Source organism: Phalacrocorax aristotelis, chromosome W, assembly GCF_949628215.1.
Source record: "Phalacrocorax aristotelis chromosome W, bGulAri2.1, whole genome shotgun sequence".
NCBI classification, from domain to species: domain Eukaryota; kingdom Metazoa; phylum Chordata; class Aves; order Suliformes; family Phalacrocoracidae; genus Phalacrocorax; species Phalacrocorax aristotelis.
The window spans coordinates 14,052,836-14,188,236 of NC_134310.1; the positions used below are offsets into that span (position 1 = coordinate 14,052,836).

Here is a 135,401-nt window from a genome sequence, read left to right on the forward strand (position 1 = left end):
CGCTCCGTACAAACTTCCGCCATATGGGTCGTGTGCACTCGGCCTCATCTGGATCTTTGGATGACCGTTAATCATCCAGGTCATCATAAATCACCTCAAGCACAGCTAATTCCCTTAGATACTGGATGCCTTTCTCAATAGTTGTCCATTTTCCTCGGCGATATATAATATCTTCTTTAAAGGGATACCTTTCCTTCACTCCGGATAAGAGTCGCCTCCAGAGGCTGAGGGCTTGTGTTGTTTTTCCGATTGTTTTTCAACACCCCTGTCCCCAGAAAGTTCCAGCAGTGTTTGGTGAAGCTACAAAGGCAGAAATTGGAACAGACTTTACCCCTGACTCTTTTCAGTTTCCTCCTTTACCTAACTTCCCAACATAATTGTGCGTCTCCTGTAACAAAACACAGCTCCCACTTGATTCACTGTGTTCAGTAGGTATCTTGCAAACTCTGCAGCAGCAACCCATTTTATCCTTGTCCCATCCCATGGCTATGTGCTAATAACCTATGCCACTTGCCTGTATTTGTGGCATTGAATAACTCTCTAAGCATTTTGGGGGGATATTTTTGGAAGATCATTTTGACCAGTGATGATTACTTAATAATAAAGTGGGTCAAGAGATCTACACTACACAGAATACTGATACTATGTTGTATGCTCACAACCAGGGAAATTCATTCTTGTACACTTAAATGGTGTCTAGCTTTGTGCTGGCCAGCTGTACAGAGGTTAATTTTATCTATTGAATATATTAAAAAAATTGAGTCACTACTAACCTTTATTCAAAATCTAATCTTATTTATGTAATACCCTTTAGAAAGGCTGAATGAAATTTGCTTTTCCTACAAAAAAAGATGAAATTTGAAGACTAAATAACTTCCACATTTTGTTTTATCATAAATGAAAATGAAATTATGTTCAAACCGCACAGATGGTTTTGATGGGTAAACAAAATAGTATAAAAGCTCATTGAGCATTTACTTATTAAAGTAATGGTCTCAGTCCTCAGCTGAAGCAAATATACATTTGTCACAGCTGTGGCTATGGGTTTTTCAAGCTGTCTAAACCAACTGGTAATGGACGAGATGATGGGTACTGCCACTGAGGTTTAGTGGACTTCAGAGGTGACTGCACCTCCTTCTGCAAGATACACTCTGACCTCAGCAGCATAGGTGGAAGTGGCATAATACTGCTAATTTTAACTATATCAGCTGATAAACATGTTGGCATTATAGTCCAAGTGAACTAGTGGTACAACGCAGAACAGCTCCACTGCAACAAAAATCCAGCCCTGTTGTTTCACTTACTAAAGCCAAGGAAACATCATGAATTTAAAGGGGAGGGATATGATGAGAATACAGAATTAATGAGATTTACTCTTTGCACAGCTTAGAAGTTGTGTGTTTCTTAAGGGTAGTCTTTAATTGGGAGACCTATTAACTTACAATTGCCCATATCAGAGGGACTTGTGGCATACAACAGTGCCTTTGAATCTGTCTACTCTTTTCTTGTGGTGAAGCATATGTGTGGCATTAACTTCTTAGCTGGTCTTTAACAGAGATTGTTATGAGTTGTAGGAAGTGCTTTGCAGCCTGGTGTGCTCCCTTGCCTGCGAAATAGGTGCACTGTGAAGATTTCAGATCAAACATCTATTATATAGTTGTTTAAGTGTGTAGAAACCTGAGCTCATCAGTCTGATTAGCTGCTTCTAGTCCTTTGTTCTTAAATGAAATGGAAATGAGCAGTAATCACTACACGTGCTCTTATCCAGAAGAAATAAACAAGACTTAGCTGGACCTTTTAGACAGAAGTACATCGGCAGGGACAATTGCACTCGCGCCAGTAAATCTGTGCAAAACACATAACAAACTGCCTTGGAAGTATTCCTTATGTGGGGCCAGATGAAAGCCGAGATGACTAGATGACAACGGTCAGAGGGAAGGAAGTCATATTTATGGCAGCTGCAGCTTTATATTTGAGATGCTTGGAGGGAGAAATACAGAGGAATACAGAAAGATACATATAAGGGTCCCAAGTACAGAATTAATTGCTCCATATGTCAGCATAGCTAGAGCATCAACAAATTATGTTTAGGCACCTGCCTCTATGCAATGGTGTACACATAATGACTTAGGACTAATAGACCTTATGAAAAATGTTCAACCAGATGCAACGCAAGCAGAGTGCTGCCAAAATTTATGGAAGAATCTACAGTTTCTGTACCACTCAAAATGTACAATAGGGTTCACAATCTTCATAATGGAGTGTATTCACCTCTGGTGTAACTTCACTAATTCACATGGAAACATATCTTCAACTGACTAGGCTAGAAATTATTTCAAAAGAGTTCTGGAAAAAAATCCCAACAAACCTTTAATTAAAAAAGGAGTGCCTGTCTTGGAAAGCATTATGCATACTTTCCTGAATATCCAGATATCCAGACCCTTAGAAATAAAACCACTATTTTTTAAGTGTTACTTTATAATTTTTAGGTACTAATATAAACTTTTATTAATAATAAAGTAGATTGTGCTTTTAGACACAATTTACAGTAGACTTCAGCATCCACCAGTAACACTTTTTTCATGTTATCATCACGCATGTGTAGGGAAATAGACAGGGATCGGCGACCGGAAGATCACGGGCTGTGACGGAAAGATAGACTCCTCCCCATAGGAGTGGCAGGAACAGGAAGCGCAAGAGCTATATAAGCGTGTGACGCAGTTAAATAAACGGACATTTTGCATCCATCATATTGATGTCTGTGCGTCACTGTCCCCAGGGTGGGTAGAGCCCTGTGTCCCGGAGATATGCGGCCTAAGATAAGTTCTCCCACAGAAGCGTACAGCAACAAGTGGTGACCCCGATGTGATCGGCGGGGCGACATGGCAAGTTCGCCGGGGGGAAAAGATAGCTTGAGGCACGCAGGGGTGGGACGGGGAGCCGCAGGATGGCAGGTGCGCCATGGAATCAGTCGTAAAGGTACCGAAGGGATTGGGGAGGAATATGGTACTTCGATTTCAAAGGCGCCTACCTCAAAGGCCATCCAATGGATGATTACGCAGGGGCTCATACGGAGTCCCGCAGACATGTTTAATAAAGATAATTGGGTGAGAATTAAAGAGGAGTTAGCCGAAAGGTCTATGATGGGAAAACCCCAGTACATACAGCTCTGGGGAAAAATACACCGATTGCTATTGAAAGCTCGGGATGATCAGGAGACGTGGCGGCAGGCGCGGCTGTGCTTGCACGGTGCTACAGGCGACAGTAGCCCGGAAAGAGACCCAGGATGGGCAGTGGGGACACAGAGAGGGGCAAGCATCGCGGGGGATGGGGAAGAAGCGGAGAGTTCGGACGGAGTAGCCCGGCCAACTACTCAGTCTGAGGCTACCAAAGAGGTGGATCGGGAAGTGGCGGTGTTCCCTGTTGAGCCATCAGGACCTTTGGAACGCCCCCCTGCATACCCCTGGGACGATTTGGCACAGGCGCGGGTACTTGCGCGCGGGGAGGGGGACGTAGCGGCGGGCGCAGCGGGAGTGACGGAGCGGAAGGAGGAGGATGATCAGCGCCGGCAGCGGCGCCGCCCTCTGCCCGATCCTCGAGACTGGCTCCCGGGGCAACCCCTGAGATGGGAGTCAGGCGAGGAGGAGGATTGGGGTGCCTGGAGGGGAGGACAGGGTGGGTATAGATCAACCTCGAGTAGCAGCGAATCAGAAGTTGGGGGAGAAACCGATGTCCACATGTGGGAAGATGGGGCAGATTGCCTGCAGCGCTCAAAAAAGAGGCATAAGGCAGCAGGGACTCGGAGGACCAATCAGAAGGAGGGAGGAGAGGGACCGCCAAAAGGGGAGGTCCGGAGCGCTGCAGCTCGGGAGGGGTCCGCGGAGGACGTGCTGTGGCAGCTGCAGCAGGTTATGCGCGCACTAGGGGAAGTAACTCGGTGGCAGACAGGACTCTTAACGAAGGGTGCGCCCCAGCGACAGTCAGTCGAGTTACCTAACTGGCGGCTGATAGCCAGCGATTGTAGCCTCGATGGAGTAAGGATAGAGATGCCCGAGATATTCCCTGTCCGGATAGCTCCTGGAGGAGGGGCAGGGAGCTGCAAGCGGTAACGGAGAGTTCCCGCAGAGCGTACAGCGAAGTGGGCAGGTATAAAAAAAAAAGCGGAACCTTGGCAAAAGATACAGCAAGGACTAGCAGAGCCATTTACAACGTTTTGTGACAGGTTGCAGAAGGCTATTATAGAATCAGAATTGCCACCAGCAGCCAAGGAGGCAGTCCTTATGGATTGCCTCCAAAATCAAGCAAATCCACAGACACAAGATGTCCTCCGCACCCTGGCGGTGGGGGCATCATTGGGTCAAACCATCAGGCATGTCTTGCACCAGGAGGCGTTGAATCAGCACGGCAGTGTGGGAGCGCACATCTGCCAGAACCCTGACTGTGGAAGCGAAGAAAGAGTGATGGTGCAAGCGGCCGGGGTGGGGCCGAGATGTCACTTGTGTGGACGGCAAGGGCACTTTAAAGCTGGGTGCCCGCTAGCGGAAAGGGGAGGACGTAATGGAGGAGGAGTGCGCCCAGTAGGGAGGTGCTGGGTGTGTGGGAAGCCAGGACACCTGGCAAGAGACCGTCCAACCACAAGGTCGGGAAACGGCCAAAGGAGGGCGAAGCGAGGGGGATTCGCGCCTCCTGTGAGTCAAATGGCCCCCATCATGGTGCCAGTGCCAGGAGCTTGGCCCACCGTAGCGGGCCAAGGGGGAGTGAACCTTCAGGCAGGGGAGCAGAACCAGCAAGATTTGCAGGTTACAGCCCCCGCGTGGCCTTGGTCATAGGCTGTGACGAGAGACCCATGGTGGCGGTGATGATTACCCCACAGGAGCCGAGTTGCCCGGCACGGATATACCTGGGAATGTTGGTGGATACCGGGGCGGATGTCACAGTGATGCCACTCGAACGGTGGCCACCAACTTGGCCCCTCGCCATGGGAAAACCTATCATAGGGGTGGGAGGAGAACAACAGACGAGGACTACTACTTGCCCTGTGAAACTCGAAGTCATGGACGAGGAGGCAGGGAAGCTCCTCACGGCCGTAGTGACCATACTAGTAGCAGATAGGGTAGCAAGCCCCTTGTTGGGGCGGGACGCCCTTGCCCAGATGGGGATCGGGTTGAAAAATTTAGCATAAGGGCCACTGCCTCAGAGGGGCTTCGTCAGCACAAGTTAGTGTGGAAAACCGAACAGCCCGTCTGGGTGGAGCAGTGGCCCCTGACAACAGAGAAAATAGAGGCTGTAAGAGCTATAGTAAAACGAGAGCACGAAGCAGGGCACCTAGAGCCCTCAATGAGCCCGTGGAACACCCCTATATTTGCTGTAAAAAAGAAAGATAAAAACCAATGGAGGATGATGCATGACCTTAGAGCAGTAAATCAGCAAATGGAGGACATGGGGCCTCTCCAACCCGGCCTACCAGATCTGAGTGCTGTCCCGAAACGATGGCGAGTCATTGTTTTAGATATCAAAGACTGCTTCTTCAGTATTCCGCTACATCCAGATGATAGAAAGAGATTTGCCTTTACTCTGCCCGCGGTGAACCGCGCAGAACCAGGTAGTAGATGGCAGTGGACAGTACTTCCGCAGGGGATGAAAATTCTCCAGCGATCTGCCAGAGGTATGTGGCTTCTGCATTGCAGCAAGTAAGGCGACAGTATCAGGAGAGAATCTACATGATCCACTACATGGATGACGTCCTCATAGCTGCGCCCACTGAGGCGTTATGTGAACAAGTCTTTTCAGACACCCAAAGGGGCCTTGAGGGACAGGGCCTCAAGGTAGCTGAGGCAAAGGTACAGCGAGGACCAGTGTGTGGATTTCTGGGTGCTAGAATTGAAGGGGATTGCATACAAGCTCAGCCTATTAAACTTACACCTAAGGTTAAAAATTTACACGATGTACAGAAGCTGGTAGGAGCACTGCAGTGGTTGCGGACGTTTGTGCGCGTCAGCAGTGAGGAGATGCAACCTTTCTATGCGTTGCTGAAAGGGACCGACCCATGGGAGGCCAGGAGTTTAGACCCTGAGGCAGTCCAGCAGTTGCAGATGATAGAACGTCGAATGCAAAAGGAAGGAGTATGGCGGTGGGACCCTCAGGAGGAATTAATCGCAGGTTGGATTCTGACCGCCGGTGGAGGATTAGGATTGCTATATCAAATACGGGCGGGGGAAGAAAAACCACTGCGATGGGTATATCAGAAGGTTCCCAAGGATGCATTCTCCACAAAAGTCAAGGTAGCCGGGGGAATGATTTGGCGTCTGCGACGGGAAAGCAAGGGAATCTTTGGGAAGGAGCCACATAAGCTGACAGTGCCGTGGAATGGGGAGAAATGGCGGAAGGTGGTAGAGAGTGAAGAGGATATGCAATTGGCGGTATACTCGTACCCAGGGAAAATCGTCACAGGCACAGTACAGAGGTGGGCCGAGACAGCCAAAGTGGTGGATTTAAGTGTGGATAGTAGAGTTTTGGATACCCCTCACCCAGGACCAACATATTTCACAGACGCTTCCTCGAAGACGAACAGAGCGGCGGTAGTGTGGAAAGAATAGTTGGATGCGCCAGACATATGAGGAGCAGGGTAAAAGTGTGCAGTGGCTAGAAGTGAAAGCGCTAGAGATGGCCCTGCGAAAGGATATAGATCGGCTTATAAATGTGTGCACGGACTCTTTATACGTGTATAAATTAGTCATGTCCATGAAACGAGAGGGTGTACCACACATGGAAATTGCCTTGATGCTAGAGGTTGCTTTATCGCAGCGAGGAGCAACTGTGACAGTAATTCACATTCGCAGTCATCAGACAGGGCCTGGACCACTGATTGAGGGGAATCGCATGGCTGATGAGGCAGCCACGGGAGTCTGGACATTGGCGGAGGCAAAGAAACTGCATGAACAACTGCACCTGGGTGCTAAAGCCTTGGCAAAGGAGTGTGGCATCTCAATAAGAGCAGCAAGAGAAGTAGCAGCCACCTGTCCTTACTGTCAGCACTCGCCATTGTGGGAGGCAGGAGTCAACCCTCGAGGACTGGAAGCAAATGCTATCTGGCAGACTGACTTTACTGAATGTCCACAGTTGGCCCCCGGACGGCACCTGGCAATTACAATTGATACATATAGTGGAGTCATCATGGCTACTCAACATAGGAAGCAGACCGCAACGCAGTTGACTGCGCATTGGACCACGTTAATGGCGTGGCTTGGAAATCCCACCGAGATAAAAACAGACAATGGACCATGCTTTCGGGCTCGAAGTACCGAAGAATGGTGTAAAGCTTGGAATATTGTATTAAAACACGGCATTGCTTACAATAGCACGGGGCAGGCAATAGTAGAACGCGCTCATCGCACCTTGAAAGCAAAGATAATGCAGCTTGGGGAGGGGTATAAGGGAGCTATACCCGTAGCAGCTCAGCAAACTATTTTAATGTGTGCAATATATTCGCTTAATCATTTTATACGTGGGCAGGAGCAAGTTACAGCAGTGGAGAAGCACTTTGGCAAAGCTCAAGCAGGTGAGCGCTATCCGCAGGTACGAGTAAGGTTCCCAGGCAGTGAGCAATGGGAGAGAGGATGGAAACTGAGATGCCTGCGGAGGGGCTACGCGGCGGTTGAGAATGAAGGGCGCATAGAATGGGTGCCTGCAAAGTGTGTGAAAGCAGAACTGTGCAAGGATGTACAATGAATAATCCCCCTCTGAGTTGTCTCTTTGCAGGGTCTGCTGACATGGATCCTCATGCTAGCCGTACCATTGGGAAAAGAAATGAGCTCCTTGACAAGATCGCAAGCAATATTGCAATGAGAGCGACACTGGAAAAGGGCAGCAAAAGAGAGATATGAACTGGGATTGGATAGTAATAATTGGGGGGATCTTGTTGTGTGTAGTAACCATGGTTACTTGTGGGCTGCCATTGTTATGCTGTGTTATAAGACAAATCAGAGAGCGCCTGCAAGAGTTACATGAATATAGACCTGACTGCAATATGTATCCGCTTACGCAAGTAGCTTTGTAGAACTTTTAGTAGCATGGGGAGGGGGAGATGTAGGGGAATAGACAGGGATCGGCGACCGGAAGATCACGGGCTGTGACGGAAAGATAGACTCCTCCCCATAGGAGTGGCAGGAACAGGAAGCGCAAGAGCTATATAAGCATGTGACACAGCTAAATAAACGGACATTTTGTATCCATCATATTGATGTCTGTGCATCACTGTCCCCAGGGTGGGTAGAGCCCTGTGTCCCGGAGATATGTGGCCCAAGATAAGTTCTCCCACAGAAGCGTACAGCAACAACTGATGATCTGGATGAGGGGATTGAGTGCACCCTCAGTAAGTTTGCAGGTGACACCAAGCTGGGTGGAAGCGTCGATCTGCTGGAGGGCAGGAAGGCCCTACAGAGGGACCTGGACAGGCTGGATCGTTGGGCCAGAGCCAACGGTATGAGATTCAACAAGGCTAAGTGCCAGGTCTTGCACTTGGGACACAACAACCCCATGCAACGCTACAGGCTTGGGGAGGAGTGTCTGGAGAGCTGCCTGGAGGAAAAGGACCTGGGGGTGCTGGTTGACAGCCAGCTGAACATGAGCCGGCAGTGTGCTCAGGCAGCCAAGAAGGCCAATGGCATCCTGGCTTGTATCAGGAATAGTGTCGCGAGCAGGACCAGGGAGGTGATAGTGCCCCTGTACTTGGCACTGGTGAGGCCACAACTCGAGTACTGTGTTCAGTTTTGGGCCCCTCACTACAAGAAGGACATTGGGGTGCTGGAGCATGTCCAAAGAGGGGCAACAAAGTTGGTGAGGGGTCTAGAGAACAAGTCTGTTGCAAGCTGTTGGAGCTGGGGTTGTCTAGTCTGGAGAAGAGGAGGCTGAGGGGACACCTTATTGCTCGCTACAGCTACCTGAAAGGAGGTTGTAGCGAGGCGGGGATCAGTCTCTTCTCCCTAGTAACAAGCGATAGGACGAGAGGAAATGGCCTCAAGCTGCGCCAGGGGAAGTTTAGGTTGGATATTAGGAAAAACTTCTTCACCGAAAGGGTTGTCAGACATTGGAACAGGCTGCCCAGGGAGGTGGTGGAGTCTCCATCCCTGGAGGTGTTTAAAAGAAGGGTAGATGTGGTGCTTGAGGATATGGTTTAGTGGTGGACTTGGCAGTGATAGGTTAGCGGTTAGACTCAATGATCTTAAGGGTCTTTTCCAACTTTAACGATTCTATGATTAGAAGTGATGCTAGAGGTCATGGCTCTCATTGTTCCATAAGTATGGGCAATATACAGTATTTGTAGGTGCTGATCAGTAAGAACCGTTTTTTGGAATATTTTAAAATGTTGACAGAATACTGTAAAGTACTGGTAAAAAGAGGTCAAACCAGTGCTGGCTGATAAGAAACCCACTTTCTAAGCCTTATGAGCAAAGCAGTATTAACTGGGAAAGTGTTCTGATTAGCTCCTTAATTACAAGAGCAAACTCATTTCAAAACAGCCAAATGAGAATCACAGAATGGTGGGGATTGGAAGGGACCTCTGGAGATCATCTTGTCCAAATCCCCTGCTTCAAGAGGTACACCTAGAGCAGGGGGCACAGGAATGCATCCAGGTGGGTTTTGAATGTCTCCAGGGAAGGAGACTCCACAACCTCCCTGGGCAGCTTGGTCCACCACTCTGTCATCCTCACAGTAAAGTTTTTTCTCATATTGAGGTGGAACTTCCTGTGTTCCAACTTGTGCCCATTAACCCTTGTCCTGTCATTGGGCACTATTGAAAAGAGTCCAGTCCCATCATCCTAACACCCACCCCTCAGATATTTATAGGTATTTATGAAATCCCCCCTCAGCCTTCTCTTCTCCAGGCTGAACAAACCCAAGTCTCTCAGCCTTTCCTCATAAGGGAGATGCTCCAGTCCCCTGATCATCTTCGTAGCTCTCTGCTGGACTTGCTCAGGCAGTTCCCTGTCCTTCTTGAACTAGGGGCCCAAAACTGCACACAGTACTCCAAATGCGGTCTCACTAGGGCAGAGTAGAGGGGGAGGATAACCTCCCTCAACCTGCTGGCCACACTCCTTTTAATGCATCCCAGGATACCGTTGGTTGTCTTGGCCACAAGGGCACATTGCTGGCTCATGGTCAGCTTGTCCATCAGCACTCCCAGGTCCTTCTCAACAGAGCCGCTTTCCAGTAGTTCAGCTCCCTGCCTGCACTGGTGCATGGGGTTGTTCCTCCCCAGGTGCAGGACCTTGCACTTGCTCTTGGTGAATTTTATCAGGTTCCCCTCGGCCCAGCTCTCCAGCCTGTCCAGGTCTCGCTGGATGGCAGCACAGCCTTCTGGAGTATCAGCCACTCCTCCCAGCTTGGTGTCATCAGCGAACTTGCTGAGGTTACACTCTATCCCATCATCCAGGTCATTGATGAGTATGTTGAACAGGACTGGACCCAGCACAGACCCCTGGGGAACACCACTAGTGACAGGCCTCCATCCAGACTCTGTTCCATTGATCACGACCCTCTGAGTTCTGTTGTTGAGCCAGTTCTCTATCCACCTCACTGTCCACTCATCCCACCCACACTTCCTTAGCTTGACTGTGAGGATGCTATGGGAGAGAGTGTTGAATGCCTTACTGAAGTCAAGATAGACAACATCCACTGCTCTCCCTTTGTCGACCCAGCCAGTCACACCATCATAGAAGTCTATCAGGTTGGTCAAGCATGATCTTCCCTTGGTGAAACCATGCTGACTCTTTCTGATAACCTTCTTGTCCTCTGCATGCCTGGAGATGACCTCCAGGATGAACTGCTCCATCACCTTTCCAGGGATGGAGGTGAGGCTGACTGGCCTATAGTTCCCCAGGTCCTCCTTTGTGGAGTAAGTGAATGGGGCCTCCCATGATCTCATCGCCCTTATTGGATGCAAGCCGTGGGATAGAAAAACAACCCACAAAAAACCACAGAACTGAGGCCTTGATATGCGGGACAGAAGGTCAGGGGCACAGCTGGAGCACCGAAGCAGGAGAGCGCGCTTATCTATGTCTATACCATATGTGGAGCTAGTGTGATAGAACACATACTGAGGCGGCGAGAAGGGAAAAATACTAGCTCAGGAGGCAGAATATATTACGGTTGCTCTTTTGTGAATAAATGACTTAGGCTTTGCTTGTGCATGAATATGGAGTCCGTGTCGTGAATCGGCATACTCCTCCTTGCCCTTTTTGAAGACTGGAGTGACATTTGCTTTCCTCCAGTCCTCGGGCACCTCTCCTGTCCTCCACAATCTTTCAAAGATGATGGAGAGTGGCTCAGGAAGAACATCTGCCAGCTCCCTCAGCACTTGTGGGTGCATCCCATCAGGGCCCATGGATTTGCAAGGATCCGGTGAGCATAGGTGATCTCTGACCCAATCCTTCTCAACTGATGCTAAGTCTTCCTTTCTCCAGATTTGTCCTCTCTTCCCTGGGGGATGAGATGCCTGAGGGCCAGCCTTTGCAGTAAAGACTGAAGCAAAGAAGGCATTCAGTAACCTCGCCTTCCCTGCATCCTGCGTCGCCAGGGTCCCTTCCTTGTTCAGCAGCAGGCCCACAGTTTTCCCACTCTTCCATTTACTGCTGATGTATTTGAAGAAACCCTTCTTGTTATCTTTGACATGCATTGCCAGATTTAATTCCAAGTGGGCCTTAGCCTTCCTCGTCACATCTCTGCACACCCTGACAATATTCCTATATTCCTCTTAAGTGGCCAGTCCCTTTTTCCACATACTTTGAACCTCTCTCTTCCATTTGAGTTTCTCTAGAAGCTCTTTGCTCATCCATGCGAGTCTCCTGGCTCCTCTGCCTGACTTCCTCCTGGGCATGGACCAATCTTGAGCTTGGAGGAAGTGGTCCTTGAATACTGTCCAGCTTTCTTGGACCACCCTGCCTTCCAGAACCCTAGCCCATGGGATTCCTTCTAGCAGGTGTTTGAAGAGGCCAAAGTTGTTTCTCCTGAAGTCCAGGGTTGTAACCCAACTTGTAGCCCTGCTTCTACCTTGCAGTATCCTAAACTCGACCATCTCATGGTCACTGCAGCCAAGGCTACCCCCAACTCTCACATCCTCAACCAGCCCTTCCTTGTTTGTTAGGATAAGTTCGAGCAGCACATCTCGCCTCGTTGGCTCCTCCACCACCTGCATCAAAAAGTTGTCCTCGATGCTCTGCAGGAACCTTCTGCATCGTGCATGTCTCACTGCCTTGCTTTTCCAGCAAATATCAGGGTGGTTGAAGTCCCCCATGAAGACCGGGGCCTGCGATTGCAAAGCTACTTCCAGCTGTCTGTAGAAGGCTTCATCAACTTCCTCTTCTTGATCAGCTGGCCTCTAGCAAACACCCACAACAGTGTCACCCATATTTGGCTGTCCCTTAATTTTTACCCACAAGCTCTCAACTTGTTCGCCTTCCACTCCTAGGCAGAGCTCGATGCATTCCAGTTGCTCCCTCACATAAAGAGCAACTCCCCCACCTTGCCTTGCTGGTCTGTCTTTCCTGAAAAGCCTGTAGCCATCCATGACCACATTCTAGTCATGCGAGCTATCCCACCATGTCTCTGTTAATGCAATGAGATCATGGCCCTGCGACTGCACACAGACCTCTAGTTCCTCCTGTTTATTCCCCATGCTGCGTGCATTGATGTACAGGCATTTCAGAAAGGTGCTTGAGCACACAGGTTTCCCTGGAGGGGTGTACAAGGACCCACTACAGCCATGCAAACCCTTCAAGTGGTTGCCATCACATGAGGCCACCACAGCACCTTTATCACTGCTCAGGTTGTCCTGTCTTATTCTCCCATTGTGTGTGATGGCTTTAGCATTGCCAGTTTGTCCCCCTTCCCCCCGAGTTCCTCAGTTTAAAGCCCTCCTCACCAAGTTTGCCAGCCTTCTGCCAAAGATTCCCTTGCCCCTTCCTGACAGGTGGAGTCCATCCCTCCCTAGCAGCCTATGGTTGTTGAAGAATGTCCCATTGTCATGGACATTGTTAATAACGCTGTCCTAATTTGAATGGGGAGCTATCAATAAATAAAAGGACAAAGTTAAGCAAAGACTTGAAAATGTCATAAAATACCGGGAAGAGATAAGGAATTACTGAGACTTTCTTCAGTGTATCAGGTGATGCCTTGTGTAAGTGAAACCATATTGTTGTCTGTAACTTATTTTTGAAGCAGGAATTGTTATATGGAGTATTTACTTCATGATCTGAGTAATAAACCCTTTTCCCTACTTGCCAGGGAGGAAGAAAGGCACTCAATATAATAAAAATAAAACACCAATTCATGTAGAAATGGACATGTGAGAGGAAAAGGAAAATTAATTGGTTAAAGGATCTCTTTTCTGAGGAACATGCCTAACTTTGTGAATAGTAACCATCTATTTCAGTTCTTATATAGCTCATTTCACAACATCTGGCATGCTTTAGAGGTCAGATCTGTGTAAACAAAAATCCCTTTTCCTTCAGTGACAGGCTGGAATAGTTAAACTTGACTTTTTAACAATTTCCTTTAATACTGCATTAAAATTGCACAACATTAAGCTATACATATTCAGCAACATTTCCTCCAGACCTCCAGAAAAAAGAAATGAAGCTACATCTTCTGAAATTGAATGGTCAAAGGAAAAAAATATTAAGATAGCAAATATTCATAAGTGAAAATTAAAACAATCCAAGCATAAGTGACTAAATGACACACTTTATGCTTAACTGAGGCATCCTTTATTTGTATGAATACTCCACTAAGACAGGAGAACTACTGAAATAGTACTCGTGCAAATAAAGGATGACAAGTCTGAACCTTTAGCCATCTAGCAGAAAAAGAGAAGTCACAATGCATATCGCTTTTCCATATTTTGAGAAAGGCAGATTAGGCAATAAAATACATTTAAATCTAAATAAACATCTTTTATTATTTATCCATTCTTTGAAAGTGGAGAAGGTTTTTCAACACCAAAGCTTAATCAGTTAAACGAAGAAGCATGTCATATCAGTAGTCATTATATTCTAAATATTACTAAGTATTACTAAAAGATTATTAAGAGAATAAATGCACTAAGCAATTTAAAAGGTTAATGTTATGCATGAAGAATAAACTGAATTAACACTATTTTACAAAATCTAATATTAAAAGAAAATGTGTAAATGCAAAACGCAGTCGAAACAACTTGTTTAAACATTGGTAGTCTTCTGTGTTTTATACAACACGAGTTATTACACCAGTGTGATGTACCTTGAAAACCAAAGAAGCAAACCAGATGAACACATTAATGTAAAAGACAATTATCTGGGTTGAAGTAAATTCCAGGAACAAAATACATATACAATTTTATTATGTATTGAAATAAAAAAATATATAAACCACAAATAATTTCAATTTTGCCATTTCACCTGCTCTAAACAGGGAAGATTCTGAACAAAGAATCTCAAAATTACTAGGAAAACAAACTTATTATTCCTTTATGAAATTTGAAGAGTCTATTTTTGGATTGTATCCTCATCTATGTTAGTGCAGAATAACTACTGACAATAACAAAATTTGTGAGGCTGCCCCCATATATTGTTCACTTGATATAATGGACATAAAAGTAGAAAAGAAAGGCGTTTCAATTTTGTATTACCATCTAAATATCATGGAAATGTGGGTACATGTTGTATTTAGTTTCTATTACTGATTGTCAGTGAAAGCCTTTGGAATAATTAAATTCTGTTATTGATATTTTGGGTGATATTAAAAATATTAAGATAAAAAGAAATGAACAAGTGTGCATTAGAGGAATTGCCTTTCCCCTAAATTTCTTTGGTCCATGTTTTTAATGCTTTGGGTGGATTAGGTATTGTTTTGATACAACTTTAATAATCAAGATCTATATTACTGCAGTCTATTATTTATATTAATATTTAACTCCTCTCTCTGGTCCAGAACAAAAGCTTGTTTTAAAAACAATCAGATTTAAATAATAGCAACAGAGTTTTTTAAATATCTGTTCTAATTTTATATCTTGCAGTTAACACTTATTACATTTTAAAGCTCTCTTTCATACCCTTTCTTGTTAATCAGTGTTTTTTTTATAATGATAGCAGAACTGAACATTGTAGTCCTGTAACTACTGCAACTTATTTTAATTACTTCCTTGGAATGTGCCCTAGGGCTCCACAGAACTTTTCAATTTCATACCAGTTACGTAACAAATTATTTGCCTTCTCTATTCTGTTTTCTTTTGGTCATGGGACTAGAATGCTTTCTATTCAGTTACCATTTTAATATCCGAAAGAGGTGTCCAGTAATTTATAAGAAATTTCTGAAAACTTAGCACTGCACAGAATTACCAACACTATTAGAAGTTGGGGTTGTTGACCAAAAATCTTCACAAGCCCTATTTTGATGACAGTTTGACTCTCCCTGTGCAATATGGCCTAAATTATTCTGTTGGTACTTTTCCTATATCCCAGTATCCCTCACTGTGCTGGTTTTGGCTAAGAAGGGGTTAATTCTCTTCACTGTGGTGCCTGTGGGGGTTGGGGACCTTTCCAGCTTCCCATGCTCTGCTGAGTCGGCGGGAGGCTGGGAGGGGCAGGGCCATGGCTGGGGCAGCTGACCCTGACTGGCCAATGGGATGTTCATTCCATACCATGTGACACCATGACCAGTATATGAAGGGGGGAAGTTACGGCTCGGGGAGGTGCAGCATCAGGTTGGTGGGCAGTGAGTGGCTGCATTGTGTGCAGTTTGTTTCGGTGGTGCATCCCCCTTCTCTGTCCCCCCCTGCCCCCGGGTTTTGCGCCTTTCATTGTTTTCCTTCCCATTGCATTTTCTGTTTTTGTTTTTTTTTTTAATTTTAATTATTAAACTGTTCTTATCCCAACCCACGAGTGTTACCCTTCTGATTCTCTCCCCATCCCACCGGTGTGGGAGTGAGCGAGTGACTGTGTGTGGCTGAGTTGCCGGCTGAACCGCAACACTCACCTTTCCTCAAATTAAAGCTCCAGTTTAATTAATCCTCTCCAGTTCTATATAGAAAGCCTTGGGAACTTCCCAGTTGGATCTGATAAGAACAAAACCAGGAGGTTTTCAGGCCCTCTGCCTCTCGGTTACTAGTACTTCTCTTGAAAAATCTTGGAAAGTACAAAATGCAAATAAAGATGTATGTATCCAGATGTATTTATGAGGCATAAAATGTTACTAATTCCATGCTGTCCACATAAGCTTCTTTAAGAAAATTGGAAAAACTACGACAAACTCTAGTCCTAAACCTATCCTTAATAATACATGCACAGAGAACATGATTGCTAAATCTATCAAATAAAGATAGAAAAATGGAGACTAAGGCTGAATTGATATGAATTCAGGTTCAAATGCACTGATTTTTAACAAGAGTAATCAGATGCTGTGTCAAATTAATGAACTGTTTGTCAATACAATAAAGATACAACGTTCTCCTTGTCCTGGTAACTCATTATATTTGGCAATTATCACATAAGTATATTGCAAATATTTGCTTCACAAAAACTAATCACACATCATAGAAAAGCCTGTATATTCATAAGCTAGTTTATATACTCATAAGCTGTAGCTTATGTAGCGCTCTATGTACTACTGTATTATGGCAATTGACTCAGCCTTCCTTTAGGCTGCTCTTGCTCTATGTAGTAAAGAACTGGGATGCCAGCTGAGCTCAGAACATTGTTAGTAAAAACATGTCGAGCGGGTCAGGCAGGATGTGAAGCCAAAAATTAAGAAATCTAGTAAAACTGTTTTGTGGTAGATGATCTGTGCTCACAGAAGACGACTGCAACCTGAAATACATATCGCTGTAGCACTGCAGACCCACTGCTTCTGGCTTCTCACTGCCTGGGTATATCTGTGTATCTCTGCATGAAACAGCCATTTTTGGCTGATGAGAAAGGCAGTTCATTTGATGTCACATTCAGCTCCTGCAGGCTTGACTGGTTTTCCTTAGAATCATAGAATCGTTAAGGTTGGAAAAGACCCTTAAGATCATTGAGTCTAACCGCTAACCTATCACTGCCAAGTCCACCACTAAACCATATCCTCAAGCACCACATCTACCCTTCTTTTAAACACCTCCAGGGATGGAGACTCCACCACCTCCCTGGGCAGCCTGTTCCAATGTCTGACAACCCTTTCGGTGAAGAAGTTTTTCCTAATATCCAACCTAAACTTCCCCTGGCGCAGCTTGAGGCCATTTCCTCTCGTCCTATCGCTTGTTACTAGGGAGAAGAGACTGATCCCCGCCTTGCTACAACCTCCTTTCAGGTAGCTGTAGCGAGCAATAAGGTGTCCCCTCAGCCTCCTCTTCTCCAGACTAGACAACCCCAGCTCCCTCAGCCATTCCTCATAAGACTTGTTCTCTAGACCCCTCACCAACTTTGTTGCCCCTCTTTGGACATGCTCCAGCACCCCAATGTCCTTCTTGTAGTGAGGGGCCCAAAACTGAACACAGTACTCGAGTTGTGGCCTCACCAGTGCCAAGTACAGGGGCACTATCACCTCCCTGCTCCTGCTCGCGACACTATTCCTGATACAAGCCAGGATGCCATTGGCCTTCTTGGCTGCCTGAGCACACTGCCGGCTCATGTTCAGCTGGCTGTCAACCAGCACCCCCAGGTCCTTTTCCTCCAGGCAGCTCTCCAGCTGCTCCTCCCCAAGCCTGTAGCGTTGCATGGGGTTGTTGTGTCCCAAGTGCAGGACCCGGCACTTAGCCTTCTTGAATCTCATACCGTTGGCTCTGGCCCAATGATCCAGCCTGTCCAGGTCCCTCTGTAGGGCCTTCCTGCCCTCCAGCAGATCGACGCTTCCACCCAGCTTGGTGTCACCTGCAAACTTACTGAGGGTGCACTCAATCTCCTCATCCAGATCATCAGTGAAGATATTGAACAGGACCAGCCCCAACACTGAGCCCTGGGGAACACCACTCATGACTGGCCGCCAACTGGATTTGACTCCATTCACCACCACTCTCTGGGCTTGGCTGTCCAGCCAGGTTTTAACCCAGCGCAGAGTGCACTTGTCCGAGCCTTGAGCAGCCAGCTTCTCCAGGAGAATGCTGTGGGAGACAGTGTCAAAGGCTTTACTGAAGTCCAAGCAGACAACATCCACAGCCTTCCCCTCATCCACTAAGCAGGTCACCTTATCATGGAAGGAGACTAGGTTAGTGAGGCAGGACCTCCCTTTCATAAACCCATGCTGGCTGAGCTCGATCTCCTGGTTGTCCTGCATATGCTGCATAATGGCATTCAAGATGATCTACTCCATGACCTTTTCCGGCACCGAGGTCAGACTGACAGGCTGTTGTTGTGATTTTTTTTTAATTATTAAACTGTTCTTATCTCAACCCATGAGCTTTACCCTTCTGATTCTCTCCCCCATCCCACTGGTGGGGGAGTGGGTTAGCGACTGTGTGGGGCTGAATCACTGGCTAAACCACAACAGTATGGAATGAATATCCCATTGGCCAGCTTGGGTCAGCTGTCTTGGCTGTGGCCCCTCCCGTCCCAGCCTCTTGCCCACGTGGCAGAAAATGGGAAGCTGGAAAGGTCCCTAAGTAATATAGGCACTGCTTAGCAACACTTAGACGGTACCTTAACAGCAACTAAAGCATCAATGTGCCATCAATGTACACTTTACCAGCTACAGTGAAGAGAATGAACTCTAACCCAGCCAAAACCAGCACATTCTCCACTCCTTATTCCATATGCCATGCCAGGTCTCATACTATCCAATACAACCTCACCAACCACCACCCCTCCCCTTCCCATCCTTTGACATAACACACAGACATCATTCCCTAGGTCTATGGACCTTCCCTGTAAAATGTCCATAAAAATGTCTATGGAGTCCGGGCTCCATCTGTCTTATCAGCCTTTCAAGGCAGGAGAGATGGAGTGTGGTGTGTTGGATGGCTGCATACCAAAGTCAGTCTTTGTTCCATCACTGTTGGTGCCTCGTCATCTCTCCAGGACATTACTGCCAATGAGTTTGCATATGAGGATGGTGCACTCCGTAAAAACTTCCGCCACATGTGTTGTGTGCATCTAGAGGAGGAAATAGTCAGGCAGAGGAGCCAGGAGACCTGCATGGATGACCAACGAGCTTCTACAGAAACTCAAACGGAAGAAGGAGTTTCACAGTATGTGGAAAAAGGGACTGGCCGCTTGGGAGGAATATAGGAATGTTGTTAGGGTGTGCAGAGATGCAACAAGGAAGGCCAAGGCCCACTTGGAATTAAATCTGGCAGTGCATGTCAAAGATAAAAAGAAGGCTTCTTTAAATACAGCAGCAGTAAAAGGAAGACTGAGGATACAGTGGGCCCACTGCTGAACAAGGAAGGGGCCCTGGTAACGCAAGATGCAGAGAAGACAGAATTACTGAATGCCTTCTTTGCTGTGTCCAGTCCTGTTTTATTCATCAATGACCTGGATGATGGGATAGAGTGTAACCTCAGCAAGTTCGCTGATGACACCAAGCTGGGAGGAGTGGCTGATACTCCAGAAGGCTGTGCTGCCATCCAGCGAGACCTGGACAGGCTGGAGAGCTGGGCCGAGGGGAACCTGATAAAATTCACCAAGAGCAAGTGCAAGGTCCTGCACCTGGGGAGGAACAACCCCATGCACCAGTGCAGGCAGGGAGCTGAACTACTGGAAAGCGGCTCTGTTGAGAAGGACCTGGGAGTGCTGATGGACAAGCTGACCATGAGCCAGCAATGTGCCCTTGTGGCCAAGACAACCAACGGTATCCTGGGATGCATTAAAAGGAGTGTGGCCAGCAGGTTGAGGGAGGTTATCCTCCCCCTCTACTCTGCCCTAGTGAGACCGCATTTGGAGTACTGTGTGCAGTTTTGGGCCCCTAGTTCAAGAAGGACAGGGAACTGCCTGAGCAAGTCCAGCAGAGAGCTACGAAGATGATCAGGGGACTGGAGCATCTCCCTTATGAGGAAAGGCTGAGAGACTTGGGTTTGTTCAGCCTGGAGAAGAGAAGGCTGAGGGGGGATTTCATAAATACCTATAAATATCTGAGGGGTGGGTGTTAGGATGATGGGACTGGACTCTTTTCAGTAGTGCCCAATGACAGGATAAGGGGCAATGGGCACAAGTTGGAACACAGGAAGTTCCACCTCAATATGAGAAAAACCTTCTTTGCTATGTGGGTGACAGAGCAGTGGAACAAGCTGCCCAGGGAGGTTGCGGAGTCTCCTTCCCTGGAGACATTTGAAACCTGCCTGGATGTGTTCCTGTGCCCCTTGCTCTAGGTGTACCTCTTGAAGCAGGGGGTTGGACAAGATGATCTCCAGAGGTCCCTTCTAACCCCTACCATTTTGTGATTCTGTGAAATGCAGATACCATAGGCTATAGAAGCAAAATTTTCTGATTAGAATGGTGTCAGAAGTTTTTCATGACATTGGAAAATTTTTGAATACTTTATCAAGGTTTGAAAGGAAGTACATTATGTGTAGGGCCTCCACTTTTCTTAGTTGCTAGCTGCTTGTCTGATGTTCACGTAATGTCTCCAAAGATACTATTTCATTTACAATGAACTTTTGTAAGAAAGCTTTTCTTCTTTGAGTTCAGTTATGGAACAAAGAGGTATATAAAAGGCAAAATAGGATTTTGCCTCTTCAACATCATTATCTTATTTCATATTTCTTTCATAGGAAAATGAGTTACTGAAGTAGCCTGGAATCTATAAATATAAATCTGGATCACAGTTTACTGCTACAGAGAAAAAAGAATTTCTGTGTAAGTCTCATTGGCTGTTTTGACTGAAGTGATGAGAAGGAGTGATGAGAAGGAGTGAACTCCTTCATGGAGTGCCGGATCTAATAACTGTGCAGCACCAAAGTCTTATAGTTGAAGCACTAGACAACCAGCAAGCTGGGACTAGGTGTCCTAAGAGGAGAACAGATGGGTCATCCTAGATGTAACATCTCAAGTACATTTTAAAGATAGTCATAATAGCCCTATAAACATTTAACATTTTTAAAGACCTACCACAGTGGTTTGGCAGGGGTGAACACAAATTTTCTTTCACAACTTCAAAGGCAGAATGGCAAACAAGACCTGAGGGGATAAACAAGACTGAAAACAAAGGATGTTTCTCTTTTCCTCTCAAATAAAACAGGAAGCCTCACTAAAGTTTTAGCTTTTGTGATCAGAATGGGACATGTAGCCTGACTTGCTTCATATGTGGCATTCTTCAACTACAGATGTGGTAGAATGGTGTGTTCCCCATTTCTTAGAAGAGGAAACTGAGAAACAGAAGGGTAGCATGACTTTCATTCCCATTCTAATGGACTACAAGTCTGGTAGAAGTTGAACCATGCCATTAGATAATAAATGTGCTTATTTATTTAATTATTCTTATTATTTCTTTCATATTGCATTGAAATACCTAGTTATGGTGTATGGGCTGTTGGTGCTCCATAGAGGACTTCTGGGTGGTTCGTATAAACTTGTCTTATTGCTTGCATTTTCTCATTTTTCAGCTGCTGAGCTGTGTTATAAGACAGTGAGATATCCACACATTTACATAGCTGCAACTGGAATAATGAACTGAAATATATCGCATAAGAACAGTTGCACCTGCAAAGGTCCATCTAGCCCCAAATACTAATACCATATTCTTATGGAAGAGTATCAGAACAAGGAGAGTACATAATGAAACTTCTCTGTAAGAAACCTGTGGTTCAGGAACTTCCTGAGCCAAAGATGTTCTCTTTGTATTTAATAACCCTTTCTTCCATTAATTTGTCTTGTTGTTCTTTGAACTCATAAAAATTTTGGCATCAGCAATATCCCATGGCAACTATTAAAATCCACATTTCAGTTGTGTTGTATGAAAAAAAATCCTTTTGTTTTGGACCTACAATCTACTAGTTTAATTTGATGCCTCCTATTCCTCCTAGCAGATGAGAAAAATGAGTCATGTTCTCTGGGTAATTTATGATTTTATAGATCTCTAACATAAAACAGATAGATCTCTATCAAATGTCTCTTTTCCAGGCTGCAGATTTCAAGTCTATTTAGTTTTTTTTTTTCACATGTAAGTCATTCTTTATCTTGATCTCTGTATCATTTCAAGTTTTGTTAAGCACATCATGAGATGTGCTTAACAAAAGCACATCTTTTTAGTCAGACCAGGACTGACTACAAAGCTTCTGTATTTAAATGTATCCTACATTATATAAAAGGGTTGAGAATTCGCATGCAGAATAGCTTTAACAGGTAGAGTTTATAAATATGCACTATATTTCCTTTATTTTAGTCTTTAAAATTATAAATGTGAGAAATCTACTTTACTTCACATAACTTCTAAGGATATTCCTTCTTAACCATGTGAAAAAATGTAATATATTACAGTGATCCAGTAGCACTGAAAAAAACATATAAGGCACCTAATCAGAAACCAAATAAATATCAGACACACACTCTGATATTTTCACAAAAAAAGTTCATGTAAATTTATTTTTTAAATTTTTAAATTTATAAATTAATAATTTTATTTTTAATATAATTGCATTCTAATTATAAATTTTATGACATTTTTAATAGAATAGAATAGAACATAGAATAATTTTCAGTTAGAAGGGACCTACAACCCCTTCAGGGTGACCAAAAGTTAAAGGATGTTATTAATCACAGAATCACAGGTTGGAAGGGACCTCAGAGATCATCTAGTCCAACCTTTCTAGGAAGAGCACAGTCTAGACAAGATGGCCCAGCACCCTGTCCAGCTTACTTTTAAAGGTGTCCAATGTGGCTGAGTCAACCACTTCCCTGGGGAGATTATTCCAATGGTTGACTGTTCTCACTGTGAAAAATTTTCCTCTGGTGTCCAATCGGAATCTCCCCAAGAGCAACTTGTGTCCATTCCCCCTTGTCCTCTCCATGTGACTCCTTGCCCTTATTAAGGGCATTGTCCGAATGCCTCTTAAACACTGACAGGCATGGAGCATCAACCACCTCTCTAGGAAGCCTGTTCCAGTGTTTGACCACTCTCTCACAGTAAAGAAATGCTTCCTAATGTCCAGTCTAAACCTCCCCTGGCGCAGCTTTGAACCATTCCCATGCGTCCTGTCACTGGATACCAGGGAGAAGAACTCAGCATCTCCCTCTCCACTTCCCCTCCTCAGGAAGCTGTAGAGGGAAATGAGGACTCCCCTCAGCCTCCTTTTCTCCAAACTAGACAACCCCAGAGTCCTTAGCTGTTGCTCCTCATAGGACTTGCCTTCCAGCCCTTTCACCAGCTTTGTTGCCCCCTCGAATACCTTCACATCCTTCTTAAATTGTGGGGCCCAGAACTGCACACAGTACTTGAGGCGAGGCTGCACCAATGCTAAATACAGCAGGATAACCACCTCTTGACTGGCTGGTTATGCTGTGTTTGATGCACCCCAGGATGCTGTTTGCCCTCTAGGCTGCCAGGGCACACTGCTGACTCATATTGAGCCTGCTGTCAACCAGCACCCCCAGATCCCTTATTTAATGAAAGAATTTATTTAATGAAATAAATTTAATTAAAATACATGCAATTATACATTTAATTATAAATTTATAATTATAAAATCTATAAAAATAAATTTATTTTAAAAGGAGAATTTTCACAGAAATTCTTCTTCATTTGGATTGCCTAAAAATTTTTTGAAGAAACAGGATGTATAACTTCTCTGAGAGATAACAGTTTATTATAGGAAAAAATCATTCAGATATAATTAAATAAGCGAGCTAGCTTTAGAATCACAGTGTGTATGTTGCTGAGAAACCCTTATCTCGTTCCAAGACAAACCAGAGAGATTGTTCAACAAGAACATAAGTTTCCACAGCCTTTGGACTTTCAGATTAGGAATGGTCAGTATTTAGACATGACTGCAAGGGGAGACTGTGACAAAAAAAGGCTGGGGTTTTTTCCTTGTCTGAAACTACCTTCTGTCTATCCAGTGTTATTTCCAAGATAAATCTTTAAAATTCCTCATTCTTGATCTGCCAGGAAAATAATTTATTGGCCTTACCACCCCTTTCATATACAAGTGCACTCGAGCGTAGCAATTGCTTACAGCCCTGATACCCAGCCAGTTCATTATGTTCTTTCCAGAAACCATTTATAAATTATCATGCATTAAAAAAAATCCAGCAGGGTAAGTAATGTGTTTCACCCTTAGGAAAATATGAGGAATAATCATTTCTTGGTATCACACCTTTCTTTTCTCACTTTGTTACTCCTCCAGTAAAAGACTCTCCTATGTCTCTCCCCAAATCGTTCCCCAAATATTCTGTTAAAGAATTTTATCTTCTGTAATCACTACCACTTGAAAGAGCCATGGTGCTTTTCTGAGCCTTCATTTCTCATTTTTGCTCATTCTCATTTCTAAAAAGGACTTTATCCTTTTCTATGTTATTTAATTCCAGGCTCCATTTTATATTTTATTTTTACATTATGGGTCTGATTCTATTACAGCCTGATTAGTTTGTGTACTCAAATTGCACAAAAATACTAGAAAAGAAGTTGAATCTCCTTGGACGGGGACTTTTTTGTAGCATGCTATCCCCATGGGACCAGATACATCCTGAATGCCACAGAAGTAAGAAGGTGGTCTGTTTGAAGGAAATAGTGCTCCAGATATGCAGACAGTGGAAAGCATTTGGATGCTATATTCATTCAATTTAAGACCAGTTCCCATACTGCTGTAATCTATAGCAGAACTGATGCATAACTGACCCCAAGCCAAGGGAACCACAATGTGCTTACATCTAGCCTTCTCCCTGCTTATGGACCAGTTGCTCAAAATGGCCTCATTTCTCTTTTTATTGTTGCACATACTGTAAGTAAGTGTTGTTTACTTAGCAGTAAACTGAATTAAAAACTCAGGAACTGAATAGAAGTTCTTTAGGACAGATGTATATTTCTAGACGCTGACTAGAACATACTGCAAGAAGTTCTAATCATCCTGCCATTCCTTCTATGAATATTAAACCCTTTATTTCTGGCAAACAACTCGCAGTACTAGTAGAAAGCAAATGCAAACACAAATGTGGATTAGCTGTACTAGTACAGTTTGAAGGTAAAACATGGAGGATCACAGAACCATTAAGGTTGGAAAAGACCTGTAGGAACAAGTCCAACCATCAACCCAACACCACCATGCCTCCTAAAACATATCCAAAAGTGCCATGTCTACACGTTTTTTGAACACCTCCAGGGATGGTGACTCCACCACCTCCCTGGGCAGCATGTTCCAATGACTGACCACTCTTTCAGTAAACAAATTTTTCCTAATATCCAATCTAAACCTCCCCTGACGCAGCTTGAGGCCATTTCCTCTCACCCTATTGCTAGTAACTTGAGAGAAGAGAGCAACACTCACCTCGCTACAACCTCCTTCCAGGTAGCTGTAGAGAGCGATAATGTCTCCCCTCAGCCTCCTCTTCTCCACACTAAACAACCCCAGTTCCTTCACCAGCTTCGTTGCCTGTCTCTGGACACACTCCAGCACCCCAATGTCCTTCTTGTACTGAGGGGCCCAAAACTGAACACAATATTCAAGGTGCGGCCTCACCAGTGCCTAGTACGGGGCACTTCCCTAGTCCTGCTAGCCACACTATTCCTGATACAAGCCAGGATGCTGTTGTCCTTCTTGGCCACCTGAGCACACTGCTGACTCATATTCAGCCGGCTGTCAACCAGCACCCCCAGGTCCTTTTCCACCAGGCAGCTTTCCAGGTACACAAGAAACACGAAGGTTGAAGTCCTCAGTAAGTGCAGCTTGATTTTCTTTTCAAACTCAGAAACCAGTAAGACTTATTTCCAACTGTCAAGGCATGTATTTCAAGGGCAGCCTAACTCAGTGGAGTTTCTAGATAATGGCTAGGAGACAGTAAATAAAGAAGGAGAGACACTATAATAAACACATGAATGATGTACATGTACTTCCTTGTCCTGGTTTCAGCTGGGATAGAGTTAATTTTCCTCCTAGTAGCTGGTATAGTGCTGTGTTTTGGATTTAGTATGAGAATAATGTTGACAACACACTGATATTTTTAGTTGTTGCTAAGTAGTGCTTATACTAGTCAAGGACTTTTCAGCTTCCCACGCTCTGCCGGGTGCACAAGAAGCTGGGAGGGAGTGTAGCCAGGACAGCTGATCCAAACTGGCCAAAGGGATATTCCATACCATATGATGTCATGCCCGGTATATAAGCTGGGGGGAATTGGTCAGGGGCAGTGATTGCTGCTCGGGAACAGGCTGGGCATTGTTTGGCGGGTGGTGAGCAATTGTATTGTGCATCACTTTCTTTGTATATTATTGGTATTATTGCTACTACTAATACTACTATTTTACTCTATTTTATGTCAATTATTAAACTGTTCTTATCTCAACCCATGAGTTTTCTCACTTTTACTCTTCTGATCCTCTCCCCCATCCCACCACGGGGGAGTGAGGGAGAGGCTGTGTGGTGCTTAGTTGCTGACTGGAGTTAAACCATGACACTCCTTAAAGCCTTTATTCCAAACTAGCTTAAAAAAAAGTCTTTAAATAAACTTGCTAGCTTACAAACTTTAACTAGCAAACTCTGAAATACTAATAAAGGCAGGAAAACCTGTTTTAATCTGTCAGTTAAGGCAAACCCCTAAGTAGTCTGGAGCTGACCTCGACCCAGTAACCTTATCCAGACAGATATGTTACAGTACAAATTGTTTATATAGGTACAAGGTTTGAAAAAGTTATATAAGCTGCATTACTTAAAACAGGTACATAAAATATTTTCTTCTAACTTAGCTAGACCCTGTGTTTGTCTAGATTAAGAAAAGCAGAAGATAAGTTGGCAAACCCATGCCTATAGTTGGTATGCCAATAGATCTAGAAATAGAAAATAGACTAGAACTGATGTGGACAAGGTAGATCAAGAGAGAATCTGTAACTTGCAACTGCATTAGAAAGTTGTGGTTGCCTGGGATATTTGAGTGAACCCACCACACCCTGAATTTCTTCTCCTAGTTAAGATAAATCCTCTGAGATACAAGAAATTTTGTAGTTCTACAGGAGTATGCATTTTTTTGAATTAGGATACAGTTCAGTAACATTTGAACATTGTTTTGAACATTTTGAAATCATTACTTGAGTTCTGTGAGCATTATGTATGACTGGGAATTTACTGGAAGTTAGTTAAAGTTTCCTGCTTTGATATGGTATTTGATGGTATGACATTTAAATATCTGGGAAGATTAAATAATAATTAAGTATTAACAAATACTCTTTTCAATTATAGGTAAAGTTTTGAAGACTAATTCACCTTGGATCTTACATTTTAATTACCATTAATCACGCTAGGTATGATATAAGAACAAGAGTATAAGAATACTTTTTCTATTGATTTTTATTTATATTTGGAGATTTTAATATTTCTGTAATATTTTTGAATGCAATCTTGAACTTTTTAATTCCAAGATATTCTCTATCTAAAAGTAAATTATAATTTTATATATACATGAAAGTTATCATTCTAATTCTAGTAATACTTATTTTCATAGAAACATAGAATGGTTTGAGTTGGAAGGGACCTTCAGAGGTCATCTAATCCAACCCTCCTGCAGTGAGCAGAGACATCTTCAACTAGATCAGGCTGCTCAGAGCACCATCCAGCCTGACCTTGAATGTTTCTAGGGATGGGGCCTCCACAAACTCTCTGGGCAACCTGTTCCACTGTTTCACCACCCTCACTGTAAAAAATTTTTTCCTTATATCCAGTCTAAATCTACACTCCCTTAGTTTAAAACCCTTACCCCTTGTCCTGTCACAACAGGCCTTGCTAAAAAGATTGTCCCCATCCTTCTTATGCTCCCCTTTTAAGTACTGAAAGGCTGCAATAAGGTCTCCCCGCAGCCTTCTTCTCCAAGCTGAACAACCCCAACTCTCTCAGCCTGTCCTCATAGGAGAGGTTTTCCAGCCCTCAGATCATTTTTGCGGCCCTTCTCTGGACCCACTCCAACAGCTCCATGTCTTGCCTGTGGGACGGATCTGGTCGGCATATTGGGCCCTCTGTTCCTCTCAGAATAGAATCGCCTACAACAGTTACCCTCCTTTTCTTCTTAACAGAGGCAGTCCTAATGCGTGGGGATGACGGAATCACCCTAGGCAACCCCCTGGATGGGCCTTCACCTACATCCTCATTTGCCTGCCCCTCCAGTTCCAGAGCCCCATATCTGTTGTGTAAGGGCAGCTGGGAAGGTGAGGGAGGCTAGGAGAGGATTTGCCTGCTGCCCCGAGCAGGCACCTATTTCCATTCCCCCCCTCCATCTCTTATGTTTCCTCCTTCTGCTTGGTGGCAAGGGGGTAGGGGATCCTCTGCTTCTTGTGGCATCTCCATCTGCTGCCTTGGCCCCAGGGATGGTTGGGTGGGGCTCCACCAATCTATCTCCCTCTCACACTCCCTGATACTCCTTAACCTTTCAACTTCCTCCTTCAGCTCTGCCACCAGGCTGAGCAGATCATTCACCTGGTCACACTGGAAACAACTGTTGTCTCTGGTGCCCTCCAGCAGGAGTGAAATGCTCAGGCACTCCCTGCAGCCAGAGACTTGGACAGCTGCATGTTTGTGTGGGGTCTCCATTTGGGTCTCCACATTCCTTCTGGCGAGAGCTTTCAGGTGAGTGGAAATGGTAGCTAAGGGCTCTCCTGAGGGGGTGATGACCACTAGTAGAGGTACCGTTTTGAGCCAGGAAGGGGAAAGTGCCCTACCCATGTGAACTGCCATGCCACACCCTATTGCTTGAGCTCCCTGGGGGCTGCTCTTGTATGTGTGGGGATCAAAGTGCCATCACCCTTGTCCCCCCCCACCCTGAGTCAGAGCTGCTGCTTGTCAGGAGCTCACTCCTTGCCTCTTAGGGCAGAGGGGAGGGTGCTGGGCTACCCTTTCTCTCCTTGTGCTTTTGCCTTCACAGCTTTTCTGCTTTAGGAAGGGTCCCCCGGCGAATCCTCTGCACCGGAGCCCTTCAACTCAGTGCCTTCCATTATACAGAGCCATGGGCAAATACTGGAAACAAACATAATTTAATTTGCTGTCACCGTATGTGAGCTATATGAATGATGTGACTAATACTGTACCATAATTCTGTTAACCATACAAAAGCTGCCTTTGTGTTTTTTGAAGTGTGAATTATTTCACACTTCAGAGCAACAAAAAAGTAGAAAGTGTTTTGTTCCTCAGAAGCTATGATTTTATGTTTTGTTCCATTTGCGACACATCCACCTGAGCCACTTCAATCTTGACAGCCTGATCTACCTGCTGGTTGTTTCGATGTTCTTCAGTGCCCCAAATCTTGGGGATGTGAGCATCCACGTGACATAGTTTTACAGCCAGGTTCTCTACCTGGGCAGCAATAGGGCGAGAGGAAATGGCCTCAAGCTGCACTAGGGGAAGTTTAGGTTGGACATTAGGAAAAACTTCTTCACCGAAATGATGGTCAGGCATTGGAACAGGCTGCCCAGGGAGGTGGTCGAGTCTCCATCCCTGGAGGTATTTAAAAGAAGGGTAGATGCCGTGCTTAAGGATATGGTTTAGTGGTGGACTTGGCAGTGAGAGGTTAGCGATTGGACTCGATGATCTTAAGGGTCTTTTCCAATCTTAATGATTTTATGATTCTATGATTTTGCCACAATGTGGCAGCCCAGATGGGTTTGCCTCTGCGCTGCGAGTTACTCTGATTCCACTGCTGTAACCACCCCCACAAGGCATTTGCCACCATCCAGGAGTCAGTATAGAGATAGAGCACTGGCCACTTTTCCCATTCAGCAATGTCTAAGGCCAGCTGGATGGCCTTTACCTCTGCAAACTGGCTCAATTCACCTTCTCCTTCAGCAGTTTCTGCTACTTGTCGTGTAGGACTCCATACAGCAGCCTTCCATCTCCGGTGCTTTCCCACAAGGCAACAGGACCCATCAGCAAACAGGGCATACTGCTTCTCATTTTCTGGCAGATGCTTATACAGTGGGGCTTCTTCAGCACATGTCACTTGCTCCTCTGGTGATAATCCAAAATCTTTGCCATCTGGCCAGTCCATAATCTCTTCCAAGATTCCTGGGTGACTGGGCTTTCCTACCGGAGACTGCTGGATGATCAGTGCATCCCATTTACACCATGTAGTATCAATTGCATGATGCGTAGAGGGGACGTTTCCTTTGAACATCCATCCCAACACTGGCAGTCAGGGTGCCAGGAGCAGCTGTGCCTCAGTACCAACCACTTATGAAGCAGCTCGAACCCCTTCATATGCTGCCAATAGCTCTTCTTCAGTTGGAGTATAGTTGGCTTCAGACCCTCTGTATACACGACTCCAAAACCCAACGGGTCGAACTCAAGTGTCACTTGGTGCTTTCTGCCAGAGACTTCAGGTAGGGCCATTCTCCCCAGTCCCCAGCCACGGTGTAGAGCAAATTTTTTACATCTTGTCCTGCGTGAACTGGGGCTACTGCATTAAATATCTGCTGTTCAAAGTCCTGTTACTACTCAGGGCCCCCATTTGAAATCATTCTTCTTCAGCATCACTTGATAGACAGGGCTTATGATCAGACTGTAATTTGGAATATATATATTCTCTGAAAACCCACAACGCCTAAAAATATTTCTGTTTCTTTTCTGCTAAGTGGTGGAAACATGGATGTTATTTTGTTGATCACATCCATTGGGATCTTTCTACATCCATCTTCCCATTTGATTCCTAAGAACTGGATCTCTTGTGCGAGTCCCTTCACCTTACTTTGTTTTATGGCAAAACCAGCTTTCAGAAGGATTTGGACTATTTTCTTTCCTTTCTCAATAACGTCTTCTGCTCTGTTGCCCCACTCAGTGATATCATCAATATATTGAAGGTGTTCTGGAGCTCCACCCTGTTTTAGTGCATTATGGAACGTTCCATGGCAAATGGTAGGACTGTGCTTCCACCCCTGGGGCAGTCGATTCCAGGTGTACTGGACGCCCCTCCATGTGAAAGCAAACTGTGGCCTTCACTCTGCTGCCAGAGGGATTGAGAAGAATGCATTAGCAATATCAATTGTGGCATACCACTTGGCTGCCTTTGACTCCAGTTCGTATTGAAGTTCTAGCATGTCTGGCACAGCAGCACTCAATGGTGGAGTGACTTCGTTCAGGCCACGATAGTGTACTGCTAGTCTCCACTCTCCATTAGACTTCCACACTGGCCATATGGGACTGTTAAAGGGTGAGTGGGTCTTACTGATGACTCCTTGGCTCCTCAGTTGGTGAATGAGTTTATGGATGGGGATCAGAGAGTCTCTGTTGGTGAAATATTGCCGCCGGTGCACTATTGTGGTGGTGATCGGCCCCTGTTGTTCTTCGACCTTCAGCAACCCCACATCATAAGGGTCTATTGAGAGACTGGGCAAGATAGACAGCTGTTTAATTTCCTCCATCTCCAAGGCAGCTACACGAAAAGCCCACTTGTACCCTTTTGGGTCCTTGAAATACCCTCTCCTGAGGGAGTCTATGCCAAGGATGCACGGAGGCTCGGGGCCAGTCACAATGGGGTGCTTTTGCCACTCATTCCTGGTTAGGCTCACTTTGGCCTCCAATACAGTTAGCTCTTGGGATCCCCCTGTCAATCCAGCAATACTGATGGGTTCTGCCCCTATACAGTTTGATGGTGTGCTGGTTTTGGCTGAGAAGGGGTTAATTTTCCTCACCGTGGGGGTCGGCTACCTTTCCAGCTTCCCCCACTCTGCCGTGTGGCGGGGGTGGGGGGGGGGTGGGGGGGTGGGGGGGCTGGGAGGGGCAGGGCCATGGCGGGGGCGGCTGACCCCGACTGGCCAATGGCAGGTTCATTCCATACCATGTGACTCCATGACAAGTATATTAATGGAGGGCAGTTTGCGGCTCGGGAGCGGCGCCGCATTGGGTCGGCGGGCGGCTACATCGTGTGCGGCTTGTTTCGGCGCTTCGTTCCCCCTCTCCCCTCCCATCCCCCGGGGCTTTGCGCCTCTCGTTGTTCTCCTTTACATTGCATTTCTGCTGTTGTTTCTTTTAAATATTAAACTGTTCTTATGCCAACGCATGAGCATTACCCTTCTGATTCTCTCCCCCATCTACCAGTGGGGGAGTGAGCGAGCGACTGTGTGGGGCAGAGCTGCCGGCTAAACCACAACAGTCTTTTTGGCGCCCAACGTGGGGCTCAAGGGTTGGAGATAATAACAGCTGCTGGTCACAGCACCATGTTGTCCTTTTTGCAGTTGGTGGTAAAGATTGGTGTTGGTTTGTTGAGTCTGCTGTGTTCTGCTGTGATTAGTAATGTTTTGCCTAAAATATTTGTTATGCAAGCACTGGTTTTCAGCTCTATCTGGTATTTGGTTTTTTTTCTGAAACCGTTACTGTACTTTGGATACCACCTTGTTGAGGCAATTAGCAATTATACCTCCTCCTCGGAGAGATTTTATATGGAGGAAATACAGAATAGTACCTTTGCAACTTTGTTCTATGATGTCTCTGCCTTTGTTACAACAACCTTTTTGTATCTTGAACATCCTTGGGTAGTTAAGGTGCACTTATTGTTAGTTTTTGGGCATGTTGTTTTGGTTTTGACTAAGCAACTTAAGAATATCACCCAGAAATCTGCCCTGAGGCTTGATAGTTACGAGTGGCAGGGCATTTGGGATAGCATGGGCAAATACCTAGGGCAGTGGTCACCCCCAGTGTTTTGGAGTTTCACCCCCGAACAAGTGCAGAATCCTGAAAAACTAGTAGACTATTTGGAGAAAGTATGTTGTTACCCTGGGAACTCCAGAGAGACACAGATAACTGCAACATGCTGGGGGCTGGCCCATGCATACTGAGCCCTGCTCAACAGTACTTAGTGCCCCCAGGGGGAAGAGAATGTCTCTGGATTGAAATGCAAAGTGACAGGCACTGTAGACAATGCAGCCCTGAGGACAGGCACTGCAGCCACTCAAACCCCCACAACAAGTACCCAAACTAGCTCAGAAAATAAACCCGTATCAGTATCAATTGCCCCCATACACAAGACGAAATATTGGAAGCGGACATCAACTCGTTTAGAAAGGGATGATGAAGAACCAGGGCCATCGCGGGGAGAGGAGGGAGAAGTAATAAATGAAATAGAGACCACCGGATCCCTGTCCTTAAGCGAGTTGCGAGATATGCGAAGAGATTATAGCCGTCATTCAGGTGAACACATTGTCACCTGGCTCCTCAGATGCTGGGATAATGGGGCCAGTAGCCTGGAACTAGAGGGAAAAGAAGCCAAACAATTGGGATCCCTTTCTGGGGAAGGGGGCCTTGACAAAGCAATTCGGAAAAAAACCACAAGCCCTCAGCCTCTGGAGGCGACTCCTGTCTGGAGTGAAGGAAAGGTATCCCTTCAAAGAAGATGTTACATATCGCCCAGGAAAATGGACAACTATGGAGAAAGGCATCCAGTATCTAAGGGAATTAGTTGTGCTTGAGGTGATTTATGGTGACCTGGACGATCAACGGTCATCCAAAGATCCAGATGAAGCCGAGTGCACACAACCCATGTGGCGGAAGTTTGTACGGAGCGCACCATCTTCGCATGCAAACTCATTGGCAGTACTGGCCTGGAAAGATGACAAGACACCAACGGTGGCTGAGTTGATTGATAGACTCCGGGATTACGACACAAATATCTCTTCCTCGCTCGTCTCTGCTGTGGAGAAACTATCCCAAGAGGTCCAGCAACTCAAAGAAGATCTGTCCTACTCCCCACCTCGACAGAGTAGTGTCTCAGCTGTTAGGAATAAGCGTCCTTTGGCTCAAAGAAGGGGATACACACCACGGGCCACCCTATGGTTCTACCTGCGTGACCACGGAGAGGACATGAGGAGGTGGGATGGCAAGCCTACCTCAACCCTACAGGCACGAGTGCATGAACTGCAAGGAAGAACAGTCACTCAGGGAGGCTCTTCCAGGAAAGCTGCTGCTCCAGTTTCCAGTGAGCAAGTCCCCAGACAGAGGAGTAGAAGCGCAGATTTTATTTCTAAGTGTAATAGAGGGACTCCTGATTCACATTTACAGGAAGTGAGTTGTGACTGCCATGATCAGGACTAGAGGGGCCCTGCCTCCAGTCGGGTGGAGGAAAGGGATAACCGGGCTTACTGGACTGTGTGGATCCGATGGCCTGGCACGTCCGACCCACAGGAGTATAAAGCTTTAGTGGACACCGGCGCACAGTGCACCTTAATGCCATCAAACTATATAGGGGCAGAACCCATCAGCATTGCTGGAGTCACAAGGGGATCCCAAGAGCTAACTGTATTGGAGGCCGAAGTGAGCCTAACTGGGAATGAGTGGCAGAAGCACCCCATTGTGACTGGCCCAGAGCCTCCGTGCATACTTGGCATAGACTCCCTCAGGAGAGGGTATTTCAAGGACCCAAAAGGGTACAAGTGGGCTTTTCGCGTAGCTGCCTTGGAGATGGAGGAAATTAAACAGCTGTCTACCTTGCCTGGCCTCTCAATGAACCCTTATGATGTGGGGTTGCTGAAGGTCAAAGAATAACAGGGGCCGATCACCACCACAATAGTGCACCGGCGGCAATATTTCACCAACAGAGACTCTCTGATCCCCATCCATAAACTCATTCACCAACTGAGGAACCAAGGAGTCATCAGTAAGACCCACTCACCCTTTAACAGTCCCATATGGCCAGTGCGGAAGTCTAATGGAGAGTGGAGTCTAACTGTAGACTATCGTGGCCTGAATGAAGTCACTCCACTGTTGAGTGTTGCTGTGCCAGACATGCTAGAACTTCAATACGAACTGGAGTCAAAGGCAGCCAAGTGGTATGCCACAATTGATATTGCTAATGCATTCTTCTCCATCCCTCTGGCAGCAGAGTGCAGGCCACAGTTTGCTTTCACATGGAGGGGCGTCCAGTACACCTGGAATCGACTGCCCCAGGGGTGGAAGCACAGTCCTACCATTTGCCATGGAGTGATTCAGACTGTATTGGAATAGGGAGAAGCTCCAGAACACCTTCAATACATTGATGACATCATTGTGTGGGGCAACACAGTGGAAGAAGTTTTTGAGAAAGGAGAGAAAATAGAACAAAGCCTTCTGAAAGAGGGTTTTGCCATAAAACAAAGTAAGGTCAAGGGACCCGCACGAGAAATCCAGTTCTTAGGAATCAAATGGCAAGATGGTCGTCGTCAGATTCCAATGGATGTGATCAACAAAATAGCAGCCATGTCTCCACCAACTAGCAAAAAGGAAACATAAGCTTCCTTGGGCGTTGTGGGTTTTCGGAGAATGCATATTCCAAATTACAGTCTGATCGTAAGCCCTCTCTATCAAGTGACCCGGAAAAAGAATGATTTCAAATGGGGCCCTGATCAACAACAAGCCTTTGAACAGATTAAACGAGAAATAGCTCATGCAGTACCTCTTGGGCCAGTCCGGGCAGGACAAGATATAAAAAAATGTGCTCTACACTGCAGCCGGGGAGAATGGCCCTACCTGGAACCTCTGGCAGAAAGCGCCAGGGGAGACCCGAGGTCGACCCCTAGGGTTTTGGAGTCGGGGATACAGAGGGTCCGAAGCTGGCTATACTCCAACTGAAGAAGAGCTATTGGCAGCATATGAAGGGGTTCGAGCTGCTTCAGAAGTGGTTGGTACTGAGGCACACTTGCTCCTGGCACCCCGACTGCCAGTGCTGGGATGGATGTTCAAAGGAAATGTCCCCTCTACACACCATGCATCTGATGCTACTACACTGAATAAATGGGTTGCACTGATCACCCAGCAGGCTCGAGTAGGAAACCCCAGTCGCCCAGGAATCTTGGAAGTGATTATGGACTGGCCAGAAGGCAAAGACTTTGGAATATCACCAGAGGAGGAGGTGACACGTGCTGAAGAAGCCCCACTGTATAACACACTGCCAGAAACGGAGAAGCAGTATGCCCTGTTCACTGATGGGTCCTGTTGCCTTGTGGGAAAGCACCGGAGATGGAAGGCTGCTGTATGGAGTCCTACAAGACAACTAGCAGAAACTGCTGAAGGAGAAGGGGAATCGAGCCAGTTTGCAGAGATAAAGGCCATCCAGCTGGCCTTAGACATTGCTGAACGGGAAAAGTGGCCAGGGCTCTATCTCTATACTGAGTCCTGGTTGTTGGCAAATGCCCTGTGGGGCTGGCTGCAGCAGTGGAAGCAAAGCAACTGGCAGCACGTAGGCAAATCCATCTGGGCCGCCACATTGTGGCAAGATATTGTTGCCCGGGTAGAGAAACTGGTTGTAAAGGTACGTCATGTGGATGCTCACATCCCCAAGAGTCGGGCCACTGAAGAACATCGAAACAACCAGCAGGTGGATCAGGCTGCCAAGACTGAAGTGGCTGAGGTGGATCTGGACTGGCAACATAAGGGTGAACTATTTCTAGCTCGGTGGGCCCATGACACCTCAGGCCATCAAGGGAGAGATGCAACATACAGGTGGGCTCGTGATCGAGGGGTGGACTTGACCATGGATGTTATTGCGCAGGTTATCCACGAATGTGAAACATGTGCTGCAATCAAGCAAGCGAAGCGGGTAAAGTCTCTGTGGTATAGGGGACGATGGCTGAAATATAAATATGGGGAGGCCTGGCAAATTGACTGTATCACGCTCCCACAAAACCATCAAGGCAAGCGCCATGTGCTTACAATGGTAGAAACAACGACTGGCTGGCTGGAAACATATCCTGTCCCCCACGCCACTGCCCAGAAGACTATCCTGGGTCTTGAAAAACAAGTCCTGTGGTGACATGGCACCCCGGAGAGAATTGAGTCAGACAATGGGACTCGTTTCCTGAAATAACCTCATAGACACCTGGGCCAAAGAGTACGGCATTGAGTGGATGTATCACATCCCCTATCACGCACCAGCCTCTGGGAAAATTGAACGGTACAAAGGACTGTTAAAAACTACACTGAGAGCAATGGGGATGGAACATTCAAGCACTGGGATACACATTTAGCAAAAGCCACCTGGTTAGTCAACACGAGGGGATCTGCCAATGGAGCTGGCCCTGCCCAGTCAGAAATCCTACATACTGTGGAAGGGGATAGAGTCCCTGTAGTGCACGCAAAAAGTGTGCTGGGCAAAACAGTGTGTGTTCTTCCTGGCTCGGGCAAAGGGAAACCTATTCGTGGGATTGCTTTTGCTCGAGGACCTGGGTGCACTTGGTGGGTGATGCGGGAGGATGGAGAAATCCGATGTGTGCCTCAAGGGGATTTGATTCTTGCATGAAAACAGCCCATGAACTGAATGGCACAATGCAAACTGCTCTATAATATTGTGTGTCACCTCTGTGTTGTATCAATGATATCAGAGTACGATCCTCCCAAACTTATGGAAGATAAACTGTGAAACAAGCCGTGCAGCAGTGATGGAATGATGACTGACTCGGTATGCAGCAACCCAATGCCACACACACTACCTCTCCCACCCTGAAAGCCATATACAGCAGATGGAGCCCAGAGTCATGGACTGAGTGAACTCAGTGGACATTTTCATGGACATTTTACAGGGAAGGTCCATGAACTAAGGGAATGATGTCTGTGTATTATGTTAAAGGATGGGAAGGGGAGGGGTGGTGACTGGTACGGTTGTATTGGATGTTATGGGACCTGGGCATGGTGTAAATGGTATGGAATAAGGGGTGGAGAATGTGCTGGTTTTGGCTGAGAAGGGGTTAATTCTCCTCACTGTGGGTGTCGGCTACCTTTCCAGCTTCCCACTTGCTCTGCTGCGTTACTGAGGGGGGGGTGGTGGTGTGGCTGGGAGGGGCAGGGCCATGGTGGGGGCAGCTGACCCCGACTGGCCAATGGCATGTTCATTCCATACCATGTGACACCATGACCAGTATATTGAGGAGGGCAGTTTGCAGCTCAGGAGCGGCATGGCGTTGGGTCAGCGGGCAGCTACATCATGTGCGGTTTGTTTCGGTGGTTGGTTCCCCCTCTCCCCTCCCTTCCCCCCTCCCCCGGGGCTTTGCGCCTCTCATTGTTCTCCTTCCCATTGCATTTCTGTTGTTGTTTCTTTTGATTTTAGTTATTAAACTGTTCTTATCCCAACCCACGAGCGTTACCCTTCTGATTCTCTCCCCCATCTACCGGTGGGGGAGTGAGCGAGTGACTGTGTGGGGCTGAGCTGCCGGCTAGACCATGACAGATGGTATGAGGGTGCGCTGTGTGCCGGTGTCCACTAAAGCTTTATACTCCTGTGTGTTGGATGTGCCAGGCCATCGGATCCACACAGTCTGGTGAACCTGGTTGTCCCTTTCCTCCACCTGGCTTGAGGAAGAGCCTTTCTAGTCCTTATCACAGTGTTCGCAACTGTCACGGTTTTAGCTGGGATAGATTTAATTTTCTTCACTGCAGCTGGCATAGTGCTGTGCTTTGGACTTGGTATGAAAACAGTGCTGATAACACACAGATATTTTAGTCGTTGCTGGGTAGTGCTTGTAGTAGTCAAGGACTCTTCCAGCTTCCCATGCTCTGCCAGGTGCACAAGAACCAGGAGGGGAGGGGGCACAGCTAAGAGAGTGGATTCAATCTGGCCAAAGGGATATTCCGTATCATGTAACGTCATGCCCAGTATGTTAACTGGGAGGAGCTGCCCGGGGGGAGGCAGGCAGCAATCACGGCTCGGGGACCAGTAGCGTCGGTCAGCGGGTGGTGAGCGGTTGTATCGTTTGTGCTTCTGGCTGTTCTCCCTTTTTCCCTACTCCTTTTCATTATATTATCATTATTGTTATTAGTATCATTATTATTTTATTCTAATTATTAAACTGTTCTTATCTCAACCTTTGGCCCTCCAGATTCTCTACCCCATCCCACAGGGTTGGGGGGAGTGAGCGAGTGTCTGCGTGGTGTTTAGTTGCTGACTGGAGCTGAACCACAACAGCAACTCACTTCCTGTAAATGTGAATCAAGAGTCTCTGTATTAAGCTCAGAAATAAAATCAGTGCTTCTACTTCTCTGTCTGGGGAACTACTTCCTGGAAAGTGGAGCACGAATTTTCCTTGCAGCTCATTTACTCATGCCTCTAGGGTTGAGGTAGGCTTGCCATCCCACCTCCTCATGTCCTCTCCATGGTCACGCAGGTAAAACCATAGGCTGCACCATTGTGTGTATTCTTTTTGAGCAGAGGGATGCTTACTCCTAACGGCTCAGATAATGTTCCATACAGGTGGGGAGTAGGACATATCTTCTTTGAGCTGCTGAATCTTCTGGGGCAGTTTTTCCACAGCTGAGACGAAGGAGGAAGAAATATTTGCTTCATAATCCTAGAGTTTATCAGTCACATTCGCCACTGTTGGTGCCTCATCCCCTTTCCAGGACATTACTGCCAATGAGTTTGCATACGAGGATGGTGTGCTCTTGTACAAACTTCCGCCACATGGGTCATGTGCGTTGGGCTTCATCTGGATCTTTAAGTGACTGTTGATCGTCTAGGTCACTATAAATCACCTCAAGTATGGCTAATTCCCTCAGGTACTGGATACCTTCCTGCATGGTGGTCCATTTTCCTGAGCAATACATAACATTTTCCTTGAAGGGATACCTTCCTTTCACACCGGACAGGAGTCGCCTCCAGAGGCTGAGGGCTTGTGCCCCTTTTCCAACTGCCTTGTCAATGCCCCCTTCCCTAGAAAGGGATCTCAGTTGTTTGGCTTCCTTCCCCTCTAATTCCAGGCTACTGGCTCAATTATCCCAGTATCGGAACAGCCAGGTGATAACATGCTCACCTGAATGGCGGGCGAAATCTTTTCGCATGTCCGCCAACTCACTCAAGGATAGGGATCAGTTAGTTTCCGTTTCTTGTACAAGTTCTTCCTCTTCCTCCTCCTCTCATCGTGATGGCCCTGCTTTCTCATCAACTCTTTCTAAATGAGTTGACTTTCTCTTCCAGGATTTCTTCTTGTGTGTAGGGGTGACTGATACTGGCACAGGTTCATCCTCTGATTCAGCTGCAGTGCATGTCGTGGGGGTTTGAGTGACCGCAGTGCTTGCTGCAGGGTTTGGAATGGCTGCAATGGCTGTCGCTAGAGTTGGAGTGGCCGTGGTATGTGTCTCCAGAGTTGGAGAGGCCACGGTATGTGTCACCGGAGCTGGAATAGACTTGATGCCTGTTGTTTTCCTTTTCTTTGTCTTGTTACGTTCAGAGACTTTCTCTTCCCCTTGGGGGTACTGAAGAGTGGTAAACAGGGCTCAGCAGGCATGGGCCAGGCCTCAGCATGTTGCAGTTATCTGTGTCTCTCTGGAGTTGCCAGGGTGACAACATACTTCCTCCAAATACTCTACTAATTTTTCAGGATTCTGCACTTGTTCAGGGGTGAAGTCCCACGTCACGGGGGGTGCCCACCGTCTTAGGCATTTGCCCATACTATCCCACATACCCTGCCATGCATAGCTATCCAGCCTTGGGGCAGATCTCTGGATGATATTCTTAAATTGCTTATTAACCTTAGACAGAGCTGAAATGGTCTGCCACAGCAATACCAACAGATGTATCTTAACTACCCAAAGATGTTAAAGATACTGAAAACTTGTTGTAATGAAGGAGGAGACATTATATAAGATGGTAGCTAAGGTGCCATTGTGTATTTCCTCCATAAAAGAACTCTCAGAGGAGGAGGTATAATGGCTAATTGTATCCATGAGGTGGTACCCGACATACAGTAACAGCTTCAATATAAACTTCAAATACCAAATAAAAGTCAAGGCCAATGTTTTAAAAAACAACTCTCCCAGGGAAAACATTACTAATCACTGCAGAGCAGACCACAAAAACCAACACGAGTCTTTAACAAACACAGCAAGTACAAGACCAGAGCAGATAAACTAATATTGAAAACAGAGTCTATGCTGTGACCAGCAACTGTTATTATCTCAAACCCTTCCTGCCCCACGTTGGGCGCCAAAAAGTACTGTCTTGGTTTAGCCCCAGTCAGCAACTAAACACCATGCACCTGCTTGCTCACTCCGCCCACCCCAGTGGGATGGGGGAGAGAATTGGAAGAGCAAAAGCAAGAAAACTTGTGGGTTGAGATAAGAACAGTATAACTACTAAAAAAAATATAGTACTGATAATAATAATGATGATTATGATAAAATAAAAAATACCACCCACAAACGATACAACCGCTCACCACCCGCTGACTGACGCTGCCTGCCCCCTGTCCAGCTCCTCCCAATTAATATACTGGGCATGACGTCATGTGATATGGGATAGCCCTTTGGCCAGTTTGGATCAGATCTCTTAGCTGTGCCCCCTCACCTCCTGGCTTCTTGTGCACCCAGCAGAGCATGAGAGGCTGGAAAAGTCCTTGACTAGTAAAAGTGCTACCTAGTAACAACTAAAACATCAGTGTGTTATCAACATTATTTTCATACTATGTCCAAAACACAGCACTATACCAGCTATGGTGAAGAAAATAAATTATATCCCAGCTAAAACCATGACAATCATTTAAAGAAATCCAGAATACATTGGTTTTAAGTGTTGCGTCAATATAGATTGTTACTGTTTGATATCAAGAATACAGGATTTCAGATTTCAATAATAGCTCTGAACCAAAGGTTCTTCAGTACTTCAAACAGCTGTTCCCATTTATTGTCATAATTTGGACCAGGTTCTTCAAACTGAAGTCTCAGCATTTTTGAGGACGTATTTGAAAGGGCTTTTGAACAGCTCAAAATGGTTTAACATTTCTAAGAAGCCCTTTCAGTGCATCCACCCAATTAAGTAGGATTTTGTGACCATGGTTCAAAGCCATACCCTACCTGGAGACCTTGTTGAACCCTTGTACAAGACATCTGAGAAGCCATTAACTTGGCACACTATTTATCATGCCAACAGGAGAAGGAATAAGAGATTAAATTTGGTTTTTACCAAATAAGCCTCAAATATGAAGGTTTTCTCATTATCTTCACATGTGCATTTCACTTTCCAGACAAGACAGGTTGTCCTGACCCATTCTGAGGGGCAGGGATGGAGTAAAGGAGAGACCACGCACCTCCTCCCTTTGGGTACCATCCACATGGTACAGAGTAGCCCAGAGACAAGGCTACCAAATGGGAACTGCCCTGGCCGAGCCAGTGGCTCGGATATGGCCAGTCAAGTACCGCTCTCTGAGGGGAGACACCCTTCTTTCCGCGCCCCCTCCCCGCCCGCCATTAGCAGCATACCCCCCCCCCCGGTTGCCGCGCTAGATATGCCATAGGCGGGAAGCCCTGGCCCTTCCCCCAGCTCCGGGCTAGTGCTCATAAGCGAGAGCAGCGAGAAAGAATCCTTCATTACCCCCCAATCAGCTCAGCTAGCACAGCAAGAGCGACAAGTGTTCCTCTCACAGTCCACTCTCTCGCGAATAGGCTTTTCTAAGCCGTACTTCCTCCCTACCCACTCCAGAAATGTGTGCTCCTTCTCTCTTTCAGGGTTGTTCCGCCCGGTAGCTTCAGTTCCGGGGCAGCCATTTTGGGAGGTTGGTGCGCCGTGGCTGGTGATAGCGACGGGGAGCAATTTGCGAGCCGGCGAATGTGTGGGGTGTTGTAGGGGAAGAGTTGTTGTCTACTAATCATAGTGTTTGCCTGCCCCATGTCGGACTTCGACAGCAACCCTTTTGCCCATCCGGACCTCAACAACCCCTTCAAGGTGAGGCTGTGGTTGGTGTGGTGCTGCGAGCCTTTCTCAGTACTGCGGCGGGGGCAGAGCGAGCTGCGCAGAGCTGTGGGTGTCCGGGGAAGGGGCACTGGCCCCGCTGCCTGTGTGTGGGTGTTTCTAGCCGTGGGAAGTGGAGGAGGACCAGCACTGTGGGGTAGCACTGGTCTTGGGGGGGCTGGGGGGCGCTGATCGGCAGCGCCGGAGGCGCTTGCCTTCCGCGGGGCTTGGGGCATGATGGCTTGGGGGGGGGCTTGTAGGGTAAGCAGCGCTTTTAGAAGCCTTAGGAACGGGCGCAGCTGTTTCACAAGTTCAGGTTTCTGTGTTTTGTCTTGCCTTCTGTTGCTAAAATAACACAAATTGCGGTTTAGGTGCATTATTTTGAAGGAAAAAAAAGTCTTGATTTTGGTGGTAACTTAGTGTGCGTGTGTGTAATGCTACAACACTTTTTCTTCCATTTGACTGACCCAGATAGCTAAGTTTAGTGAATTTACCCCCTTTTTCCTTTCTTGCCCCCTCCCAGCCCCCATCAAGTTTACTTGCTTCTTTACATTATTTCTGAAGCATGCAGGGTGCTGATGGCTAGGCATAGGTTCTACTCTGCATCTCAAAATGCTGTGTTGTAATGTATTCTAAAGCTTTTAGCTTTTGCACTACTGACCTGTCATATAGCTGAGACTTGTTTTTTTTACCTGATGTTCTAGCTTCAGCTGTCAAGATGAGCTGACCTCCTTGGATGCTTCTCCTCCTTATCTGTTCTTTCTTTGCTATTTGAATCCAGCTCAACTAATTTCTTGAGCTACTTTAATAATCTTACCGAATTTTTTTTGTGCCTCACTTATTTCATGCTGACACTAAAACACGCGCATACTATATGGTAGTGAGTTTAGGATGTCAGCTGGAATAACTAAGCCTTTTAAAAATTGAGCTGTCACACTTCAAACATACTTTTGCGCAGGTAGCTGTTGGAAGCATAGTGTTACTGACACTTATTCACTGAAGTCTGTCTGAATCAGTTTAGTTTTTATGGTCATAAAATTTAGTAAAGTGTATTCTTTAGGCTAGTCACTGTGCTTTTTCTTTGTTTTACACAGTGCAATGACCTTCTAGATGAATGGCAGCCCTGGCATTGAGGTTGCCACCAACAATAGTTTGGACTGGCACTGATGGCAGTGAGCACTGTTCTTTTAAATACCTTTTGGCACCAAGTACTGAAAAGGTGTCATTGTTCTATAATATGTCTTCAGCAACAAAAGTATGTGATGCTTTTATTTGCTTTTTGTAATAGTGGTGAAAATAACATATAGCAAAATTTACTTTGTATAGATACCTAGAGTAGTTAGGGGTATTGGAAGCAGTATAGTTGCCCCTGTGTGGCTCATCAGCCCAGGTAACTTGTCCTATGTAGTGTTTCTGTGACCTAAGCTAGGGACCTACCTCAACCATATTACAGTTTGAAGACATTGCTTAAAGTGCAATAGTTGATTCCAATTTCTTATCAGGGAAAGACTTCTATTGTACCTGTCAGGCAAAAATCCACGCTCTAATCATCTGCAATGCATCATGATAAAAGGACTCTATAACAACATCTCTGTAACTTGAAGTTCACTGTTAAACGTGGTTCTGGATTTCTTTTACTTGTAGAAGTTGTTTTAGGAAAGCTGTATGCTTTTCCTTTTTTTTTGGAAGCCTTTTTTTACTTCTTTTGATCTCTGTTGACTTCTGTCTTGTCCCACTGCCCACAAAAGGTAATCTTGTGTACCTTTACTCATCCACACGTTTACTTGAAGGGGTAGAAGGCCTCTTCAAGTAAGGCGAATAACAAGGCCAACCTTGATTGTCATGCTATTGGCATAACAGCTTTGAAATAAGTGGGTATTAATGTGTCTGCATTTCAGTTTTGTTTGACTATGTGTTTTAAAATACTTGATACATAAAACCAGTATTTCCAGATGAACCCTGACAACCTGTCATTTTGTCTGAACACCTTATTCAAATGTAATAATATTTTAACTCATGCTTGATAATTTTATGTATAATGAGATCAGTTATTTTCCTTACCTTTGAAGCCACTTCCTGTGCTTGCGTAAAATCTCAAACTGCTATGGCAGAGAAAGGAGAGGGGGGCATCACATGAAAAAGTTATTGTGAAGGTCTAAAGATAGAGCCTGCTTTTTAAAAAAATATTTTGGTTTTACTAATTGTTTGTGATCTACTTGTGAGGTTTGCTGTGACTATTCTCATGCCTTTTATTAAAAAGATCCCATCAGAGATTCTTACTTGATGTTAAATCAAAAAATATTTTTTCTGGGAAGATAAAGGTAAAGCAGAAACATCTATTTTGGGTAGTTAATAATTTTGGAAATCTAAAATTAAATTATGTTTCTGTTTTGCTGTCTCCTGGAAGTAAAGGAATTCAGTATGTAAAATAGGATTTCTTGTTTCAAGTATTTGCTTGCTTAGATTGATCATAAAATCTTGATTTTGAGATGTTGGCTACTTAACCTCTGGTTTTTTTTTTAATGTGGTACTCTCCTTTTTTTTTTTTTTTTTTAAAAAAAAACAGACCCCAAACCAACCCCCATCCTAAACTGAACCCAAAGGCTGATATGCTTTTGAAGTCATAGTATTCCTCTGTTAAATAGCTGTCCTCTGGATGCTGTACCAACCAAACCAAGATGTATTTTGGTTTGAAAGACGAGAGGTAATGAAACAAACAGATAAGTAATGAGATCAAAAGCTTTTTAACTTTAAAATGTTAAAGTTGTCCAGAAGAAAATGCATCCATGTACCATTAAAATGAAGACATGATAATCCTGCTATAATTGCTTGTAGTAGCATTGTGAAGAAATATGCATTTGGTGTAACCTCAAGTATCATAGATGGCAGCAGGCTAATAATGAAAGCTTGCTTTTTTTTTTTTTTAATTCCTTTCACTGAGAAACACTTGTCATATCTTGTGAGCATGAATTCACACTTGGTAAAGTTCTCACTGACAGATGGTGCAGTCCCACAGCACACAAGCAGGGTTAGCAGAGCAGGTCCAGTGATGGTAACTGCATTCAGCCAAGAGTCCAGAGTGTTAGGCAAGTCCATAATGAGGAGGCAGATCCAAGCCCAAGTTAGAAAGTCAAGTCAGGGTCAGGATCAGGTCAGCAAAAGTAACCAGGGTTGGCCAACAGTCCCATGATGACCAGGCAAGTCCTAAGTGATGAGGTGGGTCTGACCACCTAGGTGGGGTTTGAGCATCATTAAGGCCCTGACAGTTTATTCTTGAATAGACTAAACCAGTATGAAATAAATTTACAAAGCTAAATTTCTAAAATCAGCTTAAACTTTTTTCCTATGTAGCTGTCTCCTTGGCATGTTTGTGGGGTTGTGTTTTCTGTTGTGTTTTTGTTAGTTTGGTTTTTTTCTTTTGAAGTCATAGGACAGGAGATAGTTGTAGTCTTCCATCTTGGGAGATGATACAGATACAAAGGTTCTGAAACTGCAGTCTCTTGAAATCCAATGTAAGTTTCACTTACTTTGAAACAATTCAGCAATTCATCTAATCTAAAACTGCTGTGTTTTTTTTATAAGTGAATTATACTACTACTACTAAGAATAAATTATTTTTTTTTTTTGACATAGAGTTATGAATTTCACAGGCCTTTGTGTTTGGCTGATAGACTGTAAAAGTTTTGGAGGGCTGGTTGTTACAGCAATCCAAACATATGAAACAGTTACTTCTGAGTGACTGTGGAATCGGGACTTTAAAAAGCAGCTTCTGTGATGAATTCTGTTGGGTTGGTTCCTCTGATGTGATGGGACCTCTGAGCAGGTGCAGGTATTTGATACTATATAAATTATGGTAGGACTGAAAATTAAATAGACTTGTGTTTAAATGTGAATGGTGACATTCAGGTAAAAAAACAAACCACTAAGTGATATAGATTTGAGCAGAATGCCCTATGTATTTCTTGTTCAGTTGCAGTGTGAAAGGACATGATCATGGAAACCCTCAAATGTATGTAATAGTAACTATATGAGTAGTTTCTTTGGGTAGGATTAGGTATCCAAACAGTGGTTAGCTTTGAGTTGTTGCTCAAAAAAAGATGTGGGTCTTTTGTAGTTCTGTCATGACTACCATTCTTTTGTGGATGTCTGACATGCTCTTAGATACCTAAAAATGGTGTTAGGCATCTGAATTGCTCTCACTGAGGTCACAGGATTATTTGAGTCACTACAGCTAAGTATATGTTAGAGTTTAACTTTACTACAGATGTACTTTCAGTTATAATTTGGATATTACACTTAGTCTGACTCACATGAGCACAAATTAATCTTCTGTCTGGTTTGGCAGGAAGTACAAGCTGGAGATATGATACTGAAGCTAATAGTGCTTTGACAGCTCTGCTACCTTGTGTGGCAGCAGATTCTATACAGTTTACACCTTGACTGCTATTGTTCAAGTGAAGCTAAAGTGATAGAAACTTATAGCAAGGAAGTCTTAATTATTTTTGAAGGATCAGGACCCTAATTACTTGAAGAGTTTCTGCAGTATTTGTGCTTTAGAATTAAAAAGTTTTGTTGTGTGCCTGTAGGCATAACTTAGTTTTAATTCTTTTATATGACTATCACAGGTTGGAAGGGACATCAGGGATCATCTAGTCCAACCTTTCTAGGAAGAGCACAGTCTAGACAAGATGGCCCAGCACCCTGTCCAGCTGACTCTTGAAGGTGTCCAACGTGGCCGAGTCAACCACTTCCCTGGGGAGATTATTCCAATGGTTGACTGTCCTCACTGTGAAAAATTTTCCTCTGGTGTCCAATCAGAGTCTCCCCAAGAGCAACTTGTATCCATTCCCCCTTGTCCTCTCCATGTAAAAAGGGAGTCTCCATCTTCTTTGTAGCTACCCCTTAAGTACTGGTACATGGTGATGAGATCCCCTCTAAGCCTCTTTTTCTCAAGGCTGAAGCCTCCTTTTCTCAAGGCTGACTATAAAGTATACCCGATTAAGTTGTCTGTCTTTAAATTAGTAAAGGACATAAAATACAAATGTTTTTCTGACTTTATTACCTGTTTTCCCTTCATGACTTCAAAATTTATAAATTCCCCAAATTGTGCATAATTTAATGCTGAACATAATGATATTAGAAGTGTCCTTTAGCTGTGTCATGATCCACTGTTGGGTTGAACAATTTGGCAGAGGGTAAACCCCCTTGCTTTCCAGCCAACCTCAGGTAGCTCTGGGTGGTTGGGGTCAGCTGGGCTTAACTTCTGATTAACTCAAATGTTTTATCATGACTAGGTTTCTTTTACATTCTTGGAAACAGAATTAAGACTCAAAATGGAGTCAAGTGCCAAGTCACTTTATTTGGCCAGCAAAAAGTATGCAAGAGAAAAGGAGAGAAAGAGAAAAAAGAGTGAGAAAGGGAGTGAGAGAGAGAGTTGTAATAGCTACCACCATGGATCTGTGGCATCCCGTCAATCCGATGTATCTTCGAATCTGGTGGGAGAACATCCTTCCTCCGTGTCTCTGCTGGTTTCACCTTTTATAGCATTGTTCTCAGAACTTTTTTTGCATAACCATGCCTCCCAATCGGTGATGGGGATGCATGCCCAGTACTGTCAGTAGAGGGTCCAAGCCTCCCCTATGTGGTCAGTCGACCCTGGGCCCAGGCGCATGTGCTGAGGACTAGGGCTGTGTGCTCTGAGGCAACAGGATGCATGTGTTCCTGTCTGGTCAAACTGTCCTGGTTGCCATGGTGATGAGGTTTTGGTAGTTAAACTGTCCTGCCCGGTTGCCATGGTAGCTAAAACTGTCCTGTTAACAATGTTGAGACAAGTTTCTAGTCCCTTACACCACCACGTGGCTCAACATTGATGGTGGATATAGAGACAGTGATGAGAGAAAGAATAGAAACAAAGGCAGAAAGGTTATATCAATAACAAAGATGCTACCTATAAAAGCCAAAACATTATAGACATCAACTCTAAACAAGGCCAATGCCTGACATCAATAGCAATTCAATTTCCAATAAAAACAGGTTAGGTAGACAGTTTATGCAATTTGGTCTGTGGATGACAGACTGACGTACAGCTCGAATTTGTTTAACTCCATCAGGTGACACAGTGGGTACAAACTGCATATTTGTGACCACACATTGGACTAGCTGAATGAAACATGGGATGATGCATGGCAAAAACAGTAATGTACTTAGACCGCACAATAGGTAAAATAAGACTCATTTAATCCACGGGCCTTCTGGAAGCCAGGAGAACATATCAATATCCCAGCCTTTCCAGGTTTGGATGGGAACATGGGCTAATTTCCATATTCCAGCAGCAATTTGTTTAATGACCTTGCCATTGTCATAGATTTTTAAACATTCAATTTCCCACAGACTCTGCCTTCTTGGGCTAGTAGGTAGTTGAGAACCATGTGATGCTGGTAAATTGCAGTTCGCATTTGGGTTGCCTGATCTGCCAATAGGTCAAGGGCCTCAGCTGTTTGGTGATAATTTCTAATACGGCTTGCAGTTGGATAATGCGATTTAGGCTGTAAATGGGTTCTCGAGCACTGCTAACCCATTCATTGGGGTTCCACGTTGTGGGTCCATAATGTTGTATGATACGTTGAGGGGTCCATGTGTCCTTACCCCAGGACTGGCCACTCCCATCATTGAGGGAGGTATCAATAATTTTGGATCATTTTGCCTGCTTCAAATCAACATATATTTGAATGCCTAAATGGTCTCCACCTGTTTCTGAGAGCAAGAAAAACAAGGGACGGATCACCCCAACATAACATATTCCTGACCAGTTTGCTGGCAGCACTTTGTATGCATGGTTTCCACATATCCAATAGTGTCCCTTAAGGGTCCTCTCCAATGTTCCACATGGGGTGAGGGGTCAAAATAAGGGGTAGGTTCTAAACCAAATGGGTCACCTCCACCACAACAATATAGTGATTCCTTTGGTGTTTTCACAACAGGGTGAGTTTGAACAAAGTTTTTCCCATGTTGTCCTCCAATGGGGCCAATCTATTCTATTACACTATTTACAGTTGTAAGCTCCTGTTTCCTGGTCCCAAATACACTCATGGCCTACAGTGTCCCCTTGACTGGTATTAGGCGTAAGAGACCAAAATCTGGGAAATCTGTTCATGTATCTCTCATCATTCACCCAGGTATAGATATATATGAATTCATCCTTTTCATGTGGCTCTTTTGCCACGTGGGCAGCTATGCTTACATTCTGATACGTCCACTCGCACATGCTGTTACCCATAAAGGGGCCATCCTTTTGTGTCCTAGCCAAACAATATTTACTTTCCTTTGGAAATTGTATCTGCCATGGTGAGTCATATGAGCTTTCCCATATTTTTTTCTTTTTTGTTTCACTGTAATTGCTCACCAACCATTTTGGTAGCAAAGGTATAGCTACCCAGGGCCAACTTGATAGACCAAACGGTCCTCCACATATACAGCATTTTGTGAGATTATAACCACTTGCTATTTGTTCAGCCAATTGCATAAAATAATTTTTCATATTATTCCCTTCATCCCTAAAGTCTCTGAGGGGATAACTGATTGTTCCAGGGGTCATGGCCCATACAATACACCAAAACAACAAAATTGACATTTTGCCCCTACAAATCTAACCTAAGTTGGATCTAGAGGGTCCAAGCCTCCCCTATGTGGTCAGTTGACCCTGGGCCCAGGCGCATGTGCTGAGGACTAGGGCTATGTGCTCTGAGGCAACAGGGTGCATATGCGTTCCTGTCCGGTCAAACTGTCCCGGTTGCTGTGGTGATGAGGTTTTGGTGGCTAAACTGTCCTAGTTGCCGTGGTGGCTAAAACTGTCCTGCCAACAATGTTGAGACAAGTTTCTAGTCCCTTACAAGCTGTCCTACATGGTAGTAAGCTTTTGAGAGTACGCTTCATCAGCGCTGTAACTGCAGCGCAGGGTAGAGTTTTGAGAAGTGATGAGAGGTGATGCTTTGTTAGGCATCCAGTACTCCACTGCAAGATGGGACTGGTGTGGGCTTTAGGACAAATTTGGCCGTGTGTGCTTATTAAGTTCTTGGTTTCAGATGTGGGGAATTTGCCTTGGTCAGTGTCATGGTTTCATCTGGGACAGAGTTAATTTTCTTCACTGCAGCTGGCATAGTGCTGTGCTTTGGACTTAGCATGAAAACAATGTTGATAACACACAGATGTTTTAGTTGTTGCTGGGTAGTGCTTATACTAGTCAAGGACTCTTCCAGGTGCACAAGAAGCCGGGAGGGGAGGGGGCACAACTAAGAGAGTGGACTCAATCTGGCCAAAGGGATATTCCATATCATGTAACATCATGCCCAGTATGTTAACTAGGAGGAGCTGGCCAGGGGAGGCGGGCAGCAATCGCAGCTCGGGGATGGGCAGTGTTGGTCGGCAGGTGGTGAGTGGTTGTATCGTTTGTGTTTCTGGTTTTTCCCTTTTTCACTTTTCCTTTTTACTATATTATAATTATCATTATTATTATTATTTAATTCTAATTATTAAACTGTTCTTATCTCAACCCACAAGTTTGTTTTTTGGTGGTTTTTTTTTCTTTTGCTCTTCTGATTCTCTCCCCCATCCCACAAAGGTGGGGGGGAGTGAGTGAGCGGCTGCATGGTGTTTAGTTACTGACTGGGGCTGAACCACGACAGTCAGTAGCTCAGAACCTTTCATAGCTCTGCAGCCATCAGAGAAAGTGGCCTGTAATGGGCACTGCTTGAGCGCCAAGTACAAGAAACCCCAGTTGGCTACTTTTGTACTATCCTATGTAGTAATTGTGTCCTGGTAGTGCTAGGGTGAAAAATATTTTGAATATCATTCTGTGAGGGGGGTGGGAAATGGCTGATCAATGAAAGAGATGTTAAATTTGAAATTCTGAAAGAACTGTTCTAGTGGGCACTCAAATTTTTGCTTTTTAGTAGAAGTACAGAAATAGTCTTTATTTTGCCTTTAAGTCATGAATTCCTCTGGGTTTTACATGTGTAACCTTTGAGGACAGTTCTTTCTTGTAGTAAGTGGTTTTTAATCATAGGTTAAAATATACTGTTGTAGGTGCAAGACATTAAGGCTTCCTTTATACTGTTAAATGTGAACTGTTTATACTGTTAATGTACTCGTAGGACAGTGAAATATGAAATCTTAGTTAAGTTGCTATTTGTGAAGTTTCTATAAATTTACTCCTTGGGCCTGGGATCATATAAATAAAGCATGAAGAGCCAGCAGTGTTTGACACTGCATCAAAACATGAGTAGCTTCTTAAAACTTTTCCATGTGCAGCTTTTGGCATGAACAGGGAGGAAGTGTGGGGAGTTCAGCTGTTTGATTTATACCAAATGTTTACTGAACATGTGTAAATTGTAATCTCAGAGGCTTAATCTGGCTGAATGTAGACAGTGTTATGGGACTGAAAAACACATCCTTTGTGTGCAGGCTATCTTTTTGAAGTGTCATGTCCTAATTTAAAAGCTGAGACCCAACAGTTAACACAGGAAGAAAAAAAAAGTTCTGATGTCCATTGCTGGCCAAATACTTCCCTCCCCCTTCCAATTTGGTTCTCAAAAGCTAAACTTTGTCAGAAATCTTTCCCCAAAAATGCTCATGAGGACATGTTGAAGGCAAAGTATATCATATGGAGAGTTTCAACTGAAATGGCAATAGCTTTGATTGCTCTCCAGAACTCGTTCCTTTATGAAGAGTGGGGCGGATAGTGTTCTTGATCAAGAAATAAAAAAAAAATCAGGCCAACAAATATAGTTTCAGGCATTTTTCATTGCATTTTTGCTTAATTTTCTGAGCCAGTGGTATAATCTTAGGAAGTACTCAACAGAGAACGGGAAGTACGACTGTTACTGTCAAGTAACTCTCAGGATGAATTCTTACCAGAAAGTGCACAATTAGTATTATTCACATTTAGACATGGGCAATATGAAGTGTGTATTGGGAATAATTTGTGATAATCAATGGAGAACTTATCCTGAAATGGAAAGAGCTTATCCTTTTTATGCAGCAAAACAAAGGCTCTTGGGTATTTGACTGGGAGTGCATACCTGGGAGAGATAAATGAAGGCTTATGTTGTGTTTGAAGATTGGTATAATTGATTGGTAGTAAACTTAGAATAAAAACTAGAAGGGTTCTAATATTTGGGATTGAAAAACTAAAACAGCCTTTCAGTAGGAGTGGTAGGGATAAGAAATCCTAGTTGGTCAAGATTGATTTTGCTAGATTTGTGGATCTTATCTCATTATTTCCCCAGGGTGGATTCACCAGTCTGGATTCAGTCCTGGTAGACCTCTGGCTTCTGCTTCTAATCTGTATACAGTCAGGTTTTTTTAAGGTATAACATCTTTGCTGAGCATGTTGAGTAGTTTGGAGGATAAGATTGGGGCTGTACCTCTCTTGCTCTATGGGAACTTCCTTCCAAGCACAAAAAGCAACAGGGAAAATGCATAGCTAGGTGAAAGTGTTTATGGAACGGTAAATGCTGAAGAATTTGGCAGAGCCAAGTCTAGTTGGTGTTAGCAACTCATAAAGTAGATAGGTAGGATAAAGTCATTTGGGGGGGATCTTGAAGTAAACGACAAAAACTATGGTGTCAGAGCTGAAGGGTAGTCAGTGACTGACTGATAAAACACATTGGTAATATTTTTTTATAAAGGGACTTGATCTTCTAATAGTTTTTGTGATGAGAACCGTTTTTCTCAACTTGGATTGAAACGATTCTAGTCATTAAGAGATCATTCTTATTCCTTGAACTTAACCTAAACTAAGGTCAAAAATGAAGATTTCTACAATTGTCTATGGCAGCTTGTTCTTCCCTCAGCTGTACTTAAGGAGCTACATAACTGATAAGTTGTCTTCCATGTTTTCTCTTTCTGACTTGATTCACTAAAAATAATTATCTTTTAAAATAAATTTTTTTGTTCATAGTGTGTTGTTTCTGTTTAGTCTTTTTTCCTAAGACTAACCAGGTGTACTTACTGCAGTTTACTCAGATATTTAATTAGTGCTGTCCCATGATACCCATGTAAATTAAAAAAGGGGAGGGGGGAAGGAAAGGAAAAGGAAAAGAGGAGAAAAAAAATGCTGTCACTTCTAAATGCGGCATTCTGTATTTTTTTATGTACAGTACTCCTGGTGATGTGTTCAAAGTCTTGGAGGATATTGTCTTGGTGCTTGGATTTGCCATTCAGTGTTAAAAATGCACTTTATCCCATTTTCTTATTACCTTTGTCCCTCTGTTCTTTTCCTCATAAAGGCATCTTAAGCATTTGTTGTGGTTTAACCCCAGCCAGCAACTAAGCACCACACAGCTGCTGGCTCACTTCCCCCCCCCAGTGGGATGGGGAAGAGAATCAGAAGAGCAAAAGCAAAAAAACTTGTGGGTTAAGATAAGAACAGTTTAATTAAAATAGTAATGTTAATGATGGTAATGATAATAAAATAAAAAGGAAAATAATGAGAGAGAGAGAAATGAAGCCCCCCCCCCCCCAACCAACCAACCAACCAAACCACAAGTGATACAACCGCTTGCCACCTGCTGACTGATGTTTCTGGTCCCCAAGTTGCGATCGCTGCCTGCCTCTGGCCAGCTCCCCCCAATTAAAATACTGGGCATGATGTCATATGCTATGGAATATCCCTTTGGCCAGTTTGAATCTGCTCTCTTAGCTGTGCCCCCTCCCCTCCCAGCTTCTTGTGCACCTGGCAGAGCATGGGAAGCTAGAGAAGTCCTTGACTAGTATAAGCACTACCTAGCAACAACTAAAACATCTCTGTGTTATCAACATTATTTTCATACTAAGTCCAAAGCACAGCACTGTGGTGATTCACAACATGGACTCCATATCCATGCAAAGGCTGTTTATTCATAAAAGAGCAGCCTTAATATAGTCTGCCTCCTGAGCTAGTATTTTTCCCTTCTCTCCACCTCTGAATGTGTTCTATCACACTAGCTCCATATATGGTATAAACATAGATAAGTGTGCTTTCCTGCTTCGGTGCTCCAGCTGTGCCCCCTGACCTTCTGTCCCGCATATCAAGGCCTCAGTTCTGTGTTTTTCTGCAGGTTGTTTTTCTGTCCCACGGCTTGCATCCAATAAGGGCGATGAGATCATGGGAGGCCACATTCACTTATTCCACACAGCACTATGCCAGCTACAGTGAGGAAAATTAACTCTATCCCAGCTAAAACCATGAGAGTATCCACCCCTTATTCCATACTGTTTATATCTGTTGTGGTTTAGCCTCAGCCGGCAACTAAACACCACACAACCACTCACTCACTCCCCCACTGGTGGGATGTGTGAGAAAATCAGAAGGGTAAAAGTGAGAAAGCTCGTGGGTTGAGATAAGAACTGTTTAATAATTAAAATAACAAATAATAGTAACAACAAAAATAATAATGCAATAAAAAGGGAAACAACAAGAGGGAGGTGAAACCTGGGGTGGGGGGGAATGAACATCCAAAACAAACAGCATGTGACGCAGCTGCTCGCTGACCCAATGCCACCAGTCTCCAAGACGCAACCGCCTCCCCCGTATGCCAACTGCCCTGGTTAATGTACTGGTCATGACTTCACATAGTATGAAATATCCCATGGGCCAGTTTGGGTCAGCTGTCTTGGTGGTGGCCCCTCCCCTCCCACCTTCTTGCCCAGTGACAGAGCATGGGAAGCTGGAAAGGTCCCTAACTACTATAGGAGCTATGTAGCAACACTTAGCCTCTACTTAACAATAGTTAAACATTAGTGTGCCATCCACACTATACCAGTTACAGTGTGCTGGTTTTGGTTGAGAAGGGGTTAATTCTCCTCACTGTGGGTGTCGGCTACCTTTCCAGCTTCCCGAGCTCTGCCGCTGGCAGGGGGGCTGGGAGGGGCAGGGCCATGGTGGGGGCGGCTGACCCCGACTGGCCAATGGCAGGTTCATTCCATACCATGTGACACCATGACCAGTATATTGTGGGGGGGGGGGGGGGGGGGCAGTTTGCGGCTCGGGAGCGGCGCGGCATCGGGTCGGCGGGCAGCGGGCAGCTGCGGCGTGTGCGGTTTGTTTTGGCGGTTCGTTCCCTCTCTCCCCTCCCTTCCCCCCTCCCCCAGGGCTTTGCGCCTCTCATTGTTCTCCTTTACATTGCATTTCTGTTGTTGTTTCTTTTAATTTTAATTATTAAACCGTTCTTATCCAAACCCACGAGCGTTACCCTTCTGATTCTCTTCCCCATCTGCCGGTGGGGGAGTGAGCGAGCGACTGTGTGGGGCTGAGTTGCCGGCTAAACCACGACATAGAGTAAAGAGAATTATATCCCAACCAAAACCAGTACAACGTCCCATGTCCCACAGCATGCTCAGTTCCCATACTATCCAATATAAATTCAATAACGACTACCCCCATTCTCATCCTTTAACAGAATGTGCAGATATCATTTATCATTCTCTTAGTCTATGGACTGCCCCTGTAAAATGTCTGTGAAATATCCACAGATGTCCACAAAAATGTCCACTGAGTTCATTTAGTCCATGAATTTGGGTTCCATCTATTGTAACACTCTTTCAGGGCAGGGAAGATGGTGTGTGTAGTGTCAGATTGCTGCATGCTGAACTCACACCTTATTCCATCACTGCTGCGCTGACAGTCCTTGTTATATCACCATTGCATTTTGCTTGATTCAAAGTTCATCCTTCATTAATTTGGGAGATTCCTACCATAATACCATTGATGTGGCATATAGCAATCATAGGAATGATAACACAAAATTACGTAGCAATTAACAGCATACCATTCAGTTCACTGGCTGTTTTCACCCAAAATCAAATCCCCTTGTGGCACACATTGGACTCCTCCATTCTCCCGCATCACCCACCAAGTGCACCCAGGTCCCTGAATGAAATCAACTCCATGAATGGGTTTGCCTTTACCCGAGCCAGGAATAACGCAAACTGTTTTTGCCAGCATATTTTTCACATGCACTACAGGGACTCTACCCCCTTCCACAGTACGTAAGATTTCTGATTGGGCAGGGCCAGCTCGATTGGCAGATCCCCTCGTGTTGACTAAACAGGAGGCTTTTGCTAAATGTGTTTCCCAGTGCTTGAATGTTCCACCCCCCATTGCTCTCAGTGTAGTTTTTAACAGTCCATTGTACCGTTCAGTTTTCCCAGAGGCTGGTGCGTGATAGGGGATGTGATACACCCACTCAATGCCATGCTCTTTGGCCCAGGTATCTATGAGGTTGTTTTGGAAATGAGTCCCATTGTCTGACTCAATTCTCTCTGGCGTGCCATGTCGCCACAGGACTTGTTTTTCCACACCCAGGATATTGTTCCGGGCAGTGGCATGGGGCATGGGATATAGTTCCAGCCATCCAGTGGTTGCTTATAGCATTGTAAGCACATGATGCTTGCTTTGTCGGGTTTGTGGGAGCGTGATACAGTCAATTTGCCAGGCCTCCCCATATTTATATTTCAGCCATTGTCCCCCATAGGCTTTACCTGCTTGGCTTGCTTGGTTGGAGTACATTTCATGTTCATGGATAACCTGTACAATAGTGTCCATGGTCAAGTCCGCCCCTCGATAACGAACCCACCTCTATGTTGCATCTCTTCCTTGATGGCCAGAGGTGTCATGGGCCCTCCGAGCTAGAAATAGTTCACCCTTATGTTGCTAGTCCAGATCCACCTCAGCCACTTCGATCTTGGCAGCCTGATCTACCTGCTGGTTGTTTTGATGTTCTTCAGTGGCCCGACTCTTGGGGACGTGAGCATCCACATGATGTACCTTTACAACCAGGTTCTCTAACTGGGCAGCAATATCATGCCACAATGTGACAGCCCAGATGGGTTTGCCTCTGCGCTGCCAGTTGCTCTGCTTCCACTGCTGTAACCACCCCCACAGGGCATTTGCCACCATCCAGGAGTCAGTATAGAGATAGAGCACTGGCCACTTTTCCCGTTCAGCAAAGTCTAAGGCCAGCTGGATGGCCTTTACCTCTGCAAACTGGCTCAATTCACCTTCTCCTTCAGCAGTTTCTGCGACTTGTCGTGTAGGACTCCATACAGCAGCCTTCCATCTCCACAAGGCAACAGGACCCATCAATGAACAGGGCATAGTGCTTTTCATTTTCTGGCAGTTTGTTATACAGTGGGGCTTCTTCAGCATGTGTCACTTCCTCCTCTGGTGGTATTCCAATGTCTTTGCCTTCTGGCCAGTCCATAATCACTTCCAAGATTCCTGGGCGACTGGGGTTTCCTACTCGAGCCCGCTGGGTGATCAGTGCAACCCATTTACTCCATGTAGCATCAGTTGCATGGTGTGTAGAGGGGATGTTTCCTTTGAACATCCAGCCCAGCACTGGCAGTCGGGGTGCCAGGAGCAACTGTGCCTCAGTACCAACCAGTTATGAAGCAGCTCGAACCCCTTCATATGCTGCCAATATCTCTTCTTCAGTTGGAGTATAGCCAGCTTCGGACCCTCTGTATCCCCGACTCCAAAACCCTAGGGGTCGACCCTGGGTCTCCCCTGGCGCTTTCTGCCAGAGGTTCCAGGTAGGGCCATTCTCCCCGGCTGCAGTGTAGAGCACATTTTTTTATATCTTCTCCTGCCCGGACTGGCCCAAGAGCTACTGCATGAACTATTTCTCGTTTAATCTGTTCAAAGGCTTGTTGTTGCTCAGGGTCCCATTTGAAATCATTCTTTTTCCGGGTCACTTGATAGAGAGGGCTTACGATCAGACTGTAATTTGGAATATGCATTCTCCAAAAACCCACAACGCCCAAGAAAGCTTATGTTTCCTTTTTGCTAGTTGGTGGAGACATGGCTGCTATTTTGTTGATCACATCCATTGGAATCTGACGACGACCATCTTGCCATTTGATTCCTAAGAACTGGATTTCTCGTGCGGGTCCCTTGACCTTACTTTGTTTTATGGCAAAACCCTCTTTCAGAAGGCTTTGTTCTATTTTCTCTCCTTTCTCAAAAACTTCTTCCACTGTGTTGCCCCACACAATGATGTCATCAATGTATTGAAGGTGTTCTGGAGCTTCTCCCTGTTCCAGTACAGTCTGAATCAGTCCATGGCAAATGGTAGGACTGTGCTTCCACCCCTGGGGCAGTCGATTCCAGGTGTACTGGACGCCCCTCCATGTGAAAGCAAACTGTGGCCTGCACTCTGCTGCCAGAGGGATGGAGAAGAATGCATTAGCAATATCAATTGTGTCATACCACTTGGCTGCCTTTGACTCCAGTTTGTATTGAAGCTCTAGCATGTCTGGCACAGCAGCACCCAACGGTGGAGTGACTTCATTCAGGCCACGATAGTCTACAGTTAGACTTCCGCACTGGCCATATGGGACTGTTAAAGGGTGAGTGGGTCTTACTGATGACTCCTTGGTTCCTCAGTTGGTGAATGAGTTTATGGATGGGGATCAGAGAGTCTCTGTTGGTGAAATATTGCCGCCGGTGCACTATTGTGGTGGTGATCGGCCCCTGTTATTCTTTGACCTTCAGCAACCCCACATCATAAGGGTTCATTGAGAGGCCAGGCAAGGTAGACAGCTGTTTAATTTCCTCCATCTCCAAGGCAGCTATGCGAAAAGCCCACTTGTACCCTTTTGGGTCCTTGAAATACCCTCTCCTGAGGTAGTCTATGCCAAGGATGCACGGAGCCTCTGGGCCAGTCACAATGGGGTGCTTCTTCCACTCATTCCCAGTTAGGCTCGCTTCGGCCTCCAATACAGTTAGCTCTTGGGATTCTCCTGTCACTCCAGCAGTGCTAATGGGTTCTGCCCCTATATAGTTTGATGGCATTAAGGTGCACTGTGCGCCGGTGTCCACTAAAGCTTTATACTCCTGTGGGTCGGACGTGCCAGGCCATCGGATCCACACAGTCCAGTAAGCCCGGTTATCCCTTTCCTCCACCTGGCTGGAGGCAGGGCCCCTCTAGTCCTGATCATGGCAGTCACAACTCACTTCCTGTAAATGTGCATCAGGAGTCCCTCTATTACACTTAGAAGTGAAATCAGCACTTCTACTCCTCTGTCTGGGGACTTGCTAACTGGAAACTAGAGCAGGAGCTTTCCTGGAAGAGCCTCCCTGAGTGACTGTTCTTCCTTGCAGTTCATGCACTCGTGCCTGTAGGGTTGAGGTAGGCTTGCCATCCCACCTCCTCATGTCCTCTCCGTGGTCACGCAGGTAGAACCATAGGGTGGCCCGTGGTGTGTATCCCCTTCTTTGAGCCAAAGGATGCTTATTCCTAACAGCTGAGACACTACTCTGTCGAGGTGGGGAGTAGGACAGATCTTCTTTGAGTTGCTGGACCTCTTGGGATAGTTTCTCCACAGCAGAGACGAGCGAGGAAGAGATATTTGTGTCGTAATCCCGGAGTCTATCAATCACCTCTGCCACCGTTGGTGTCTTGTCATCTTTCCAGGCCAGTACTGCCAATGAGTTTGCATGTGAAGATGGTGCGCTCCGTACAAACTTCTGCCACATGGGTCATGTGCACTCGGCTTCATCTGGATCTTTGGATGACCGTTGATTGTCCAGGTCACCATAAATCACCTCAAGCACAGCTAATTCCCTTAGAGACTGGATGCCTTTCTCCATAGTTGTCCATTTTCCTGGGCGATATGTAACATCTTCTTTGAAGGGATACCTTTCCTTCACTCCAGACAGGAGTCGCCTCCAGAGGCTGAGGGCTTGTGGTTTTTTTCCGAATTGCTTTGTCAAGGCCCCCTTCCCCAGAAAGGGATCCCAATTGTTTGGCTTCTTTTCCCTCTAGTTCCAGGCTACTGGCCCCATTATCCCAGCATCTGAGGAGCCAGGTGACAATGTGTTCACCTGAATGACGGCTATAATCTCTTCGCATATCTCGCAACTCGCTTAAGGACAGGGATCGGGTTGTCTCTATTTCATTTATTACTTCTCCCTCCTCTCCCCGCGATGGCCCTGGTTCTTCATCATCCCTTTCTAAACGAGTTGATTTCTGCTTCTAGTATTTCATCTTGTGTATAGGGGCAACTGATACTGGTACGGCTTGATTCTCTGAGCCAGCTCCAGTACTTGTTGTGGGGATTTGAGTGGCCACAGTGCCTGTCACTTTGCCTTTCAATCCAGAGACCTTCTCTTCCCCTTGGGGGCACTGAATACTGTTGAGCAGGACTCGGTACGCATGGGCCAGGCCCCAGCATGTTGCAGTTATCTGTGTCTCTCTAGAGTTCCCAGCATAACAACATACTTTCTCCAAATATTCTACTAGTTTTTCAGGATTCTGCACTTGTTCGGGGGCGAAACTCCAAAACAGTGGGGGTGCCCACTGCCCTAGGTATTTGCCCATGCTATCCCAAATGCCCTGCCACTCGTAACTGTCAAGCCTTGGGGCAGATTTCTGGGTGATATTCTTAAGTTGCTTAGTCAAAACCAAAACAACATGCCCAAAAACTAACAATAAGTGCACCTTAACTACCCAAGGATGTTCAAGATACAAAAAGGTTGTTGTAATAGAGGCAGAGACATCATAGAACAAAGTTGCAAAGGTACTATTCTGTATTTCCTCCATATAAAACCTCTCCGAGGAGGAGGTATAATTGCTAATTGCCTCAACAAGGTGGTATCCGAAGTACAGTAATGGTTTCAGCAAAACCCCAAATACCAGATAAAGCTGAAAACCAGTGTTTGCATAACAAATATTTTAGGCAAAACATTACTAATCACAGCAGCACACAGCAAACTAAACAAACCAACACCGATCTTTAACATGTATTGCAAAAATGAGAACATGGTGCTTTGAGCAGCAGCTGTTATTATCTGCAGCCCTCGAGCCCCATGTTGGGCGCCAAATGAGACTGTTGTGGTTTAGCCAGCGACTGAGCCCCACACAGCTGCTTGCTCACTACCACACTGGTGGGATGGGGGAGAGAAACCCCTTCTCAACCAAAACCAGCACACTAGGATTTGTTGTCCTTCTCTGGTACAGTTGGACTGAGTTTTTTGGTTAGTAGTGCACTCTTCAAACACAGAAGTGTACTGTTGAAATGTGTGCAACTAAATTGAAGTACTAAGTGCTATTTACATTTTAATGATGTAGGCATAGTGTTTCACTGTATGGCTGATGGTTAGCTATTGCTAGTTTGATATGTGTCTACCCTTGAACATTTTTTATGTGTGGAAGAGGCAATGATATGAGAGCATTTGTGGAAGGGGTACCATACTGAAAGCATGAGCAAAGATCAGTATTTTATGCTATGCTAATTCACACTAACGTGTAAATGCTAGAAAAAGTGTCCTGGGTCTGGTTAGGAGGGAGTTAATCTTTTTCATAGCAGCCCTTATGGTGCTATGTTTTAGATTACTGACCAAAACACTGCTGGTAAGGCACCAGTGTTTCAGATGTTACTGAACAGTGCTTGTACAGCATCAAGGCCTTCTCTGTTTCGCACTCTGCTTCCCCCCCCAGGGTGGTGGTGTTCCAAAGTAATAATTGCTCAGAGGCTGGCCTGGCTGGGCATCTGCCTGCTGGTGGGAAGTGGTGGGTGACTGCCTCTGTATTCTTTTGTGGTGGTTTTTTTTTCCTGCCCCCCCGACTGCCTTTTTCTCAACACCCACAAGTTTTACTTGCTTTTGCCCTTCCAATTCTCTCCCCCATCCCACTGGGGAGGGGAGCGAGTGAGCAACTGGTTGGGGGCTTAGCTACTGGTTGGTATGGACCCAGCATAGTAAGTTAAAAGTTTCCGGCTCTATACAACTTTCTACCATCCTGTAGGTTGAATTATGAAATTGTCTTGTTAACTTTTAAGAAGTTCATCTTTTTTAGTTTTGTACTAAAAAGTCCAGTAAACTAATGCCTAATTCAGATATTACATTTCCTCCTTCTCTTAGTTTTATGATCTTTTTATTCAGTGTTTGTAACAGGTTCACAGGATTCCTATGCAGAAAGTTGACCCAACACATGGTATTTAAAAAGCACAACAGTATTTATTGCTCTTTTATAGACTGGCATAAGCGGTTACTAGCGTATTGTTTTCCCTTTATGAGAGTTTTACCAACCCAACTATGCCCGAGACACCACTGAGCAGGAGGGTGACAATTAGCAGGGTCAGCATGGAGAAGGGAGGTAGGCGCGACACATTCAGGGCGTCCCCTGTGGTTCGTAGAGCATGCTCTGTGTCTTCTCTCCTCTCTCTGCTTTGAGCCACACTTTTGTTATACCCTCAGCAGATTCAGTGGAAAAGTACTAACTAGACGTTGCTGCATGCGTGGCCAGTGCATGCAACAAGGCCTGCCAGGTACGTGCTCTGCCAGCTAACAGTGGCTCCTGGATTGCAACAACATATTGTTCAATAACAGTGCTCCCAGTTCCCTTCTTCAAGGTTGCGTTCTCACAGCTGTGTTCAGCTTGTAATTTTTCCATCGAGGCCCTACACAGACCATTATCTAAAATCCCTCACACAGTGTTTCATATGATTTGTAGCTGGATTTTACAACAGATATTCTCTCCCCGTACACTCTTTCCCTTACTTCTGTTGTTCATCTGCACAATATTTTGTGCCAGTCCTTTAATGAAAGGGCATGTTACAAGAAGTTAGTTCATCAGTTTATGTAAGACCTGATGAGATTTTAGTTGGAACAGTGCATTAAAGTCTAGGATGGTAACTAAAAATATTGCAGGCTTGTGGGGGAGACCGTCACCAGGATGGCTTTATTGAAATGACTAATTATGGTATAAGTCAAATGCAGGAAAGCTTATTTTTAAATTGCATGTAATGTTTTGTATTCAATTAGAGAAGGGTTGTTTCTTGTTCAGTCACTGTTAAAATACTGCTTAGCAGCTAAATCTGTGCTTTAGCCAAAAGTGGTAGCATTTTATGTGAAGAGAAGGGTAGTTTTTTATGTACACGCATACACATGAATTTGAATAAAATATGCAACATATAATTTTTGAATTTTTGAAGCAATGCTTTTCTTAAACTTTTTTATAGTCAAAGGTGTTTTTTTATTGCTTCATGTTAATACATTTGTGACTATAGCTAGTGAAAGAACACTCATTCTCATTTGCTGTATCCTTCAGGATTTTAGAGTTGATGGACATTCTTCCTTATTTTTTTCTTCTAGGTATAAACAAATCGACTGCAGACATTAAGAAAACACTATTCCTGCATCTGTAGATTAAGCTACTGCTGTCAAGTCTAAGATAATGCTGTAATAGATGCTGATTCTAAGAATCTAGATTTTATTTTCCAGTAGCTTCATACTTTTTTGTATTTATTTAAGTATAGAGTAAATAACTTACTGTGGTTTTGGTTTTTTTGTTTTGTTTGTTTGCTTTTTAAATTAGACAAATATTGAGATTTTAAATTTAGCGGTCTTAAGAGGAAATTAAATGTAAATGTATGTCAATGTAAATACTTATCTTTGTCCCAATCTTTATCAGCTCTAGTTTGTTTTCTAATGTTGAACTAGACTGTTGAAATTTAAAAAAATGTATGCATATATATACATAACAGTTATAAATAAGTGAATAATATGTTTATAGCTAATTCGTATGTTTGATATATATATGAAATATTGTACACTTGTTTTGTGTGTTTTTGTAAATATAAATGTATCTAGCCGTATCAAATAAGTGGATTTCTTAATTTTCAAGAAAACCCTCCTTTCACAGAATCACAGAATGGTAGGGGTCGGAAGGGACCTATAGAGATCATCTTGTCCAAACACCCTACTTCAAGAGGTACACCTAGAGCAGGGGGCACAGGACCACGTCCAGGCGGGTTTTGAATGTCTTCAGGGAAGGAGACTCCACAGTCTCTCTGGGCAGCCTGTTCCACTGCTCTCTCACCCTCACAGTAAACAAGGTTTTTCTCATGTTTAAGTGGAACTTCCTGTGTTCCAACTTGTGCCCATTGCCCCTTATCCTGTCATTGGGCACTATTGAAAAGAGTCCAGTCCCATCCTCTTGACAACCACCCTTTAGACATTTATAAGTATTGATGAGATCCCCCCTCAGTCTTCTCCAGGCTGAACAAACCCAAGTCTCTCAGCCTTTCCTCATAAGGGAGATGCTCCAGCCCACTGATCATTTTGGTAGCTCTCTGCTGGACTTGCCCAAGCAGTTCCACATCTTTCTTAAACTGGGGGGGGCCCAAAACTGGACACAGTACTCCAAATGCGGTCTCACTAGGGCAGAGTAGAGGGGGAGGATAACCTCCCTCGACCTGCTGGCCACACTCCTTTTAATGCATCCCAGGATACCGTTGGCCTTCTTGGCCACAAGGGCACATTGCTGGCTCAGAGTTAAATTGTTGTCCACCAGCACTCCAAGGTCCTTCTCAACAGAGCCACTTTCCAGTATTTCAGCCCCCTACCTGCACTGGTGCATGGGGTTGTTCCTCCCCAGGTGGAGGACCTTACGCTTGCTCTTGTTGAATTTCATCAGGTTCCCCTCGGCCCAGCTCTCCAGCCTGTCCAGGTCTCATTGGACGGCAGCACAGCCTTCTGGTGTATCAGCCACTCCTCCCAGCTTGGTATCATCAGCGAACTTGCTGAGGTTACACTCTATCCCATCATCCAGGTCATTGATGAGTATGTTGAGCAGGACTGGACCCAGCACAGACCCCTGGGGAACACCACTAGTGACAGGCCTCCATCCAGACTCTGTTCCATTGATCACGACCCTCTGAGTTCTGTTGTTGAGCCAGTTCTCTGTCCACCTCACTGTCCACTCAGCTAACCCACATTTCACCCATTCCTGTGTTCTGAAGATGCAGTCCCCTTAAATAAAGCCACAGAAACAATGTAGTGGAACCAGGCACCACATGAAATATGTATAATTTTTCTTCATATGAAGTTAGTGTGGTCTGTGATAGTGGGCACTTATGTAGAATCAAGCCTGCCTGTCTCTAGCACAGAGAAATGTTTTATTCCTGAAGTTGCTTTCTCGAGCTAAACGTTAAGCAGTCTTTTTTACTATAGAGTTCATTGGAGGGAAAATTACACCATTTTCTTAATTTTTCCAGTGCAGGTAGAAGCTGAACCAGAGGTGCTTTCAGCATTATGTAACACTGTTTCCTCAGCTTCATTTTTCTGAAATGCTTTTCCTGTTTCTGAAGGTGTTGGAGGTACTTCTGGGTAGGGAAAACCAAGAGTTTACAGAAAGCTCTTTTCTTCTGTTGTGCTCTTTGGGTGTATATTTGTGGAGTCCAGTGGTCAATGTAGCAGGATACATTTTTCTTCCCTCCTCTATTGACAGCTTTTTCCCTTATAAATCAAATGTATGACAGATGGAGTTTGTTTTATACTACATTAATCTAGTTTTGTAAGGAGCTCAGGATGGAATGATGTCATTTTGGGGACAGAGAGGTGGATATTTACTAGGGTTTTTTTTAGCTAAAACAAACTTTTTTAGAGTTTTATATCAATATGATATGTGTTTACTTGTTGCTTGTATACATATGCATACATTTACAGAACTGTTTTCTCTTCTAGGATCCTTCTGTTACACAAGTGACAAGAAATGTTCCTCCAGGGCTAGATGAGTATAATCCTTTCTCTGAATCAAGAACAGTAAGCACATTTTATTAATAATGTTGCTAATCTTTTTAGGTAAGCTTTGTGGGGTATTGCTTTCAGAGTTTGATACTGATGTAAAACATACAAATTGGGGGATGAGAGGCTGGAGAGCAGCCCCATGGAAAGAGATCTGGGGGTTTGGGTTGATGGCAAGTTGAATATGAATCAGCACTGTGCCCTGGCAGCAAAAAGGGGCACCTGGGTCCTGGGGGGCATCAAGCACATCATAGCTAGCCGTTTGAGGGAGGTGATTGTCCCACTCTACACCGCACTGGTGCAGCCCCACCTCGAGTACTGTGTGCAGTTTTGGGTGCCTCAATATAAGGACCTCAAACTATTAGAGTGTGTCCAGAGGAGGGAAACCAAGATGGTGAAAGGTCTCAAGGGCAAGACTTATGAGGGGTGGCTGAGGTCACTTGGCTTCTTCAGCTTGGAGAAGAGATGGCTGAGGGATGACCTCATCACAGTCTACAACTCAAGGAGGACAGTGGAGGGGGAGGTGCTGATCTCCTCTCTCTGGTGACCAGTGATAGGACATGAGGAAATGGAATGAAGCTGTGTCAGGGGAAGTTCGGATTGGTCATTAGGAAAAGGTTCTTCACTGAGGGGGTGGTCGGTCACTGGAACAGGCTCCCCAGGGAAGTGGTCATGGCACCAAGCCTGTCAACAGTTCAAAGAGCGTCTGGATGACGCTCTTAGTCATATGGTTTAGTTTTAGGTAGTCCTGCGAGGAGCAGGGGGTTGGTCTCGATGATCCTTGTGGGTGCTTTCCAACTCCAGATATTCTATGTCAAGGGCTAGCTAGAGGTAATGGAAGATGTATAAGGATAGATAGTCCCATAAAGTATTTGTAGGATTCAGTGGGTAGGTTGACTTAAGTCAGCTTTGACCCCTTAAGGAAAGGTGGTTCCCTGAAAGGGGGCCGAAACAGAACTGAGTCTTTCCTCTGTTCAGTAAGACTTCTGGTAGTCTGTCTTTATGCTTTTCTAAATTTTACTTGCTTTAAAGTGTGTGAATGTGGCATGCTTCCTCAGTGTCTTGCTTTTGGTTTCTATTGCACTTATGAAAGTGCTGTTCAGAATAAGAAAAACATTGCATTTAAGCAACAGTCCACAGGCTATGAATAGTTGTGCTGTACTAAAAGGAATAATTTGTCCAAGAAACACAGTTGGTTTTTCGCTCTAATTTGTGTAGTTTTAATTTACCTTGTGCTTATTTTCACCTGGGGGGAAATACAAGGAATGAGGTAGTAAATTCATACTGTAACAGCATTTCTCAGTGGTTACTTTTGATAGTGAAGTTCTTGTGCAAGATCTGCAAAATGTATGGATGATTACTGTCTGTCAATATAATTTATAAACATTCAAATACTCTTTTTTTTAAATGTAGGCTTATACTTCCTATGGCAAATCTGGTAGTGCTGACAAGGAATGTTGGTATTTGAGCTTTTACAATGCAACAATAAGGTTTCATAGTGTTAAAAAACTAGACTGGAAGAAGCTGATTTTGTGTGTGGGTTTCTTTGGTGGTTTGGGTTTTTTTTTTGTGTGTGGTGGGTTGTTTTGTTTTGTTTTGTTTAAGTCTAGCAGCAATATTAAATAATACTCCAGAATTTCTTCTACCACAAATTGCTGATTTATTTTTCTGAAGCTTGAAGACTTTCATAATTACTTTGTACAGACGGTACGTTATAAACATCAGGTAGGTCTGTTTCAAAAACAGTAGGTCTTGTTTAAAAAATAAATCTAGAGCTACTCTGACTTTTTTATTACTTATCTACTTATTTTAATATGCAGCTCTGGGAAAAGGAAAACTGAAGTATATGGCTAAGGTTATCTGGCTTCTAACAGTCAGCTGTGCATATATTAAAAAATTCTAATAGCTCATTACAGATGTCGCTTATACAGAAAAATTGGGAGGATGGGGGAAATCTTGAAGTCAGTGTTCAGATCTACTGAATATGTGCTGTGTTCATGCGCTGCGATTCAATTAATCTGTGGTATGTTATCAAATTCATAAAAACTCTACTGAAGGAGCAGTTCTTTCTGCAGAGGAAAAAAAGGAACTCATGCAGGCTTTATTTTCAGTAAAGTATATATTCAGGTAAGAGTGTAGTAATAATCAACCTTTAGATTATAATTTTATTCCTCTATCTTGTGGATGCTGAATACGTAAAGAAGTATTTCATAATTATATGAATTTGTGGGAATGTGCTTAGATACCTGAGGATATGCTCACAATTCCATGTGCTCACCTCTTTTTCCTACTAGCTTTGTGTGCAAGAGAAGGGCATACTATGCATGTACAAATGTATGCAACAGGAGTAGGGAAGAAGTGGAATTGAATGCCTTTAAGGATTGGATGAACAGAGGTAGAAAGCAGGGTCTGTGAATATTAGACTTGGAGGATTACAGTGCCCATCAGGATAGGGATAGAAATTACTCTATTTTGTGTGCTGCTCAGAGCAAAAATGTCCAAGTAGTTTCCAGGGGTTTGGATTTGCTGCTGTTCTTTGTTCTACCTTTGTCGGGAAGCTGTAACAGGTTCGCAGGATTCCTATGCAGAAAGTTGACCCAACACATGGTATTTAAAAAGCACAACAGTATTTATTGCTCTTTTATAGCCTGGCATAAGCAGTTACTAGCATATTGTTTTCCCTTTATGAGAGTTTTACCAACCCAACTATGCCCGAGACACCACTGAGCAGGAGGGTGACAATTAGCAGGGTCAGCATGGAGAAGGGAGGTAGGCGTGACACATTCAGGGCGTCCCCTGTGGTTCGTAGAGCATGCTCTGTGTCTTCTCTCCTCTCTCTGCTTTGAGCCACACTTTTGTTATACCCTCAGCAGATTCAGTGGAAAAGTACTAACTAGATGTTGCTGCATGCGTGGCCAGTGCATGCAACAAGGCCTGCCAGGTACGTGCTCTGCCAGCTAACAGTGGCTCCTGGATTGCAACAACATATTGTTCAATAACAGTGCTCCCAGTTCCCTTCTTCAAGGTTGCGTTCTCACAGCTGTGTTCAGCTTGTAATTTTTCCATCATGGCACCATCATCTAAAATCCCTCACACAGAAGCAGAGCCATCTTGAACAGTTTTGTGCAGGTAATCCCACTTCTAACATTTGAAAACTATAATGGCACCAGTGAGCAAAAATTATATATTGTGGTGGTAGCAAAATATGTCCTGGAGATTCATGCTCTTCAGCTTGAGAATCACTGGCCTATAAGAGTTTAAATGATGTTTGTGTTTCACTAAAAGTAACAATGTGTAGTTGTAGATTTAAGGAAGCTGAGAATTGTATGCTTCAATTAGAAATTAATTTTTTTTCTGTTTATACATCTTACCTAATGCTCAGATGGTATCTTAGAGTCTATATCATTAACCTTAGAATCATAGAATCATAGAATCAAGGTTGGAAAAGACCTCTAGGATCAAGTCCAGCCATCAACCCAACACTACCATGTCTCCTAAACCATGCCCTGAAGTGCCACATCTACACATCTTTTGAAATACCTCCAGGGATGGTGACCTCCTTTCAGGTAGCTGTAGAGACCGATAAGGTCTCCCCTCAGCCTCCTCTTCTCTAGACTAAACAACCCCAGTTCCCTCAGCCGCTCCTCATAAGACTTGTGCTCTAGACCCTTCACCAGCCTCGTTGCCCTTCTTTGGACTCGCTCCAGCAACTCAATGTCCTTCTTGTAGTGAGGGGCCCGAAACGGCACACAATATTCAAGGTGTGGCCTCACCAGTGCCGAGTACAGGGGCACAATTGCTTCCCTACTCCTGCTGGCTGCACTATTCCTGATACAAGCCAGGATGCTGTTGGCCTTCTTGGCCACCTGGGCACACTGCTGGCTCATATTCAGCCAGCTGTCAACCAGCACCCCCAGGTTCTTCACTGTCGGACAGCTTTCCAGCCATATTATTATTATCATAATCACTATTATTATCATTACCATTATTACTATTACTATTTTATTTTAATTATAAAACTGTTCTTATCTCAACCCATGAGTTTTCTTACTTTGGCCCTCCCGATTCTCTCCCCCATCCCACAGGGTTGGCAGGAGTGAGCGAGCGGCTGTGTGGTGCTTAGTCACTGACTGGGGCTTAACCATGGCAGCAACAAATCGAGGAAAGCACCTTGCCTGCTCATTTCCCTTAGTACCTGTACCAAGAAGTTATAATCCAGATGGTTTAGGAATCTTCTGGACCTGTTTGTACCAGCTGTGTGGTATTCCCAGTTGACATCTGGCAAGTTGAAGTCCCCTATAAGGACAAGGGCAGATGACTTAGAGGCATCCTTTAGTTCTTTAAAGAATAACTCATCAGTGTCATCATCCTTTCTGGATGGCCTGTAGTAGACTCCCATGAGTCTGTCCCTTAATCCTTACCCAGAGGCTCTCAACTGTGCCATCGCCAACTGCAAGCTCCATGCATTCCAGCTCCTCCACTACATACAATGCCACCACCACCACACCACCCCCTGCCTTGCCTGCCCTGCCTATCCCTCCTGAAGAGCCTGTAACCATCCATCATGGCACGCCAGTCACAGGACTCATCCCACCAGGTTTCACTTGAGCCAATGTTGTCATATGTCTGGGACTGGACCAAGGCGTCTAGCTCCTCTTGCTTGTTCCTCATGCTGTGTGCGTTTGTGCAGAAACACTTCAACTGCGGTTCATAGTGCCCACCGCCACATGGAGCAGTCTGAAGAATCTCACTAGCATGCAGCTCCTCGAACTTTGGTGTACCATCCCATTGCTCATCACTGACTAGCCTGGTATTGTCCCTTTCCTGCTTCCAATCTAGTTTAAAGCTCTGTCAATCAGCCCTGCTAGCTCCTGAGCAAAAACCATTTTCCCCTTCTGAGAAAGCTGTATCCCATCAGTTGTCAGTAGACCTGGTGATGAATAGACTGTCCCATGATCAAAAAACCCAAAGTTCTGCCGATGACACCAGCCTTGGAGCCACGTGTTGATGAGCTGGGTCTGCCTGTTATAAAAGCAAATAAATTGCTCTTATAACTAGCTCTAATATGAACACTTGGTAATAGTATTTCCTCAGTAGGATTTGCATTTACACTTACTGTATACAATTTTTGTTTGAAACCTAAATCTGAGCTATTGCTTTCCAGAATGGCTTAAAAAAATGCCTCCAAGTTTAGACTTCTTGCATCTCGTACAGTAACACTTAGGACATTTCAGACAATTTTTCAATATAACAGCTTGCAAATACTTCTCCATTTCAGACTGTAAAGAACCTACTGTGTGCTAGCTAACATACCAATTAGGTTTTTTATTGGAATTCTTTTAGAGCTTTTTTTAAAATCAAGTCAGCTTCTTACTTGAGCTAACTTCAGAGATGGTAGTTAGAGCAAACCTGTGCTACTGTATATTTGGAAATTCTTGTGAGACACTTGAGCAAATAAACTTGTGGAATTTTGCTTTGTAATATCTTTTTAATTGTACAAAGAACCATCTGCCTTACTGTTTGTCTATGTCATGGTTTATCCCCAGCTGGCAAGTAAGCATCACAGAGCCGCTTGCTTGCTTGTTGCGTTAATAGTAGGAGTCTGAGGAGTGGCTAGGGGGAGATCCTACCATTGAGTCACGAGGTTCAGACAGGACCCCCTTGCTTTCTAAACTCCTTCTCAGAGAGGAGTCTAGGTGCGGCTAAGTCCAGTCTTAGACTTGGTCAACGGTTTATTCCCTAAATATCTGTGCTAGTTTTGGCTGAGAAGGGGTTAATTCTCCTCACTGTGGGGGTCGGCTACCTTTCCAGCTTCCCGAGCTCTGCCGCTGGCAGGGGGCTGGGGGGGCAGGGCCACGGTGGGGGCAGCTGACCCCGACTGACCAATGGCAGGTTCATTCCATACCATGTGACACCATGACCAGTATATTAAGCGGGGGCAGTTTGCGGCTCGGGAGCGGCGCGGCATCGGGTCGGCGGGCAGTGAGCGGCTGCGTCGCGTACGGTTTGTTTCCGCGGTTCGTTCCCCCTCTCCCCTCCTCTCCCTTCCCCCCTCCCCCGGGGCTTTGCACCTCTCGTTGTTCTCCTTCCCATTGCATTTCTGTTGTTGTTTCTTTTAATTTCAATTATTAAACTGTTCTTATACCAACCCACGAGCGTTACCCTTCTGATTCTCTCTCCCATCTACCGGTGGGGGAGTGAGCGAGCGACTGTGTGGGGCTGAGCTGCCGGCTAAACCACAACAGTCTTTTTGGTGCCCAACGTGGGGCTCAAGGGTTGGAGATAATAACAGCTGCTGGTCACAGCACCATGTTGTCCTTTTTGCAGTTGGTGTTAAAGATTGGTGTTGGTTTGTTGAGTTTGCTGTGTTCTGCTGTGATTAGTAATGTTTTGCCTAAAATATTTGTTATGCAAGCACTGGTTTTCAGCTCTATCTGGTATTTGGTTTTTTTTCTGAAACCGTTACTGTACTTTGGATACCACCTTGTTGAGGCAATTAGCAATTATACCTCCTCCTCGGAGAGATTTTATATGGAGGAAATACAGAATAGTACCTTTGCAACTTTGTTCTGTGATGTCTCTGCCTGTATTACAACAACCTTTTTGTATCTTGAACATCCTTGGGTGGTTAAGGTGCACTTATTGTTAGTTTCCGGGCATGTTGTTTTGGTTTTGACTAAGCAACTTAAGAATATCACCCAGAAATCTGCCCCAAGGCTTGATAGTTACGAGTGGCAGGGCATGTGGGATAGCATGGGCAAATACCTAGGGCAGTGGGCACCCCCAGTGTTTTGGAGTTTCACCCCTGAACAAGTGCAGAATCCTGAAAAACTAGTAGAATATTTGGAGAAAGTATGTTGTGACACTGGGAACTCCAGAGATACACAGATCACTGCAACATGCTGGGGCCTGGCCCATGCATACTTGTTGCTGTACGCTTCTATGGGAGAACTTATCTTGGGCCGCATATCTCCGGGACACAGGGCTCTACCCACCCTGGGGACAGTGATGCACAGACATCAATATGATGGATACAAAATGTCCGTTTATTTAGCTGCGTCACACGCTTATATAGCTCTTGCGCTTCCTGTTCCTGCCACTCCTATGGGGAGGAGTCTATCTTTCCGTCACATCCCGTGATCTTCCGGTCACCGATCCCTGTCTATTCCCCTACATCTCCCCCTCCCCATGCTACTAAAAGTTCTACAAAGCTACTTGCGTAAGCGGATACATATTGCGGTCAGGTCTATATTCATGTAACTCTTGCAGGCGCTCTCTGATTTGTCTTATAACACAGCATAACAATGGCAGCCCACAAGTAACCATGGTTACTACACACAACAAGATCCCCCCAATTATTACTATCCAATCCCAATTCATATCTCTCTTTTGCCGCCCTTTTCCAGTGTCGCTCTCATTGCAATATTGCTTGCGATCTTGTCAAGGAGCTCATTTCTTTTCCCAATGGTACGGCTAGCATGAGGATCCATGTCAGCAGACCCTGCAAAGAGACAACTCAGAGGGGGATTATTCATTATACATCCTTGCACAGTTCTGCTTTCACACACTTTGCAGGCACCCATTCTATGCGCCCTTCATTCTCAACCGCGGCGTAGTCCCTCCCCAGGCATCTCAGTTTCCATCCTCTCTCCCATTGCTCACTGCCTGGGAACCTTACTCGTACCTGCGGATAGCGCTCGCCTGATTGAGCTTTGCCAAAGTGCTTCTCCACTGCTGTAACTTGCTCCTGCCCACGTATAAAATGATTAAGCGAATATATTGCACACATTAAAATAGTTTGCTGAGCTGCTACAGGTATAGCTCCCTTATACCCCTCCCCCTCCCCGAGCTGTATTATTTTTGCTTTCAAGGTGCGATGAGCGCATTCAACTATTGCCTGCCCCGTGCTATTGTAAGCAATGCCGTGTTTTAATACAATATTCCAAGCTTCACACCATTCTTCGGTACTTCGAGCCCGAAAGCATGGTCCATTGTCTGTTTTCATCTCGGTGGGCTTTCCAAGCCACGCCATCACCGTGGTCCAATGCGCAGCCAACTGCATTGCGGTCTGCTTCCGATGTTGAGTAGCCATGATGACTCCACTATATGTATCAATTGTAATTGCCAGGTGCCGTCCGGGGGCCAACTGTGGACATTCAGTAAAGTCAGTCTGCCAGATAGCATTTGCTTCCAGTCCTCGAGGGTTGACTCCTGCCTCCCACAATGGCGAGTGCTGACAGTAAGGACAGGTGGCTGCTACTTCTCTTGCTGCTCTTATTGAGATGCCACACTCCTTTGCCAAGGCTTTAGCACCCAGGTGCAGTTGTTCATGCAGCTTCTTCGCCTCCGCCAATGTCCAGACTCCCGCGGCTGCCTCATCAGCCATGCGATTCCCCTCAATCAGTGGTCCAGGCCCCGTCTGATGACTGCGAATGTGAATTACTGTCACAGTTGCTCCTCGCTGCGATAAAGCAACCTCTAGCATCAAGGCAATTTCCGTGTGTGGTACACCCTCTCATTTCATGGACGTGACTAATTTATACACGTATAAAGAGTCTGTGCACACATTTATATGCCGATCTATATCCTTTCGCAGGGCCATCTCTAGCGCTTTCACTTCTAGCCACTGCACACTTTTACCCTGCTCCTCATACGTCTGGCGCATCCAACTATTCTCTTGTTTCCACACTACCGCCGCTCTGTTCGTCTTCGAGGAAGCGTCTGTGAAATATGTTGGTCCTGGGTGAGGGGTATCCAAAACTCTACTATCCACACTTAAATACACCACTTTGGCTGTCTCGGCCCACCTCTGTACTGTGCCTGTGACGATTTTCCCTGGGTATGAGTATACTGCCAATTGTATATCCTCTTCACTCTCTACCACCTTCCGCCATTTCTCCCCATTCCACGGCACTGTCCGCTTATCTGGCTCCTTCCCAAAGATTCCCTTGCTTTCCCTTCGCAGACGCCAAATCATTCCCCCGGCTACCTTGACATTTGTGGAGAATGCATCCTTGGGAACCTTCTGATATACCCATCGCAGTGGCTTTTCTTCCTCAGCCCGTATTTGATATAGCAATCCTAATCCTCCACTGGCGGTCAGAATCCAACCTGCGATTAATTCCTCCTGAGGGTCCCACCGCCATACTCCTTCCTTTTGCATTCGACGTTCTATCATCTGCAACTGCTGGACTGCCTCAGGGTCTAAACTCCTGGCCTCCCATGGGTCGGTCCCTTTCAGCAATGCATAGAAAGGTTGCATCTCCTCACTGGTGACGCGCACAAACTTCTGCAACCACTGCAGTGCTCCTACCAGCTTCTGTACATCGTGTAAATTTTTAACCTTAGGTGTAAGTTTAATAGGCTGAGCTTGTATGCAATCCCCTTCTATTCTAGCACCCAGAAATCCACACACTGGTCCTCGCTGTACCTTTGCCTCAGCTACCTTGAGGCCCTGTCCCGCAAGGCCCCTTTGGGTGTCTGAAAAGACTTGTTCACATAACGCCTCAGTGGGCGCAGCTATGAGGACGTCATCCATGTAGTGGATCATGTAGATTCTCTCCTGATACTGTCGCCTTACTTGCTGCAATGCAGAAGCCACATACCTCTGGCAGATCGCTGGAGAATTTTTCATCCCCTGCAGAAGTACTGTCCACTGCCATCTACTACCTGGTTCTGCGCAGTTCACCGCGGGCAGAGTAAAGGCAAATCTCTTTCTATCATCTGGATGTAGCGGAGTACTGAAGAAGCAGTCTTTGATATCTAAAACAATGACTCGCCATCGTTTCGGGACAGCACTCAGATCTGGTAGGCCAGGTTGGAGAGGCCCCATGTCCTCCATTTGCTGATTTACTGCTCTAAGGTCATGCAGCATCCTCCATTGGTTTTTATCTTTCTTTTTTACAGCAAATATAGGGGTGTTCCACGGGCTCATCGAGGGCTCTAGGTGCCCTGCTTCGTGCTCTCGTTTTACTATAGCTCTTACAGCCTCTGTTTTCTCTGTTGTCAGGGGCCACTGCTCCACCCAGACGGGCTGTTCGGTTTTCCACACTAACTTGTGCTGACGAAACCCCTCTGAGGCAGTGGCCCTTATGCTAAATTTTTCAACCCGATCCCCATCTGGGCAAGGGCGTCTCGCCCTAACAAGGGGCTTGCTACCCCATCTGCTACTAGTATGGTCACTACGGCCGTGAGGAGCTTCCCTGCCTCCTCGTCCATGACTTCGAGTTTTACAGGGCAAGTACTAGTCCTCGTCTGTTGTTCCGCTCCTACCCCCATTATACGTTTTCCCATGGCAAGGGGCCAAGTTGGTGGCCACCATTCGAGTGGCATCACTGTGACATCTGCCCCGGTATCCACTAACATTCCCAGGCATATCCGTGCCGGGCAACTCGGCTCTTGCAGGGTAATCATCACCGCCACCATGGGTCTCTCGTCACAGCCTATGACCAAGGCCACGCGGGGGCTGTAACCTGCAAATCTTGCTGGTTCTGCTCCCCTGCCTGAAGGTTCACTCCCCCTTGGCCCGCTACGGTGGGCCAAGCTCCTGGCACTGGCACCATGATGGGGGCCATTTGACTCACAGGAGGCGCGAATCCCCCTCGCTTCGCCCTCCTTTGGCCGTTTCCCGGCTTTGTGGTTGGACAATCTCTTGCCAGGTGTCCTGGCTTCCCACACACCCAGCACCTCCCTACTGGGCGCGCTCCTCCTCCATTACATCCTCCCGTTTCCGCTAGCGGGCACCCAGCTTTAAAGTGCCCTTGCCGTCCACACAAGTGACATCTCGGCCCCACCCCGGCCGCTTGCACCATCACTCTTTCTTCGCTTCCACAGTCAGGGTTCTGGCAGATGTGCGCTCCCACACTGCCGTGCTGATTCAACGCCTCCTGGTGCAAGACATGCCTGATGGTTTGACCCAATGATGCCCCCACCGCCAGGGTGCGGAGGACATCTTGTGTTTGCGGATTTGCTTGATTTTGGAGGCAATCCATAAGGACTGCCTCCTTGGCTGCTGGTGGCAATTCTGATTCTATAATAGCCTTCTGCAACCTGTCACAAAACGTTGTAAATGGCTCTGCTAGTCCTTGCTGTATCTTTTGCCAAGGTTCTGCTTTTTTTTCATACCTGCCCACTTTGCTATACGCTCTGCGGGAACTCTCCGTTACCGCTTGCAGCTCCCTGCCCCTCCTCCAGGAGCTATCCGGACAGGGAATATCCCGGGCATCTCTATCCTTACTCCATCGAGGCTACAATCGCTGGCTATCAGCCGCCAGTTAGGTAACTCGACTGACTGTCGCTGGGGCGCACCCTTTGTTAAGAGTCCTGCCTGCCACCGAGTTACTTTCCCTAGTGCGCATATAACCTGCTGCAGCTGCCGCAGCACATCCTCCACGGACCCCTCCGGAGCTGCAGCGCTCCGGACCTCCCCTTTTGGCGGTCCCTCTCTTCCCTCACTCTGAGTGGTCCTCCGAGTCCCTGCTGCCTTATGCCTCTTTTTTGAGCGCTGCAGGCAATCTGCCCCATCTTCCCACATGTGGACATCGGTTTCTCCCCCAACTTCTGATTCGCTGCTACTCGAGGTTGATCTATACCCACCCTGTCCTCCCCTCCAGGCACCCCAATCCCCCTCCTCGTCCGACTCCCATCTCAAGGGTTGCCCCGGGAGCCAGTCTCGAGGGTCGGGCAGAGGGCGGCGCCGCTGCCGGCGCTGATCATCTTTCTCCTTCCGCTCCGTCACTCCCGCTGCGCCCGCCGCTACGTCCCCCTCCCCGCGCGCAGGTACCCGCGCCTGTGCCAAATCGCCCCAGGGGTATGCGGGGAGGCATTCCAAAGGTCCTGCTGGCTCAACAGGGAACACCGCCGCTTCCCGATCCACCTCTTTGGGAGCCTCAGACTGAGTAGTTGGCCAGGCTACTCCGTCCGAACTCTCCGCTTCTTTCCCATCCCCCGCGATGCTTGCCCCTGTCTGCGTCCCCACTGCCGATCCTGGGTCTATTTCCGGGCTACTGTCGCCTGTAGCACCGTGCAGGCACAGCCGCGCCTGCCGCCACGTCTCCCGATCCTCCCGAGCTTTCAATAGAAATCGGTGTATTTTTCCCCAGAGCTGTATGTACTGGGGTTTTCCCATCATAGACCTTTCGGCTAACTCCTCTTTAATTCTCACCCAATTATCTTTATTAAACATGTCTGCGGGACTCCGTATGAGCCCCTGCGTAATCATCCATTGGATGGCCTTTGAGGTAGGCGCCTTCGAAATCGAAGTACCATATTCCTTCCCCAATCCCTTCAGTACCTTTACGACTGATTCCATGGCGCGCCCGCCGACCTGCGGCTCCCCGTCCCGCCCCTGCGTGCCTCAAGCTATCTTTTCCCCCCGGCGAACTTGCCATGCCGCCCCGCCGATCACGTCGGGGTCACCACTTGTTGCTGTACGCTTCTGTGGGAGAACTTATCTTGGGCCGCATATCTCCGGGACACAGGGCTCTACCCACCCTGGGGACAGTGATGCACAGACATCAATATGATGGATACAAAATGTCCGTTTATTTAGCTGCGTCACACGCTTATATAGCTCTTGCGCTTCCTGTTCCTGCCACTCCTATGGGGAGGAGTCTATCTTTCCGTCACATCCCGTGATCTTCCGGTCACCGATCCCTGTCTATTCCCCTACACATACCGAGCCCTTCTCAACAGTATTCAGTGCCCCCAAGGGGAAGAGAATGTCTCTGGATTGAAATGCAAAGTGACAGGCACTGCAGACACTCAAACTCCCACAACAAGTACTGGAGCTGGCTCAGAGAATCAACCCGTACCAGTATCAGTTGCCCCCATACACAAGATGAAACACTGGAAGCGGAAATCAACCCGTTTAGAAAGGGATGATGAAAAAGCAGGACCGTCACGGAGAGAGGAGGAAGAAGTCATAAATGAAATAGAGACCACCGGATCCCTGTGATTATGTGATTAAGTGATTATGGACTGGCCAGAAGGCAAAGACATTGGATTATCATCAGAGGAGGAGGTGACACGTGCTGAAGAAGCCCCACTGTATAACAAACTGCCAGAAGATGAAAAGCAATATGCCCTGCTCACTGATGGGTCCTGTCACCTTGTGGGAAAGCACCGGAGATGGAAGGCTGCTGTATGGCGTCCTACACGACAAGTCGCAGAAACTGCTGAAGGAGAAGGTGAATCGAGCCAGTTTGCAGAGGTAAAGGCCATCCAGCTGGCCTTAGACATTGCTGAACGGGAAAAGTGGCCAGTGCTCTATCTCTATAATGACTCCTGGATGGTGGCAAATGCCCTGTGGGGGTGGTACAGCAGTGGAAGCAGAGTAACTGGCAGCACAGAGGCAAACCCATCTGGGCTGCCGCATTGTGGCACGCTATTGCTGCCCGGGAAGAGAACCTGGTTGTAAAGGTATGTCACGTCATGCTCACGTCCCCAAGAGTTGGGGCACTGAAGAACATCGGAACAACCAGCAGGTGGATCAGGCTGCCAAGACTGAATTGGCTGAGGTGGATCTGGACTGGCAACATAAGCGTGAACTATTTCTAGCTCGGTGGACCCATGACACCTCAGGCCATCAAGGGAGAGATGCAACACACAGGTGGGCTCGTGATCAAGGGGTGGACTTGACCATGGATGTTATTGCACAGGCTATCCACGAATGTGAAACGTGCTGCGATCAAGCAAGCGAAGCGGGTAAAGCCTCTGTGGTATAGGGGACGATGGCTAAAATATAAATATGGGGAGGCCTGGCATATTGACTATATCACACTCCTACAAAACCGTCAAGGCAAGTGCTATGTGCTTACAGTGGTTGAAACAACGACTGGCTGGCTGGAAACATATCCTGTCCCCCACGCCACTCCCCAGAACACTATGCTGGGTCTCGAAAAACAAGTCCTGTGGCGACATGGCACCCCAGAGAGAATTGAGTCAGACAACGGGACTCATTTCCGAAATAACCTCATAGACACCTGGGCCAAAGAGCATGGCATTGAGTGGGTGTATCACATCCCCTATCACGCACCAGCCTCTGGGAAAACTGAACGGTACAAAGGACTGTTAAAAACTACACTGAGAGCAATGGGGGTGGAACATTCAAGCACTGGGATACACATTTAGCAAAAGCCACCTGGTTAGTCAACACGAGGGGATCTGCCAACCAAGCTGGCCCTGCCCAGTCAGAAATCCTACATACTGTGGAAGGGCATAGAGTCCCTGTAGTGCACGCAAAAAGTATGCTGGGCAAAACAGTCTGGGTTCTTACTGCCTCCGGCAAAGGCAAACCCATTCGTGGGATTGCTTTTGCTCGAGGACGTGGGTGCACTTGGTGGGTGATGCGGGAGGATGGAGAAATCCGATGTGTGCCTCACGGGGTTTTGATTTTGGGCGAAAACAGTCAATGAGCTGAATGGCACAATGCGAACTGCTATGTAATATTGTGTGTCACCTCTGTGTTGCATCAATGATATCAGAGTATGAGCCTCCCAACCCATGGAAGATCAACTGTGAAAAAAGCCATGCAGCAGTGATGGAACGATGACTGACTCGGTATGCAGCAACCCAACGCCACACACACCACCTCTCCCACCCTGAAAGCCTGATACGGCAGATGGAGCCCAGAGTCATGGACTTGGTGAACTCAATGGACATTTTAATGGACATTCTATAGGGAAGGTCCATAGACTAAAGGAATGATGTCTGTGTCTTATGTTAAAGGATGGGAAGGGGAGGGGTGGTGGTTGGTAAGGTTGCATTGGATGGTATGGGACCTGGGCATGGCATAAACGGTATGGAATAAGGGGTGGAGAATGTGCTGGTTTTGGCTGAGAAGGGGTTAATTCTCCTCACTGTGGGGGTCGGCTACCTTTCCAGCTTCCTGAGCTCTGCCGCGTGGCAGGGGGGTGGGGGGCTGGGGGGGGCAGGGCCACGGTGGGGGCAGCTGACCCCGACTGGCCAATGGCAGGTTCATTCCATACCATGTGACACCATGACCATTATATTAAGCGGGGGCAGTTTGGGGCTCGGGGAGGCGTCGGGTCGGCGGGTGGTGAGCGGCTGCGTCGCGTACGGTTTGTTTCGGCAGTTCGTTCCCTCTCTCCCTTCCCCCCTCCCCTGGGGCTTTGCGCCTCTCGTTGTTCTCCTTTACATTGCGTTTCTGTTGTTGTTTCTTTTACTTTTAATTATTAAACTGTTCTTATCCCAACCCACGAGCGTTTCCCTTCTGATTCTCTCCCCCATCTGCCGGTGGGGGAGTGAGCAAGCGACTGTGTGGGGCTGAGCTGCCGGCTAAACCACGACACACGCATAACATTTTTTTCCTTTTTTTCCTGTACCCTTTCCTTACTACCTGTGTCAGTCCTATAATAATCATCTTGTGTGTTAGCTGGACTCTTTTTAAGTCCACGCAGTTCTCCAGATCTGCTGTACAATGCTAGAGCTTGAAGGTATACCTTCTTTGATTTTTCTTTAGTACTTCTTGCTTTTAGGAAAATGTCAAACTCTACTGCTATGTCTGGGTTTTTTTTTGTTGTTGTTATTAATTATTTTCCAAGGCAGCTGGTTACTTCTATTTGTTTTATAAAAAACTTTTTTAACAGCTGATGTTTTCCTTGTGTTTGTTTTGAAGTTTTTCTTCACTGCTGCTCAGCTTTGATTAGGGTTATAAAAATTAGTATTTCAGTTTGGTAGGAAGACTTAATGCAACCTGTGTTTAAAATGGTTGCATACTACAATGTTTTCTTCATTAGGTTCGTGATCTGTAGAATGAGAATGGTTTGGGTTGGAAGGGACCTTTAAAGGTCATATAGTCCAAATCTCCTGCAATGAGCAGGGACATCTTCAACTAGATCAGGTTGCTCAGAGCACCGTCCAACCTGACCTTGAATTTTTCCACAGATGGGGCATCTACCACCTCTCTGGGCAACCTGTTCCAGTGTTTCACAACCTTCATCGTAAAAAACTTCTTAGAAGATGGTTTATAATACCGGTGACTATTGTGCATTGAATTATGATCTTTAAATAATAACCTCAAAAAATAAGCACATTAAAGCAATATTCAACTTCCACCATTAGAGGTAGATTTGAGCACTGACAGTTTGTTCCCCTGTGCACACATTATGAAGCTGAGATTTCATTCTTTATATATATCAACCAAGCAGAAATTCTGGAGTGATACCCAGCAAAATTAACAACAGATGTTGAGGTAGATACATGATTTTTCTTATCCTTTCCTTACTACCTCTGACTCGCTTACAAGCTCTTCTCTCTACTTTTTCTTACACTGTGCACTAATTCCAGTAAGTGATATTAAATAACACATAAGTGATATTAAACACACAATAACTTAAACTAATGGTGTAGACATACCTAGTGTAGCTCAAAAATAGCTACTTTAGATGTAATATAAGAGACTACCCGTGCTGGCTTTTTGCTGCTTTTGATTTTAAACAGTGTCAAGTGTGCTACTGGGGTAGGACAGCCTTTAGAAAAGTGGAAACTATTTTCAAAGAAAACTTAAGAGCTGAAGCTCTGGTAAGCTAAGAGTGAAACTAAGGCAAGCTCAAAACTCTGAGGAAAAGCTTGTAGAACAACTTGGGAAAATCTCTTTCCCAGAAGCAGGAAGCTTCCACCGTCTTTAAGGCTGTAAGAGTACTAATAGAAGATAATGATGTAGGAAAAAGCTAAATTAGTTGTTTCTTTACAAGGGAAGTATCTTAAACTTGAGTTCTTAATAGAATAAGCTTTAGAGAAGCAATAACTTGCTGGAAATAGGTAATATTCAGCTGAGTGCTAAGAAAACTGAGATGGAAAATTGCTAAAGCGTGAACTGGAATGTACCTCAGCTGGCCTTATACCAGAAGAAGGAAAAGTGATGGCTGTCTCACTCACTATAGAAAAAGCTCTTAAAAGGATTCAAGAAATTAAGAGGCCAGAAGGTACAAATTCTTTACTGGGCAAGTAGAAGGGAATGGTAGGGAAGTCTACTAATCATAGATGTTGGTTGGTTGAGTTTTTTAGAGTGGTTGGTTTGTATGCTTTTAGCAGAACTCTACACATACAGGGGCTTTAACCTTCAAACAGACATGGAAGATGCCTTGACCGTAGAGTCATCCTGCATTAAGTAGTGGACTGCAGTGCACATATCTGACAAAATGAAACTCAGTGCAGCTGCTTCCTTGTACTGCAGTGCTTGAAGAAATCAGCCTGGAGTGTCCTCCTTCATGTTACTATAGTGATATGGCTGTGTGGCTTTTGGGGGGCTGAGGCCTGAAGGAAGATCATAATCCTAGTCATATTATTATAGAGTATCCAAAATTCCTAATCATGTACTAGCCTTGAAAAAGTCATGGTAGCCTTTTGGTTGCAAACCTCCATGAAAGAAGGAAGTCTCAAAGGTGCAGGAGCAGGCCATCCCCATGTGCTGTAAAGTCGAGCAGGCGGGGGAGAAGACCGACTTGGCTGAATAGTGAGCTTTGGCTGGAACTCAAGAAAAAAAGGAGAGCTTACCGCCTTTGGAAGAAGGGGCAGGTGACTCAGGAGGACTACAAGGATGTTGTGAGGTTATGCAGGGAAAAGATTAGGAAGGCAAAGGCCCAGCTGGAACTTAAACTGGCCGCCACCGTTAAAGATAACAAAAAATATTTTTATAAATGCATCAGTGACAAAAGGAGGGCCAGGGAGAATCTCCCTCCTTTGTTGGACGTGGAAGGTAACCTTGCCAGGAAAGATGAGGAGAAGGCTGAGGTACTTCATGCTTTCTTTGCCTCAGTCTTTAATAGTCAGACTGGTCATCCTCGGGGTTGTCAGGCCTCTGTGCTGGGAGATAGAGCTAGTATGCAGAATGAAGTCCCAGTTGTTGAAGAGGTGGCAGTCACCAACCTGCTCCTTCACCTGGATGTTCACAAGTCCATGGGGCCAGATGGGATCCACCCGAGGATACTGAGGGAGCTGGCAGAGGAGCTCGCCAAGCCACTCTCCATCATTTATCAGCAGTCCTGGTCAACCGGGGAGGTCCCAGATGACTGGAAACTAGCGAATGTGACGCCCCTCTACAAGAAGGGCTGGAAGGAGGATCTGGGGAACTACAGGCCTGTCAGCCTGACCTCGGTGCCGGGAAAGGTCATGGAGCAGATCATCTTGAATTCAGCACATGCAGGACAACCAGGGGATCGGGCTCAGCCAGCATGGGTTTATGAAAGGGAGGTCCTGCCTCACTAACCTGGTCTCCTTCCATGATAAGGTGACCCGCTTAGTGGATGAGGGGAAGGCTGTAGACGTTGTCTACTTGGACTTTAGTAAGGCCTTTGACACTGTCTCCCACAGCATGCTCATGGAGAAGCTGGCTGCTCACGGCTTGGACAAGTGCACTCTGTGCTGGGTTAAAAACTGGCTGGACGGCTGAGCTCAGCAAGTAGTAGTGAATGGAGTCAAATCCAGTTGGTGGCCAGTCACGAGTGGTGTTCCCCAGGGCTCAGTGTTGGGGCTGGTCCTGTTCAATATCTTCACTGATGATCTGGATGAGGGGATTGAGTGCACCCTCAGTAAGTTTGCAGATGACACCAAGCTGGGTGGAAGCGTCGATCTGCTGGAGGGCAGGAAGGCCTTACAGAGGGACCTGGACGGGCTGGATCGTTGGGCCGGAGCCAACGGTATGAGATTCAAGAAGGCTAAGTGCCGGGTCCTGCACTTGGGTCACAACAACCCCATGCAACGCTACAGGCTTGGGGAGGAGTGTCTGGAGAGCTGCCTGGAGGAAAAGGACCTGGGGGTGCTGGTTGACAGCCAGCTGAACATGAGCCGGCAGTGTGCTCAGGCAGCCAAGAAGGCCAATGGCATCCTGGCTTGTATCAGGAATAGTGTCGCGAGCAGGACCAGGGAGGTGATAGTGCCCCTGTACTTGGCACTGGTGAGGCCGCACCTTGAGTACTGTGTTCAGTTTTGGGCCCCTCACTACAAGAAGGACATTGGGGTGCTGGAGCATGTCCAAAGAGGGGCAACGAAGTTGGTGAGGGGTCTAGAGAACAAGTCTTATGAGGAATGGCTGAGGGAGCTGGGGTTGTCTAGTCTGGAGAAGAGGAAGCTGAGGGGACACCTTATTGCTCTCTACAGCTACCTGAAAGGAGGTTGTAGCGAGGCGGGGATCAGTCTCTTCTCCCTAGTAACAAGCGATAGGACGAGAGGAAATGGCCTCAAGCTGTGCCAGGGGAAGTTTAGGTTGGACATTAGGAAAAACTTCTTCACCGAAAGGGTTGTCAGACATTGGAACAGGCTGCCCAGGGAGGTGGTAGAGTCTCCATCCCTGGAGGTATTTACAAGAAGGGTAGACGTGGTGCTTGAGGATATGGTTTAGTGGTGGACTTGGCAGTGATAGGTTAGCGGTTAGACTCGATGATCTTAAGGATCTTTTCCAACCTTAACGATTCTATGATTCTGTGATTCTATGATGGTTGTGACTCTCAAAATATTCCAGTCAGTCATATTGGCTACTGTAAGGATATGTGGAATGTGAGAGCATCTTTTTCATTGAGGTTATAGACCTTTTCAGTTTAAAGGGAGTAATAAGTAACAGAGAAAGTGATAAACAAAACCAGATAGATAAGCGAAAGCAGGCATAAAGTAAGAGTAAAACTCTTAAGCCACTAATTGATGGGCCATTAAAAAGCAGCAGGTGCAGCTTTGAAGCAGTTCAGTCTGGACTTTCTAATTGATAAGAAGGGCAAAAGGAGATAAACATGAATATTATGGAGAGTTGAGGGGAGCATGTGGGGCTATGCAAAATTTATTAAGGAATATTTAGGGGAATAGTCAAAGGTGTGGAACAATTGGGGACTGGGGAGGAACAAGGAGGAGACTAGCAAAGAGGATGGATGAAAGGGGCTGGTTGCATATAAGTTGCTACTAGTCAGTACACTTGTCTGACAGAGCTATACATCTAACCACTGCAGTTCACAGAATCATAGAACGTCCTGAGTTGGAAGGGACCCACAAGGATCATCGAGTCCAACTCCTGTCCTTGCACAGGACAACCCCAAAATTCACATCATATCTCTAATGGCATTGTACAAATGGTTCTTGAACCATGACTACCTCCCTGGGGAGCCTGTTCCAGTGCTCCACCACCCTCTGGGTGAAGAACCTTTCCCTAATATCCAACCTAAACCTCCCCTGGCACATCTTCCTGCCATTCCCTCGGATCCTATCATTGGTTGCCAGAGAGAAGAGATCAGCACCTGCCCCTCCTCTTTCCCTTATGAGGAAGCTGTAGACTGCGATGAGGTCTCCCCTCAGTCTCCTCTTCTCCAGGCTGAACAAACCAAATGACTGTAGTCGCTCCTCATACAGTTTCTCCTCTAAACCCTTCACCAACTTCGTGGCCCTCCTCTGGACACTCTCTAGTAGCTCTATATCCTTAATATACTGTGGCACCCAAAACTGTACACAGTTGTCGTGGTTCAGCCTCAGTTGGCAACTAAACACCACGCAGCCGCTCGCTCACTCACCCCGGGGAGAGAACTGGAAGAGCAAAAAAAACCAAAACTTGTGAGTTGAGATAAGAACAGTTTAATAATTAGAATTAAATAATAATAATAATGATGATTATGATAATAGTAACAATAATGATAGTATCTTAAAAAGGAAAAGGGAAAAAGGGAAAAAACAGAAACACAAACAATACAACCACTCACCACCCGCCAACTGACGCTGCCCGTCCCCGAGCTGCGATTGCTGCTTCTCTCCCCCAGCCAGCTCCTCTCAGTTAACATACTGGGCATGATGTTACATGATATGGAATACCCCTTTGGCCAGTTTGAGTCTGCTCTCTTAGCTGTGCCCCCTCCCCTCCCGGCTTCTTGTGCACCTGGCAGAGCATGGGAAGCTGGAAGAGTCCTTGACTAGTACAAGCACTACCCAGCAACAACTAAAACATCGGTGTGTTATCAACATTGTTTTCATACTAAGTTCAAAGCACAGCACTATGCCAGCTGCAGTGAAGAAAATTAACTCTATCCCAACTAAAACTGTGACACAGTACTTGAGTTACTGTTAAATCCTTTCTTAAATATCTTTCTATGAAATTTCACTCTACACCATCTGTGAGTGCTGCAAGGTCTAGGTGCCAGCAACTGGAGAGACTAGAGTGAATTATGTGCCAGCAATTGAGTCAGACCCCAGGTAGTAGTGGTCTGTATGTCTGTGGTGTCAGCAATTGAGCATCTCTGTGTCAGCAGCTGGAGCGACCATGGGTCGTAAGGCCTATGTGTTTGGGGTGTCAGCAGCTGGAGGGACCAGTGTGTTTTCTCTGTGTGTATTTGTGTAATTTACATATACATATATATATGTGTATGTGTTTTCCTCTGTGTATATATTCACTAGCAAACTTCAAGCTGGACTAGCTGGCAAATAGGAGGAAAACCTGTCTCTGGGAAGACTCAAAGTCTGAGCCAAAAGTGAGTAAGGGAGTCCAGGGTCTAGGCCTAGATATATGGCAAGGTGAGAGCCCGTGCTGGTGTTTGGGGGAGCTGCAAGGGTGGGGGATGCTTACAAGACTAGTGTTTGAGTACATGAATCTGCTACTGAACATCAAGCTGGGCTAACTAGCAAACAGGAGGAAACCTCTATACTAGGTAAGAGGGCCCCAGGTCCAGGCAGGTATATCAGACAGGCTGACAACCCATGCTCGTATCTGAGGGATCTGCAGTTGTGTGCTTGTAAATCTGGAGAGGCATGTGTTTTTTAATAGTGAACTTCAGTGCTGATCAGCTGGAGAGGAGGAATGGGACATGGCTCTGTGTACCTATATTTTATGTAATTCTGATAGTGTTATGTGGGGGTGGTGTTAAAGGCAGTGCCCTGCCTTTGGCAGCTTGTGTAGCTGGCTATGCTAGTGTCCTTGGTACGTGCGGTTGTGTGTGTATTTGCGTGCATCTCTGGGATGTGCACTCAACTTTGCTACTAGCCACACCTGGAAACAGGAAAGCAGCAGCTGTATCTGTCAGCCTGGGATGGATGGATTCAGACCAGAGGGTCTGAAGTTGTGCTGGACTAGGCTCCAGCTGTTGGAGAGGGGTCCCTGGGTCTCAGAATCTGCTGGAAGAGGTAGCTTTTATAACATCTCTTAACAGCTTTTGTCCCCCAGCCCCTCTTGACTTTCTTAGTATTCCAGGATGCACAGCCCCTGCTACAAATCACTGTTTTAATCTCTCTTCTTCCAGGGAGCACAGGCTCTTACCTAGGCATGTGTGTAGTGGACAGCAATTCTAACACTGTATAGGTGGCCAGCTAGCATATAGTAGAGCCTAAGCAATGCAGAAATCTGAATCCAAAGAATCTTCCACATAATTAGTTCCTTATGTTAATGTCATCTATCATATATGCTGTTGGATAGCATCTTTGATTATGTATCTCTAATGAGCTTTCTGATCGGTTCCTTTATTCATCATAAGCATATATGCATGTTCCATGTCCAAGCTGTTTGGACAAAGTGTCTTTCAAGGATAAGTAACTTTGAATTCATTGTTCAAATGATGGTTGTCTAGTTTTTGTAGGAGTTCTTGTACAAGAGACCTTTGTCCTTATCACAGAATGCTCCAACTTAAGGAATAGCAGTATTAATCACCTTTAACCAACTTTGGCTGTCTTCATCCTAGAACACCGAGTAATCTTTCTTATGATTAAAAGCTTAAATCACTGAGTATTTCTGAGAAATGAGACCTCTCTGATATCTCAGTATTTTATTAGGAGCTGATGTACAAGGTGGAAAGATAATTTTGAAATGCTGGAATCAGTTGATGTTGCTGAGGTATGCTGCAATATTACACACAGAGGTGGAGTTTACTCGGGCATGATGTTTTCTCCTCAGTGTATCGCATTTATGCATTTCAAAAGATGGTTGGTGTATTGGGTTTGCGTGGCAAGGTTTTGGTAGCAGGTGGGCTATAGGGGTGGCTTCTGTGAGAAGCTGCCAGAAGCTTCCAAGCTTCCCCTATGTCCAACAGAGCCAATGCCAGCCTGCTCCAAGATGGACCCACAGCTGGCCAAGGCTGAGCCAATCAGGGAAGGTGGTAGTGCCTCTGTGATAACATATTTAAGAAGGGGGGGAGGGGGGGGACTGCTGTACAACAGCATGAAGAGAGGAGTGAGAATATGTGAGAGAAACAACACTGCAGACACCAAGGTCAGTGAAGAATGAGAGGGGAAGGAGATGCTCCAGGGACCAGAGCAGAGATTCCCCTGCAGCCCCTAGTGAAGACCACAGTGAAGCAGGCTGTCCCCCTGCAGCCTATGGAGGTTAACGGTGGAGCAGATATCCACCTGCAGCCCATGGAGGACCCCATGTTGGAGCAGGTGGATGTGCCTGAACGAGGCTGTGACCCCATGGGAAGCCTGTGCTGAAGCAGGCTCCTGGCAGGACCTGTGGACCCATGGAGAGAGGAGCCCACACTGGAGCAAGTTTGATGGCAGGACTTTTGACCCTGTGGGGGACCCATGCTGGATCAGTCCATTCCTGAAGAACTGCAGCCCGTGGGAAGGACCCACATTGGAGAAGTTTGCGGAGGACTGTCTCCCGTGGGATGGGCCCCACACTGGAGCAGGGGAAGTGTGAGGAGTTCTTCCCCTGAGGAGGAAGGAGTGGAAGAGACAATGTGCGATGAACTGACCGCAATCCCCATTCCCCGTCCCCCTGCACCACTGAGGGGAAGGAGGTAGAGAAAATGGGGACTGAAGTTGAGCCTGGGAAGAACAGAGGGGTGGGGGGAAGGTGTTTTAAGATTTGGTTTTATATCTCATTATCCTACTCTGATTTTGATTGTTAATAAATTAATTTCCCCAAGTTGAGTCTGTTTTGCCTGTGATGGTAATTGCTGAGTGATCTCTCTGTCCATATCTCCACCTATGAGCCTTTTGTTATACTTTCTCTCCCCTGTCCAGCTGAGAAGGGTAGTGATAGAGTGGCATGGTGGGCACCTGGTGTCCAGCCAGGGTCAACCCACCACAGTTGGAAAAGATACAGATAAGCTGGGCCAAGTCATAATTTGCCAAGTTAGTGGTATTCAGTTGATTCCTGCTTTGTTTTAAGGTGCTTTTGTATTTGAAACATTGCAGTTCTCACCATATTTTTGTTCTTGATTTTAGTCTTATTAGGAACAAGTGATTCTCTGTCTTAAAAGATCACAGAACAGGGAAGTCTTTCATGTTGCAAGCTCTACACAAAGAAAGATATGAATTGTAGTTTTCTCCCAAGCATATTTAAGAATAAAATAACATCAGAGTAAAGCTATACTGGTCTGCTTTGGTAAAGTTCAGTTGATAACTTTAATCTAGGCAGCAGTAATTTCCTTGGTTTGATAGGTACTGGTTAACATTGTGTATGATAGAGAGATGTGGAGAAAGTCAGAGGAGATGACAAACAGGAATAAGCAGGAGATGATTCAAAACAAAACACAGAATTGAAAAAAAACCTGAGCTACTAAAAGCTGCTTGTAAGATGTGTTCTTATAGGTAATGACCAAGTGACCAAATTGATAGTGGTACTTGAAACTAGATACTACAGTACATACTGGTGGAATAGTTAAGGAATAGATTGTGGATCCTGAACTGGAAAATTTAATACAGTACATTGCTTCTATAGTTAACCAGGTGATATAAGCCTTTGTTAAGTAGAAGGCTCTGGAAGACACTACTAATAAATTACATCGTGTTTGAGAATATGAATAGATCACTGTTAAATCCTGCAATTCTCTTAAATGGTAACTGTCTTTATTCATGTTAATGTCTGGACAAAATTAAAATTCTATTTACTTTCTACTGATCCATAAAATTCCATGTGTGCAAGTAGTACAGTGTAAAAACAAGCAAGCAGAGCACTGCACCACAGAATATAGTTACCTTCTTTTTCCTAAAGGTTATAAATATTGCAGGTAGCATATCAGATTTTCAGTTTATCAGTAACAGTTCCTTTAAAGCAACTGGATTAGTTATTACAGAGTTAATGAAGATGTGCTTATTAGAATAGGAGACTGTTTCCCTATAACTGTCTCGTGTTTTCTTAGTCTCCTCCAGGAAATGTGAAAATGTCTAATGTACCTAGTACCCAGCCAGCAATAATGAAACCAACAGAAGAACCACCTGCTTATGCACAAACTGCAAAGGTTTGTCAATAACTTTCAGGCACTAGGTTCCTTTCGATTATCTTCATATAAATACACTTCTGTGTCGTGGTTCAGCCTCAGTTGGCAACTAAACACCACGCAGCCGCTCGCTCACTTCCCCCCACCCCTGTGGGATGGGGGAGAGAATCGGAAGAGCAAAAGAACTTGTCGGTTGAAATAAGCATATTTTAATAATTACAATAAAATAATAATTATAATTATTATGATAATAATGACAATAACGATAATATAATAAAATGGAAAAGGAAAAAGAAAACCAGAAACACAAATGATACAACCACTCACCACCCGCCGACCGACGCTGCCCACCCCCGAGCCGCGATTGCCTCCCTCCTCCTCCCCCAGCCAGCACCTCCCAGTTAACATACTGGGCATGATGTTACATGATATGGAATACCCCTTTGGCCAGTTTGAATCTGCTCTCTTAGCTGTGCCCCCTCCCCTCCCGGCTTCTTGTGCACCTGGCAGAGCATGGGAAGCTGGAAAAGTCCTTGACTAGTACAAGCACTACCCAGCAACAGCCAAAACATCTGTGTGTTATCTCAACATTGTTTTCATGCTAAGTCCAAAGCACAGCACTATGCCAGCTGCAGTGAAGAAAATTAACTCTATCCCAGCTAAAACCATGACATTCTGGAATAGTGTCTTTTATAAATAAGCATTGCTTTCCTGATGATTTATGAAAATAATACTGCCTTTAAGTAATCAGTTACTGCATGAATTCATGTAATAGTAGGTCAGTCTTCATCCATGACTGGAGATGCTTAATTATGGAAAATAGACTTGGAATATTTATTTTGTGTTTGTTGTTTGTTTTTTTTTAATCAATGATGATTTATCTAATGATGCTTGTTTTGTTCAGGAGCATGCCTTGGCCCAGGCAGAACTGCTAAAGCGTCAAGAAGAACTGGAAAGGAAAGCAGCTGAACTGGATCGCAGAGAAAGGGAAATGCAGAGTCTTAATCAGCAGGGGGGTATGCATGAAAAAAATACTTTTTTAAATTGCAGAAATTTCACTTATTCTCAGAAACTGTTTTAGTTTTACGGTGACATTGTGAAACAGGTCAAAGAGGGGTTTTTATAATCTCTTCAGGAAAAGAAAATTTATCTCCTTTGGGACAATGCATACAGTGGCTAAAAACTGGCCTGGCCTGTGTAAATTTTCACAGCAAATATTTTAAATGTGGCCTATGTTACATGTTATTCTCTGCTATCAGCTATTTTTATTCTAGGTTAATATCCAAGTAATATTACTGAATAGAAATGGAACAGTTTGAGAAGAAGTAAAAGTAACTTCATAAGTAACATCTCTTTGATTTCTCTTCTGTCAGTATTTATAGCTGTAGGAGAACTTTCCTGTTTTGAAACATTTTCTTATCTTTTGCTGTGTTACAGACACAATATTCTATGCAAATAGCAGAAAGATTTATTCTATTATTGTATTAATTTTTCATGACACTTTGGAACCCATAGTCAAAATCCGTATCTCATTTTGCCACAAACTGTAAGTGTGCTGTGTGAAACCACTAGTTTTTGTACCGCAATTTCACAAATTAGAAGATTTACATACTCTTAACTGAAGATACTGTGCTAGAAGTAGATCTATGGGAATATTCCTTTTCAAAAGGAAGAACTTCAGACTGAAGTTAGAAAAAGCAAACCAAGACAAAAAACCAAAAACACTGTGTGCAAGGTTGACTTTGTGTGATCTTTTCACTTGTATCTAGAATTCTGACTGTTGTATTTCCACATGTGCTGGTTTTTTTGCTCCTGTGGTAATTGGAATATACAGTGGTACAATTCCAGATTGCATAATCACTTAGTAATTCAAATTCTCAGGGAACTTTATGCCAGTCATATGCTAGGATCTGGGAATGGGGACTTGCTATTCTTCTTCTAAGGAAAAGAGTCATGGTGATATTGCCTCTACGTTAAACCATTTTTATTTTCTCAGTATTTATTCTTTTCAATCTCCTTGTTAAATCTCTGTACCTCTTCTCCCAGATAATGATTTTTTTTGTTCTTTTTTTTTTTTTTATTTCCTTCTTCATATATTTCTCTTTGTCTAATTTCACTAACTTATATTGATTACTTGTCTCTTCCAGGCTTTAGGGACAGTTTTGTTCATCTATATTGTAGGGAACATAACTCTTGATACCCCATGCATGTTTCAGGACATTTCTAAAATGGATATTTACTGTGTTATTAAGTTGCAGTTGTTCACATCGAAGTGCTTGAAGAGTCCGTGAAGAATCTAAAGGATTCTTTAGGAAGGCGAATAGAGAAGAGAGAGCTCTTAAAGCTTTAAAGAGGATATTGGGTTTTTACCAAATGACTGCGTAAAAGATGCTGCAAATCAGAAATTGTATGTTCTGACTGAAGAGAACAATATTCTCTTCCTTTTGATTTTTTTCCTTTTGCACACTCATTCAAACTCCTTTGGAAACAATGTAGAGAAGTAGAGATGTTTTGATTGGAGAGCAAGGTCTTTTGCAACAGTACTCTAGCTATTTGCATTCAGTGTAAAATGTTGGCTGCACATCTACGACACTGTCATCATATGCAATTGACTAAAATGCAAAGATCTTCAAGCTGATAGGTCTGCTCAGCTCGATGCCTTCGGTCTTCTCTGCTTGGGTCCTGTGCAGTATTACACTTGAGCTTATTGAAGTGTGCTGCTTCCTGTTTCAACTAGTTCATTTGGGCATGCCTGAAAATACCTTTCTGGACTTGCATGAAGCTAGTTTTGGGGGTGTCTGCCTTCATAGTGTAGTCTGCCTTCATTGAAATTACGTTAATAGGTCTTGAGATGGTAACTTGTTGTGTTGAATGAAATAACTCTGAGCTAGCTCTTTGCTTATCAAGATACAATCTTGGAATATGAGTATCCAGAGTATATTTAGAAAAAGGCCACTTGGTTTTTGATCTCAAACCATCTCACCAAGCTGTCTTTCAGTCTTAGCTGAAAATTTTGAAACCTGTGCGACAGGGGTAGGAAAGCACATCAAATATAATTCTTAAATAAGAACTTGTACTATTATAAGATATCTGATTTTTTTCTGTGACTCTGTCTTGAAACTATCGGTCCTGAAAGAAATAACCATATACTGTAGAATGAAGATCTGAATTATTATCAGATCTTTTTCATATAAGAAATCCCAAAGTAGTTTTTTAATATGGATGGGAATATTACTTGATTACCTTCTGTATGGTCTCTCTGTAAATCCCCTGCTCTAAAAGGCTTGATAAAAAACATTCAGTGGAAGAGGCAGAAAATTTAACAGATACTTAGTCCCTTGGACCTGTTTGGACAGAACTGTCAGCTTCATCTTGTCTGAGTGGGGAAAGAAATAAGTAATGCAAGTGTGTAAGCTTTGCAAGTTTTCTGTTCTTACCAGATGAACTGCTAGTAAAGATATGGTTGAAGATAGAAATTGCAAGCAAAACCTTGTCGGAATTTCAAATAAAGGTGCCTTTAGGTTAGTCTCTAGTTCAGCTCCACTTTTGACATACGGTGATTAATGTATCTCTTGCATCCAGAATTTGAAATGCTGTAGTAAAGGTTTGTTGTAGTTATCAGTTGAATCTCTGAGTCTATGCTTGGTAAGACTTGTGTTCGGCAGAATGTATACTCTAATCTGTGAGCAGATCAGCATACAGGAAATCCAAGTATCTGATACTGTGTTGTCATTTGTGGTGTCCTCACTCTGTCACACAACTGTATCAAAATATATTGATGCTGTAGGGCATCTTCTTGTAACAAAAAAGTAGTTTAGACCATTTAAATAGCTGCCTTTCTTCAGGCTTATGGGTTTTTAGGTAAAGCTTTGACTGTAAACTGTATTGGGAACTAGTTCAGAGTGTTAGAGATATCTGGGTGTTACAAATATCAGGATTCTGAGAATGGAGAATGCTTTTCAGTCCTCAGTCTTTATGTTCAACAAAGTGTGAGAGTATGGTGGGACTTAGAGAAATGTGCCTGCTTAGTCTTTTACATAGATAAAATACTGTACTTTCCTTGATCTGACTGCACTTCATTGTATTTTATTTCTGAAGATTATTTTCAGTATTGTGTGAGGATTGCTAATAAAACTCTTGGGTTTTGGTAGCCCAAGTTATCCATATGCTTGTGAAACTTGTGCATAAAACAATTTGAATAAATCCAAATGCATATCTCTTTCTAGTATACAGAGATTAAAACTATTATAAAGCACTTTTTTTTTTTCTGATTTGCAGGTAGAAAAAATAACTGGCCACCTCTTCCTGAGAATTTTCCAGTGGGTCCATGTTTCTACCAGGACTTTTCTGTAGACATTCCTGTAGAATTCCAGAAGACAGTAAAGATCATGTACTATTTGTGGATGTGTAAGTATTTTTTTTTCTTTAAAGAAGAAACAAAGTGCCTATTTGTACATATCTGCTACCCTGGCTTTTGCAACATATGTAATGAGAATATCTTTAAAATCCAGATGTCAAATCTTGAAGTGGAATCTCTTTGTTAGCTTCAATTTTAAAAGTATTGGATTATTTCATAGAAATTTCCGTAGAAAAAAAGGGGGAGGATTACACTAAGGCAATTTGGTTATAGTATATTGCAGTTTTCTGCTTTAAATATCCCTCTTGTTGTAAAATGAGCTTTGACCATTTATTACCTTAGAAATAATTCTACTTAAAATCAGCTTATATATTAAGAAATATAATACACAATTAGTGTTAATAGACTTGTGAGTTTAACAAGTGCATCGTGGTTTAACCCCAGCTGGCAAATAAGCACCATGCAGCCGCTTGCTCACTCCCCACTAGTGAGATGGGAGAGAGAATTGGAAGGGTAAAAGTGAGAAAACTTGTGGTTTGAGATAAAGACAGCTTTATATCACTTTGGTCTGTTAGGGTCAGCTGTCCTGGCTGTGTCCCCTCCCAGCTTCTTGTGTACCCAGCAGAGCCTGGGAAGCTGAAAAAGTCCTTGACCAGTGTAAGTGCTACTTAGCAACAACCAAAACATCTCTGCATTATCACCGCTGTTTCCAGCAAAACTCCAAAACATAGCCCCATACTAGCTACTACGAAGAAAATTAACTCTATCCCAGTGAAAACCAGCACACTGTTAAACTGTCTTTATCTCAACCCATGAGTTTCCTCGCTTTTACTCTACTGATTCTCTCCCCCATTCCACTGCAGGGGGAGGGAGTGAGCAGCTGCGTGGTGATTAGTTGCTGGCTGGGGTTAAACCACAAGAAATAGGTAAAGCAAAAGCCATGCATGCAAGCAAAGCAAAACGAGTAATTCATTCAGTGCTTCCCATTGGCAGGCAGGTGTTCAGCCATCTCCAGGAAGGTAGGGCTCCATCATGCATAATGATTACTTGGGAAGAGAAACGCCATCACTCTGAATGTTCCCCCCTTCCTTCTTCTTCCCCCAGCTTTATATGCTGAGAATGACATCATGTGATATGGAATGTCCCTTTGGTCAGTTGGGGTCAGCTGTCCTGGCTGTGTCCCCTCCCAGTTTCTTGTGCACCCCCAGCCTACTTGCTGGTGGGGTGGCGTGAGAAGCACAAAAGGCCTTGACACTGTGCAAGCACTGCTCAGCAGTAACTAAAACATCCCTGTATTATCAACACTGTTTTCAGCAGAAATCCAAAACATAGTCCCGTACTAGCTTCTATGAAGAAAATTAACTCTATCCCAGCTAAAATCAGCCTCCACTCTCCGTTAGACTTCCGCACTGGCCATATGGGACTGTTAAAGGGTGAGTGAGTATTACTGATGACTCCTTGGCTCTCCAGTTGGTGAATGAGCTCATGGATGGGAATCGGGGAGTCTCGGTTGGTGCGATATTGCCACCAGTGCACTGTTGTGGTGGCGATCGGCACCTGTTGTTCTTTGACCCTCAGCAACCCCACATCATAAGGGTCCATTGAGAGACCGGGCAAGGTAGACAGCTGTTTAATTTCCTTCGTCTCCAAGGCAGCTACACCAAAAGCCCACCTGTACCTCTTGGTGAGCCCACCTGTACCTCTTGGGATATCCCTGTCACTCCAGCAATGCTGATGGGTTCTGCCCCTATATAGTTTGATGGCATTAGGGTGCACTGTGCACCGGTGTCCACTAAAGATTTATACTCCTGTGGGTCGGATGTGCCAGGCCATCTAATCCACACAGTCCAGTAAACCCCGTTGTCCCTTTCCTCCACCTGGCTGGAGGCAGGGCCCCTCTAGTCTTGATCATGGCATTCGCAACTCACTTGCTGTAAATGTGAATCAAGCGTCTCTCTATTAAGCTCAGAAATAAAATCAGCACTTCTACTCCTCTGTCTGGGGACCTGTTCACTGGAAACTGGATCAGCAGCTTTCCTGGAAGAACCTCCCTGAGTGACACTTCTTCCCTGCAGCTCACGTACCCGTGCCTCTAGGGTTGAGGTAGGCTTGCCATCCCACTTCTTCATGTCCTCTCCGTGGTCACGCAGGTAGAACCATAGGGTGGCCTGTCATGTGTGTCCTCTCCTTTGAGCCAAAGGACGCTTAGTCCTAACAGCTGAGACACTACTCAGTAGAGGTGGGGAGTAGGACATATCTTCTTTGAGCTGCTGGACCTCTTGAGATAGTTTCTCCACAGCAGAGATGAGGGTGGAAGAGATATTTGCTTCATAATTCCATAGTTTATCAATCACATCCGCCACTTTTGGTGCCTCATCATCTTTCCAGGACATCACTGCCAGTGAGTTTGCATATGAAGACGGTGCGCTCCGTACAAGCTTCTGCCACATGGGTCGTGTGCGCTGGGCTTCATCTTGATCTTTGGATGACCGTTGATCGTCCAGGTCACCATAAATCACCTCAAGCACAGCTAATTCCCTTAGATACTGGATACCTTTCTCCATGGTTGTGCATTTTCCTAAGTGAAAATGCACATCTTCTTTGAAGGGATACCTTTCCTTCAGTCTGGACAGGAGTCACCTCCATAAGCTGAGACCTTGTGTCCCTTCTCTTCCCCTTGGGAGCGCTGAATACTGTTGAAGAGGGAGGGCTCGGTATGCATGGGCCAGGCCTGAGCATGTTGCAGCCATCTGTGTGTCTCTGGAGTTCCCAGCATAACAACATAGTTTCTCCAAATATTCTACTAGTTTTTCAGGATTCTGCACTTGTTCAGGGGTAAAGCTCCAAAACACTGGGGGTGCCCACTGCCCTAGGTATTTGCCCATGCTATCCCACACACCCTGCCACTCATAAATATCAAGTCTTGGGGCAGATCTCTGGATGATGCTTTATAACCTTAACCAAAACTATAAACAACATGCCCAAAAACTAACAATAAGTCTATCTTAACTACCCAAGGATGGGCAAGATGCAAAAAGGTTGTTGCAATAAAGGTGGAGACATCATATAAGAAAGTAGCAAAGATACCATTCTGTATTTCCTCCATATAAAGTCTCTCCGAGGAGGAGGAGGTATAATTGCTAAATTGCCTCATTGAGGTGGTATCCAAAGTACATTAATGGTTCCAGCAAAAACCCCAAATACCAGATAAACCTGAACACCAGTGTTTGCATAGCAAATCTCTTTAGGCAAAACAGCACTAGTCATGGCAGAGCACAGCAGACTAAACAAACCAACACCAATCTTTAGCATGTATTGCAAAGATGAGAACATGGTGCTGTGACCAGCAGCTGTTATTACCTCAAACCCTCTGAGCCCCACGTTGGGTACCAAAAAAGACTGTTGTGGTTCAGCTGGCAACTTAGCCCCACACAGCCACTCGCTCATTCACCCACAGGCATGATGGGGGAGAGAATCAGAAAGGTAAAAGTGAGAAAAGTCTTGGGTTAAGATAAGAACAGTTTAATAAATAAAATAGAACAATAATAACAGCAACAGTAATGCAATGAAAAGGAGAATAATGAGAGAGGCGAAAACCGGGGTGGGGGGAGGATGGCAAGAAGGAGGACCTGGGAAACTATAGGCCAGTCAGCCTCACCTTCATCCCTGGAAAGGTGATGGAGCAGTTCATCCTTGAGGTCATCTCCAGGCATGTAGAGTACAAGAAGGTTATCAGAAATAGTCAGCATGGTTTCACCAAGGGAAGATCATGCTTGACCAACCTCATAGCCTTCTATGATGGCATGGCTAGCTGGGTTGACTAAGGGAGAGCAGTGGATGTTGTCTATCTTGACTTAAGAAAGGCATTTGACACTGTCTCTCATAACATATAGGAAAGCTAAGGAAGCGTGTGTTAGATGAGTGGACAGTGAGGTGGACAGAGAACTGGCTCAACAACAGAACTCAGAGGGTCGTGATCAATGGAACAGAGTCTGGATGGAGGCCTGTCACTAGTGGTGTTCCCCAGGGGTCTGTGCTGGGTCCAGTCCTGTTCAAGATATTCATCAATGACCTGGATGATGGGATAGAGTGTAACCTCAGCAAGTTCGCTGATGACACCAAGCTGGGAGGAGTGGCTGATACACCAGAAGGCTGTGCTGCCATCCAGCGAGACCTGGACAGTCTGGAGAGCTGGGCCGAGGGGAACCTGATGAAATTCACCAAGAGCAAGTGCAAGGTCCTGCACCTGGGGAGGAACAACCCCATGCACCAGTGCAGGTAGGGGGCTGAAATACTGGAAAGTGGCTCTGTTGAGAAGGACCTTGGAATGCTGGTGGACAACAATTTAACTCTGAGCCAACAATGTGCCCTTGTGGCCAAGAAGGCCAATGGTATCCTGGGCTGCATTAAAAGGAGTGTGGCCAGCAGGTCGAGGGAGGTTATCCTCCCCCTCTACTCTGCCCTAGTGAGACCGCATTTGGAGTACTGTGTGCAGTTTTGGGCCCCTAGTTCAAGAAGGACAGGGAACTGCCTGAGCAAGTCCAGCAGAGAGCTACGAAGATGATCAGGGGGCTGGAGAATCTCCCTTATGAGGAAAGGCTGAGAGATGGCTTTTTTCAGCCTGGAGAAGAGAAGACTGCGGGGGGATTTCATCAATACCTTTAAATATCTAAAGGGTGGGTGTCAGGACGATGGGACTGGACTCTTTTCAGTAGTGCCCAATGACAGGACAAGGGGCAATGGGCACAAGTTGAAACACAGGAAGTTCCACCTAAACATGAAGAAATGCACAGGCAGTGGAAGCATGGACAGGTATCCTGGGAAGAGTATAGCAACGCTGCCTGATTGTGTAGGGATGGGGTCAGTAAGGCCAAGGCGCAGCTGCAGCTCAATTTGGCAAGGGCCACAACGAATAACAATACGGGCTTCTACAGGTATGTCAGCCCGAAAAGGAAGGTCAGAGAAAGTGTACCCCCTACTGATGAACACGACTGGCAAACTGGTAACAATGGACGAGGAGAGGGTTGAGGTATTCAACAACTTTTTTGCCTCTGTCTTCACTGGCAATCTCTTCTCACACCTCTCGAGTGGGTGGACCTCAAGGCACGGACTGGGGTAGCAAAGCCCCTCCCACTGTAAGAGAAGACCAGGTTCGTGAATGCCTGAGGAACCTGTATATGCACAAGTCTATGGGACCTGATGAGATGCATCGCAGAGTCCTGAGGGAATTGGCTGATGTAGTTGTCAAGCCACTCTCCACGATATTTGAAAAGTCATGGCAGTCAGGTGAAGTCCCTGGGGACTGGAAAAAGGGAAACATTGTGCCCATCTTTAAAAAGGGTAGAAAGGAGGATCTGGGGAACTACCGTCCTGTCAGCCTCACCTCTGTGCCTGGGAAGATCATGGAACAGGTCCTCCGAGAAGCTATGCTAAGGCACATGGAGGACAGGGAGGTGATCCGAGGCAGCCAGCATGGCTTCACCAAGGGCAAGTCCTGCCTGACCAACCTAGTGGCTTTCTATGGTGGAGTGACTACATCAGTGGACAAGGGAAGAGCAATGAATGTCATCTATCTGGATTTCTGTAAGGCTTTTGACATGATCCCCCACAGCATCCTTCTCTAAACTGGAGAGGTATGGATTTGATGGGTGGACTGTTCGGTGGATAAGGAATTGGTTGGATGGTCGCATCCAGAGGGTAGTGGTCAATGGCTCAACGTCCAGATGGAGACCGGTGATGAGTGGTGTCCCTCAAGGCTCCCTACTGGGACTAGTGCTGTTTAACATTTTCATCAATGACATAGTGTCCACCCTGAGCAAGTTTGAAGATGACACCAAGATGAGTGGTGCGGTTGACATGCCAAAAGGACGGGATGTCATCCAAAGAGACCTAGACAAGCTGGAGAGGTGGGCCTGTGAGAGAACCTCCTGAGGTTCAACAAGGCCGAGTGCAAGGTCCTGCACCTGGGTCGGGGCAACCCCCAGTATCAACACAGGCTGGGGGATGAAGGAATCGAGAGCAGCCCTGTGGAGAAGGACTTGGGGGTACTGGTGGAGGAAAAGCTGGACATGAGCCAACAATGTGCACTTGCAGCCCAGGCGGCCAACTGTATCCTGGGCTGCATCAGAAGAAGCATGGCCAGCATGTCAAGGGAGGTGATTCTGCCCCTCTACTCCGCTCTGGTGAGACCCCACCTGGAGTACTGCATCCAGCTCTGGAGCCCACAGTACAGGAAAGACATGGAGCTGTTGGAGTGGGTCCAGAGGAGGGCCACAAAAATGATCAGGCGGCTGGAGCACCTCTTCTACGAGGACAGGCTGAGACAGTTGGGGTGGTTCAGCCTGGAGAAGAGAAGGCTCTGTGGAGACCTTATTGCAGCCTTTCAGTACTTAAAGGGGTCTTCTAAGAAACAATGGGGAGATACTTTAGTAGGGCCTGTAGTGATAGGACAAGGGGTAATGGTTTTTAAGTATAAGAGCGTAGATTCAGACTAGATAGAAGGAAGAAATTTTTTACAATGAGAGTGGTGAAACACTGGAACAGGTTGCCCGGAGAGGTGGTAGATGCCCCATCCCTTGAAGCATTCAGGGTCATGCTGGACGGTGCTCTGAGCAACCTGATCTAGTTGAAGATGTCCCTGCTCATTGTAGGCGGGGGTTGGACTACATGATCTCTAAAGGTCGTTTCCAACCCAAATCATTCTGTGATCCTTCTGTTAACCTTACCTTCCAATAGAATGACTAGAATGTTTCTGTGGAGTTAAATAAAAAATCATTGCTCTAAGGAGCTGCTTGTGCACTCTCAATTATAAATACTCTACTTTATCCTGGTCCACAAGTATAGAAACTGTCCCCCAAGATAGCAAAATCACTTCTGAATCACTGCTTATTGCTGAACAAAGATAGAAATTCTTGTTCATCTTTTACGTCTGGCAGAACTTCTGTGCCAGATAGCATGAAAGTAGTAGTTGTAATGTTTCTTACTACTGTTGTATCTTTTTCTGTTCCAAGAACTAAATATATTTGAAATAATCTGTGAAGTTGTAATGCCGATGCATTTTCTTTAGTAGAAGTTCAGTATCTATCCTGTAACAAGGTCTGCCAATGAGCAAATGCCAGTATTGAGCTAAGAACTGAGCACCAAAAAGGCAGATGTTTAAGACCAGTGGTATAAGAAATATTTGAATATGCAATATATATTAAAGGATCTAGAACAGCTTCTTGCAGGCATTTTTTTACTGAGAAACTTTTTTTACTAAGTAGGTTTTTTTCTTTATTACATGTAAGACTAAGAGCTTTTTCTTAAAAGATTTTTTTTTAAAAAAAATTCAAATTGGAATGTGTACAGTGTTAAATATATGATGTATTTTATATAATTTATAAACTTTTCTCAAAAAAAAAAATCCAGTAGTTTTGTACTGTAATAGTAAGGCTGACAGTCTTGCACTCATTTACTTGCCTGATTATAAGCAAAAATTAATAACCAGCATATTAAAAAAGTGCAAATATCTCTATGCAGTAATTACTGTAGAAGAAATATCAATTATTGCAGACTTATAAACCTCTTTTTTTTCATCATTTTAGGTTTGAAAATATTATATTTTTATAACGGATTTTTTTTCTTCACTATACACCTGATACTACTTGAATTTTCCTGTTCAGTACTTTCACTTGTGAATGCTGGCTTTAACCTGAAAGTTAGAAAACTATAAAAATCAGCGTATTGCTGAGAGAGGATATTGATTTATTGTCAGCATGCTTTTGTTTAAAAATGCACAGTTTGGGTATTACTTTAAGAATTGTAATACTTTATTATATGATCATAATTTAATTAAGACTATTTTTGCTTTTGCTTCTGCAGTCCATACAGTGACGCTGTTTCTTAATATCTTCGGATGTTTGGCTTGGTTTTACATTGATGCTACGCGAGGGGTTGATTTTGGATTGAGTATCCTATGGTTCTTGCTTTTTACCCCTTGTTCTTTTGTCTGCTGGTACAGACCACTTTATGGAGCTTTCAGGTAAGAACTTCAGCTTGACTTAAGATATTTTAAAAAAACCCTACACTTATTGAAATGCACTAACATTCCAGAATTTGCTTGTTTATCATTATGATAATCCTTTAATATGATTTCATTAGAAACAATTAGAATGCTTGCCATTAATTCAGTTGCTGTATCTGAAATGTCGATGGCAACAGTAAGGAATATGATAGAATATCCTACAAAATATGTTTAAAATACTTTATACTTGGGAGCACAGAGTGTTCAGGAGCACATCTGAAATGCTTGTACACTGACACACGCCGTATGAGAAATAAGCAGAATTAAATGGAAGCATTGATCAATTCCCAGAGCTATGATATCATTGGTATTAGTGAGACTTGGTGGAATGAGTGCCACGATGGGAGTGCTGGAATGGAGGGCTACAGGCTGTTCAGGAGGGATAGGCAGGACAGGCAAGGTGGAGGAGCTGCACTGTATATAAGGGAGAGGTTTGACTGTACAGCCCTTACAGTTAGCGATGATGTGGTTGAGAGCCTCTGGGTGATGATTAGGGGGATGGAAAACAAAGGAGATGTCATAGTGGGTGTATATTACCGATCACCCAGCCAGGATGATAGCACTGATGAGTTATTCCATAGGCAATTAGGAGAAAACTCTGGATTGGTAGCCCTTGTCCTTATGGGAGATTTCAACTTCCTAGACATCAGCTGGGAATATCGTACTGCTGTGACGAGCAAGCCTGGGAAATTCCTGAAGTTTATGGAAGATAACTTCTTGTCACAAGTACTCAGGGATCCAACTAGGAAGGATGCCCTCCTAGACTTGCTATTTGTGAACAGAGAAGGACTTGTGGGAGATGTGATGGTAGGTGGCTGTCTTGGCCACAGTGATCAGGAAATGGTCGAGTTTAAAATTTTCAGTGTAATGGGAAAAAAAGGTCAGCCGAGTTGCTACCCTGGAATTCAGGAGGGTACACTTTAAGCTATTCAGGGAGCTGCTTAGCAGAGTACCCTAGTGTCATGGTTTAGTCCCAGTCAGCAACTAAGCACCACATAGCCGCTCACTCATTTCCCCTGCAGTGTGATGGGGGAGAGAATCAGAAGGGTAAAAGTGAGAAAACTTGTGGCTTGAGATAAAGACAGTTTAATAGGTAAAGCAAAAGCTGCACATGCAAGCAAAGCAAAACAAGGAATTCATTCACTGCTTCCCATCGGCAGGCAGGTGTTCAGCCATCTCCAGGAAAGCAGGGCTCCATCATGCGTAACGTTTACTTGGGAAGACAAATGGCATAACTCGAAACATCCCCCCCTTCCTTCTTCTTTCCACAGCTTATATATTGAGCATGACATCATATGGTATGGAATATCCCTTTGGTCAGTTGGAGTCAGCTGTCCCAGCTGTGTCCCCTTCCCAGGTTCTTGTGCACCTGGCAGAGCACGGGAAGCTGGAAAAGTCTTTAATTAGTATAAGCGCTACTTAGCAACAACTAAAACTTCCCTGTATTATCAACACTGCTTTTAGCACAAATCCAAAACATAGCCCCATACTAGCTACTATGAAGAAAATAAACTCTATCCCAGCTGAAACCAGGACAGTATCCACCCCTTATTCCATACCATTTACATCATGCTCAGGTCCCACACTATCCAGTACAACCTCATTAATGACCACCCCCTTCCCATCCTTTGATATAATATAATACACAGATATCATTCCCTTAGTCTATGGACTAAGTATATTAAACTGTTCTTATCTCAACCCACGAATTTTCTTACTTTGGCCCTTCCGATCCTCTCCCCCATCCCACAGGGGTGGGGGGAGTGAGCAGTCAGCTGTGTGGTATTTAGTTGCTGACTGGGGCTAAACCACAACACCTTACTGCAGCCTTTCAGTACTTAAATGGGCACTGTACGAATGATGTGGACAATCTCTTTAGCAAGCCCTATTGTGACAGGACAAGGGGTGATGGTTTTAAACTAAGGTAGTGTAGATTTAGACTGGATATAAGGAAAAAATTTTTTACAGTGAGGGTGGTGAAACAGTGGAACAGGTTGCCCAGAGAGTTTGTGGAGGCCCCATCCCTAGAAACATTCAAGGTCAGGTTGGACGGGGCTCTGAGCAACCTGATCTAGTTGAAGATGTCTCTGCTCACTGCAGGGGGCTTGGATTAGATGACCTTTGAAGTTCCCTTCCAACCCAAACCATTCTGTGATTCTATGATTCCTGCTACAGCAATTCCTATAACATGCAACTCAAATCACAGGTTACAACAATTTAAAGGGAGAACCATTGCAATCTCCACCCCGGTCACTCTGGGCCAGGTTATAGGGTTTAACATTGCAATGAAATCCTCGCCTTGGTCCTAGCCTGGCTAGCAACAAGGGGTTTCTGCTATAGTAATTCCTATAACACATGCAACTCAAATCTCAATTTACAACAATTTAAAGGTATTTCCATTACAGTCTCCACCCCTGGTCCCTTTGGACCAGACCATCAGGTTTAACATTGTAATGAACTCCTCCCCTTGCCCCTGCTCTGGCTTGGGCCTATCCACAGACTGCAGTCCCTTAGGGTTGTACCTGCTCCAAGTGGAGCCTCACCTAGGAGCTACAGTCTCTCCAGAGGTACACCTGCTGCGGCATAGACTTATCCAGAGCCACAGTCGCTTTGAGGTGCACTTGTTCCAGCGTGGCCTTACCCACAGCCACAGTCCCTTCAGAAGTAAACCCGCCCCAACATGGCCTTGCCCATGGCTGCAGCCCCTCCAGAAGTAAACCTGCTCTGTTGTGGGCTTATCCATGGCCACACACTTTGAGGTGCTCTGGCATGACCTCATGCACAGCCCTTGGTGCTTCAAGGTGTACCTCCTGCAGCATGGACTTATCTACAGCCACAGACAGTTTGAGGTGTACCTTCTCCAACATGGACTTATCCTTGGGCCACAGTTCCCTCAAAGGTATTCCTGCTGCAGCACAAACGAAACCACGGCCACAGATGCTCTGAGATATATCTGCTCTGGCATGGGCTTATCCACGGCCATGGATGCTTTGGGGTGTCCTGCTCCCACATGGACTCATCCCCAGGTCACAGTCCCTTTGACTCAAGTTCACACTGGAGTTCCAGCCTGTCCAGTACAGGAGCACAGAAACAGCAGCGATGCCCTGGCCATCTGCCAGCTCAGGTACCCGGCCATTGCTGTTATCAAAAAGTTTCCAGGCACAGCAGAGTAAGGTGATATGCAGTACAGTAAGCAGGAAAAGCAAAAAGCATCCACTAATGAGCACTAGACTCTAACATACAGTAAGGCAAGCAAGCCCCATGACAAGCACAGAAACCTGCCCATTAATTGCTAAACAGCAAAACCAGCTATAAATTCCATCTAGCACATTCCAATCAAATCTGTTATCTCAAACCCTCCAAGCCCCACGTTGGGTGCTAAAAAGGTCTATCATGGTTTAGCTCCAGTTAGCAACTAAGCACCGCACAGCTGCTCGCTAACTCTCCACTGGTGGGATGGGAGAGAGAATCAGAAGAGTAAAAATGAGAAAACTGATGGGTTGAGATAAAGACAGTTTAATAGGTAAAGCAAAAGCTGCACATGCAAGCAAAGCAAAACAAGGAATTCATTCACTGCTTCTCATTGACGGGCAGATGTTCAGCCATCTCCAGGAAAGCAGGGCTCCATCATGCTTAATGGTTACTTGGGAAGACAAATGCCATAACCCTGAATGTCCCCCCCCTTCCTTCCTCTTCCCCCAGCTTTATATACTGAGCATGATGTCATATGGTATGGAATATCCCTTTGGTCAGTTGGGAAGACCCAGGAAACTACAGACCTGTTAATCTAACCTCAGTTCCTGGAAAAAATATGGAGATCATCATACTGGGCTCTATTGAAAGGCATTTCAAGAACAATGCACTCATCAGGCACAGTCAACATGGGTTCACAAAGGGAAAGTCCCATTTAACTAATTTGATATCCTTCTATGATAAGGTCACCCGCCTAGTGGGTAAAGGGAAAGCAGTGGATGTAGGTTTTTTGGATTCTATTAAGGCTTTTGATACAGTCCCTCACAGCATCCTTCTGGACAAGTTGTCCAGCTGTGAGGTGAGCAGGTACGTGGTGTGCTGGGTGAAGAACTGGCTGAAGGGCAGGGCTCAAAGGGTTGCAGTAAATGGGACTACATCTGGCTGGCAACCATTCATCAGTGTTGTATTCATGGCTCAATCCTAGGGCCAGTCCTGTTCAATATATTTATCAGTGATATGAATGCAGGAGTTGAATGCACCATTAGCAAGTTTGCTGATCATACCAAACTGGGATCAGTCTGCTGGGATCAGAGTAGAAATTCTCTTCAGGGACAAGAGGCCTTGCAGAGCGTTCTAGATAGTTTGGAGCACTGGGCAATCATCAGTGGCATGAAATTTAACAAGTCCAAGTGCCGGATCCTGCACCTGGGACAGAGTAACTCCAGGCACAAGTAAAAATTGGGAGAGGAGTGGCTGGAGAGCAGCCCTGCAGAAAGGGATCTGGGGATGCTGGTTGACAGCAGGCTCAATATGAGTCAGCAGTGTGCCCTGGCAGCCTAGAGGGCAAACAGCATCCTGGGGTGCATCAAACACAGTATAACCAGCCAGTCAAGAGGTGGTTATCCCACTGTATTTAGCATTGGTGCAGCCTCGCCTCGAGTACTGTGTGCAGTTCTGGGCCCCACAATTTAAGAAGGATGTGAAGGTATTCGAGGGGGCAACAAAGCTGGTGAAAGGGCTGGAAGGCAAGTCCTATGAGGAGCAACAGCTAAGGACTCTGGAGTTGTCTAGTTTGGAGAAAAGGAGGCTGAGGGGAGTCCTCATTGCCCTCTACAGCTTCCTGAGGAGGGGAAGTGGAGAGGGAGATGCTGAGTTCTTCTCCCTGGTATCCAGTGACAGGACGCATGGGAATGGTTCAAAGCTGCGCCGGGGAGGTTTAGACTGGACATTAGGAAGCATTTCTTTACTGTGAGAGAGTGGTCAAACACTGGAACAGGCTTCCTAGAGAGGTGGTTGATGCCCCATGCCTGTCAGTGTTTAAGAGGCATTTGGACAATGCCCTTAGTAACATGCTTTAACTTTTGGTCAACCCTGAATTGGTCAGGCAATTGGACTAGTTGATCATTGTGGGTCCCTTCCAACTGAAAATATTCTGTTCTGTTCTGTTCTGTTCTATATATAGCTTCTACCATTGGCATAATAGTTGTAGAAAATATTCAACTTTGTATTGGGCTGATAAGAATTTTAAGGAAATTATCATTAAATCTCTGTCCCTTCGCAAGCAGGTTAAGAGTTAAGGGTGTCTTCAATTTTTGACTTCCTGAATAAATTTCATAAAAGTCTACAATTAAAAAATACTATATTGTTAAGTGACCTGTAGCATCTGTAATTGAAGTAGACTGAGATTCTTAAGAATGAATAGACCAGGTATATGGTAATCAAACTCCAGTATTTTTCCTAGTTTTTAGCAATCTGGATTTTGCAGGCTTCACAAACTTGAGGTGTGGTATCTTAGTCTTTTAAAATAGACTGGTTTGCATACAAAATTGAACTTATTTTGTGAAAATCAGCACGTAGAGATTCTAAATTCCTGTGCTCTTACGGTATTTCTTGGGAATTATTTTTTTAAATTGAAATGAACCAGGATGATCAGTTTAAATGCACTAATTTTTGTAGAAAAAGATTGATAGCCATAATTTGAAGTTGAGTATAACCTTTAGACTAAATGAGATGTTTCTTTTTGCTAACCAGTGAGATATTGCTGTACTCATACATCTTTGAGGAATCGTATAGTTTAACTTGCATTTGCTCATACACTAAATTCTTACATCCTTAAGGCTAAAAAAATAAGAGTATTTTTTCATTTACTAGTCTAACTTGTTCATGACTTGGGTTACAACGTGGGTACAAACTGAGATAAATTAAAAATACAGAGAATTGGTAGCTTTCATTAACTAATTCTAAATCTTACATACTCTCCCTTAGTAGTGTTGTTTTATATTAAATTATTGTTCCTGATTTGGTGGGGTTCAGTGTCATGTTGTCTTTCAGAGTTTTAGATCTAGTAAATCCTTAGTGTTTCTTAGTGAATATTTATTGTTTGGAAAAGGAAAACTACTACTTGCATATTCAACTTTCAGTCATTTGTTCAGCTAAAAATGGAACAGTTATTTAACTGAACTGGTTTAATAAATAGAAATGAACAAATTCCCTTCTGCAGAAAGAGCCATTACTGGCAAAATCTGTTTCCGTGACTTAAGTGATTTTTACGTCCTTTAGAAATTTGGTAGGAAGCATATCATGCAATCATTAGTTTTGATAGTAATACATTCAGGTCTTTGTTGAGATTTTGCATGTATATTTATATTTGGGGTTTTTTGACAGGCTTTTAATACTTCCATCTTTGTCAGGCTGACATTTTAGTAATTTAAACAGCAAACATATTTTGTGTATTTTGTTTTTAAACAACAGCTGCTTCAGTATTCTGATCTGCATTATGTTCAGTAATTCCATATTAGATTTTATGTCCTCTTGCAAGTGAAATATTTTCTTCCCATTCTGCCAGCACTGTGAACTTCAGTCTGAAAGTGAGGCAGACTTCTGTTCTTCATGCACTGTAGCAGAAGTTGTATGTTTAGTCTAAGACACCCTGCTGTGTGCTGAACAGAACACTAAGGAATAGTATCTTGCTGCTATTCTCACCTCTGTTAGAGGTGCAAGTGGCAAAAATACTATGTTAAAGAAGCAGCAGCGGCTCTTGTAAACACTCTACAAAAGCACAGAATTACTGGTATTTCAAGTCACCACCAATAGATCAAAGCACATTTCTTCTAGTTAACGCAGAAAAAAATTTTAGACTGGTACTACAGTATTTGTAAAAAGTCATAAATTTCCTGGCTGCTTTAATTTTCCCCCCCCCCCCTCTTTCAGGAGTGACAGTTCATTCAGGTTCTTTGTGTTCTTCTTTGTATATATCTGTCAGTGTGCTGTACATGTACTTCAAGCTGCAGGATTTCAAAGATGGGGAAACTGGTGAGTATTCTGTTTTCTGTAGCATTGTACTGTCTGTAAGACAAACACTCATATTTGATATAGCAACTGCAATACAGTCTGTGTGGTTTGGTTGTTTTTTTTTTAATCCTGTGTTCACTGGAATTGTTACATTTAGCACTCAAAAAAATCATTTTTGGAGTACTTTTAACTAGGAAAAATGTGTGAAACATACCCCAACAGTGTGAGTTACTTCTGTTAGTAGGCTGGTCAAAATTTTATCTTTCAATGTAAGCCACTTTGAACTACTCTTTTACACATTACCTCCCCTATTTTACTGGTGTGTGGCGATGTTATTTGCTCTATATTTAGGATAAAGAAATAAGAAAAACTTAGAGAAAATGAGAATAATTTAGGCTGTAATAATATACTGTTTGAATATTATTTTCTATCAGTTAGTTCTAATTATATTAATGTACTTACCAATGAAATGTATGGCTAAAATTTGAAGAATGAGTCAACATTATATTCGGGTGAATATAGTTGTATATCTGATATTATTTGAAAAGCTCGTTTGTCTGAGTCAGCTCCTTTGTCTTTAATAGTTGATTTTTCATTTTGACGCTTATAAGTATATAAGCTTTTACTTGAAGCTTTTATGTATATATAGCTTTTATTTGAATCTTCAAGGTCTAATATTTAGATTTTACAAGGAAAAGCTATTGGGAATCAGTCACCCTTCTTGGGGGAAAAAAAAAACCCACAACAAACTTGAATTAACAAAAAGCATGGCTGTAGTAGCCAGTTGATAGCATGGAGAGCTATGACTGGCAATAATGTATCTGGGTAATGAAACTTCTGTGTATCAGTGGTTTTCTGCTAACCTCCAAATGTACATAAGGCAGACAAAACATCATTGCTTTAGAACTGGAGTGTAAGGAAAAATCCTGGTTTATTATTTTTGCTCTCAAATCCAATATTTTGCTTTTTTATAGATACTTTGATTGACATGAACAAAGTAAAAAAGTAACTTAGAGGGCCAACTCTCCAAGTACGTGGAGTGTGCTTTTAAGGATACTTGGGGAAGGGGTATGAAAAGTAGCCAGATCATCAGAAGATGATAATTACAGTTTGGATTTTGGAGTTCTGGGGTAGAGTCTAGTTGGACATAGGAGATATCAAAGCAATTTGAAACAAGTAGAGGAAAGTTTTAAGGCTGTTTGGGTTTACAGAAATTTTTTGCTCTTTTCAGTGGAAGAATCTTTCCCATCTTAATGTTTTATTTTTCTTAAGGCAACCTGGTTTTTGTAGTTTCAAGTTTGATATTGTACTTTTATGCTGGTGTTTCACTTTTGAAGAATGGGGAAATGTTTGAAGTAGATACTGATATAGCAATCTTTTAATTAATCTGTCACTATCTACTTAAAAAAAAAAAATATTAACCCCAATTGAGAAAGCATCACTGTGTGGATACAGCTAAATGAGTTTTCCCACGCACAATCTCTGTGTGTGCTAGAAGCTATCTTTTTAGGGATATTTTCTCTTCCATGAAGTCATGTGGTCTTAAATTATTCTGAAATGACAGTACAGTATGACCAAAAAAACCCCCAAAAAGTTGATGAGCAACTCTAATGTCTCTCAATTTCTTCACAACTCTTCTCCAGGATAATCACCTATACTAAAATTTTCCTTATACTTTCACTGCATGCATTGGGAAAATGGTCACTAAGCTGTAAAAGCTTATTATAGAACAGAAATATGTTCATGTATAATTTCCATGACTTTTTCTTCAAATATATTCAGTTGATCAGAACTAGGAGGTTATAAAGCTTCCCTTGATGTGGATACCTGTGGCTGAATGGTTCATGTACTGTGCTAGTAAAGTTTGTCTTTTCTTTTTCCTTCAGTGGGTGGATTTCATCTCTTACTGGTCTTAATAAGAGTATCCCTGTTGGCATTATGATGATAATCATAGCTGCACTTTTCACAGCATCTGCTGTTATTTCATTAGTTATGTTTAAAAAGGTAAGTTACTTATTATTCCCCCTTTGTGTTTCCTATGTTTGATCTGGATTTTGCTTTCCTGCTTGAGAGAGGTACGCTCTCGCAAAGTAATGGGGATGAAATTATATTCTTGGGGGTATGCCTTACCTTTTAACAACTGTGCTTCTATAGTACTTTTTTGCTTATACTGTCATGGAGTTACGAAATGCTGTTTTTACAATGCACTTATTTCTGCGAACTAAAATGGGGAAGGATAGCTTTGAATAAGAGAAGTTGGGAGGTAAACTCACAATGAAAGGTTAGGTGAATGCACTGGACCTGTAGATGCTGGGTTGCAATTTTCAAATCTGTGGTGATTCATCAGGCTGAGTGAAGCACGATTCAAATGATTGCTAAGTTACAGCTCTTACCAAAATAATTTCCATTAAAATCAATAGAAGAGGAAGATGCCTGACAACTCAGAAAAGGATTTTTATTTCTCTGCTTACATTGTTTTAACATTTTGCTGTCAATTAATGACTGCGTAGCATAAAAGCTCAAAGATGCTTTTCTCCCTTGCTTCCTTTTTGTGAATTTCCATTCAGAAGGCCTAAGTTTTAGATACTAATGTGCTAGTAAGGTTTTTGTGTTGTTTTGATTAAATGTAACTGAGAATTCTGATGATGATGTGCTGGCAATTCTAATAATTCAACCTCAGTTACAGTTACGCTTAAAGGTTTTTGCATACCCAAACTCTTCTGACCTGTTTACAGTAAGCTAGAAATTTTAAGCATAGCTTGGAGATGTCCCTTCTCCTTATTTGTTTTCTGCATAAATACTCAGGTACAGGAGAAAGAAACAAACAAGTAAAATGTATTGTATAGTGAGCATTTTTTTACACTCTTTCTACCGCATGCATCTGGATTCTTTTCAAAAAACACGCATACTCAGATATGACCTGGTGTATCTTTATGGATGAGAAACAGTCACATTTATAACAAAGAAAAAAGTTACAACATGGCTTCGTAATATTATTTGACAAGTTTATCATGACTTGATTGAATATGAATCAGAAATAGCATTTTCAATTTAATAGTCGGGTACTTGGAAGTTACTCAGGATTTGTTTTTTTATTAGACTAGAGTTTATAAGCCATATTGTTTAATACCTTTGCTTATTATGCAGAGCAATTGGTCATCACACTAGTTTAGCAGATATTTATCTGCATTATTGGGATATTTTATACTTTTTAATGTTCAGTCATAGCTTAGCTTAATAGGGTCTTGTAACCATGTCAATCAGAGAAATTAAGATGTTTCTAAAAAATTGCTGTAGAAAAAAGTTCACCAGAATGTTATTGACACAGTGGATTCAAAAATACTTTTTTGGTTTTGTTTCCTGCTGTTTCTTTTAACATGCACACTTATAAACTCTTTTAATGAGTACACCAAGTTGTATACAAATTGAGACAGAAGATGCTTTTGCAAGCTATGGGTCCTGCGTTATGCTAAGGATGCAGCCTGTTTGTGTATTTAAATATGTTATTTCAGACAGTAGATACCACGCACATTTTAGTGAAGACCTACAAGACCCTTCTGAACTTGCAAAAAGATACAGGTATCCCTGCAGTCAAACTGTCTGTGCACAGCAGGGCAATCAAAATTTGTAGGGTTTGTGGGAAAAAAAAGTCCATTTACTCATTTCTGGATCCTCCCAAACATATGAGCAAACCAGATTTCTCCACCACACAACTCTACTTCATGTTTGAGACTTTGCTATTACTCTACCAAGAAATGGAAGGCTTAGCACACTTTTTTCACTGCTTTTCCACTTCCCTAGGTGCATGGTCTCTACCGCACAACTGGTGCTAGTTTTGAGAAAGCACAGCAGGAGTTTGCAACGGGAGTGATGTCCAACAAAACTGTACAAACTGCTGCAGCCAACGCCGCATCAACAGCAGCAACCAGTGCAGCTCAGAATGCATTCAAGGGTAACCAAATGTAGAGAAATATAAAAAGTCATGACGGTTCTTTTCGATTGTACTTTATTTTCCAGTCACCTATTATATTCCCTAAAAACATAGATCAAAATACACACAGCATGTTTGCCTCTTCTGCAGCTGTTCATGGGTAAAATGGGAAATGTTTGTTTTGTGTTATTATAAATTTATTTATTTTAAAAAGATAACCATTCTCTGCCCTTCTTCAAGATGTTGCATTCTAGAATAAAAGCCTTCCATATTTTGTGGAGGATAAATAATTTCAACAATTATTTGAAATGAATTGTGGTATATAATGATCAAATAACTATATTAAGAATTTGGAGGTTTTTTAGTAGTCCACTCTGGTATTTTTTTTTAACTTCAGGAAAGCACTTTGGATTGATTTTTCTTTTCTTTGTAAGAAAGAACAGCTTTCCCTATTTCTGCTATAAGAAGTGGGGTAGCCTGAGCGATGTAGAAAGTTAGGTTTGGCTACTGCTTTTGCAATTTCAGCAGCTGCTGGAGGACAAATACAAGTAGGATAGATATAATTCTTTTCTTGGGTTTTTTTTAGGATAAGTTTTTTGATATAAACCTGTAAGTTTGCATGAATACTGTTATCTGATCTTGTTTAAATAGTGTTTTGGTCCAGAATTTACCTGTGACACTTTAATTATAGCGTTTGCTTGTGTCGTGGTTTAGCCCCAGTCAGCAACCAAGCACCACGCAGCCGCTCGCTCACTCCCCCCTGGTGGGATGGGGGAGAGAATCGGAAGAGCAAAAGTGAGGCAACTCATGGTTTGAGATCAAGACAGTTTAATAGGTAAAGCAAAAGCTGTGCACAGAAGCAAAGCAAAACAAGGCATTCATTCACTACTTCCCATGGGCAGGCAGGTGTTCAGCCATCTCCAGGAAAGCAGGGCTCCATCACGCATAATGGTTACTTGGGAAGACAACCGCCATTACTCCAATCGTTCCCCCCTTCCTCCTTCTTCTCCCAGCTTTATATACTGAGCATGACGTCATATGGTATGGAATATCCCGTTGGTCAGTTGGGGTCAGCTGTCCTGGCTGTGTCCCCTGCCAGCTTCTTGTGCACCCGGCAGAGCACGGGGAGCTGAAAAAGTCCTCGACCAGTGTAAGTGCTACTTAGCAACAACTAAAACATCTCCACATTATCACCACTGTTTCCAGCAAAAATCCAAAACATAGCCCCGTACTAGCTACTACGAAGTAATTTAACTCTACCCCAGCTGAAACCAGGACAGCTTGTATCTGTTTTCATGGAGTATTCTCTACCTGTGAGAAATTACTATGGTGGATAAACATTCTCTGTAATAGAATGTGTAATGCAATGTACAGTTTAAAGAAGATAACTGATGGTTTCAATCACAGAGCTAAGCGATTATATATTTGCTATTTTTAATTTCAGTATTCATGTCTTGGGGTAATCATTTTGCTGGAAAGGAAACAAATATTGACCTTTAGAACAGTAGTTTCATGCCCCTCTGTGGAGTAAGTGAATGTGGCCTCCCATGACAGCACCGGAGATCTCATCGCCCTTGTTGGATGCAAGCTGTGGGATAGAAAAACAACCCACAAAAACACAGAACTGAGGCCTTGATATGCGGGACAGAAGGTCAGGGGCACAGCTGGAGCACCGAAGCAGGAGAGCGCGCTTATCTATGTTTATACCATATGTGGAGCTAGTGGGATAGAACACATTCTGAGGCAGCGAAAAGGGAAAAATACCAGCACATGAGGCAGACTATATTAAGGCTGATCTTTTTTTAATAAACAGCTTCGGCTTCACTTGTGCATGAATACGGATTCCGTGTCATGAATCGCCACACCCCTCCTTCCCTCTTACATGCAGTGGTATTTTTGTTGTGTTTGGGATTTTTTTAAATTTTTTTTTTTAGTGTAGATTTGTGTTTAATCTCTAGCCTTGTCAGGCATTCTGTTTACTGCTTGTCCAAAAATCTAAATATACAGCATTTAATTTTCTACCAGAAATATTGTCTAAAATCAAGCTTTTTTAAGCAATGGCATTTAACAGATACATGACTTCATTTTAACATAACTCACCCATCTCTGTGATTTGATTTAAGCTGGGGAAAAAAAGCTTTTAAACTTTTTCGAGTTGGAAAAGAGAGAAATCTTCATCTTTCACAAAGTTAAAATTTAACTGATTGAACTGGAGGCCTAAGAGGTTAAATTGGTGCTGTGGAACTGAACAATCCATAACGGTACATACCATCAAAATATTCTAGAATTTAATCAGGTCTTACTATAAAGTGATGTTTCTCTCCTTTGAAGGCTATTTGATATTCTTGGATTGCCCCATGAGTCTTATGCTTTTTTTTTAAACTCTGTTTTGGAAAATTAAAACAGGAAGGGACCACATCCCACAGCCTGTATAAGTACGCACTGTAGCTGAAATGAATTCAGCTCTTAGGGTGAATTACCTTTAGTAAGACTGGGCATAAAATTCTGAGGCCCCTCCATGTTCTGAATGTGGACAGAGTTTCATAGATTAATTCTTTTTCACTACAGTATATTCATAATAACATAAGAGCATTACAAAAAATAAAACCCTTAGCTTAATCCCTGGAACAGTATTGTACTGTTAGCATGAAGTCCCTATTAGTCTCCTTTCTTTTACCAATTTCTTTAAATCCAGCTTGAATTTGGATAAATATAGTAGTTTCACCTATGCTGTTCATATTAATGAATATTAATTAATATACTTGCTTCTAAACATTCTCTGCATCATGAAGTTAAAAATAATTTAAATATTCTGTGTAATAGGGGCTCTAAAAGTCTATATTAGTGGACATGCTAGCATTGAACTTAAGTGTGTGGAATGTTATTAAAAGCTTTCCAGACAAAAGCCACAATTTTCTGTTGCGATCAGGCATCACGCTTCTAGCAGCTGTATATCAAGATTGTTCTTTTCATAATCTTTTTAATATAACTTGAGGGTTGTATCTAGGAACTCTACTATGGGTTACTTTTAAATCTAAATTTAAGCAATTCTCTTGGCTATCTCTTGGATATGAATCCTAGGGACATCATCCTTGCAATTTAATTTAAGTTTTAAGACTGCGTAATAACATACATTAACAGAATATATTATGGAAAAAACATTAGGAATAAAACATCAATTTGGCAGGTAGATTGTTTGGTTTTTTTTCCCAAATGTTTAACTGCTCTTTGAGAAAACATATTTAGTATTCTATGTATAAGGATCGTTGATTTGCAATGTCATGAGTTGAATGTACAGATTTAAACCTCCTAAGTGAAATTCAAGGTTCAGTTACACATGAATTGTTTAAACCAGAACTCTCTGACACTTTGCAGCCCAAAAGGGAGGGAGAAGTTTGAGTTTAGCTTTGACAACGGAAGGCTGACATTTGTTAAAATATTTTGTAACTAACTAAAACTAGATTTTACAGTCTCTTATTAATTAATCAGAGTATGGCGCCCACTTAATTTGTCATTTTGTAGTACTGTGGCAAATTGAGTGCAAAGTATGAAGTTCAAACATTAGAATGTCTGTAGTCATTGATCTGTAATTTAGGAGTTGGTTTTATTTATCTGGGGGATGTTTGTATATGTTGTAAATTACTAACAATGCACTGCCATCCTCGTGAATGTCATGGTTCTCTACAAATGCACTTCTTCTGTCCCTCTGTTGCATGTCTGAGTAGTTCAGAAGTTTTGGATATTTATTGTATTAACACAGTGTCATAGAACTTAAAAAAGACTTTTTTTTCCTGGTTGTTTGCTCTATAGTTTTGAACAATATGGGGACTTTCTTTTAAAGGTCAGGATAACATGCAGGGCGGCTGATCTATGTAAAGGTTTCACTTGTTTTTTTTATAAATCTGTATATAAACGCTGTAATTCTGCTGAAATGGGGAAGCAAAATGTCCACTATCAAAATAATACATTAGGGTAACAAGAATTAGTCTACTGAACTGTTATGAAAAAAATTCTTAAACATGTGCAGCCCACTTTCTTGTGCTGTAAACTTAAGAGGGTTAAAATCTAAACATGTTCTGTCATTACTGAATGAAATTCTGCAGGCATTAAGTGAATCCTAAAACATTATTGAAAGTAAAATGAAGTTGCTGAAAACAGCATTGCTTTGGTACTGTTTATTTTCCTAATTTCTGTCTCTGAATTGACCTTTCTGTATCACTGCTGTGTCTTGCCTTTTTTTTTAAGGCACTATCAGAGTCTGTTGATTTTTTTTTCATACCATATCAACTGTAACACCTGCTCTCTAACACTGAATTTATTACCAGGTTTTCTTTGAAGGGCAAAATGAGTTCATCTAGACCACTGCGATATAGCTACGTTTGCAAATAAACAATACAGAGAACACTCTGAGGTACAGTTGGGATTATTTTGGGAGATAGCAGATGTGAGTTTTTGAAGTCACCTGTGCATGCATGCATCATTTAGTAGTGAAATTGTTTCTTTGTAACTTACAGATCTAGGGTGGCAGTGGCAGCAGACTAAACAGTTTTTGAACTGTCTTGTAAATGGTAAGCACAGTTGTGCAACATGATACAGTCATGTTTTATGATTAGAATTATTGCACAATTTAAGTGCTGTTGTGGGGAGATTCTTCCCCTGATTTGCATAGGCTAGTTGTAAGCACTAAGTTGGGAAAGCAAGCACGCACGCACACAGAAGACAGCACAGGGAAGAGAACTGTGATTAAAAATTCTCATATTTAATTGAAATTTAGATTAAAAATACCACATTAGGTACATCATTCATGCTATCAAATGTACATAGTGGTGACTTAATAACAGAATAACAGTACCACAAATAAACCATGGCTCAAAATCTACTCTAGCTGGATTGCCACAGCCTCTTTTCCTATACAAGGCGGCTGTGCTGTATACGTTGCTTCCATGCTCTGCTTTTGTTGGGCTCTGTCCATTCCTTGTGGTAGGCACCAGTGTCCACTGCTTTCAAGGAAGACTTGAACTCTTCTCCATTTACCACTAGGACGTGAGATACTCTGATGAGGGATAACAATGCAAAATGGAAATGATTTGGCTGAAAAAAAATCTCAGAATCCAGAGAGCCTTATTGAGTAAAATAGACACAAAGGTGATATAGACAACCCAGAAATAGCTCAATAGGAATGTTTTTTGCAGTGCCACATTATAGATAAAGCACAATAAGAAAACTTGCTGAGCCTTTTCAGCTTTTAGACTGTATATTGCCAGAGATGGATATAGCTTCACATTTTACTTGTCTGTATTATATAGATCTGAGTATTTCAAATCAATCCAGAAGAGGTTTTCGTTAAATCTTTAAGCTACTGTTACTGCTGTTGTATTCATCTTCAAAATCAGTGATTTGTTGCATTACTCTATGCTTAGTTTGTCTACACCATCAAAACTCCAGCCACTTCCTCCCTGGGAAGTTGCTTTTCCAATATCTTGTTTAAAACCAAAACCATTTAAAAAAATAAACAAAAAGCCCCCAAATAAACAAACAAACAAAAAAAAAAACAACAAAACCAAAGTCCATCCTGTTATTGCACATCTCACACAAGTTATATATATAAAAAACCGCTACAATTGTTAAAAGAAGGTCTATGGCACTTTACAGAATATAAGTTTATAGTTGATCAAGCCACAGATGTTTGAAGAAGTCTTCAATACCACAAAAAAAAAGTTAAACTGAACTAATTGGGACACAGGTTTTAAAGAATCCACAGCACGTTCTTCTAGATCTTATGCAGTGCATGTACATTAAGAAGCAGTTACACTCTGCAGCCCCCCGCCCTTGAAATGAATTAAATTAGCTTTAAGCTCATTTCTCTTTTTTTTTTTAATCTCTCTCTTAAAAACATCTTTGAAAGCTGAGGTGAAATTCAGGAACAACTTCAAACAGCTGTCAAATTTAATGACTGCACCTTACACCTGAATCTGCAATCATCATGGTTTAGCCAGCAACTCAGCCCCACACAGTCGCTCGCTCACTCCGCCACTGGTGGGATGGGGGAGAGAATCAGAAGGGTAACGCTCATGGGTTGAGATAAGAACAGTTTCATAATTAAAATAAAAAAAAAACAAACCCAACAACAAATATGCAATGGAACCGGAAACAACAAGAGGCACGAAACCCATGGGGGGGGGGGGGGGGGGTGCGAAGGGGGATGAATCACCGAAACAAACTGCACGCAAAGCAGCTGCTCACCACCCACCGACCCGACACCACGCCTCCCCGAGCTGCAACTGCCCCACTTAATATACTGATCATGGTGTCACATGGTATGGAATGAACATCCCATTGGCCAGTCGGGGTCAGCTGCCCCGCCCCTCCCAGCCTCCCGCGAATGAGGCAGAGCGCGGGAAGCTGGAAAGGTCTCCAACCACCACAGGCACCACAGTGAAGAGAATTAACCCCTTCTCAGCCAAAACCAGCACATTCTCCACCCCTTATTCCATACCGTTTACGCCATGCCCAGGTCCCATACCATCCAATACAACCGTACCAACCACCACCCCTCCCCTTCCCATCCTTTAACGTAATACACAGACATCATTCCTTTAGTCTATGGACCTTCCCTGTAAAATGTCCATTAAAATATCCATTGAGTTCACCCAGTCCGTGACTCTGGGCTCCAGCTGTCCTATCAGGCTTTCAGGGTGGGAGAGGTGGTGTGTGTGGCATTGGGTTGCTGCATACCGAGTCAGTCAGCGTTCCATCACTGCTGCACTTTGCTTGTTTCATCAACGTTCATCTTCCATGGGTTGGGAGGCTTGTACTCTGATATCATTGATACACCATACAGATGACACACAATATTATATAGCAGTTCGCATTATGCCATTCAGTTTGTTGGCTGTTTTCGCCCAAAATAAAATCCCCTTGTGGCACACATCGGATTTCTCCATCCTCCCGCATCACCCACCAAGTGCACCCAGGTCCTCGAGCAAAAGCAATCCCACGAATGGGTTTGCCTTTGCCTGAGGCAGGAAGAACCCAGACTGTTTTGCACAGCACACTTTTTGCGTGCACTACAGGGACTCTATGCCCTTCCACAGTATGTAGGATTTCTGACTGGGCAGGGCCAGCTCCATCGGCAGAGCCCCTCGTGTTGACTAACTAGGTGGCTTTTGCTAGACATGTATCCCAGTGCCTGACTGTTCCACCCCCCCATTGCTCTCAGTGTAGTTTTTAACAGTCCTTTGTACCGTTCAGTTTTCCCAGAGGCTGGTGCGTGATAGGGGATGTGATACACCCACTCAATGCCGTGCTCTTTGGCCCAGGTGTCTATGAGGTTATTTCAGAAATTAGTCCCGTTCTCTGACTCAATTCTCTCTGGGGTGCCATGTCACCACAGGACTTTTTTTTAAAACCCAGGATAGTGTTCCGGGCAGTGGCGTGGGGCACAGGATATGTTTCCAGCCAGCTGGTGGTTGTTTCCACCCTGATAAGCACATGGCGCTTGCCTTGGCGGGTCTGTGGGAGTGTGATATAGTCAATTTCCCAGGCCTCCCCATATATATATTTCAGCCATCGTCCCCCATACCACAGAGGATTTACCCGCTTCGCTTGCTTGATTGCAGCGCATGTGTCACATTCGTGGATAGCCTGTGCAATAACACCCACGGTCAAGTCTGCCCCTCGATCACGAGCCCACCTGTGTGTTGCATCTCTCCCTTGATGGCCTGAGGTGTCATGGGCCCACCAAGCTAGAAATAGTTCACCCTTAGTTTGCCAGTCCAGATCCACCTCAGCCACTTCAATCTTGGCAGCCTGATCCACCTGCTGGTTGTTCCGATGTTCTTCAGTGGCCCGACTCTTGGGGACGTGAGCATCCACATGACGTACCTTTACAACCAGGTTCTCTACCCAGGCAGCAATATCGTGCCACAATGTGGCGGCCCAGATGGGTTTGCCTCTGCGCTGCCAGTTGCTCTGCTTCCACTGCTGTACCACCCCCACAGGGCATTTGCCACCATCCAGGAGTCAGTATAGAGATAGAGCACTGGCCACTTTTCCCGTTCAGCAATGTCTAAGGCCAGCTGGATGGCCTTTACCTCTGCAAACTGGCTCGATTCACCTTCTCCTTCAGCAGTTTCTGCGACTTGTCGTGTAGGACTCCATACAGCAGCCTTCCATCTCCGGTGCTTTCCCACAAGGCGACAGGACCCATCAGTGAACAGGGCATACTGCTTTTCATCTTCTGGCAGTTTGTTATACAGTGGGGCTTCTTCAGCACGTGTCACCTCCTCCTCTGGTGATAATCCAAACTCTTTGCCTTCTGGCCAGTCCATAATCACTTCCAAGATTCCTGGGCGACTGGGGTTTCCTACTCGAGCGTGCTGGGTGATCAGTGCAACCCATTTACTCCATGTAGCATCAGTTGCATGGTGTGTAGAGGGGATGTTTCCTTTGACCATCCAGCCCAGCACTGGCAGTCGGGGTGCCAGGAGCAGCTGTGCTTCAGTACCAACCACTTCTGAAGCAGCTCGAACCCCTTCATATGCTGCCAATACCTCTTCTTCAGTTGGAGTATAGCGGGCTTCGGACCCTCTGTATCCCCGACTCCAAAACCCTAGGGGTCGACCTCGGGTCTCCCCTGGCGCTTTCTGCCAGAGGCTCCAGGTAGGGCCATTCTCCCCGGCTGCGGTGTAGAGCACAGTTTTAGTACATCTTGTCCTGCCCGGACTGGCCCAAGGGCTACTGCATGAACTATCTCCTGTTTAATCTGTTCAAAGGCTTGTTGTTGCTCAGGGCCCCATTTGAAATCATTATTCTTCCGGGTCACTTGATAGAGAGGGCTTACGATCAGACCATAATGTGGTACATGCATTCTCCAAAAACCCACAACGCCCAAGAAAGCTTCTGTTTCCTTTTTGCTAGTTGGTGGAGACATGGCTGCTGTTTTGTTGATCACATCCATTGGAATCTGACGACGTCCATCTTGCCATTTGATTCCGAAGAACTGGATCTCTTGTGCGGGTCCCTTGACCTTACTTTGTTTTATGGAAAAACTGGCTTTCAGAAGGATTTGGACTATTTTCTTCCCTTTCTCAAAAATTCTTCCACTGTGTTGCCCCACACGATGATGTCATCAATGTATTGAAGGTATTCTCGAGCTTCTCCCTGTGCCAATACAGTCTGAATCTGTCCATGGCAAATGGTAGGACTGTGTTTCCACCCCTGGGGCAGTCGATTCCAGGTGTACTGGACGCCCCTCCAAGTGAAAGCAAACTGTGGCCTGCACTCTGCTGCCAGAGGGATGGAGAAGAATGCATTAGCAATATCAATTGTGGCATACCACTTGGCTGCCTTTGACTCCAGTTCATATTGAAGTTCCAGCATGTCTGGCACAGCAGCACCCAACGGTGGAGTGACTTCATTCAGGCCACGATAGTCTACTGTTAGACTCCACTCTCCATTAGACTTCTGCACTGGCCATATGGGACTGTTAAAGGGTGAATGGGTCTTACTGATGACTCCTTGGCTCCTCAGTTGGTGAATGAGTTTATGGATGGGGATCAGAGAGTCTCTGTTGGTGCGATATTGCTGCCGGTGCACTGTTCTGGTGGCGATTGGCACCTGTTGTTCTTTGACCTTCAGCAATCCCACATCATAAGGGTCTATTGAGAGACCAGGCAAGGTAGACAGCTGTTTAATTTCCTCCGTCTCCAAGGCAGCTACACCAAAAGCCCACCTGTACCCTTTTGGGTCCTCGAAATACCCTCTCCTGAGGTAGTCTATGCCAGGGATGCACGGAGCCTCTGGGCCAGTCACAATGGGGTGCTTCTGCCACTCATTCCTGGTTAGGGTCATTTCGTCCTCCAGTACAGTTAGCTCTTGGGATCCCCCTGTCACTCCAGCAATGCTGATGGGTTCTGCCCCTATATAGTTTGATGGCATTAGGGTGCACTGTGCACCGTGCACCAGTGTCCACTAAAGATTTTTACTCCTGTGGGTCGGATGTGCCAAGCCATCGGATCCACACAGTCCAGTAAGCCTGGTTATTCCTTTCCTCCACCTGGCTGGAGGCAGGGCCCCTCTAGTGTTGAACATGGTATTCACAACTCACTTCCCGTAAATGTGAGTCAAGAGTCTCTCTATTAAGATCAGTACTTCTGCTCCTCTGTCTGGGGACCTGCTCACTGGAAACTGGAGCAGCAGCTTTCCTGGAAGAGCCTCCCTGAGTGACACTTCTTCCCTGCAGCTCACGTACCGGTGCCTCTAGGGTCGAGGTAGGCTTGCCATCCCACCTCCTCATGTCCTCTCCGTGGTCACGCAGGTAGAACCATAGGGTGGCCTGTCATGTGTGTCCTCTCCTTTGAGCAAAAGGACGCTTATTTCTAACAGCTGAGACACTACTCCGTAGAGGTGGGGAGCAGGACATATCTTGAGTTGCTGGACCTCTCGGGATAGTTTCTCCACAGCAGAGACGAGCGAGGAAGAGATATTGGTTTCGTAATCCCGGAGTCTATCTATCACCCCCGCCACCGTTGGTGCCTCGTCCTCTCTCCAGGACATTACTGCCAATGAGTTTGCATGCGAGGATGGTGCGCGCCGTACAACCTTCCGCCACATGGGTGATGTGCACTCGGCTTCATCTGGATCTTTGGATGACTGTTGATCGTCCAGGTCACCATAAATCACCGCAAGCACGGCTAATTCCCTTAGATACTGGATGCCTTTCTCCATAGTTGTCCAGTGTCCTAGGTTATAAGTGCAGTTTTTCAAAGTGCAGCAGTGATGGAACGATGACTGACTAGGTATGCTGCAACCCAATGCCACACATACCACCTCTTCCCCTCTGAAAGACTGATAGGACAGCTGGAGCCCAGAGTCATGGACTGGGTGAACTCAATGGACATTTTAATGGACATTTTACAGGGAAGGTCCATAGACTAAAGGAATGATGTCTGTGTATTACGTTAAAGGATGGGAAGGGGAGGGGTGGTGGTTGGTAAGGTTGTATTGGATGGTATGGGACCTGGGCATGGCGTAAACGGTATGGAATAAGGGGTGGAGAATGTGCTGGTTTTGGCTGAGAAGGGGTTAATTCTCTTCACTGTAGCACCTGTAGCACTCAGGGACCTTTCCAGCTTCCCATGTTCTGCCCAGTGGGCAGGAGGCTGGGAGGGGCACGGCGACGGCTGGGGCAGCTGACCCCGACTGGTCAATGGGATGTTAATGCCATACCATGTGATGCCATGACCAGTATATTCATGGGGGCCATTTGTGTGCAGGGAGGCAGTTGTGGCATTGGGTCGGTGCGCGGCTATGTCATGTGTGGTTTATTTTGGTGGTTCATTCCCCTTCCCCCACTCCCCGCCCCGGGTTTCATGCCTCTCATTGTTTTCCTTTCCATTCCACTGTTGTTGTTGTTGTTTGCTTTTCATTATTGAACTGTTCTTATCTCAACCCACGAGCTTTACCCTTATGATTCTCAACTCCATCCCACCAGTGGGGGAGTGAGCGAGCAGCTGTGTGGGGATGAGTTGCCAGCTAAACCATAACACTCTTTTTTGGTACCCAAAGTGGGGCTACAGGGTTTGAGATAATAACAGCTGCTGGTCACAGCACCGTGTTTTCATGTTTGAGTTCGCCTTAAAGATTGGTGTTGGTTGGTTTAGCCTGCTGTGTTCTGCTGTGATTAGTAATGTTTTGCCTAAGAGATTTGTTATGCAAAGACTCGTTTTCAGCTTTATCTGGTATTTGGGGTTTTTGCTGAAACTGTTACTGTACTTTGGATACCACCTTGTTGAGGCAATTAGCAATTATACCTCCTCCTCTGAGAGATTTTATATGGAGGAAATACAGAACGGTATCTTTGCTACTTTCTTATATGATGTCTCCACCTTTATTACTACAAACTTTGTGTATCTTGAACATCCTTGGGTGGTTAAGGTGCACTTATTGTTAGTTTTTGGGCATGTTGGTTTGGTTTTGACTAAGCAACTTAAGAATATCACCCAGAAATCTGCCCCGAGGCTTGATATTTATGAGTGGCAGGGCATGCTGGATAGCACAGGCAAATACCTAGGGCAGAGAGCACCCCCAGTGTTTTGGAGTTTCGCCCCTGAACAAGTGCAGAATCCTGAAAAACTAGTAGAATATTTGGAGAATGTATGTTGTTATGCTGGGAACTCCAGAGACACACATATCACTGCAATGTGCTGTGGCCTGGCCCATGCGTACCAAGCCCTGCTCAACAGTATTCAGTGCCCCCAAGGGGAAGAGAATGTCTCTGGATTGAAATGCAAAGTGACAGGCACTGTGGCCACTCAAACCCCCAGGACAAGCATTGTGGCTACCAAACCCCCATGACAAGTACTGGAGCTGACTCAGCGAATGAACCCATGCCAGTATCAGTTGCCCCCATATACAAGACGAAATATTGGAAGCAGACATCAACTTGTTTAGAAAAGGATGATGAAGAAGCAGGGCCATCATGTGGGAGAATGGCTAGCTGAACAGGGGCATACCAACATAGAAATGATTACTCATTAGGATCTCAAGAAGTATCGAAAACAGCTAGTCTAGGAGCCAATCAGAGACAAGGACAAATTACCCTTGTTTATGAGAAAGGATACGAAACCAGGGACTTGCGATAAGAAAATATGTAGGGGAGTCACTGAAGCAAAGTAAGAAAACGGAACATGAACTTTAGGCTGTTAACCAATGAGGAGCTTAGCTTTTGCAATATGTATGAGCTGATTAAGAATGGTATAAATTGTGTAACCAGAGGACAATAAACGAAGCTTGCTGATCACTCATATTGAGCGACTGCGTCTTCCCTCCGTCTCGACGAATGGTGCGACAATTTGGCGCCCGAACAGGGACCCCGGCGACCTGATAGCGGAGTCCGGCAGCCACGGTCGGCGGAGATTTGGAGCGGTCCTGTAGCAGCGCAGGAGGCGAAAGGGAGTTTTTCCCCGCGCCCGGGAGCACCTATAGAGGCTGTCCCGCCTGCCACGCGCCGCCGAAGTCTGCAAAGGCTGCAACAGCGCGCTGAGTGAGGTATGAACAGACAAGCGGCGTATAATTTGCTCAAGTGCTTTTTAGAAAAGCGGAGCATTGAGGGTATAGATTTAAGGAAAGAGCTAAATGATCTCTTAGCCTATGGAGAACTTAGGGGGATTTTTACTGACCCCAACACGGTGTTTGAGGAGGAGGAGTGGAGAAAGCTAGGAGATAAATTGTTTGATGCCGTTATTAACGAGGAAAAGGCGGCAAAGAAATTAATGAAGCCATGGCGGGCGGTAACGAATACTCTGACCATGCATAAGGCAGAGCAGCGCGTTGCCGCCGCCGCCGCTGAAAGGTTAAGCAGCACAGCCCCCACCGGGGGTACCCCTGTACAGCCAACGGCCCCAGCGGCTCCAGACTGCCCCTTGCCCCCTTCTGTGCGGAGTATTGTTATCCCGCAGAGTTCTAGGGACGCTTGGGACCTGTCTCGCTTAAGCTCCACGTTGGAGAGCGAGGGAAAGGAGTCTCCGCCGACAGATCAGGCGGCACAAGGGGCGATGAGTATTGACCCGAGCACAGACACATGCGGGGCAATAGGCCCGGGGCCGGACGCTACTGCTACTCCGGTGCGCAGCCGTGGAGATAGTTCTTATTCGAGTCAGGGAGCAGCAGGTATAGCGTCGGAGCGCCAACAGTGCTGGCAGAAAATCGCAGAGGCCGCCCTCAATGAAGGAGACCGAGAGGTCGCTGCCAGACTATTAGACGAGGTAGGGGCATTTCCCGTGCTGTACCAACCAGATGCACAGGGCTGATTAGTAGCCAGTATCCAGAATTTAGATTGGAAGCTACTCTCACAGTTGCGGGCTACAGTTAATGAGTCAGGAGTAAAAGGAGAACCTACGCAACAAATGTTAGACTATATTTGGGGAACCAACATCTTACTCCCGGGGGATATACGAAGTATCATGAAGTTAATTCTTACCCAGCATCAACTGCTATTATTTAATGCGCATTGGCAAGCAGCTTGTATGCGGTCGGTAGCTACGGTTAGACAACCAGGTGATCCTCTATATGGAATAACAGTCGATGAACTGATGGGCTTCGGTCCATATCTCCATTTAGAGGCTCAAGCAGTAATGGGCCCAGATAAAGCCAAAGAAGCGATGTTACTCGCACGACAGGCATTTAGTCAGCTTAAAGAGCCAGGTGGAATCCCGTCATATATGGGAATCAAGCAGGGTCGAGAAGAGGCGTTTGGGTTGTTTATTGACAGAGTAGCCAATGCCATACAGGCGGCAGGTGTTCCGGAATATCTGAGAGGGTCCATTTTGAAACAGTGTGCGATTCAAAACAGTAATCTTACCACCCGGAACATCCTAGCTACCCTTCCCGGGACCTTTTCAATTGAAGAGGCCTTGGAGCGAATGGCACAGGTTCCGATGGGCCCACAGGCTATGTTGGTAGAAGCAGTGAAGGAATTAGGGAAAACTTTGCAGGAGCATACGCAGACATCGCATAGTCAAATTATGGCAGCCCTTGCACCTTTGCAAACTCCTACGGCTCGCCCAATGTCCCGTGGGCCATCCCGTCTGCGATGTTTCCGCTGCGGAAGCGTTACAGCCAGGCTTGCCGAACCCCGCCATGATACCTGAAGGCTGGCATCTACTCATCGTAGACTTGAAAGACTGTTTCTTTACCATAGCGCTGCATGAGAAGGATAAGCAGCGTTTTGCCTTTACCCTGCCTTCTTTGAACCGTGAGCGCCCTGCCCAACGGTTCGAATGGACTGCGTTACCGCAAGGAATGCGTAACCCACCCACCCTTTGCCAAATCTATGTGGATGATGCACTGCAGCCTTTACGTCGCAGATAGAATGAGACTCTGATATACCACTATATGGACGATATTTTGTTGGCACAGGCGGTCTCATTCTCTGAAACACAGAAAGAGGAGTTAGTCCAGGTGCTTGCGTCTCGCGGCCTAGTAGTTGCCCCTGAAAAGGTTCAGGAGACGAGCCCTTGGAAATACTTAGGGTGGCAGATAACTGATGCGGCCATTCGTCCACAGAAATTGACAATACATTTGGAACTCCGTACCCTACGCGACGCCCAGAAGCTGTTAGGCGACCTGCAGTGGCTACGTCCTGTCGTAGGCATTCCCAATGAAATGCTAAATCAGCTGCGCCCGCTACTGAAAGGATCCGATCCTGCGACACCGATACACGTATCGGAGCAGCAGCGGCAAGTTCTCCAGCATATAGCGGAACTGATTACCGAGCGTGCCACACACCGCCGTCTTGCGGACGTCCCCATTGATTTGACCATCTTTTGAGGCACCCAATACCCTATGGCGGCCCTTACGCAGCACAAAATAAAAACGGGGGAGACAGTTGTATTAGAATGGATTGCTCCCCCACTGCAGCCCCGTCGGACAGTGCAAGAAAAGGTACTCTCTGGGTCCCCAGCCGATGGGTCAAGCCCGCCGTAGAGGGAAGCACCAGCGACAGCAACAGACGACCATCAGCAGGCACTAGCTGAGAGCCTCTCTTTGGGCGAAGGGAAGAAGCCACGACCACGAGACTTTGCCATAGGCACTCCTACTGTGCCATAAGGACTGTTAGCATATAAACAGAAGCATTAAGCAATTAATTGTTGGTGATTGGTGATAGTTGTGCAAAGCTTATTAATGGTGTTGATCATTGTCATAATAGGGCTTATTTTGCTTAGTTTGCTTATATCTTGTACTAAACGCCTCATTTTGCAAGCTACACACAATACCTGGGTAGCCCAAAATAAAAACGGGGGAATTGTGGGAGAATGGCTAGCTGAACAGGGGCATACCAACATAGAAATGATTACTCATTAGGATCTCAAGAAGTATCGAAAACAGCTAGTCTAGGAGCCAATCAGAGACAAGGACAAATTACCCTTGTTTATGAGAAAGGATACGAAACCAGGGACTTGCGATAAGAAAATATGTAGGGGAGTCTATGGGAAAGGATACGAAACCAGGGACTTGCGATAAGAAAATATGTAGGGGAGTCACTGAAGCAAAGTAAGAAAACGGAACATGAACTTTAGGCTGTTAACCAATGAGGAGCTTAGCTTTTGCAATATGTATGAGCTGATTAAGAATGGTATAAATTGTGTAACCAGAGGACAATAAACGAAGCTTGCTGATCACTCATATTGAGCGACTGCGTCTTCCCTCCGTCTCGACGAATGGCACGACACCATCATGGGGAGAGGAGGAAGAAGTCATAAATGAAACGGAGACCACCCGATCCCTGTCCTTGAGCGAGTTGCGAGATATGCGAAAAGATTTCGGTTGTCATCTAGGTGAGCGAACTGCCACCTGGGTGCTCCGATGCTGGGATAAGGGGGCCAGTGGCCTGGAATTAGAGGGGAAGGAAGCCAAACAACTGGATCCCTTTCTGGGGAAGGGGGCCTTGACAAAGCAATTCGGAAAAAAACCACAAGCCCTCAGCCTCTGGAGGCGACTCCTGTCCGGAGTGAAGGAAAGGTACCCCTTTAAAGAAGATGTTACTTATAACCTAGGACACTGGACAACTATGGAGAAAGGCATCCAGTATCTAAGGGAATTAGCCGTGCTTGCGGTGATTTATGGTGACCTGGACGATCAACAGTCATCCAAAGATCCAGATGAAGCCGAGTGCACATCACCCATGTGGCGGAAGGTTGTACGGCGCGCACCATCCTCGCATGCAAACTCATTGGCAGTAATGTCCTGGAGAGAGGACGAGGCACCAACGGTGGCGGGGGTGATAGATAGACTCCGGGATTACGAAACCAATATCTCTTCCTCGCTCGTCTCTGCTGTGGAGAAACTATCCCGAGAGGTCCAGCAACTCAAGATATGTCCTGCTCCCCACCTCTACGGAGTAGTGTCTCAGCTGTTAGAAATAAGCGTCCTTTTGCTCAAAGGAGAGGACACACATGACAGGCCACCCTATGGTTCTACCTGCGTGACCACGGAGAGGACATGAGGAGGTGGGATGGCAAGCCTACCTCGACCCTAGAGGCACCGGTACGTGAGCTGCAGGGAAGAAGTGTCACTCAGGGAGGCTCTTCCAGGAAAGCTGCTGCTCCAGTTTCCAGTGAGCAGGTCCCCAGACAGAGGAGCAGAAGTACTGATCTTAATAGAGAGACTCTTGACTCACATTTACGGGAAGTGAGTTGTGAATACCATGTTCAACACTAGAGGGGCCCTGCCTCCAGCCAGGTGGAGGAAAGGAATAACCAGGCTTACTGGACTGTGTGGATCCGATGGCTTGGCACATCCGACCCACAGGAGTAAAAATCTTTAGTGGACACTGGTGCACGGTGCACAGTGCACCCTAATGCCATCAAACTATATAGGGGCAGAACCCATCAGCATTGCTGGAGTGACAGGGGGATCCCAAGAGCTAACTGTACTGGAGGACGAAATGACCCTAACCAGGAATGAGTGGCAGAAGCACCCCATTGTGACTGGCCCAGAGGCTCCGTGCATCCCTGGCATAGACTACCTCAGGAGAGGGTATTTCGAGGACCCAAAAGGGTACAGGTGGGCTTTTGGTGTAGCTGCCTTGGAGACGGAGGAAATTAAACAGCTGTCTACCTTGCCTGGTCTCTCAATAGACCCTTATGATGTGGGATTGCTGAAGGTCAAAGAACAACAGGTGCCAATCGCCACCAGAACAGTGCACCGGCAGCAATATCGCACCAACAGAGACTCTCTGATCCCCATCCATAAACTCATTCACCAACTGAGGAGCCAAGGAGTCATCAGTAAGACCCATTCACCCTTTAACAGTCCCATATGGCCAGTGCAGAAGTCTAATGGAGAGTGGAGTCTAACAGTAGACTATCGTGGCCTGAATGAAGTCACTCCACCGTTGGGTGCTGCTGTGCCAGACATGCTGGAACTTCAATATGAACTGGAGTCAAAGGCAGCCAAGTGGTATGCCACAATTGATATTGCTAATGCATTCTTCTCCATCCCTCTGGCAGCAGAGTGCAGGCCACAGTTTGCTTTCACTTGGAGGGGCGTCCAGTACACCTGGAATCGACTGCCCCAGGGGTGGAAACACAGTCCTACCATTTGCCATGGACAGATTCAGACTGTATTGGCACAGGGAGAAGCTCGAGAATACCTTCAATACATTGATGACATCATCGTGTGGGGCAACACAGTGGAAGAATTTTTGAGAAAGGGAAGAAAATAGTCCAAATCCTTCTGAAAGCCAGTTTTTCCATAAAACAAAGTAAGGTCAAGGGACCCGCACAAGAGATCCAGTTCTTCGGAATCAAATGGCAAGATGGACGTCGTCAGATTCCAATGGATGTGATCAACAAAACAGCAGCCATGTCTCCACCAACTAGCAAAAAGGAAACAGAAGCTTTCTTGGGCGTTGTGGGTTTTTGGAGAATGCATGTACCACATTATGGTCTGATCGTAAGCCCTCTCTATCAAGTGACCCGGAAGAATAATGATTTCAAATGGGGCCCTGAGCAACAACAAGCCTTTGAACAGATTAAACAGGAGATAGTTCATGCAGTAGCCCTTGGGCCAGTCCGGGCAGGACAAGATGTACTAAAACTGTGCTCTACACCGCAGCCGGGGAGAATGGCCCTACCTGGAGCCTCTGGCAGAAAGCGCCAGGGGAGACCCGAGGTCGACCCCTAGGGTTTTGGAGTCGGGGATACAGAGGGTCCGAAGCCCGCTATACTCCAACTGAAGAAGAGGTATTGGCAGCATATGAAGGGGTTCGAGCTGCTTCAGAAGTGGTTGGTACTGAAGCACAGCTGCTCCTGGCACCCCGACTGCCAGTGCTGGGCTGGATGGTCAAAGGAAACATCCCCTCTACACACCATGCAACTGATGCTACATGGAGTAAATGGGTTGCACTGATCACCCAGCACGCTCGAGTAGGAAACCCCAGTCGCCCAGGAATCTTGGAAGTGATTATGGACTGGCCAGAAGGCAAAGAGTTTGGATTATCACCAGAGGAGGAGGTGACACGTGCTGAAGAAGCCCCACTGTATAACAAACTGCCAGAAGATGAAAAGCAGTATGCCCTGTTCACTGATGGGTCCTGTCGCCTTGTGGGAAAGCACCGGAGATGGAAGGCTGCTGTATGGAGTCCTACACGACAAGTCGCAGAAACTGCTGAAGGAGAAGGTGAATCGAGCCAGTTTGCAGAGGTAAAGGCCATCCAGCTGGCCTTAGACATTGCTGAACGGGAAAAGTGGCCAGTGCTCTATCTCTATACTGACTCCTGGATGGTGGCAAATGCCCTGTGGGGGTGGTACAGCAGTGGAAGCAGAGCAACTGGCAGCGCAGAGGCAAACCCATCTGGGCCGCCACATTGTGGCACGATATTGCTGCCTGGGTAGAGAACCTGGTTGTAAAGGTACGTCATGTGGATGCTCACGTCCCCAAGAGTCGGGCCACTGAAGAACATCGGAACAACCAGCAGGTGGATCAGGCTGCCAAGATTGAAGTGGCTGAGGTGGATCTGGACTGGCAAACTAAGGGTGAACTATTTCTAGCTTGGTGGGCCCATGACACCTCAGGCCATCAAGGGAGAGATGCAACACACAGGTGGGCTCGTGATCGAGGGGCAGACTTGACCGTGGGTGTTATTGCACAGGCTATCCACGAATGTGACACATGCGCTGCAATCAAGCAAGCGAAGCGGGTAAATCCTCTGTGGTATGGGGGACGATGGCTGAAATATATATATGGGGAGGCCTGGGAAATTGACTATATCACACTCCCACAGACCCGCCAAGGCAAGCGCCATGTGCTTATCAGGGTGGAAACAACCACCAGCTGGCTGGAAACATATCCTGTGCCCCACGCCACTGCCCGGAACACTATCCTGGGTTTTAAAAAAAAGTCCTGTGGTGACATGGCACCCCAGAGAGAATTGAGTCAGAGAACGGGACTAATTTCTGAAATAACCTCATAGACACCTGGGCCAAAGAGCACGGCATTGAGTGGGTGTATCACATCCCTATCACGCACCAGCCTCTGGGAAAACTGAACGGTACAAAGGACTGTTAAAAACTACACTGAGAGCAATGGGGGGGTGGAACAGTCAGGCACTGGGATACATGTCTAGCAAAAGCCACCTAGTTAGTCAACACGAGGGGCTCTGCCGATGGAGCTGGCCCTGCCAGTCAGAAATCCTACATACTGTGGAAGGGCATAGAGTCCCTGTAGTGCACGCAAAAAGTGTGCTGTGCAAAACAGTCTGGGTTCTTCCTGCCTCAGGCAAAGGCAAACCCATTCGTGGGATTGCTTTTGCTCGAGGACCTGGGTGCACTTGGTGGGTGATGCGGGAGGATGGAGAAATCCGATGTGTGCCACAAGGGGATTTTATTTTGGGCGAAAACAGCCAACAAACTGAATGGCATAATGCGAACTGCTATATAATATTGTGTGTCATCTGTATGGTGTATCAATGATATCAGAGTACAAGCCTCCCAACCCATGGAAGATGAACGTTGATGAAACAAGCAAAGTGCAGCAGTGATGGAACGCTGACTGACTCGGTATGCAGCAACCCAATGCCACACACACCACCTCTCCCACCCTGAAAGCCTGATAGGACAG

At 45.0% G+C, this 135,401-nt stretch overlaps 1 protein-coding gene across 4 annotated transcripts; it reads left to right on the plus strand.

Moving 5' to 3' along the window:
- Positions 1–42,345: 42,345 nt before the first annotated feature.
- Positions 42,346–116,615, plus strand: LOC142049858 (secretory carrier-associated membrane protein 1-like). Of its 4 annotated transcripts, none has more exons than XM_075077966.1 (10): positions 42,346–42,734; positions 66,247–66,324; positions 91,368–91,466; positions 92,350–92,461; positions 95,724–95,852; positions 103,663–103,822; positions 110,768–110,869; positions 112,735–112,852; positions 114,650–114,800; positions 116,224–116,615. In XM_075077966.1, the coding sequence occupies exons 1-10, from the start codon at positions 42,678–42,680 to the stop codon at positions 116,277–116,279; spliced, it is 1,062 nt and encodes a 353-aa protein (XP_074934067.1). In that variant the 5' UTR covers positions 42,346–42,677; the 3' UTR covers positions 116,280–116,615. The 4 variants fall into 4 exon arrangements, with proteins under 4 accessions (XP_074934067.1, XP_074934069.1, XP_074934071.1 ...); XM_075077970.1 differs by lacking the exon at positions 42,346–42,734 and adding an exon at positions 62,206–62,290; XM_075077967.1 differs by lacking the exon at positions 42,346–42,734 and adding an exon at positions 65,835–65,879.
- Positions 116,616–135,401: the final 18,786 nt, after the last annotated feature.

Coding starts and splice junctions, on each gene's coding strand:
- LOC142049858 (XM_075077966.1), top strand. CDS start 42,678: ATGTCGGACTTCGACAGCAACCCTTTTGCCCATCCGGACCTCAACAAC. Junction 91,467..92,349: donor CTTATGCACAAACTGCAAAG/GTTTGTCAATAA, acceptor TGTTTTGTTCAG/GAGCATGCCTTGGCCCAGGC. Junction 92,462..95,723: donor GAGTCTTAATCAGCAGGGGG/GTATGCATGAAA, acceptor TCTGATTTGCAG/GTAGAAAAAATAACTGGCCA.